Source organism: Gobius niger, assembly GCF_951799975.1.
Source record: "Gobius niger genome assembly, chromosome: 12".
NCBI classification, from domain to species: Eukaryota; Metazoa; Chordata; class Actinopteri; order Gobiiformes; family Gobiidae; genus Gobius; species Gobius niger.
In genome coordinates this window covers 24,507,441-24,651,619 of record NC_136863.1, presented here as the reverse complement: position 1 = coordinate 24,651,619, position 144,179 = coordinate 24,507,441, and the positions used below count along the sequence as shown (strand labels likewise).

Sequence of the window (144,179 nt, the reverse complement as noted above, 5' to 3'; positions counted from 1 at the left end):
CTCACAAAGTTGAGGTGAAGGCACAAGACCAGAGGAGTCACATGGGTTGACAAGCCTATTTAGTGTCTTAAAAAGAAACTGGGGATTTTTAGCATTACAGGACACAAGATTAGACAGGAAATTAGCTTTTGCAGTTTTTACTGTTTTTTGATAAGCGACTAGTCTGTCTCTAAAAAATTCAGAGGAAACTTGAAGACGATCTTTCTTCCATTTCCTTTCTGCTTGTCTGCACATCTGTCTAAGTTGTCGAGTGTTTTCATTAAGCCATGGTTCAGTTACTGGTTTGGCACGCTTCGTCCTGTACAAGTATAATTGTACATTTAGAGTAAAAAGTTGATAAAAGATGATCAGGGCTCATATCAGAGGAAAGGTCACTCATATGACGCGCAGCATCATTAAAAGCTACAGAAAAAAGTGCGGCTGTTTGTGAATGAATGGTGCGCACTTTACGCTCAGGAGCGCACGGTTTCACCTGGCCGTTTGGGAGTGAAACACTAAAGAGCACAGCAAAATGATCAGAAATATGTGTATCACAGATTTCAGTAACATTCAAAGTCAGTCCAAAAGAGAGTACAAGATCAAGTGTATGTCCTTTCTCGTGCGTTGCGCCAGACACGGATTGTACCAGACCAAAAGAGTCGATTAGATTCAGGAAGTCTTTAGTCAGCGGAGCAGAGTCACAACAAACGTGGATATTAAAGTCTCCGCTGATTATAAAACGGTCATGACTTAGCATTAGCCCCGCTAGGAAGTCAGAGAACTCCTGGATAAAGTCTTTGTTGTATCTAGGTGGACGATACACCAGCGCGTAATAGACAGGCGGGTCAGTGTTCATGATCAAAGTCTGTACTTCAAACGAGGTAAATGACTCAGAAGTAACTTCTCTGCATTGTAAATGCGTTTTAAACACTGACGCTAAACCTCCACCTCTTCCAGAGGTTCGCGGTGTGCTAAGAAAAGAACAACCAGGAGGAAGAAGCTCGGAGAACGGCGTGGACTCACCAGTCTGCAGCCAAGTTTCCGTGATGAACATAACATCCAGATTACGAGATGAGATCAGGTCACCAAGCACAAATGTCTTGTTAGCGATCGATCTAGCGTTGATAAGGCCCAAGTGAAGAGTGAGGACATCGTGGTCCAGTGACAAGCGCCCCGACCCAGAGGCTTGAGACAGTCCAGGTTCACACCGCGGCTCTCGGTTTGGCGTCTGAACTGTGGCGTCTCCAGCGGCAGAAAGCGCTGGCCCAATTCCACGCGCGAAGAGAGAACGGGTTGAAGCCACCTCAGCCCGGGTAGTTTCCGAGGTGTAGAGTATCCATGCGATCTCCAATAAGCCTTTATTTTCACCAAAACACCGCTGCGCTTCCCTCGTTTCCTTGTGCGCTTTCTGCGCGCAGTAGCAGGGGTGCGCCACAAGTCAGGCGGTACAGACTGAAGGTGAGGAGGCAGATCCGCTGTTTGGCCTCTAAAGTCAGATTTTAGATCAGATTCCTGCGTTGATCTGATATTAAGTAATGCTTGGCGATCATACATTAGTATAGCAGAAACATCACGGCCAAAATCAAACAGCAGTAATGCAAAAAATACAAATCTCAGGAGCCCTGACAAGCTGGCCAAACACACTGGCGCCATCTTGAGCTGATCTTGATCTGTGTGGAGGCGTCCTGCGGTACTGCGGCGTCAGTGCCTGAGGACGCCGCAGTGCCTGAGGACGCCTCAGTACCTGAGGACGCCTCAGTACTGCAGGACGCCTCAGTACCGCAGGACGCCTCAGTACCTGAGGACACCGCAGTACCGCAGGACACCTCAGTACCTGAGGACACCGCAGTACCGCAGGACGCCTCAGTACCTCAGGACGCTTCAGTACCTGAGGACACCGCAGTACCTCGGGATGCTTCAGTACCTCAGGACGCCGCAGTACTTCAGGACGCCGCAGTACCTGAGGACGGCGCAGTACCTCAGGACGCCTCAGTACCTGAGGACGGCGCAGTACCTCAGGACGCCTCAGTACCTGAGGACGCCTCAGTACCTGAGGACACCTCAGTACCTGAGGACGCCGCAGTACCTGAGGACGCCGCAGTACCTGAGGACGCCTCAGTACGTGAGGATGCCTCAGTACCTGAGGACGCCTCAGTGCCTGAGGACACTGCAGTGCCTGAGGACACAGAGTACCTGAGGACGCCTCAGTACCTGACGACGCCTCAGTACCTGAGCACACTACCTGAGGACACCGCAGTACCTGAGGACGCCTCAGTACTTGAGGACACCACAGTGCTGCAGGACGCCTCAGAACCTGAGGACACCACTGTACTGCAGGACGCCTCAGTACCTGAGGACACCACAGTACTGTAGGACGCCTCAGTACTTGAGGACACCGCAGTTCCGCAGGACGCCTCAGTACCTGAGGACACCGCAGTACCGCAGGATGCCTCAGTACCTCAGGACGCTTCAGTACTTGAGGACACCGCAGTACCTCGGGATGCTTCAGTACCTCAGGACGCCGCAGTACTTCAGGACGCCGCAGTACCTGAGGACGGCGCAGTAACTCAGGACGCCTCAGTACCTGAGGACGCCCCAGAAGTGGAGCTGAATGCTCAGCTCGCACTGGAACTGCAGCAGCTGTTGGCAGATGTTGAAACTGAAAGCTGAAACAAGACGGTCCAATCCACAACGCATCCTTCATGTTGCATTTAACGGTGGGAAGTTTAATGGCGGAGGCTCAAGGCCCGACTAAGGTCATCGCCGCACAGGAGATTCTGCCCGAACTATGGCGTCTCCCACTCCCAGGGAAAACGCTGGCCAGAAACTCCGCACCAAAGGCCAAGCTCTGGAGAAAACTGCCCTCTTTTGAGCCGACCGCTAACCCCATCGTGTGTCTGCATGATTTAGTGACCAAGTGGAGAGGAAAGCCTGCAGACTACAGTGTCGTCAATGTAGACAAGGCGTTTGACACCTGGGTCTTCTACGTTAGATTAACTTTAGTAGAGGAGAAAGTTTTAGGAGCAGGACTCTCGAAGAAAGAGGCCAAACAAAACACTGCTGCCAAAATACTGAACGGCTTTGGCTACAACTTCCTCTGTGTCGAGCCAGAAAACACAAAGGAAGAGCTTCTTCTTATGACGGTGAACTCTGCTCCTGCTCAGGACGTCCCTGTCTCCTCAGAACCTCAGGACACCTCAGTAACTGAGGACACCGCAGTACCTCAGGATGCCTCATTAGGCTCAAAGCGCTTTACAGCGAGGATCCACTCACTCACTCACACTCTCATTCATGCACCAGTGTGCGCAGATACTGGAGGCCAGGTGGGTGAAGTGTCTTGCCCAAGGACACCACGACAGCGTGCATCTTCAGGAGGCAGGATGAAAACCCCCAACCCTCCGATCATGAGATGACCCACTCTGCATCACTGTTTTTTTCCTTTTTTTTTCTTTCTTTCTTGCTAGCTTGCTTCCTTCCTTCCTTCCTTCCTTCCTTCCTTCCTTCCTTCCTCGCTTTCTTTCTTTCTTTCTTTCTTTCTTTCTTTCTTTCTTTCTTTCTTTCTTTCTTTCTTTCTTTCTTTCTTTCTTTCTTTCTTTCTTTCTTTCTTTCTTTCTTTCTTTCTTTCTTTCTTTCTTTCTTTCTTTCTTTCTTTCTTTCTTTGCTTTCTTTTCTTTCTTTCTTTCTTTCTTTCTTTGTTTTCGTTTGGGGCGACAGTAGTGTCAGTAGTAGGTGGTACAGCGGGTCGTCTCGTGGTTGGAAAGTCGGGGGTTCAAATCCCAATTCCCGCAGGTGCATTATCTATTATAATAGATAATAATAGATAGACATTATTGCATTAGTCTGATTATGATCGGGTATATTAACCAGTGGTTCTTAAATGGTACGGCTTCAGGACCCACCATTACCTGAGGACAAGGATCCTTTTGGCATAATGTCACAAGCAGCCAATACTCTTACAAATGTAAAAGTTTTTATCTTTAATTTGAAGTCCATTATTTTTTCTGTTCAAACTGTGACATTTTTCATCATATATTGTATATTGCATTGTATTTCCTACACAGGTTTTTATTAAACAAGCTGTAAATGCTTTTACCTCTCTTGGAACCGCCACCTACACGTGGTGGAGGGGTTTGAGCGCCCGAATGATCCTGGAGCTCTGTTGTTGGGGGCTTCATGTCCCTGGTAGGGTATTCCATGGCAAACAGGTCCTAGTTGACGGGTCAGACTAAGAGCGCTTCCCTGGGCCTGCAGGAGAAGCCATAGGGGCTTGTACAGCTCCAACAGCTGAAAACAGAAAATGGATGGCTGAATAAATGCCTTTAATTCAGGAGTTATGATTATAAACAGCCCAATAACAGACTCCTGTAGTGTTTCCAAGCCATTTCATATGGAAAATTTCTCTTAAAAAAAAAGTCCCACTAGTTGGGAATCACTGACATCAATAAAACCACTGAAAGTATTTTATTTGCTCTATTTATAATTTATATTCCTGTTTTAAATATTGTGTTTGCTCTTGTCTTGACTTCAGATACTGTATCTTCGGTTCTGTATCAAACTAATATAAAATAGTCCTTATACTCGTCCCATGGCCCAGAGAAGTGACCGCACGGCCGGTCTCTTGCAGAGCGCCGTGGGCTCAGGTCGTGTTTGGGCTGTGGGTTAAATGCGATAAACGTCAGATGAAGTCGTCCTGATTGAGTTTAGGTGCAGTTAGCCAATTCACTCAATTTTAATAAAAGCCAAAATAAAAGGATTAGCTCAGTATTTGACAGCGATGGGATTTACGACTCTTCACTGGGGGCCGGGTCTGATCCGTTCCTGCAACTAATAAAAAGAGGCTTCCTGACAATTCATTTTCAGTGTATTTAGCTTTGACTTTAGTGCAGAAAGCTTTCACTTGTGTCGCCTGCTTCGTTGTTTAGCTCATTCTTGTATTCGTTCAAGGGAGTTCTGCGTAAAAAATTGACTGACTGGCCTTTTTAAAAAAAATATTATTGCTGTTTGTTTGCTCTGTTTCGCTATGCCATAGATTTAAACCATTGACATGGTTAAGTTGCAAAGCATGTAGAGCTTTTTGTGTTCCAGATACATAAGTAACATAGAAAGAGGGAAATTGGCATAGGAGTCTTATTCCTCATTGGTGTAAAAGTTAAGGTTTGTAGCAGTCAAGGATATTCTACCTCTTTGTATGTCACTTTGTGAGCCGAGGTCAGGATCAATAATGAACATACAAAGAACAAAGTAAAACTGATTTGAGGTTGCGATTTGTTAAGCTGTTGTCCACTAGAGGGAGCCATTGTTGCTTCTCTAAATGTTTACTTTAGAGACTAATCTTTTCCAAACACACTTCTCGTCTTCAAAGTTGGTAACTGTCTTCCTTTAATCTTGAGCTTTATTTAAGCAATCAGTTTTAGTCAATGTCCGCCTTTTCATTACTGAACTAAGTCAAAGGCTTCACAACGAACTCAACAAATGCTCAGTTTTTGCTAAAACATAATCAAAAACACATTCATACACCCAAGTACTAGTTATGTTAAGGCAGAGATGGATATCGCATTATAGTTATTGCCAATGGCATAATGAATAATGTCTGAAATCACAATTACACTGTACAGTAAATCTAGACAGATTTAGCTTGCATTACTGACCGTATGCCCGAGTGCAAAGCTCGATGGGAGCTTGGTGTAACGCACCAGGGGTCTCTGAGGTCCCAACCTGTAATTGGCTACTATGTTTTCAGTAAGTGTGAATTCAATGGAATAACCTGAATGAAGGCTGAACAGCATAACACATTTTCATTTATTTTCAATTATTTTTTTATTTAGTAGAATTTTTTTTTTCAAACATCTATAAGAAAGAAAGATAAAAAAAGACTATTGTGCTTAAAAGGAGTAGAAAGAAGTTCAAAGAACTTATATAAACTTACCTCTTATCTCTTATGCATAGCAACATCACATAAACTTTCATCATACACTAATGCAACAGATGCACGAGTCTATGCTTGTGCATTAATATGAATCATTTGTGATCGTACAAAAATGTCCCAAAAGGATTTATTGATTACAGTCGTACAAAATATATACACCATACGGTAAGATTTTTACAAAAGGCACATCTATTTTCACATAGCCTACAGTATCTTTTTAATTTATAATCATAAAAAATATGCAGGCTGCGCAATATATAGCAACAAAATATATATATCCAGAAGCAACAATATATCACAACTTCACAAGTTTTCTTCTGACTGAGATTGTCCAGTTGTTTTGCAAACTCAGTCACAAAAAAAAAAAAAAGCGCTCAATTTAAAAGTTTATACATCAAGTCTAACCTATGACAGGAAAAGCAAAGTAAATTCAAAACAAATTGTGCAGGGCCTAAATGTGGGACTGTCAGATATAAACCAGGACCACAATCAGTCATCCTCGTCATCATTATCGCCAACATCAGCATTGTCACCAGCATCCACGCTCACTCCTCCTCTCACTGCTTCTCTCACTCCTTATCCTCTTCTAGCTGTTGGTCCTCCTCTTGCTGCTCCTCCGCCTCCTCGCGCTGATCCTCCTCGGTTGCTGCTCCTACTCTTCTTCGTCATCTTCGTCCATCATCAGTCATTGTTGTCCATCATTTTCCTCAGCAGCAGCATCATGATTGTCAGCAGCAGCATTAAAATCAACATCAGCAGCATCATAATCATCAACTTCAGGTTCCTCATCATCGTCATCATCAGCAGATTATCAGAATCAGCATCATCATCATCATCAGTAGAATCAAAGTTGTTAGAGAATAAAATTCAATCGCTATTTATCCCTGTGGGTCAGTCAGACTAGCTCTGTCGTAGCTTTGAATGTGGTGCACAGGCGCCTTCACTCAACCACCGAATGTTTTGCTTGCATATCAGTATGACGCTCGACAGCGGGTATTTATCCCTCTTCTGTTGAAAAATAGACAGACTTGAATGATAAGAATTGCGCAATGTCTTGAGTTCAAGACTCCGGGTCCTGCACCAATGGTAAATAAACTTCTCCTGCATTAGACATCCCAAGTCCTGCCTATTCTTCATCTATCATCGTTGTCGTCGTCGTCGTCATCATCATCGACAGTATGATGGCACCAACATCACCATCATCATTGGCAGTATGATGGCACCGGCGGCACCATGATCATCGGGAGAATGATGGCACCGGCGGCACCATCATCATCGGCAGAATGATGGCACCGGCGGCACCATCATCATGGGCAGAATGGTGGCACCGGTGTCACCATCATCATCATCGGCAGAATAATGACACCGGCGGCATCATCATCATCGGCGGCAGAATGATGGCACCGGTGTCACCATCATCATCGGCAGAATGATGGCACCGGCGGCACCATCATCATCGGCAGAATGATGGCACTAGCGGCACAATCATCATTGGCAGAATGATGGCACTGGAGGCACCAGCATCATCGGCAGAATGATGGCACCAGCGGCACCATCATCATCGGCGGCAGAATGATGGCACCGGCGGCACCATCATCATTGGCAGTATGATGGCACCGGCGGCACCATGATCATCGGGAGAATGATGGCACCGGCGGCACCATCATCATCGGCGGCAGAATGATGGCACCGGCGGCACCATCATCATCATTGGCAGAATGACGGCACCGGCGGCACCATCATCATCGGCGGCAGAATGATGGCACTGGCGGCACCATCATCATCGGCGGCAGAATGATGGCACTGGCGGCACCATCATCATCGGCGGCAGAATGATGGCACCAGCGGCACCATCATCATCGGCGGCAGAATGATGGCACCGGCGGCACCATCATCATCATTGGCAGAATGACGGCACCAGCGGCACCATCATCATTGGCAGAATGATGGCACTGGCGGCACCATCATCATCGGCAGAATGATGGCACCAGCGGCACCATCATCATCGGCAGAATGATGGCACCAGCGGCACCATCATCATCGGCAGAATGATGGCACCGGCGGCACCATCATCATGGGCAGAATGGTGGCACCGGTGTCAGCATCATCATCATCGGCAGAATAATGACACCGGCGGCACCATCATCATCGGCGGCAGAATGATGGCACCGGTGTCACCATCATCATCGGCAGAATGATGGCACTAGCAGCACAATCATCATTGGCAGAATGATGGCACTGGAGGCACCAGCATCATCGGCAGAATGATGGCACCAGCGGCACCATCATCATCGGCGGCAGAATGATGGCACCGGCGGCACCATCATCATCGGCGGCAGAATGACGGCACCGGCGGCACCATCATCATCGGCGGCAGAATGATGGCACTGGCGGCACCATCATCATCGGCGGCAGAATGATGGCACCAGCGGCACCATCATCATCGGCGGCAGAATGATGGCACCGGCGGCACCATCATCATCATTGGCAGAATGACGGCACCGGCGGCACCATCATCATCGGCGGCAGAATGATGGCACTGGCGGCACCATCATCATCATCGGCAGAATGGTGGCACCAGCGGCACCATCATCATTGGGAGAATGATGGCACTGGCGGCACCATCATCATCATCGGCAGAATGATGGCACCAGCGGCACCATCATCATGGGCAGAATGATGGCACCAGCGGCACCATCATCATCGGCAGAATGATGGCACCAGCGGCACCATCATCATGGGCAGAATGATGGCACCAGCGGCACCATCATCATGATCGGCAGAATGATGGCACTGGCGGCACCATCATCATTGGCAGAATGATGGCGCCAGCGGCACCATGATCATCGGCAGAATGATGGCACTGGCGGCACCATCATCATCATCGGCAGAATGGTGGGTTCTGCAGAATGACAGCACCGGCGGCACCATCATCATCATTGGCAGAATGACGGCACCGGCGGCACCATCATCATCGGCGGCAGAATGACAGCACCGGCGGCACCATCATCATTGGCAGAATGATGGCACTGGCGGCACCATCATCATTGGCAGAATGATGGCACTGGAGTCACCATCATCATCGGCAGAATGATGGCACTGGCGGCACCATCATCATTGATGGTGCCGATGATGACCATTCTGCCGCCGATGGTCATCATCGGCGGCAGAATGATGGCACCGGCGCACCAGCGGCACCATCATCATCGGCAGAATGATGGCACCAGCGGCACCATCATCATGGGCAGAATGATGGCACCAGCGGCACCATCATCATCGGCAGAATGATGGCACCAGCGGCACCATCATCATGGGCAGAATGATGGCACCAGCGGCACCATCATCATCGGCAGAATGATGGCACCAGCGGCACCATCATCATGGGCAGAATGATGGCACCAGCGGCACCATCATCATGGGCAGAATGATGGCACCAGCGGCACCATCATCATGGGCAGAATGATGGCACCAGCGGCACCATCATCATGGGCAGAATGATGGCACCAGCGGCACCATCATCATCGGCAGAATGATGGCACCAGCGGCACCATCATCATGGGCAGAATGATGGCACCAGCGGCACCATCATCATTATCGGCAGAGTGATGGCACTGGCGGCACCATCATCATTGGCAGAATGATGGCACTGGCGGCACCATCATCATCATTGGCAGAATGATGGCACTGGTGTCACCATCATCATCGGCAGAATGATGGCACCGGCGGCACCATCATCATCGGCAGAATGATGGCACTGGTGTCACCATCATCATCGGCAGAATGATGGCACCTGCGGCACCATCATCATCGGCGGCAGAATGATGGCACCGGCGGCACCATCATCATCGGCACCATCATCATCGGCAGAATGATGGCATCGGCGGCACCATCATCATCATCATCGGCAGAATTATTGCATCAGCGGCACAATCATCATCATCATCATTGGCAGAATGATGGCACCTGCGGCACCATCCTCATCGGCGGCAGAATGATGGCACTGGCGGCACCATCATCATCATTGGCAGAATGATGGCACTGGTGTCACCATCATCATCGGCAGAATGATGGCACCAGCGGCACCATCATCATGGGCAGAATGATGGCACCAGCGGCACCATCATCATCGGCAGAATGATGGCACCAGCGGCACCATCATCATGGGCAGAATGATGGCACCAGCGGCACCATCATCATTATCGGCAGAATGATGGCACTGGCGGCACCATCATCATTGGCAGAATGATGGCACTGGCGGCACCATCATCATCATTGGCAGAATGATGGCACTGGTGTCACCATCATCATCGGCAGAATGATGGCACCGGCGGCACCATCATCATCGGCAGAATGATGGCACTGGTGTCACCATCATCATCGGCAGAATGATGGCACCTGCGGCACCATCATCATCGGCGGCAGAATGATGGCACCGGCGGCACCATCATCATCGGCACCATCATCATCGGCAGAATGATGGCATCGGCGGCACCATCATCATCATCATCGGCAGAATTATTGCATCAGCGGCACAATCATCATCATCATCATTGGCAGAATGATGGCACCTGCGGCACCATCCTCATCGGCGGCAGAATGATGGCACTGGCGGCACCATCATCATCATTGGCAGAATGATGGCACTGGTGTCACCATCATCATCGGCAGAATGATGGCACCGGCGGCACCATCATCATCGGCAGAATGATGGCACTGGTGTCACCATCATCATCAGCGGCAGAATGATGGCACCTGCGGCACCATCATCATCGGCGGCAGAATGATGGCACCGGCGGCACGATCATCATCGGCACCATCATCATTGGCAGAATGACGGCACCGGCGGCACCATCATCATCGGCGGCAGAATGACGGCACCGGCGGCACCATCATCATCGGCGGTAGAATGACAGCACCGGCGGCACCATCATCATCGGCAGAATGATGGTGCCGCCGGTGCCATCATCATCGGTGGCAGAATGATGGCACCGGCGGCACGATCATCATCGGCACCATCATCATTGGCAGAATGACGGCACTGGCGGCACCATCATCATCGGCGGCAGAATGACGGCACCGGCGGCACCATCATCATCGGCGGTAGAATGACAGCACCGGCGGCACCATCATCATCGGCAGAATGATGGTGCCGCCGGTGCCATCATCATCGGTGGCAGAATGATGGCACCAGCGGCACCATCATCATCGGCGGCAGAATGATGGCACCGGCGGCACCATCATCATCGGCGGCAGAATGACAGCACCGGCGGCACCATCATCATCGGCGGCAGAATGATGGCACCGGCGGCACCATCATCATTGGCGGCAGAATGACGGCACCGGCGGCACCATCATCATCGGCGGTAGAATGACAGCACCGGCGGCACTATCATCATCATTGGCAGAATGACGGCACCGGCGGCACCATCATCATCATCGGCAGAATGATGGCACCGGCGGCACCATCATCATCTGCGGCAGAATGACAGCACCGGCGGCACCATCATCATCATTGGCAGAATGACGGCACCGGCGGCACCATCATCATCGGCGGCAGAATGACAGCACCGGCGGCACCATCATCATTGGCAGAATGATGGCACTGGCGGCACCATCATCATTGGCAGAATGATGGCACTGGAGTCACCATCATCATCGGCAGAATGATGGCACTGGCGGCACCATCATCATTGATGGTGCCGATGATGACCATTCTGCCGCCGATGGTCATCATCGGCGGCAGAATGATGGCACCGGCGCACCAGCGGCACCATCATCATCGGCAGAATGATGGCACCAGCGGCACCATCATCATGGGCAGAATGATGGCACCAGCGGCACCATCATCATCGGCAGAATGATGGCACCAGCGGCACCATCATCATGGGCAGAATGATGGCACCAGCGGCACCATCATCATCGGCAGAATGATGGCACCAGCGGCACCATCATCATGGGCAGAATGATGGCACCAGCGGCACCATCATCATGGGCAGAATGATGGCACCAGCGGCACCATCATCATCGGCAGAATGATGGCACCAGCGGCACCATCATCATGGGCAGAATGATGGCACCAGCGGCACCATCATCATCGGCAGAATGATGGCACCAGCGGCACCATCATCATGGGCAGAATGATGGCACCAGCGGCACCATCATCATGGGCAGAATGATGGCACCAGCGGCACCATCATCATTATCGGCAGAATGATGGCACTGGCGGCACCATCATCATTGGCAGAATGATGGCACTGGCGGCACCATCATCATCATTGGCAGAATGATGGCACTGGTGTCACCATCATCATCGGCAGAATGATGGCACCGGCGGCACCATCATCATCGGCAGAATGATGGCACTGGTGTCACCATCATCATCGGCAGAATGATGGCACCTGCGGCACCATCATCATCGGCGGCAGAATGATGGCACCGGCGGCACCATCATCATCGGCACCATCATCATCGGCAGAATGATGGCATCGGCGGCACCATCATCATCATCATCGGCAGAATTATTGCATCAGCGGCACAATCATCATCATCATCATTGGCAGAATGATGGCACCGGCGGTTTCGACCTTTTGACCTTTATTAAACCAGTAAAGTCCCTGAGTACTGAGATAAAGACTTTTCTTTTTCAGGGGAGTCCTGGCCCCAGAGGGGAACCTATTGTACATGTTTTGGTGGTTTGGGAAACTGGAGTACCCAGAGGAAACCTATGCAGACACGGGGAGAACAGATAAACGCCACACAGAAAGGCCCCATCCAGGTGGGAATCGAAACTGGGAACTTCTTGCTGTGAGGCACCATTAAACATTTCTGCTTAGGGCACCAACATTGCTTGCAGTGGCCCTGTTTCAACTCCTCTCAATTCTCCTCCTCTCAATGCTCCTCCTTTAGCTCCGCCTGCTCCTGTTCCTCCTCCTCTTGCTCTTCCTCCTCTTGCTGTTCCTTCTTCTCCTGTTGATACTCCTCATCTCGCTGCTCCTCCTCTTTCTCCTCCTCTTCTATCTCCTCTTGCTCTTGGGCCTCAGTGGCCGTGAAGGTGCTGACAGAGGTTAACTCAAAGATAAACAGCTTCTTCCCAGGAGAGGCCCGGCTCCTCTCATCTGCATATCTTAATTAGACAGGACAGCTTTAATGTAAATGAATTTTTTTTAATGGATTCTGTAATTAGGCCTGAGAGGTGGCTGCGCTCGTATTAAAAAACTGATTAAACTTGGCTTTTTATCGGCCGATCTAAACAGCCTTAGAGAGAAGGGAGCCCCAGTCCACCGCATGGGCAAGGAAATACATCACAGCAATATAAACGAGGTCTAATAAAGAAGACCCCAAAAAATGGATATTTTATAAATCCAATCAAATAATGAAAATCTGTCACTGTGCTGTCATATGTGCATAAAAAAACACACAAAAGAAACGCCTCCTTCATTGAAAGCATATTGCACCACATGAATCATGATACAATGTAAACCACTTTCATTTTATTGTGAAAGTATTCTGATTCTGTTATAAGTAAGTAAGTGCTCTACCCTATAAGAATTCTGACAAACACAATACGCACAAAAGATGAAAACACATTTTTGACTAAGTCATAGTGTTTAGCAGACTAAGTGCTTATGCTGCCCTCTCCTGTTCTGGATCACTTTTAGCCAACACTGGCACATACTGTAACTCTGTGGTTCTCAAAACGCTTCACACAAAGCACCACCTTATAAAATAAATATCCACGTACCACCACCAAGTATACTAGTATAAGATATGTGTAAAATTGCTGATGACCCTCCACCTTAAGAAGCCACCTGTGATACCTGTATCTTTGAACTCTTACAATTTTTTTTTTAAAGCATGAATAGGTGTTTAGGAATGGGAATTTTACTTTTGGAACCAAAGCAGGTTTCAAGGTGGGAGCTCCATTTTCCATTAAAACTTCTAACTAACTGTATGATGCCACTTTACAGTCAGCTGCACTCACATTTTCTATTTCATCCCAAATTTATTCTCTAACCCCTAGTACAGACCGTCTCCCCTGTTTGTGGTGCAGCAGTGGTACGACCCGCCTCTCTCTCTCTCTCTCTCTCTCTCTCTCTCTCTCTCTCGCTCGCTCGCTCTTGCTATCCCTCTCCTCTCTGTCTTTCACACTCGCACAGCCTCCTCATCACCACCTTCCTCTTCTCTCTTCTCCTCTCTTCTCCTCTCTCCTTTATTCTTCATTTCAAACAAAACAATGACCCATTTTTGGAGCGACACGCATCAGGACAGACCATGTGAGTACTGTACTGGGGCCTCAAAGGGTTTTTTTTCAAGGGGAATTTGAACTGAAAAAGATGATTTCAATTGGAGGGTTCTAGGGATGCATGTAAGTTGGCTGTTTGCGGCGACATATGGCGTCTTGTGATTAGTCAAAATTGATAGAAGAAACTTACAAATTGTTACATTACATAATTTCGAATAATCATCTGTAATTTTTTAACTGTGATCCTATGATGCCCAAAGTCTCAAAGTTCTACCTCTTTTTCAAATCTGCTTTGTGTTTAGTCTATTTAGTTTATTGTACAGGATATATCAAGCATGTGTTTATTGTAGGCAGTGCATATGAAACGCTCTTCTCACATGAACGGTACAATTACAAAGCTACACTGCGGAACATTCAGCGTTATCACATGAGCAACAAAACTGTGGTGAAAGTCAGAATGTTAGCGACGCCAAATGTGTTCCCAATGACCCGCGAGACACTTGCAATGTATGAAAATGTTGCTTTTGAATGTATTTTAGCCATATTTAGAATCATAATTGTTTTTTTTACTAAAACCGGCCAGTGTGCTGTTCAGGCTGGTTAAGGCTGTACATATTGTGGAAATAAAGCATGCAGGACAAAAATAAATAATAACTGCCCAGTGTGTGTGGGAATTTGAGAGTGAATCAGTGTGATCAGTGTGTCAGAATTAATGTGCTGTAGTTATATAATATTTAGCACTCATAATGGTTAAATGCCTGTTTTAGTTTTTTTTTTTTCTTTCACTTCTTAGTACAATATCCTGAATGTCACATAGTCATCCACTGCCTTTCAGAAAAAAATAAACATTAAAAGATTTGTTCTGGGGCTGTAACATTCAAAAAAGTGACCCAAGCTTAAGCCAATTAAGATGTATTTTCAGTAAAAGGTGTGTCTAACATAAAAACCTATAAAGTCGTTGTTTCCGATGTGACCTGACAACTATTAATTAGATGCCAAGAGTACTTATTTATGTTCCGACAAGACCGCCAATTTCTTTGTCCTAAATTCCCCCCCAAAAATGCAAGACTGTGTAAAGTCTTATTCACCCAGCGTAGCTCATCATTATTACTTTTGCTACTAAACATATACAAGGTTGGCAATTGTTCAATCTGTGCTTAGTTTTAGGTTGAAAACAGTCAACCTATTTGGTAGTACAGTGAACTATAATAACAAAATGATAAATTACATACAATAACAACAAACTCCAGTGACAGATTCATTGTGTGGTAGTTGCAGCCTAAAAAGTTTGAGAATCCTTAAAACAATGAATGTGAGAGTGAATGCGACGAAGGGCAAAGGGTTAGGGTTTGTATGGTCAACCTAATATGACAAAACAAATCACAACGATGAGTAGGAAACACAAGTTCCTGTGCAAACAAGCAAATGTCTAGTTCCTATGTTGATTCTTATGTGTAAAGATGCTCGCCCTGTAGTCACAAACTTGTTTTAAATGATATAGAATTTATATCTCGCACTTTCCTGTCCCAGTGTAGTGCAGTTCATAAGACGTTGGCTGTTTGATAGAAGAGCACTGTTTGACAGACACACCATTACGTTTGGATATTACATCGGGACGCTCCTCGTCTGTCCCTCTCCTCCTCTTGGTGCCAACGCGGGCTCTGATTTTTCTGCCAAAACTTCTGAAAACGCCCGCCTCAGAATCCAATAAACCGCGCGGCTGTGAAATAGTCCTGTCACGGCTTCTTTTACTTGCCTCTTTGTCTGTTTTCTAACCTGACGTGTCATCCAAACAACGCCGAGCAAATGGCTGTAATCACCAAATCAATAAAACACAATCACAGTTTCGGCACACTGCGGCGACCTGGCAACTTCATCGATTTATCCCACGGCGCACACGCTTTAGTCTCCCCCAGTGTTTAGGCTGACAACAGAGACGGAGGGTCGTCGTGGTGACAGACATTTCAGTCCTGGTTTGAGTAGTTGTGATTCATCGCGTATGCACACTTTTCTAACATCAGTCCTGATTTAGATTTCATTTTGTAATATACACACATTTCATAAGCAGTTTCCAAAGTTCTGCAGAAACATATGGACAAAGACAAGAAAACATTCATCTATTTTGCTCCACCACTGTATAGGAAAGAAACAATGCAATAAAAGACATCAGCAGAATCCATGTTAAAAGCCAGAGAATCAAAGTGGGCCTTAACAGGTTGACTAGAGGCAAAATCTGAACAATGAAAAGGTCACATTCATGAAATAGCTAAACCAAATTTCATGTTTTTATCACACACAGTTGATCGCTTAAACAGTTTTGGCAAAAATAAAAAATGACTTGCTACTTGACTGTAAGTGAGTGTTTTCCATTGGGATTGACTTCAAATCATAACAACGCCGCCCAAGAACTGACTTCCTGTTTCGATCTGGCACGCCAAAATAAAAGCACCATCTTATGCATTAGTTCAGCAGTTCATGAGTTCAACTTTCTTTCTTTCTATTAAAAGACAAAACACTTACAATGTGTGTATTTAATTATTTTCTTGTAATGTTGCAAGTGCCTGCTGAACTAATCAATGAGACGAGCTGTGTGCTTTTACTTTGGTGTGCTTAATCGAAACAGGAAGTCACTTCTTCGGCGGCGTTGTTATGATTTGAAGTTATGCACAGAGTCAATTGGGACTGGACCCTCTTGTTTAATCCAGATAAAAACAACAGAGAGATGTGTTTGGTCATGAATTTCTGGGTTTCAGGTGACATCACAGCATTCTAAAGGCCAATCATATTATATAAATATTATTTTGCTTTTGAGGTCATTTTTGGTCTTGTACAGAGAGATCATGGACCCAGTGACTGATATTAATGATCTCTTTTGTAATTCATACCTTTTCGGTTTCGCTTTAGATTAAGGTGTGCTCATTAAGTATTAAGAAGTACTAGTAATCATGTTAGGGTAAGGGTTAAGGTTAGGATTAGGCTGATTGGCTGGTTGAACATTTGTCCAGAGCAAACAACTTTACATTGGCCCCGGGACTCTTAATTGGTGATATCAGATCGACCGATATAAATGATCATTTTGTAATTCATTCATTTTCTTTTTCTTTTTAGATACGACTTGTGAAAGTGTAATGTAGTTAATAGGAAAAACATGCTAGTGTGACAACATCACATTCTAGAACCTGAAAACAACCAGTATAGGTTGCTTTCCTATTAACTGCATTACACTTTCACAAGTCGTATCTAAAAACAAAATTTGGTATTTTTTGGTATTTATATTAAGGTGTGCTCATTAAGTATTAATAAGGTACAAATAAGCATTAATAGTACTCTTGCAAAGTATTTACACACTTCTTATTATACTTTTATCTGTTAACATACTAATAGGCCATTAATAATACAATTATTCATAGCCAACCCTAAACCTAACCCTAACCTTAACCCTTACCCTAACATGATTACTAATACTAAATGAGCACACATTAATCTAAGGCGATTCCAAAAATGCATGAATTAGAAAAATGATCATTAATATCAGTCCATGATCTCTCTGTACAAGACCAAAAATGTCCTCAAAAGCAAGATGATTTTACCTCTATGTAATATTATCGGCCTTTAGAACGCTGTGATGTCACCTGAAACCCAGCAATGACAAGAGACTTAACAAACGCTATCTTAAGTTTTGTCTTGGTGGTTTAGCCTTTCTTTCGACCCAGTTTAGACAGGGTTCAGTCCCACTTTAGGCCTAATTTAACCCTAGTTTTGTCCTGCTTCCTCACATGCACTGTAAACAACTTGATAATATATCCCCCCCAACCTCGGCGACAGCAGCCATAAACCACTCACCAAGAGACGAAAATCCTCCAAACTGTCGCCGCAGCGGGAGACGGAATGCGTGATGGGAAATCTGAGGGCCAGCTGTAGCCTCTCACTCTGCCACACGGGGGGTCAGGGCTCCGATGGAGGTCACGGAGAGACAGGCTGCTCCCAGATTTCAATTAAACCCGGCTCCAAATGCAGGCTCAGTGTGTGGCAGCGATGAGACAGAGAGCGCGGTGGGGGATACCGTTGGGTTGTCAACAGTTTTGTCAGCTTCAGTAATAGTTTAGCTCTAAATCATATAGAAACACAGTATTACAAACTGTAAGTCTCTCAGAGTTTTCCATTAGTGACAATTCAACCCTCTGATGATAGCGAGGTCAGATGATTGCCCATTTTGTGAGGAAAACTCTGAATCATAGGGCGGGCTTTAGACTTGAAAAATTTAAAAATGAGAAATACATTATGAAGAGCGCAGTGTAATTGTTTAAGAAATTATTGATTAAGTATTTACAAGTGCTTTATGAATGGTGAATAATGTGTGTTTACATTTAGGTGCATTTCCTTTTTATGAAAACAAGTGTCTGATCTTTTTGTTTTTTTCAGACAGCACCATGAACACTGAGCTAAGAAACGCCCGGCCGACCAAAAGAGGAAACAGCGCCACCGTCAGGTGAGCCAGCTGTACAACACTCGCTGTACAAGAGTTGGTTTGCTGTACAAAAATGCTATGGTAGCTCTGGTGCACTTTAAACCTGTACCTACTTCTGCATTTATAAAGGTTGTGGAGTTTGTATAGCACCTATACCACTGTTACTGTGAAGTACCATTTTAGGTACTATGATAGGTGCCATAGATGTACCACTGTAGTTGTCAAGCACAGTGTTTTTCAACCTTTTTTGAGCCAAGGCACATTTTTTTCCTTGAAAAAATCACGACGCACACCACCAGCAGAAAATATAAAAAAAATGTAACCCTGTAGCCTATATTCAGTCGTTCACATCAAATTGTCTTGAATAGGTACACCGTATAGTCTCACTACCCACAATGCCACAGTCACCGCCACCTGCCGCAGCCATGCATCACTAATTCTCGTGTTTCAAAGAAATTAGCGACCTAACATGGAGTATTTATTACATGGTTACTCTACTCTAGACAGCACAGACACTCGAAAATGGTACAATATTTGTGGATAATAATGAATTTGTTTGAAAAAAAAAAAACTAGGTGAAATTGGATAATTTTCCAAGGCACACCAGACAATATCTCACGGCACACTAGTGTGCCACGGCACAGTGGTTGAAAAACACTGGTCTAGCATGTACTATATGCTTACCGGGCCGTTTTGTAAAGTGTTGCCAAAACCTTTAAATATATAAATAAACAATGCCAATCTGTCTCAGGAATAAAACGGGACAGAAACACTCACAGTTTATGATAGCAGGAGCTAACATTGAAGGGTTGCCAGGTATCAAGCGGCCAAACCCACCCAAAGGTATTGTAAACACCGCAAAACCCGCGGACATATGGCATGGCTGGAATTCCCGAAGCATTTTCTATTTTACAAAGCGGCTGTGCTCCTCTGATGAAGCAGAACCGCTCCCTTCTGTCTCTTTTGCAGAAAGAGCAGCTATGATTGCCTTGCATTTGAGGTTTTATCATTCAAAATAGGGATTTCTTTTTGTTAAGGAATAAGCTTTTTAACATAAAAAACAAACCCCTCAGCCAGTCTTTTTTACCTACGGAAAAGCTTAAAAAGCAATCTAATTCCCCGGGAATATCGTGGATCTGGCAACCCTGTAGCACAGCCACATAGTGCAACGAGCCAATTAGTGCATCTAGTATTACAGGGGAATATATTTGAGTCATGTCAGACCGACAGTCAAAAAATTGGCAATTACTCATAATGTATTCTGCCTAAGCAAACCCCATGCCATAATCAGCCACATTGAATAAATGTGTGCAATCTACTGACAACAACAGACTTAAATGAGGAGTTTATGAAAAAGATCAAATTACAAACTTTAAAATGTGTTGGATTAATCCTGCTCATAACCAAATGCAGCATGTAGAGAGAAGGAAAGTCCGGAGATGATTTTGAGCAGTCACGGCGCTGGTGCTGCTCAGTTGGTGGTAAGTGACAGTCCAGCTGCCTGCAGTTTTAACCTCAATTTGTGTTTACATAGAAACCAAAGCCAAGCGGTCTCTAAATCCCAGCTCTGCTCACTGTTTGCCGGATTAAAGCCACCGCGACTGTCCCGTCCAGAGCAGGATTTAGAGGCCGCTTCACACAGCGCCTCACGGGACGGGGCCTGCAGCCACGGGGACAGTGACAAAATTCATTTAGCGCAGTGTCGAGAGATGCAGGATTAGTTAATTCATAGATCAACAAAACACAAAGAATTAAGTATTTGCTCCAAAAAACAATTGAGGGGGTGAAAAAAAAGGCTTTTTGAATTGTCTTCAGTTTACAAAAGGCTGGTTTTATTGTGACACTTAAAGCAACACTTCTGAGGTATTATGTTTGAGACGTTTAATCAACAACAAGCTTGGTATTATTGAGTGAACATGTTACCCAGTGTGACTTTAAAAAAAAAAATCTGTTCATTTTATGTTAGGAATCTCCTTTTCCTGGGACGTGCAACATATTATGATGTTTAGAGCAGACAGGGTTTGGGGGACTTCCTGATTGGTTACTGCTATCTGGAATAGGAAGGGATAGGTAAAGAAGGCGGAGCTAAGGAAAACATACTTCCTGTTAACTTTTTGCAGACCATGATTACTTAATAGTCAGGGACCCAAACTCTCAAAAGCTCTTTAAATTGGGTTGAACCTGACACGGTCTGATATATGTTTTATTTGTGTTTTTTCTGTTAACTTTGACCCTAAGGACCAATAATTGGAGGGTCTGCTCTGCTGGAAATATTGCGAAAAAAAATTGTGGCCATTTTAGTGCATGTACCCTGTATTTTTATCAGAAAAATGTGAAAAATGACTTTTTTCCCTCAAATCCTCAGTGGGTTGAGTAGGCTGTCAATAAATGCATTCCAGATACACAGAACACATGTGCTGATAACATCCACTGAAAAAATCGCTCTTAAAACACATTTCTACACATTTTTGCATCAATTTAATACAAAAAAATGTGTTGTTTTCTCACTTTTTTCCAATATTTGTATCTTTACTTCATTGGCAATCAACTATTCCACCCAGTTATGGCATCAGTCAATATGCCATTATTTTAAACTGACTGTAGACACATTCCACAGAAAAAATTATAAAAATCCGACCAAAATCATTGGATCTGTGATGATTTAAAGACCAATAAGTGATCAACAGACTCAGAACCTCAGAACTGTCAAAAGTCACTTTTGACACTGGTCCATATTTTGGTTTAGGCCATTTCCAGCCCATTAGATAATGATTTACACCAATGTATTTGGTATCATTGGAAAGAAGACATTGTCATGTTTCATTTAAGCCCAAAGGTACTACTCTGTAACAATTGCCGTGGTAACCATAGCTCCTCAGACTCAAACGTGAGAACATTTTTTCACAATTTTCACAATTTTTTTTTTTACTACGTTTAACGCTGTTTCTTCCAGGAACATCACAGACACAAAGCTCTGATACTGGGAAACTCTGTAGACTCTGAGGATTCAGGAAATGTATAACATGTCAGAACTTTCTCAGCTTACGGCCTCACTGTGAGCCATGAAGTAAAAGAATGTCCACCTCATATGAGCCTCTCCCATAGAAATAAGCCTATATCTGCCAGGTTGGAACAGCTGGTGGGACTTTCTGACCAGGACAGGCCCAACGTAACTTGAAATTACATTTATAAAAACAATTATTATTATTATTATAATTATTCTGTATCATATAAGCTGTATCTTAAATTGTAAAAGAAAAAATATATATCCGTATTCTGTAGCCTTTAACAGTTACAGGTGAAACTCGGAAAATTAGAATATCGTTCAAAAGTTCATTTATTTCTGTAATTCAAGTTAAAATGTGAAACTAATATATGATATAGACTCATGACATGCAAAGTTGCATATGTCAAGCTTTTGTTTGTTATCATGATTATGGCATTTTCAAAAAAAAAATTTTCAAGATTTTTAATTTGTGTTTTTTAAGAGCTGGGCCATAATCATCCAAAGTATAATGAATAAAGGCCATACATGTCTCACTTTGCATGTAATGAGTCTATCATATATTAGTTTCACAGTTTACCATGTGTTTCGCCCCATTAGACGCACCTGATTATAAGGCGCGTTATCACTAATAATGTTTATTTTCATAAATAATGCGCACCGGAATACAAGGCGCACTAATTAATGCTGGTTTACCTGTAAACCTGCAGGTGTGTAAACACAGACAGAAACTGATACAAAAGTCGCACCGGGATATAAGGCGCACTGTTAAAATTAAAGGCTTTCATGTGCGCCTTATAGTGCGAAAAATACAGTAAGTTGAATAACAGAAATGAATGCACTTTTTAACGTTATTCTGAAAGAAGCTACACTCCACAGGATATAAGTATAAGTAAGTGCTTTGTCAGTGTATAATTGTACACTGACATTGTGTTCAGGTGTTGGGTTAGCCCTGAGTCGCTGCGACTGAGCGTGCTGCCTGACCAGCATGTTTTTAGAGATCAGGAGTACCCAGAGGAAACCTGGCTGCCTGCTTCAGTGCTGTTGTGAAAACAGTGAAGCACCTCCTGGGTTTGTCCCTGTTTCAGAGCATGGTGTCCTGCACTGGTCAGCTCCTCTTCCTCCTGTATTAATATATTCAGGCCAGTGCTAACAAACTTGGTGCAACTCAGAAACATCCATTGTGACCTTCATGGAGTCATTGTGTACTTTGGGTCTTTCTACATCATACACTCATATCCAGACGACCCAGTCGAGGTGATCAAGTCCTGCCCTGTGTGGTTCAAATTATCAGCTCACTTGATCCACAACTTTTTACAATGTCTGAAATGTTCTTGATGGCATTTGTCTTTATATAAATAATATTTAATAATGATATTTGTAATGCTCTTTGGAGTCCAGTTTAGTATTTAATGTATTCATAGACTCACAATAGGGAAATTTACCCTGTGCATTTGACTCATCCTTCAAGCCTCAGAGAAACCTGCAGGAGCAGAGCCATCACGCTGCCTGTTGAGCTATCTCTAGATTTTGAGCCAGAAGCTAGGTTAGAAGTACTGAGGTGTTTTAGAGTACTGGAACTGGATTCTACTGGATTCTCGTCTGTGCAAAACCCTTTGACCCAGGTTTGCACCCATCCATCCATTTTCTTACAATTTACCCATGGTCTGGTCATGGATGCAGCAGTCAAAGCAGAGATTCCCAGATATCACTCTTCACGAACACTAACTCCAGCCCTTCTGAAGGAATCCCGAGGCATTCCCTGCCCACAGAGAGATATAGTCCATCCAATGTGTCCCCAAGCCACCTCATCTGGCTGCTCCTCAATCAATCAATCAATCAATCAAATTTTATTTGTATAGCGCCCAACAACAACCAGAAGGTGCCCAGAGCGCTTTCCAGGATAAAAACAAGAATCATAGTAGACAACAATAAATACAAAAACACATAAAAACAGCAGTCGAGTCGGTGGCTATGTATCGAAGGCTTTCCTGAAAAAATGTGTCTTCCTGACAGGAAGGAGCAGTGGTTCTATTCTGAGCTCCTCCCATGTAACTGCCTTACCCCAAGCCATCTTGTGAAGGTAACTAATTTCGTCCGCTTCACACTCGGCTGCAAACCAGAGCAGCTGAAGGTCAGACAGAATAACATTATCTGCAAACAGCAGAGATGAGATCCTGAGGTTCCCAAACCAGCAACCCTCTGGTCCCTGACTGCGCCTAGAAACTCTGGTCATAAAAGTTTCTTTTTGTTTAATCATTCATAAAGCACATTTCTTGTGGGTAGTACAGATTCAATGTGCCAGCGAATAAAATAAATAAAATACACAACATTAAAGGGGCTATATCATGCAAAATCGACTTTGTTGTGTGTTTCCTAATCAAAAACAGAGTGTTTTTTGGCTTCATTCTCACAGTTCTCAGCAATCCTCCTGAATCCTGCTCTGAGCAGCTCCGCCCTCTGCTGGAAAAAAAGAAAAAAAAAAGAAAGAATAGGAAGTGCCTGACAAGTCTGCGCTGCCCCCGTGGAGTAAACAAACGCACCCCCTGAGCGTCTGAACAGACGTCATGCTTGCACTGAAGGATGTGAAAAAGGAGCTCTTTCTAACCTACTCTGGACACGCCTGTTCTTTTTTCTTACCTAACGATAATGTCAGGCAGATATCAACTCCTTATAACTGCATTATGAAGTAACTTCACTTATTGCTGTGATATTTAGATTTATTTTACTGCTAATGTTGCATGAGCGCAGAGAGGGGGCGGAGTTAATTGAGTCCAAGCGTCTTGTCTTCCGGGTTGGAAATATAACCCCAGAAAATACTTATATTTCTCACAAATAGAGATACAATATATCATATAAATGTTTATAGTTTACTTTGGAATGAGTAAAATAGCATGATGCAGGTCCTTTATAACCAAAACTGAAATACATGAATATATATTTTTTTAAAAAGTGTGACAATTTTAACATGTACAAAGAACTTAAAACAACTTCAGAAAAGCGACGAGAAATGGTTTAATCCAGTAAGGACTGTTTTGCTCAGACGACTGCCACTGTGATTTAGTCCTGGACGAGCCCTAAGCTTTAGTTTTGTGTCGTGCATTAGTAATGTAATAAACCAACTTTAGTGAACGGACTACATCAAATTATTTACTTTATTAATTTACTAAACAGTAAAAAGGCTGTTGTTCATTGTAAACATGTGGTTTATGGAAAATCCAGCTTCAGAGCACAGCTTTCCTCAGCAAATACATTACCAACCACATTACTATCTAATGTATAACAAATGTGTAGTATTTTAGGCATAACCATGTGGTGTCTACAAAGACACACCGTTGGAATTATCTTGTATTCTTGAGGATTTTTTTTTACAGATTTAAAGGGATGTATATTGGAGTGAAATCAACAGATGTATATTGTGTATATGGCATAGTAAAGGATAGATAAAGAGTCACATAATATAAAAAATAGATGAACAACTTTATGTAAAAATACAGAACTGTTGTTCTCCATAAATGTAATTTCAAGTTATGTTGGGACTGTCCTGGTCAGAAAGTCCCACCAGCTGTTCCAACCTGGCAGATATAGGCATTTCTATGGGAGAGGCTCATATCAGGTGGACATTCTTTTACTTCATGGCTCACAGTGAGGCCTTAAGCTGAGAAAGTTCTGACATGTTATACATTTCCTGAACCCTCAGAGTCTAGAGAGTTGCTCAGTATCAGAGATTTGCATCTGTGATGTTCCTGGAAGAAACAGCGTTAAATGTAGTAAAACATTTTTTTGTGAAAATTGTGAAAAAATGTACTCACATTTGAGTCTGAGGAGCTATGGTTACCACGGCAATTGTTACAGAGTAGTACCTTTGGGCTCAAATGATACATGACAATGTCTTCTTTCCAATGATACCAAATACAATGGTGTAAATCATTATCTAATGGGCTGGAAATGTCCTAAATCAAAATATGGACCAGTGTCAAAAGTGACTTTTGACAGTTCTGAGGTTCTGAGTCTGTTGATCACTTATTGGTCTTTAAAACATCACAGATCCAATGATTTTGGTCGGATTTTTATCATTTTTTCTGTGGAATGTGTCTACAGTCAGTTTAAAATAATGGCATATTGACTGATGCCATAACTGGGTGGAATAGTTGATTGCCAATGAAGTAAAGATACAAATATTGGAAAAAAGTGAGAAAACAACACATTTTTTTCATTAAATTGATGCAAAAATGTGTAGAAATGTGTTTTAAGAGCGATTTTTTCAGTGGATGTTATCAGCACATGTGTTCTGTGTATCTGGAATGCATTTATTGAGAGCCTACTCAACCCACTGAGGATTTGAGGGAAAAAAGTCGTTTTTCACATTTTTCTGATAAAAATACAGGGTGCATGCACTAAAATGGCCACAATTTTTTTCCGCAATATTTCCAGCAGAGCAGACCCTCCAATTATTGGTCCTTAGGGTCAAAGTTAACAGAAAAAACACAAATAAAACATATATCAGACGGTGTCAGGTTCAACCCAGTTTTGAGAGTTTGGGTCCCTGACTATAAAGAACCAACGAAAGATACAGACGGCAGCTCTGGAATCTCCCATATATGGTCGTGTTTGAAAAGAGTTAAAGGGGAAAACAATTTGGAGAAAAATCTAAACTTTCTCTAATTCAAAAACTACTTGATGCTGAATTATGAACATAGTTTTCTACTAAATAAAGAAACAAATACATGGAGAGGAGCAAAGTGATTCAACAGCCCATAAATACATAAATAACAGAGAATGCTAACATGATGCTTCATGCATCGTGCTAATGCTAACAGCTAGCTAGCACTAGCTAAGACTGACGTTTTTTCGCCTCTACTGAACAATCTGCTGTGAGAAAATATCCATATGGGCCCGATTTACACTTGACATTATTTATGTGTGGTAAATAAGTTCATATTCCACCAGAAAATGGCAAAAAATTGTGAAAAATGGTGTTTCCCAAAAGATTTTATTTCCCCTCTCCGCAAAGCCACGCCCCCTTCTATGACGCGAAGGGTTGCCATCTGTATCTATGTTTTGGGTAAAAGATTTATTTCAGGATGCGCATGATGCCTCCCCTTTTAAAAACATGGCTCAAACACATGTTCAGAGATGAGGTGGAGTCCATGGATTTGTTAATGATAAATGCTCTCGTGGTCTAGTCTTTCTGGTGCTCATGCAGAAGCAGGTTTGGACTTGTTCCTTGTGATTAAGAGAACAGGAAGGAGGCCGGGCCCATCTGGAAAAACAACCTGCCGCATTTTAGGAGGAAATTACTGCAGATAATGAGCGCGAACAAGACGCCCAGCCAACGCTTTCAGTGACTCATCGGACCATTTCAAAATCTCAGCTGCATATTGAAATGGGTTCAAATTGATTATTATTACTTTTTTCATAATCTGACCAAGGATGACTAAAAAAAAGAAAAGGAAAAAAGCTTTTACATTTTCAGTCAGTGTGCAGTTGGCATTTGTTTGGATTTGTTAGCGGGGAAATTTGTTCCATTAATTTCTCCCCCCCATAAACCCCACACCAAAGAAGCTGTAATTAGACTGGCTTGTCTCCCTATACGTGTAAATGCTGTTTACTGGACACGTTTGTCATTGTAACAGATCGTCCATGTCAAAGTGAAGCTGCTGTTGGTTTAACCTGGATCACACAGACTCTAGTAATTATCCAGTCTCTACAGGGGCGCCACTTAATCACTGCGCTGAGGAGAGACGTCGTTATAAATCCTCTTTGCATTCAAGTCAACCATGGAGAGACAGACCGAAATTTCATCCCCTTAGATTCATTTTGGAGGTTTTAATGGCCGAAAAAGCGCATTACCCACTGCCATTATGTTGTAAGAGTGGTCAAAAAAACCTGAATATTAGTCAGACTCACTCAGAGTCTATATCGAAGCTATTCTAAGGGGATGAAATGTGTGAAGACCAATGAATAATGAATACATCGACTTTTAGACCTTGGGAGATGGAGAGAGGTCAGTGATAAAGAAATAGATTGATGAATATCCTCTAAGCCCTGGACACTGGTGATGGTGAAGAGGCAGATGGTGTCAATAACAGACAATAACATATGATCAGTATGAAGACCTGTATGGAGCTCAACAGTCCAGGCAGGTGCCGGAATCCCATTCAAAATCTCCATAGAATTTTCGAGAAAATGAATGTTAAAGGGGAGGTGCATTGTACAAATGTGCCTTTTTTAGAGCTGTTAAAATGTTACAATGCTGTTCTCATTAAAAACAGTCCTGGAAATGTGTTTTGACAGACTCGCGCTTTTTTGAGTAATTTTTGGATCTCAGCAGTGACCAGCAGTGACCATTTCCGGCAGAGCGGCGCCAGCTCCCAAAAACCTCCTCCTCGGGTCCCACCTATGCTTTCCTTGGCTCTCGATCTTTTGCCAAGCTTAATCCTGTCATTGTTAAGTATAAACACTCGCCATAGCTTTACTACAGCCGCACTGATGTTTTTCTCTCCTCTTCTCTTTACCATAACGGCTGCACAGCAAAGGGGAAGAAGAAGGGGGGGGAGGTGGGAGGGGCTTGTGGTCGCTCACTTGGTGAACCCCCCCCGGGCCAGATTATACCCCCAATGAAAACAGTTATGTTAAGTGATATAGCAAGAATTATACAGTAGCTTAGGGTGGGTTGTGTTTTAACCGGAGTTTGGCAGTTAAAATCCATGCTCCTGCAGGTACAGGCTGTTGTTGTGTCCTTGGGCAAGACACTTTCACTGGGCCTTATCACAAATGTCACCTGATTGCTTTAAATAGCACACACCTGTCTTTTAAAAAATCTCTTAGATTTTAAAAAAGCTTGTGTATTTTAAATAAGTTATTTTACCTACACTTAGCTCAGTTAGCTCTGTCCATAGAGGGAAGCTAGCGATAGAGGAATGTTAAGTGTCATCAAACAGAGGATTTGCACTTTCTATGGCTTATAGGTATTATGGTAATTCAAGGAATACAAAGTTGACATGTGATGCAATATTAATAGCTAGGCCTATATTATGTTATTACCAATGTTCACATTTCATAAGTCAAATCAATGTCAAACATTTTTCTTTTTTTATCACAAAATCTCTGAAAACGGTCTTGCATATTTCTTTCTTCTTCTTAATGTTTATTTAGTGGTTATTTTTTAACAATAACCACTTTGAGAACATAACAATAACATCTGAACAGATAGACAGGTATATTCTGGCCCAGAGGGGTATAGTCTAGCTGAGGCTATTTTATACACCCGGGTATAGTTTGGCCTAGGCCATAATATACCCTGGGTTTAATCTGGGCCGGGGTAAATTTGTCCTGTTACAGAAGAGTCTTGACTGTTGACCTCCATAGAGACCTACTTGGGCCCCCAGGCTGCCCTTTGATAATCTCTGCTTCAGAGCCATATGTGCTGAAAAAAGTCACCCTGTCACCCCTGTCCGAGAGCTGAATTGACTTTTGCTTGTATAGTGTAAGAATTACACATGCCCATAACTAAGCAGCCCCTGATGGTGTTGGCCCGACCAGTGCAGCCTAATCTGTGTCATGTGTTTGGAAACCAGCTGTTTCCTGGACAATTTTCAGAGTCTCACCGCAGTTGCCTCCCTGCACCCCCGGGCCGACACGCACGGCCTGCTGGGATACCTGTGGGTCGTTATCCACTAAATCCATTTAATCCAGTGTAATTAAACGATGGTGAAGCTTCCAGCTGGTTTCCCTTCATATGATTTTCTACACTGATCATTGTTGTGCGAGCTACGTTATCACATCCTGCGCCAAACTTTTTAAAGTACTAACATCAGCAATTCATTTAAGTCTTGGCCCTGACTTGGATATTGCGTCGCCCTGGTTTTCGTCCTTCTAAAAGATCCCAAATCACCCACTCGAACACCGAACAGTAAAAAGGGGAAAAACCAGGAACAATGGCGAGGCCTGTAATTATGTCTTCTCGCAGCTCCACTGTCCGCCCGAAAGCAGCATTTAGCCAAACACGCGATTCAGCGCTTTCCTTTGAGCGGAGAAATAGCACTTCGATAAAGAGGTTATGGAAACAGAAAACCATTTAACCCCACGGCGCACGCAAACACAAAAGGAAGGGGGCGAGATAAACCAAACTCAACAGCCACCTCGTTCCTAATTTAAATGCCTTCTTCCCCCAGATTGAGCTGAGATGGTGCGGAGAGTTCACCTCATCAAGTCGGAAATGGCCGAGCGTGTTTACACCCCAGCACAAACAGGCAATTTAAATACAATTAAGATTAGGAGGCAGATAGGGGCTGTGGAAGAGGATGCACCATACTGTTGCACTGATTGGAGACACAGCAGGGACTTCTCACATCGGAGCTCGCAACGTCTTTGTTGCGGGGCCCGGAGGGGAAGATTGGGCGGTAAGTAGCAAAAGTACGAGAGGTTAAATGTGAGTGCAGTTGTCAGTGTCTCTCCATTTGGATGTTCCCCTCTGGCTTTACGGCATAAAACAGCTGTTTCCCTCTGTGTTGGGATTTGAAGGTGACTTTGTGTTTTCAATGGATGCGAGCTTGTATTGTATCCCCGGGAAACATGTCCTTTGTATTTGATCCACCCTTTCCTTTCCTTGGTGGGGCAAACTGTCAGGAGCGGTTGGCGACCTCAGTGCTCGGCTTCTGGAGGATTTTTTTGAGTTGCTGGGGGAAACCGAACCACCCAGAGAAAACCCAAAACGCGGACACAGGAGAACATGCAAACTCCCACAGTCCAACTCAGGACCTTCTCACTGTGATGCAAGAGCACTAACCACTCTGAGACCTGTCATGTGTAACTCAAAGCCCTGTCATTCATTTGTGCGGCATCCAATATTCAAATAAAGATGGCTATTACATGGTTCTTACTGCCAAAATAACCTTCAGTTCAATTATAGCAGCACATCTCGAACAAGATGAGACTGAGGTTTCAAGCTGTTAAACCCTTCACATTTATTGCCCTTTGTTGTCCCAACTTGAGAGGAGAATAAAAATAATTATAACTACCCAGTATTACGCTACGTCATGTTTATTTGTTAACGATTCTTTCTCCAATTATAGAAGCTTCATAATGGCAGTTATATTTGTGATTTATTTTTTGGGGCCAAGATCCAGCTCACATTTTAAATCATTTGAGGGAAGAATACCCCAAACTAATACAAGACACTCATACATTTTAGAACATGTTTATCGATGTCCACAGCACGGGTGACATCTTTTAATCATAATAAGGCCCCTTAAACACAGGATATTTTAGGTCTTAATAATTGCAGTTTTGTCATTAATAACAACTATTCAAACTGCATTTTTGACTACAATCCATTGTTTCACCCTTTTTCCATACACACCTTACCATCTCCAAATCCTTCTCAAGCCTCAGTGCACCGTCCCTAAACTGTTTCCCCGTGTTCCTCCCGCATGTGAGACCTAATAATGACCTCCGTTCGGGCCACAGCTCAGTGTCCGATCGCTCCTCTCGGGAGCTGCCCTTGAGTGGGTCCAGGGTGAACCCAAAGTGACAGGAGCGCGGCAGAACGCACCATTACCCACAATCCTCGGCACCTCTGTTGATTTATGGCGCTGCAGCGACCGGCTGCGTGAGCGCTAAATCAGAACAAATGGAGCCAGAGTAAAAAAAAAAAAACGGCGGCGGCTCTGTCAGATGTTAAACTCTGGGACATAAATATACATGAACTAAGTGGCTTGGTTTGCAGTGAAGACGAGCAAAAATGTTTGTAGAAAAAGCATTTTGCTCATGGACATGGCTTCACCTGTCTACGACTTTCAATAAGCAGATGATACATGACTTAACATTAGGGCTGTCATGGTATGAAAATTTTACCTCACGGTTATTGTGACCAAAATTATCACGGTTTTCGGTATTATCGCGGTATTTTTTTAAAATATGTGTTAATATATTCAGAAAGCATTGATAGTCCTACACAAACTGAAATCGTTTCAAAAAAGTTTAACTGTGCTTGTTACATAAAAAAATACAAAGCCTTTTCACATCAAAGTAAGGGAACTATAACGATGTGTTGTTGATCGTTTCGAGGGTATTACATGTACTATTTATAGCGTCAGAAACGAAGATAAACCGTCTATATCAGGAAAATTGTTGTTGTCCTTCCAGTGAGCTTTCGCTTTGCAGATTTGGGAAAATACCATCATTATTAAATTCATAAAACTGCGGCGAGAGTGAATCTATTGCAATCTGCCACCGGGAGCCCCATAACGCACTGGGCCATCGTGCGGAGGTATCCGGACATGGCTTATGTACTGGCGGTGGCGCTGCAGCCGCACTATGGAGCGACTCGTTACATTCTCCCTCAACCCAAAGTCCCACATCAGCATTTCAGCTAAAACGCTAACGTTAACTTACTGCTATAGAGCTGTGGGAGACGGTCACGCAGGTGAGTCAGAGGTTCGAAGTATTGCTGCATTTGCTGACACTTTTTCCTGCACGCTCCGCAAACTGAACTCTGAGGCTGATAGATCCTGCGCGCTGTCGTGTCGGACATGATTCCAGCTTCGAGAAAGTTTTGTTTGGGTTGCAAACAACAAAGTGCGCATGCGCGGAAACTGCAACAGATGAGACGGTGGCTGGTGAGGCTCACCATGCCTACACCGCGGGTGCGGTTATTCACCGAGATAATAATAAAAACACAAAACAAGACGGTAATTTTCACAGTCAAAATTTTTACCGGGGTTTACCGCTACACCGGTTACCGTGACATCCCTACTTAACATACGTATATATACATTTTATATTCCACATGAGATTTCAGGACCATGGACAGCACCATCACTGTTGCTGATGCACAAAAATACAGCGGTTTATTGTTTTTCTTTATTAGACAGCTGTGGGAATCTCATGAACTTCCGTTTCTGTTGGATTTTCAGGACCACGGACAGCTCCCAGTGCATTGCTCTCACTAGTGCAAACATTTGTTTGTTTCTTTTGTTTATTTTAAGGCAGTGGTAGGTCTGGTTAAGTTTAGGTGAAATGGGAAAGAATGTCTCCAACAGATATTTATGGGGCAGAAGATTGAGGTTTGATGATGATTTGTAAGTTACGGCTTCCGTTCATTCTGCGCTCAAAAGCTTGATTAACTTCTCATATCACTACGATTGTAGTCACAGTTGCCCTGGAGTAGACCAATGGAAATGACCTTGTCAGTCTGTGTCATCTGAGATGTCTTGCCCAAAGACACAGCAGCAGTTTTTCCTGAACCTTTGATGTATGAGATGTATGTTCTGAGCCATGTTTGCCTCCTTTATTTATGTTAGAGGTTCCCTGCAAATTTGACCTACACAATAAAAGAAGCAAAGAAACATACTGATAATTTAACTAACTAAAGCTATAACTCACTTATGAACTAGCAAATGAATCTTAGGAGAAGTTTGATCATTGTCGACTGGACAGGGTTAGTAAAAGCAAAACTCAGTCTTCAGAAGCTTCTTCTCACTCATAGTCAACAGACTGATGACTGGAGAGCCAGTCTAAGATGATTTCCCTCAACTCAATCAACCCAGTCCAGTCTGTGATATTTAAATCTTTACTCAGATTGAAATGTCCAGAGCGACTGAGAGCCCACACAGACATCTACCTAGCCGTGTATGTGTGCGGCTGTGAGTGCTTTAAAGAGCGAGCTGTGAAGAGCCATTGATTCCTGGCCTCTCTGTGCTGCTGTCTGTGTTTATTGACGTTGTTTGGAGCAGGCTGATTATACCCATCAGGACAGAGGCACAGTGTTTCCTAATGACACCATCAGCTCCACACACAGCAGATTAAAGGCTGCTTATTACACAGATAACGCCTCAGAGGGATTTTCTCATTATGTGTGCAATACTCTGACTTTACAACCAACAGCTTCAGAGATACTGGAGGTCGTGTTGTCTCAGTGGAACAATCAATTCACCACACGGCTGTTATGTGGCAAATGAGCGTAAGATTCCATTATTAATAATATCTAATTACATTGATGAAACGTTGGATGATCTGTAAATAAATTGACACGCTTCTAAGATACACCTGCGAGTTATCAAACAATAAAAAGCTTGTGAGAGCTCGTTTCAGAACTTTTCAGAAAAAAAACCTCTCCAGACAGTTGTTGTCCTCACCATTGGCGGTTTGGGTCAATCACGAGGCGATAGTGTCATGAGTGGGCGAGTTAAGCCTCTACTGACAACAGCAAGCACCAAAACACATTTACCAAAACTCTGACAGGGTTTTACTGTATTTCTTTTCATTCATGTAGATTTTACACTTTACTGTAGTTGGATCACACTCTGGAGTTAAAGTAGCAGCAAATGCTCTGCGCTAAAAGAAGAAGAACTTTATTGTCAACAAAATTGCATAGCTCAGATGTTGGGTTAGTCCAGAATCCTGATTTCTGTGTAAATATACTTCGCATGAAAACACTTCACGTAACTTTATTTAAATAGGGAACACGTGGAAGAGCTTGGTAGCTTCTATCGTGAGCTTTTTTGGAGCTATATGACATGTGGGAGAGGCTGCGTATGTGCTCCGTTTGCGTGACAGAGCGCACGGACAAAGACCAGACGGGTATATATTAACTCGACTAAGGTTAGGTAAGAACATATCTTGGTATGTAAAAACGGTGGCCTATTCCTTTAAAGGGAGCCATTCCAGATCGATACAACACACGTAATGTTATTTGTACATATAACTTGTGTGGCTCTGGCTTGTTGTCATACAGTATTCTTTTGTATGTTGTTTACCACATTCATTCTTCATTATTTGGATTTTCCTAAACTTTTGATGAAATATGAACAAAACCATCCATTTCACTCTATTCATTTATATCCAACATTGCCCTGAATGACATAAAATCTTCTTGAAACCTCTGTCTTGAACTCAAATCCATTTAGTACTAATTTGCCTCAAAGTCCGTTAATATCTCCCCCTGAATCTCTCCGTCACCTTTAATTGAATCCAACTCTTTGCCCCCGCTCCGGGACAGCTCCACAAATGAGTGTCTTCCACATCGAATTAGCCTTTTGTGACAGAGGACCGGACTGACCGCCGCCTCTCATCAAGACTCTTCATTTCAGCGACAGATCCGTGCGACAAAAGCCTGTTTCCTCGTTCACTGTGACGAAAAACAAAAGTGCCACTCGAATCGATTCATATTTCTTGACCAAACCCTTCATATGTTTCGAAGACCACACAGTCCACTTCTGTGACTCACTGGGCGGTCTGTAATAACCGCAGAGGTCATTTTGTTTCCGATCTTCTCCTGTCACATTGCGGCGAGTAAATATGTCCCTGAGAAATAATCTGAACAAACAACAAGCCCCTGATAATCGGATTCATCTGTAGACAAGTTCATTTGCAAAGGACGCCGGCGCAGCTTTTTCGTCGCCTCAGGGTTTGGAAGATACAGTAACTTATGAATGCGGTGAAATAGGACGCGCGGGACAGGATGGAGAAGGCAGTTTCGTTTTGTTTTGACAAAATGTGTTCTGGGGGAAAACGCTGGCATTACCGACAGCTGGACTTGCGCCTGCTCTGTGATTGATGAAGTCAGATTTCCGCATTACTGCTAAAAACTGCGCGCTTCGTTTTGTTTTTTTCGCCGCATCAAGCTCAAAACTTCCACCACCATCTTGGATCTCTTTATCTTCCCGTTGAACAACTGTTTTTCGATTTTCGCATTGCCATTAGCACAGCAGTCCATACCCCCCCCCCCCCCCCCCCCCTCCCTGAACGTACTTTCGATGCCCGATTTGATAAATGGCCGTATTCAAATCCGATCCCTCAGCCACTGTTCTGCTCAATCCACTTCAGTTTTACCACATCTCTATTGAATTCCTTTTACGGCGACGCTTTGAAAACGCTCACCAAGCTCAAATTAATTGAGAGAATGTTTGCATCAATCCATGAGAAAAGCCCTGGCAGCTGTAGAAAAAGGATGACGTTTAGACGGCTAGAAAAAAGGACAAGTTAATATGGTTTTGTGAATATTTGTGATATACAAAATGATCTTTGCGCTCGCCCTCTCTTTGGGGTGAACCAGGGAGGTCTGGAGTGATCTTAAAACTACAGCAGCCTGAAGGAGAGTTTTTACAGAGGACTTTAGCCGACCGTAATGGCGCCGCTGGGGCTGTATCAAAACTAATTACCCCAATAAACCAGCAGCAATTTGGAAACGTTAACAGTGAGGGAGAGGGCGGCCGGGGTCAAAGTCATCCTCTTTCTTTTTTGTCCATCGCTGTTGTTGTGACGTCATCTGGAACGCAACAATGGCCGGTGAGAGATACTCTCAATTCCCTGGTCAAAAACATGTCTTGTTCGTGGATGTTTGAGTATTCCCTTTTCTAAACGTTCTACACGTTTCTGCGCAATAGAGTGAACCCAGAGTTGCCAACAAATCCAGCCCATAAGTTCATTATCCGTCAGCGAACCCATGCCATGTGTTCATCAAGGAGTTGTAGATTTAGCATGCCGTTAGCTAAAAGTGAAAGCTCAGGTTTACTGTTTGCCTGAGCCTGGCATGAAGTATTTATAGATTTAAAGACGACCACATGACTGGACCAGCTATAGGTCAAAGATATTGTTAAATGCTTATTAACTGCTTTTGTGTTGGGAAGATAATAAAAGCAACAACACCAGATTTACATCTTTAAACGTGTCTCTAATCTTTCGAAATGATTCCTTTTCTAAGCTGTAGTTTTGTCATGAATATCTTCTCATTTGACTCCCACACGTTGGCTGTTGTTGCTGGAGGCTGAATGTTTATTGACTCTTGCGCTTACGCCTAAAGTGCATATGGCAAGTTTTAATGCTTTTGAAAATATGACTTATTTAGATGGGTAACATCTGTTGTAAGTCATAATTATCCTTAAAGAAGCTATACCTGATTTCTTTTTTCTTTTTGAAGGGTAAAATTATTTTTGCCCCTTAAAAGTATATTGTCAAAGTAGTCATTTGTGAAATAATCAGCCTGATGCATGACATTTGTGCCATTATGATTGGTTGATGTTGTTCATGGTCAACCCAAAGAACAAAAAGGCATTTACCTTTTCCGTCACATAGTGACGCCGAAGGACGGCCGTGACAGTAAAAATACCTTTCGTCACATTTTGATGAAAAAGGTTAAAAATTAAGTATAGTTCCTTTAAAGGCCAAACCACCTTTGCTCTGCCCGATCCCATCAGATCTTGGAAGCTAAGCAGGAGAGGGCCTGGTCGGGACTTGGATGGGAGACCGTTTGGGAACACCAGGAAGCCTGGCGAATGTAGTGAGTAAGTGAGTGAGTGGTGGTGGTCTGAGCGGCCGATGGCACAGACTGGTTGCCTCGCTTCTGTCAGTTAACCCCAAGGCAGCTGTGGCTACAATAGTGGCTTACCACCACTGAGTATGGAGTGAATGAATAATGCAATGTAAAGCGTCTTTGAGTGTCCTAATACAATATGTCCAACTTTTGCAATTTGACTGCAATGAATCTGTGCAATGAATCTTTAAAATCCTGAATGATCGTGCGCGTCCAGCTCTGCTCTGACCTCCAGGTCCATAATTCACTGTGACTGCAGATTACCCAAACTGAGCTCAGCCACAGCCGTCTCATTTACATCAAATATTATGGGACCAACTCCCACAGAGTCTGAAACTCCCCTCTGACCTGAGCGACTTCTCTCACAATGCTAGAAAAGTGAAATTAAAGCCAGCAGCGTCGGCAGTGTTAACGTGTTGTAAGTACAATAGTAATTGTACATGTTTGACATGAAATGACAGTGTGTGTGGCTATTAAATGGCAGCGCACAGGCAGCTCAGAGACTGCAGTTGAAAACTAGCCTCAGTTATCTCTGGTGTAAATCATCTTTTCTTTTGTAAGATGAATTTGTTTGAACAAAGTCTTTGTCAAATAGACAAATGAACTAAACTGAACTTTGCCTTCCTTTTCACTCTCTTTGCAGATCTGAATATGAGACAGAGTTTGACAGAGTGTCAGAGGAGCACCATGACAGGTAAGAAAGACTTTGGACATTGCTACTGATTTGGCCATTTTAGCATCTATTCATATTGATTTTCCTTGCTACAGAATGGTACACTTGACACTATGTGTTAAAGCAAAAAGAAATGAGATAAGGAAGTCAAAAAGTGTGTGTTTTTTAATTACATCCTTAATCTGATCCATTTGAACTAATCCAGTAGAAGCTGCATGATGCATTTCTTGACAAAAACATGAAAGTTCCCGGCAGGGAAGGCAAAAAGAGAAAAAAGAAAATTGAAAGTTTATACCCCCGCTTGGGTTGACCTCACCAGCATTTTGCGCTGAAAGCAGGAAATTGTTCTGCCTGCACTGTCCATGCCGCTTATGTGTAGTTCATTGGTGCCCACAGATGTGGAAGCTCTCCTCCTCTGAGTGCTGCTTACACGGAGAGAGTGCTTCCCAGGTTGACCTTTTGTTGGGCTTTTATTTTGAAGGAGGAGGTACTTTTGAAGACGCTCCTGGCTTGTTCTCCGCCTTCCTCCGCTCTGTAAACTGTATTTATAAACCAAACAGTGACGCGAGAGACAAAGGGCCAACATGGGGTCATGCGGCTGCTGTATTAGTGACACGAAATGGAGCGACTACAGTTTTGAAGATTTCAGCTTCAAAGTAGCATCCAAAGTTATACTTTCTCACAGTTTTGAAATTGAAATGGGATTGTCCAATGACCTTATTTGGGGACAAGATAATAACATGCCAGATGTGAGTGAAAAATGGTGTCTTCTAACCTGGCAAGAGTCAAATGAAAGAAAAAGTTTTGTGTTTGAAAGTGAGCAGCAGCGTTCCTCACGTTTCCATTGTTTTCATGTTGTTAAAGCAACTTTAAAAAGATTAAAAGTTTCTGTTGCAAATGTTAAACCTGGCCACTCACTACAATACCACCACGAGTAGATCTGAATGCAAAAGTGTCAGTTTGAGTATTAGAGGGTCTGAATGCAGCCCATGGAGAGTCGCGTGTGTAGTGGAGCTCCACTTTTCCAGAGGACATTTTTCCCCTGCAAGATTTTTTTTAATGAATCTCAATAAAAAGCCTTTAGGCAACTTCACCCTCCTTAAAGGAACAGGCCACCATTTTCCCCTACTGAGATATGTTCTTACCTGAGCTTAGACGAGTTGATGCGTATCTGTCTGGTCTTTGTGCAAGTGGAAGAGCTTGGTTGCTTCCACCTTCACTCCCGTTTGGAGCTATAGGAATACATTGGGAGAGGCCAAATGCTAACAACATCTTTGGTCGTTTTGCATGACTGAGCGCACGTACAAAGACCAGACAGTTACGCATCAACTCGTCTAAGCTCAGGTAAGAACATATCTCAGTATGCAAAACCAGTGGCCTGTTCCTTTAAGCTCAGTCATTTCCTGTGGAGAAGTGGAGCTCCACTGATCACGCGCCCCTCCATCGGCTGCATCCAGACCCTTCTCAGATTCTTTGTGTTATATCTGAGAAATGAAAATCAGGATTTTAACTCTACTCTTTATATGCTTGTCTGTGCAGGTTAGTTTTCCATGAAGCCATTTTGTTTAAACACATACACTACATATTTGTTCAGAAGTTATTGAATTGACTTCTAAAACTTGTTTAGAGGGAACAACGATGCTCCCAAATGTGTGCGGAATTAGACTAAAGCAAACTGATTAAAAATGGCTCTGAAGCAGGAAATGAAATGGAGGGTGTTACTAATTAGCTCTTAAGTAACTTCATTATTCTTAATTAAACCAGCCTCGGGGCAAAACATACTGAAAATGACTGTCTCATTTTCAGTCTCCATTGCTATGAAGGATTCAACACCAAATATCTTATCTCTTGAATAGAAAAGAAAAAGTCCTCACCTGTGTCTGAAACCAGCGAACGCGCCACGGCACAGCTGAACCTCGATCTGAAAAATGACATGACGCGCCGTGGCAACATGATTGATCTCAAACTCGACGCGCTCATTCGGTAAACCGTCAGCTCTTTCCAAGCAGATCGCCCGAGTGGCACATTTCTTCGACAGACCGTTTGTTGCTTTTGCGCTGGTTGTCAAAATGTGCTGAATCGCGCGTTTGTCCAAATGAGAGCCCCTTCGCTGCCGTCAGACGTTTCATAATCACAGAATAAACACTGGCTTTCGGGGAGGTTTAAAGGTGAGACAGGGCAGGTGAAAACATCGATATTTCACAATATTTTCTGAACATCTTAGTTTTAATGTCAGAGTAAAAACAAAAGACCAAACTCAACCTTTATGATGCTAACATTATAATGTTTGGTTGAGTGTCACTACAACTGTATCCATCCATCCATCCATCCATCCATCCATCCATCCATCCATCCATCCATCCATCCATCCAAACTGGGCCTGTTGGTCTCTCATGAGGGGCTTCTGAACCGCTCTTTGTCTGACCCGTCACCTAGGACCTGTTTGCCATGGGAGACCCTACCAGGAGAAAAATATTTTTTTCACTCACACTTGGCTGTAAATACCGCTAAAGTGGGGCTAGCCCACAGTTAGCATTTGCCCGCTAGCTTCATTTGATTGTGATAAATGTGTGTGCAATTGTGGTTTTCTGGCCAGAGACACCAGGGGAGATGAAAGACCCCCCAATCAACTATTGGGGGTATTACTCCCAGAGGAACTACTAAAAGCATTTTTTTTTTTAAGGTAAATAAGGTACTTGTAAGATTTTTTCATGGAGGCTTTTTTTTATATATCTAATTCCCAAACTGATTTATTGAGTGTTGAAGTTTTAAAAACAAGACACATTTTGAATTACACTTTTTTTTTTTAACTAGTGTATTTATGAACTAAACAAGACATCCAAAATCCCCTGAACAAAATAAAAATAAAAATAAATGATATATCAACAACATAAAACCATAAATATGAATCTGGCTCAATCCATTATTTAAATCCGGTTGCTAAAAAGATAGGCAGATTCCATATTTCAATATGAAAATATCAAATGACAAGACTTGTATTAGGCGCATTGAGATTGTGTACGAAATGTGTGGTATAAATAAAATTGCCTTGCCTATTACATTTTCCTCGTGTTTATAAAATAACAGCAACAGTTTCAAATTGATATCTCTATATCTAATTTTCTCTTCTATTCATCTGTGTCTTGCCTTAAGCGTTAGGCCACAGAGACAACAGAGGTTGTGTGACCATTTTCCGACTCTAAACCAGTCTCTGTCTTCATGAGGTTTGTGATTTTAGGTTTCTCGATTATGGAATACCCCTAACGCCTCAAAATAAAAGTTCCTGAATAGATTTTATTACAGTATTCAGCCATTTGCATAGAAATGGCAGCACTAGTTATTCTTTGTACCCATGTGCTTTCACTTCAACATCCGCCGCTGTATTGTTGAGAGCACCGCCAAAGCTCCCCACAGAGTCTACACCGGGCTGTAAATATTTATGTGCGTTTATCTGCCTCGCACAGATTATAGGCTTAGTGCAGGTGGACTCGGACAGACTTCCCCACTCCCCCGGACAACCACTCCCCCTCGTACACCCCCCGTGTCCTGGACTCTTCATAGGACACACAGCAGGACAAGATCAGCGCTCTGCTGATATGAAAAAGTTGCTGATCACAATGCCCCCGTAGAGAGAGTGAACCCGTGTGCCCCGCTTTAAACTACATTGCGCGTCACTGTTGTGTGAAAAGTCCTTCAGAAAAAGGCAGGGAAACGGCTGATAATAAAAGGCGCATCCAAACAGAGTCCATTGTGATGAGGAGTGCGGCAGCTTCGGGGATGTTCCTGACAAAAATCTGTTTTAGTAAAATCCTATTTCTGGCCAAGGATGCGCTGTTTCTTTTTTTAAAGGTGCATTGTTACTGTCCTAGATATGTTAGAAGATATGTTTGAAAGAAAAAGAGAGGATGAGTGGCATGTCAGTCACACAGTTTTAGTACACTGAGTACACTGTACTTTTGGGCTGCTTGATTTTGGAAAAATGTCCAATTGTTTTTCCTGGAGTAGGGCTGGGGGACAAGCGCTTTTCGTACAAGGAAGTAGTTCAAAATGCGTCACAGACTAAAACCAACTCAAGCAATAGAAACTTTTACTTTTACTGGAGTAATAGCAGTATCTGTACTTTTACTCAAGCAATAAACACCACGTACTTTGACAACATCAGGAGTATTGGAATCCATTACACATTTAGTTTTGCATAATGTTATACAAAGTGTGTTTGTACGTATAGCTTTATGCCATAGCCACATAATTAATAAGAATCACTTTAGTCCAAACCATTTTTGGTTAGTTTTCAAGCAGATCGGCAGGAGCAGCATAAGATGGATTCTCGTGTGTGTTCGTGAACCCACAAACACCATGAAAAACGCTCTTCAATTTCAATTAAGACTGAACCCTGTTTCAAACTACTTACAATCATCCCCTCAAACTTAGCCGCCTCTGAAGGAGTCTTTTAGATCTCGCTCCTGTTTGAAGGGCGTCCTCTGTGATCCGAACAATGACCTGAAATACCCCGCCGCTTTTATAAAGGTATTAAAATGATCTATAAGGAAGTTAATTGAGACTGAAAGCTGTGTTATTATTATGTGTCAAAGTCGGCTCAAAGTGAAGTTGGTTTTTTAATGTGTTCATTTACCGACTGGGACTTGGACCAACCTCCAGGGCGCCTACGGTAAATAAGTCTACACGAAAAATGGTATTAAAATAAAAATGATACTCAAAAGAACTCTACAAATGGAACAATAAACATTTTGTTTCTTGAAGGGACACATGATGCAATTTTTTTTTTTTTTTTTGAGTAATTAATCTTGTCCTGATCAAAAACATCCTGCCATGTAGTATTTTTGCTTCATTCATGCCGGTTTGAGTAATCCTGTTTACTTTGCTTGTTTCTTCTTCAACTCCTGAAGTGCTTCGATTTCATATCCCAAATTTAGCTACGCAATAGGCAACACACATTATTAAAGTTCATAAACCCTCACTGGACACGTTCTGAGCACAAAGTCTGTTCATTATGATGCCATTTATTTGTTAGCCTGCTGTTAGCTAAAAAATACTATTATATCGTATAGTAATTTTTGGGTCAGGTCGGCCCACACTGGCAGCGCGGCTCAGGCACAGTGGCTCAGGACTAATACCTGAACACTATTTGTTGTTTGCTTGAACAATGACATACAGTATAAAGCATTTACTTACTTACTTATGAAAGCTGAGGTTTATTAGCCATGAAGCTGTATATCTATTTTAAATATGAAATATATTTTCCATTCAGTAAGTTTCCCTGCTCTGTCTGGAGTGGAAATCATAAACTTTGGTCATTCCAATTGTTACTACATCTGTGTCTATGTGAATGTAACGAAATGGCTCTGTACATTTCCCTTAAAGGGATATTTCAGGATTTCTTTTTTTTTAAACTTATTTCCTAGTTATGCAGAGTGTTGTTGATTTCTTCATGCAGTTGTTATATTTAAAGAGTTTAGTGGTGCTAGGCTAGTGCTAGGCTAGCACATGTCTATGGTAGCTAGTAGCCTGCATTAAAAAAAAGTTTAATCCAAGAACAGTGCACCTGTGGCAAATCACTTTTAACACCAGACTACCGATATAAATGTCTGTGTTGACTGAATATTTTTAAAAACACAACCATTTTGCGTTTAAAATAACTTAAAAGAACTGCATTAGCTTCCTGGTTGTAAGCTACGCAGCGGCTGAGTGATCTGCTAGGTGACCAGATCCACAGTAGTTTGTTTACCTGCGGCCGGCATTACTACACGTGGAATTCACAAAGGAGCTTAGCCAGACATGCGCTAGCCTAACACTAGCCTAGCACTACTAAACTCTTCAAATAATAATTAAAAAAAAAATCTCCAGAAATCAACAACCATCTGGGTAACTAGGAAAAGAGGCCCTATGTTAACAATCCTGAAATATCCCATTATGGAACATTTTATGTGAAAAAAATGATATTTCGATATTTGTGCGTTTTGACCTTTTTGTGACCCAATGGCTGCATCAGTGAAGCCCACCGCCTTTACTTTTCATCACGGCGGCTCCAGAATCAATTGCTTTTCTGGTAGGTTTTCACTGCTCACCATAAAACCTACAAAACAATTGATCCTGTAGCGTAGAGGCCTCCATGATGGAAAGTAAAGGCACCATGCCAACCACTCATACAGCCTTTGGGTCATAAAAAGGTCAATTACGCACAAATATCAAGTTTTTTTTATTTGCATCAAAAGTTCCATAATGTACCTTTAAATATCAACTACACTACATTTTGTGAGCTGACCCCAGCCCTCCCTTCAGTTCCTTTAAGGCAACATTTCTATAGCCTTGTTTACTAGCTCAACAAACCCAACAGCTATACGCTCTTAACAGCGCAAACATCTCTCCTTTGTACTCCACGCCTGTGGTTGCTCAGATCAGAAATAGCACGCGGAGGATGAGGAGTGACTGACATCTCCAATTTGATCAAGTGTGTGATAGAAGAGAAGACGAGGAACCGCTCCCCCCCCACAACCGTCAGGCCCCAAACGCACCACATACGCAAAACACAGATATAGTTTCAAAAGATGTTAAGGAGGAGCGCATACGAACGCCCAGAGCGAAATGATAAAGATTTGATAGCTTCTCGAGATGCTTAAATGAAATGCTAGAGGCAGCTGCGCGGAGAAAATAAGATGAAACATGATCTTTATAATTACTAACACGACTTGGAGGCAAAACACTGATCTGTGGAGATAGGAGTCAACGGCAACAGAACAATGGGCTCCGTGGTTTTGTTGAAATAGAAATGGATCATTTTAGGAGGTTGAAGAAATGCAAAATTAGGTTCAAGCAAAGCAGCTTTACAAGAAGTGTCTTTTTTTTTAATCCAAGATGTCAAGTAACCTTTTAATGGCTTCTTCGACAATATTTGTTCCCGTTTACAGGACCTTTTTAGGCCAGGTTTGATCCAGGCCTGGTTTTGTCATATATTTTGTGATGGTTTTTGGGATCACTGGTATCAGAATACTTTTTCCATTTTCTTAATTTAAGGTGAGTGTAGGAATAGCACTGCAAAATAAACCAACTGAGGGTCATTTTGATTTTATGGGCCCAATCTTGTGGTTCTAAACGCAGGCTTTTTGTTGTGGTCCCTCCCTGAGTTTCTTCTTCCTACTGACCAATGTTTTCCACAGAGCGCCCTCTTCAGCCAGCCATATGTTCTCTTTCTCTGGGGACACAGCCAATTTTTAACTCACAGTGGGATAAAGTTTGTAGTTTGCCCTCCTGCGCTAAAGCTGCTGCTACACTAGGCAGATGCACAGGCTCTATGAGTTGATACATGTGCAGCTTATCTAGAAGACTATACCGGAGAAGCTGTGCAAGGTGTGACTCATAAGCCAAACTAAAACGCAACTTACCTTGTGACAACCCAGTAAAAAAAAAAAAGTACCCACGGCCGTGAATGAATGCCCTTGGTCTCTCCAGCGCTACCCTTCTCCCTGACTGATGCGGAAACTGCTTCGGTTGAACATAAAGAAAAATCTGCTGTGCACATGAAGCGCTCCTCACTTCATTACTGCAATAAAACATCACACACAGCTCTGCTCTCTGCACTTACACCCTCCGGCCCTGTTGCATTATGGGTATACAATGTTATGAACTAAATGTTACCATATCTGCTATTTTGAGGGGAACATTGTCCATAGACTATACAAGCTAAAACAATAAGCTTTTCCCCAAATGCTTTCATGTGAAGAGTAACTGTATGTTACATTTTAAAATCTCCATTGTTTTCTTACTATGCAACCACTTTTCCCAGAGTACTTGGCAGTTTTAACGGCCGCTTACCCTCTGGCTCTGAAGCTTTATGGGCAGTGTAGTAATGATACTGTCCTTGTGCTTCCACAGAGTGCTGGAGTACCAGTGCGTCCCGGGAGCTGGCAGATCAGAGGCCAGTCCAGTCAAAAGATCAAGGCCTTCTCCTTCCTCCTCAAACTCGTGCTCCTCATCGTCGAAAACAGCACACAGGAAAAACAGCAGAGCGTCGGGAAAATCGTGCAACTCAGCCACCAACAATAAATGTAAGTGACAGGGACAAGTGTATAAGTAGAAGAGAAAGGGGCCGCACTTTACTTCAAGGCAGTAATAACATGGCAAATTAAATAGCATGATAACATATTTCATTATATTTTATATTACCAAGGTTTGTTTCCTGATCATTTGTGACAGGTGAACGGCAGATGTGTGTCCTGTTTCCAGCTCTATCATGCAATCCCATACAACACCAATTATGGTATTGCATTTTATTACACCTTTAGGAACAATGTTATTACATCCTATTCACTGAACATCCCTACAGCCTTATAACTGAAGTGGTGGTCAGGTAACAATTCTACGATGGTAATCAGCCACTCCAGATTTTTGTTTCTGTTTCTTTATAAAGAATAGGAACAGCATGGTGATGGTACAGATGGTAATTACTACTTTAACAAGTTCAAGCCCATTCAAAGTCACTTTGTTGTCCTCGGATGGAATGCAAATATTTTCTGGTGTGCAGTAAGACAACAGTTTGTTGGCACATTGTTTATGGGGGAGGGTCTTCCAGTTCATGAGAATACATTGATTGCCTGCTGTTGCAGCCAGTATTATTGTCGATAGAAGTACATTTCAGAATCACAGTTGACTCTTTTGAGATTTTATCCATCATCATGGCAAATTTAAAACATACACAGAGTTGTGCATTAATTCATTTGTGCAAGTTTCAGTAGTTCCGCACATTTGGTTTTCCCTGAAGCTCTCTCCAAACCTCCATGGTCAAAGTCCTTTCCTGTGCTGATTAGCATACTTGACATACTATCTATCATTTTCCTAAGCTTCATATTAGCACCGTTTCCCTTGTCAGAGGAGCACCCGTCATAGAGTGGCACCCTCTGCTGGTGCAGTGATGCAACTACATTAAATAATATCCTCTGTCCCGGGGTATTTTCTTACACTACAAATAATACTAAGGCTAAGGTGTCTAGTAAATAGCTGTAAAAGCCTGAATAAAGTGTAATAAAGTGGATCTTTAACAACACTTCACTTATAGAGAGTGCCTGAACACTTTGACAGCCTGGCGCATCCCTCTACAATGTGCTGTGTTTATGGGAAAGGCCGCGTCTCTCCAGTCCTCTCCCCGCCTCGTGTTATCTCTGCCTGGGTGACAGCTCGTCTCGCGTGGGGCCCGAGGGCGCTGCTGTGCGGAGAACATACCAGATGGCGTCTCCATTAAACGCTTGTGTACCGCGGGGCTCTCCTCTCTGCCGTAACACCAGCGCAGGCAACAGCCTATCTCCATCCGCAATTAGACCCGGTTAATAGTGCGTGGCAAATAAGAATTGTTTATACTAGTTTATTACAAGGCCTAATAGTTTTTACTGCGTGCCATCACGGGGAAATGAGATTGCCTTTGCCGGAGCCGGGGAGGTCGGAAAGCCCGCAGACGGCAGTAGTTTTCAGGGTCGTTTGGTTGTCGGACCATTACGGAGACGAGAGGGGTGAAGGGAGAGCGCTAAAGGCTTGTTTGGTTACAGGGGTCACTGGACGAATTTTGCATCTTCACGCGCGGCAAGCCAACCGGAAGTGATGCCCTCTCTGCAAAAGCTGCTCCAGTCATTGGAAACAGTTCCGTTTTGTAAAATGGCCAGTTTTTGACACAACCTGTAGTGTACTTTAAGGATTGAACGGTACCAATAGGAACATGGGTTGCAAATGTAGCGTTTTTACAGTATTGCACAAATAAAGCGCTGCAGCAATGTCTGACAGTATTGACCTATTCTGTATTTGAGATGAAATAACTTTGGTTTTGTGTTTCCTCTCGTGTTGTGTGTCTGCAGTGAAGATGGCAGAGCTGCTGTCCATAAAGAGGGAGCTGACCGTGATCAAAGTTCAGATCGATGAGCTGCTGGACTGTGTGGACAAGATGGACCGACAGAGGAAGGACTGCACAGGTGATCGGAGTAATGAAAGATGACCCTTAGGTTGTTCTTCAAGAAACAGGCCACCGTTTTTCCATACTGAAATATGTTCTAACCTGCGCTTAGACGAGTTGATACGTACCTGTCTGGTCTTTGTACATGCCCTCAGTCACGCAAACGACCAAAGATCTAAGCATTTGGCCTCTCCCAACATATTCCTATAGCTCCAAACAAGGCGACCAAGCTCATCCACGGGCACGCACAAGACCAGACAGGTACGTATCAACTCGTCTAAGCTCAGGTAGGAACATATTTCAGTGTGGAAAAACTGTGGCCTGTTTCTTTAAGCATCCGAAAGGCCACAAAAGCTAAAAACAAAAAACAAACTCAGCACCGTGGAGTCATTTTGCTCATGTAAATTAAAATGCTGTGGATGGACATTAGCACATTGTTAAAGATAGCCAGAAAATACAACAAAAACTATATAAATATTTCAATATTTGAAAATGGGAGGGCTAGTAGCCACTCAAAATGGTTTCCATGACACACCTTTGTGTCCCGACCCACAGGTAACAGGCTCAGATTGTTAACAAACAATGAAAGGGGACGCAAGAAAATTAAATTGTTAGTTGCTTCACAAATATAGAAGAAAAAAAAAGTATAGTGCCTTTAAGAGATCCTACACTTTTCAGGCATGACCCTCAAAGTCACTCAACAGATTAAATAATCAAAGATGCAAAACATTTCAAATCATGTCACTAAAATAAGCAGTTTTCAATCAGATGTCAGCAATGTCAAAAATATTGCCTCAAAATCATCTTGTCTTTGGGGATCACTGTTTTAAATAACGCTAAAGTACTCCAAGTCCTTTGTATTCTAAGTCTTCTAACCTACGCTTGTCAAAGGCCTTGCTTTTGGCCTTTAGCTCAACTGAATTACTTTGTTACAAGCTCTCTGATGATAAACAAGAGAGTTGACAAGTTAATTTTGCCTCCATTGCACTCTCCATTAAATTGATTAGCGCTGCCAGAGTCCATCACATCCATCATCCTGCCCGTGCCACTCATTTACATTATTTAGACGATTTCCTATCTCTGTACTGGAGTGTTCCACCATCAAACCATTAGCCCTGGCGTCGCTCCTTCTCCCTACGACGATAACGCATGGACGTGTTTACCATCAGATGCTAACCGCCATCACCTTCCATCTGTTGAGTAATGGCCCAGTGACAAAAAGTGCCGGCGGTGGAGCGTGTACTATGACAGCGAGGTAAACATAGATAAACAGGCGCCTCATAACTGCTCATAAGCTCCCCTTCAGCCGGCGACTTATCGGCCTGTCACCCCTATCTGTACAGCCGCTGTATTAAAGAGCGGGAAATGGGAGATGACACGAGCAAATTATCCAAAATGACAGGTTGCCGGTGCTTACCTCTTTACCTTACTTGAACGCTTGCACTTTGTTTGGGGCCATAACTTTAGCGTAAGTAACTAAAATAATGGTATACAGTAGATGACCCTGCCTGCCCCGTGTGTAACCCACCTAAGGCCCGCAGTTTTGCACAGTCTACACTCTCTTCCGTCAACCCGCACCAGGAAAGGCAGAACGCAATGAATGCCATGATCAATGTACCGCGTTCACTTTGCAAAAACGCTTGTCACTTTTTGTCGTAAAAATAATTGCCGAGTCGCTCAATTTGCCCGCTCCCCAGTTGCTGATTTCAGTGTCAAGTCAGCAATTCTTGACACCTCTTTACATTGTGCAATATTGCATTCTGGGCCATGGGGATCTTTGAGTTTTTGGTTGAATTTGTTACTACGTCCTTTTCTTGATCATGGAGTCAGCGATTTTTATTGTAATGACTTTGATTGGAGGGTTCAGGGTGGACAGAAGGTATTGAAAACGTACTGAGCCGTAAGTGCATATGGTAGAGGTCAGACCAAGCAGATTGTTTTTATCTCTGGTTGAACATTTTCATTAGAAATGTACGCAGGATGTGACATGAGATGATAATAATAATAATAATAATAATAATAATAATAATAATAATCATAATCATAATCATAATCATAATCATAATCATCAATAATCATCGTCATTATTGACTCACACCCGGTGGTAAGCTACTATAGCCACAGCCGCCCATTGGGGTAGACTGATGGAAGCGAGGCTACCGATCAGCATTTTTGCCCCCCTCCGACCACAATTAACCACCCACTCACACTTTTTTTGTGATAAAGGAAACCACGCAGACACGGGGAGAACATACAAACTCCACACAGAAAGGCCCCGTCCGCCCGGGGATCGAACCCGAGACCTTCTAGATGTGAAGCACAAACGCTAACTGCTGCACCACTGTGCCGCCAAGTAGATAAATGTACGCCATGCAACCGTACTGTACTTCTGTATACTATATACTATATTCTGTCTGCGGATTATGGATATTTTGTGGAATTAAGATGAACAATTTCAACCTTTGTCATATAAAATTTGCTACTGCACTCACGCAAAAGATACCAAGTTTCTCAGAGCTCTACACTGTCGTCATTTTTAATTCGGGCAATACTTGGTGGTAAGCTATTGTTGTGGCCACAGCTGCCCTGGGGTAGACTGATGGAAGCGAGGCTAAAGTCTGTGCCATCGTCTGTGACCACCACCAACCACTTACTCACTACATTGACCCAGCCTTCCTGGTTGTCCAAGTACCAACCAGGCCCTTCCTGCTTAGTTTTTGAGATCTGATGGGATCGGGCAGAGCAAAGGCGATATGGCCATATATTAAAACATTCATATTTCCTAAACATAATACAATGTAATGTTCTAAAAATATTCTTTCTGAGGTTTGATTGTTATGTTGCACCCTAATTAAAACAAACTTGGAGTGAAGGGATGTTTTGCTTCATTTGCGCATGTTTCAGTAATCCCACATATTTAGTCCGTCTCCTACTTCTGTTCTTAAACACCAGGCCACTGTCCTTCGCTACTTTTATCACATGTACATAAGAGGAAGAAGTGCGCCCCGTGCAACCGTTTGATATAACTGCATGCAACTACATTTTTATAAGTCAGGGTGCTCAGTATGAAAGGTATTACAGAAAAGACGGCTAAGGGGGCCAAAGTATTTGTAAAAATCCAAATATGGCATAATATATGACCTCTATCAAACTATATAATCCAACTGTTATTATTATGATTTTTTTTAGATTGTCCCGTGGACAGAGAGTTGGTGTCCTCTCCTCACCGCGGGTCAGTGAGCAGCTTGGACAGAGACAGCCCTGAACCTGGAGAGGCCAGTGAGGAAGAGCCAGTGTACTACCAGCGCTACTACACTCACAGCTACTCACACAGGGTAATGTGCTCAATGTAGTACTGCTTACTGTGACACATAAATGCTGACTCAAAATAAAACACTTACTTAGAGCAAGATAAGGATTATAGCTTTTATGAGATTGATTTTAGTTTGTACTTTTTACCTTATGAGCTTAAGACATTTGAAACCTACAAATATCTTCTTCTGAAACACTGAAGAGGCACCAATAGGAAACAAAAAGGAACAAACGAGAAGAAGATGCATGGTGAAAGGCTATTGTGTAGCGGAGGGAGCTGTGCTGGAGGAAAAGGAAGGAGGAGGAGGTGGAACTGACCAGTGCAGGACACCATGCTCTGAAACAGGGACAAACCTGTACCTCCCAATACATACAGTGAGAACCACATGTTTACATACACTTCATAAAAACACATTTCCATTTTTTTCTCACTTTTGACATGAAACCACTATTAACTTTTATTTTCCTTAGGTCAACTAGAATTTAAAAGAATATTTCTATTTGTCAAATTCCAGAGGAATGAGAGATAGAATTTTGTACAATTTATTTTTATTACTTTTTACAAAGTCAGTACATACACTAAGATTACTATACCTTTAAACAATCTGGGAAAGCCCAAATGATGATGTCATGAACTTGGAAGCACAAGTCTGGTTCATCCTTGGGTGCAATTTCAAGACACTTGAAGGTGCCAGGTTCATTGGTTCAAACAATGATGGAAATATCCAGTCATCATACAGATCAGAAAGAAGACGGGTTCTGTGTCACAAAGATGAACGTGCTGTGTCTGAAATGTGAAGATCAACCCAAGAACAAATGCAAAAGACAAATTTCAGCTCAGTTACACCAGCTCTGTATGAAGGAATGGACCAAAATTCCTGCCAACTATTGTGAGAAACTTGTGGTATGATATTCAAAATGTTTGACCCAAAATATACAGTTTAAAGGCAATGCTACCAAATACTAATGAAATATATGTAAACTATTGGTTTTGTAAAAAGCAATACAAAATTGTGTAGAAAAATCTCTCATTCTTCTGGAATTTGACAAATAGAAATATGTTTTCAATTATAATTGACCTAAACAAAATAAAACAAAAACAAATACTGTAATTCTGCAATTCGATGCACATGCACACTGGTCTTTTTTATTCTGCTGTCGTGTTGTTTTACAGAAGGACAAAACTAGTTCCACTACGAAGAAGAAAGAAAAAAAAAATCAGGTACAGGGCCTTCAAAAAAAAAAAAAAAAAGCCCAGGTATCTTTACTGAACTATATCTAAACTGAGATAGACTACAGGCCAATGTCACGCTGCCCTCTAGTGGCTAAACGGAGCGTAACCATTTTGGTGAGCCACCATACTGTACATAACTACAAGGAGAAGCACACTTTTATTTGTCTATTTAACAATATGCCGCCTGTATTATGTCGAACGAACATTTTCCATAAACTTAACTATGGATTTCCACTAGATCCAGTCACAGAATTGCTGTCGCCGACTCAGCATTGCCTTGATATCGAGCTGAGCGACCAAGCATAGACACTGCAGTATTGGAGTTAGTGCACACTGGGAACAGAATGGGTCTATAGGAAGAGGCTGCGGGGCTGTACCTGACCAACAGAGCAGAGAAGACTCATTAATTTGTATAAAGCCGAAGGAATAGCTGTGCGTTGTCCCTACGGCAGCAAGAGGCAAGTGTTTGTAATTACTGTTTTCGAGAGAGCGAGGAGTGTTTTCAAAGAACAAATGATCTGCAACAGAAGATTTACAGAAAATAGGAAATGTTTGCCAAGTTTGGTAATCAGAGGTGAAAGATGGACTCCTAATACAGAACAGATAAAGTGGTTTAGTCGTGTTTGTTACAATATGAGATGACTGACACAAATCATCAAAGGCTGTGTGTCAATTTGCTATGTCCGTGGGCAAGAAACTTCATCCACCTTGGTGTGCAGATTGGCAGCTGCAGGGAAACTACCATATTTACTATACTTACCTCTCTCAGTATGACTCTTGTTTCCTTTATTTGTTTGATGTGTGGTCAACAAAGTCTCTTACAACCATTGGCGCATAATAAATGAAATTTCATTGTGTGCACAAGAGTCCAGTGTTTTTGTGTTTTTTGTGGGGCTGGAATGGACTGACCACTGTCTGATTGCAAGTGGAACCAGAGGGAGGGAGAGTGGGAGGGGGAGAGTTCAGCCTCCTCCTGACAGCCTGCTGATTCTATGTTTTCAGATACCTGAGCACTCGTCTGATCCAGAGGACGGCCTGTGATGTCGGAGCAGAGGTACAGCCCCTTGTGTAGATAAAGTACCACTCTCATGTGCTGACCAAAGTGCAATAGCCTACGCTGTTACCTAAAGATGTCATTGATTTAGATTTTTCTGTGATAATTGTTGCTTTTACAACAGAATAAGATAGATTTCTTGAGAAAGTTTAGCAATAAGAGTGATTTTTCTCTCTCTACGTGAAGATATGTAAATGGTTGTTGCGGTTGCCTGTTAAGTATATCTGCAGGTCATGTACAGAAGAGGAAACATCTAGTTCTTCTTTGCTCTAAACCCAGAAAACAAAACTAAGTGCTTAAAAGAAAATCAATTAAATCTATCGCAGTATCTATAAATGTTCCTTTATACATTATGAAAGGTAAAGATGCCTGACGTTTTGTCTTTGTCCCTTTTCCTCCACAGAAGCAGCTGACTCTGAGCACGAACATGTCAAAGAACAACATCACCTGACAAACCAACATCCCTCCTGTATTTCCCCCCACAACGTCTTTGACAAATCACGACCCCAAGTCTCTGACAGACTTTTCAAAACAGACTCCATTTTCAGATATGTATCTCTCAGACATGGCTGTTTTCCCTTCTCGGTGCGCGCTGATGTGGTGTTAATAATGCCGGCAGCTGGCAGCTCCTTATCTCTCAGTTTATTCTCATCAGCCTCTTGTCATTACGTCCAACCATCTGTGGGGAGCACTGCATCATGAATATGTGATCTCGCTACTTTATGGTTTGGTGTCCGAGCTGCTGCAATTCACAAAGGAAATCAGTCGTAAAGTGGGCTGGAGATGGGCACTTGTAATTTCCTGGTCATCTCAGTTTGGGGGAGATTTTTATTATTCTGGCACATAGGCTAATTATAAACCATGATATGACTTCTCTGTGCGAAACTAAAGGTTGGGTTTGTGTCATAAATTACAATGTTTTCTGACAATGGGTGGATGTACCATCTGGTCAGTGCTGTACAAACACTGTTGAACTCCTGATAGTGACAAGGGTGATTATGCAAATAATCAAGACTAATTCACTAAGAAGAAACTGTTGTATTGCAGTACCTTTGTACTTCATTTATATGCCTTTGGCACTAGGGCTGCACAATTCACAGTTCAAATCATAATGGAATCAAAGTCAGTCTTTTTTCAAATGCTTTGGAAAATGTAAACTGCTGCCGCAACAACACAATATCATATTTTTATCATGCTGTCCTATTTGGCAAACCAACTTAGAAAAGCACAATGTGTGTGAGTGTGTCTACTCTGTAGTCTAGGCCTCTTCAACTGAAGGCCAGATGCGCCCCGCCACCTGATTTGGCCCCTATAGCCCTATTTATACATTTGTATGTCATTATCATTTTATCACCAATAGCCAAGTATAGATATTTTTGTTCTATAGGCTACTAGGTGGATATTATGTTTGATAATAAAAATGAGCGGCTGTTTTGTGTGTTGTAAAATCTAGCCCCTGCAAAAGAATAGTTGACTAGCTATGATGTAGGCTAGTCAATACAAGGGTATGTGCCACGCATTTGAGTATTCTGTGCTACTGCATGTTCCCATTCACGAGGTCCTGGTGGGCTTCAAACCTGTGCAGGCAATAAAGCAGAATCCGCTATATTCACATTACAAAGAATACAATAAAAAGCCAGGATGCCTTTGCTGAGAGGCGGGAGCACTCACCACTTTGCTACAATGCACACTGACTACACAACACAATGAGCCATTTCTTTATGGAACAAAATAAATTGTATCTATGTTAAGTATTGTTGCTTTTGTTTTTAGATCATGTAGTTTGGGAAGCTCTGGCTGAATGCTTATTTTAGCTGCACAAAACTGTAAATACACTTCTGTAAGATGTGATTTAAATTATTAAAATGAAGATGTACAGAACTTTTTCTTTTTACAACAAGCTAAATGTAACAATATGTTTCAGACATGAAGCTTATAACTTATTATTGCGATTGTCAGCTATGTTTGGTTTCACACTTGTTTGGCTCGTCACATCCTCTGTGTTTGTCCCTGGTATTGAATCAAAATTACTGTAATTTTGTGTTGGTGATTAGAACTTATTTGCACAAAAACGTAATTAAAGTTGATCTATTGCTTTCTCCGAGTATTAAAAGTGTGTTTGGCAAATAAAGTTACATTTCAATCCTTTCAAGCCTCGCTTCATGAGGAAATTCTACTACAGCGTACATTCACTTTTGATCTTTTTAATCTAAATCAAATGACGTATCTGTTTGATCAGTCCCAAATAAACACAGGTCACACGCTGTTGACTGAGTCCCTCTGCAATGATTTTACACAGACTTTGCCTTCAGGTTTCACACTGTTGCATGATGGGAAATCAAGGGGGAGGGACCACTGACAAGACAACTGGTTGGATGAGTCTTTGAATGGACTTGTTGCTGTACAGCGGAGCGTCACACAGGTAAGTGCCCTCTCACAGTGTGTAATATGGCAAGTTTTAATACTTACTTTGTATTTGTATTTTTGTCAGTTTAAAAACGTTACTCTTACTCAAGTAAAAGTATAATGAATGCAGTATAATTTTAGCAACCATACCCACTTCTGGTACACAACATATTTACTTAACAAGGCCTTTGCCACCTTTCCTTTTGTCTAAAACAAACCACAGAAATTGCCTATATTACATCATAGTCTGAAATATTCTTTTGTTTACATTGTTCTATTGTTCGTTTGCTATCCAAAGTGGAAATTATGTTTTCATGCAGTCATCTTCATATGTCTCCTGCAGGCGGACCCTATCCCCTTGCTGAACAGTCAGAGAGATGTCCGGAGCACAGAGCAGCCCTTTGACCACTCATGTGCTGAACACTGCAGACGGAGCTCCAGCTGCTCGCCTGGCACTGAGTCTGCACCGCCTCGACACCTGCACCAAGATCTGGAACATGATCACTGTCGGGTGGGACTGTAACGCAAAACCTGCTCGCATATCAAACATCTGACAAATGTATTACTTTAATGGTAATACATGTTTGTATGTTCATTAGTCCTTAATCAGTAGCATGTTAAGGCACTGAGAGAGCAGGCCATTGTTCACCACTCAAACAGAAGTGTATTAGGTTAATACACCCCCAACTTGGTCTATCTATGTTGGGGTTATTTATCTTATAGGCCTAGAAGAAACAAAACATGTTTCAAGTAAATTTGTTCACTTCGATGATTGATGGTTTGAATTGTTTTAGGACCACAAACACAGACGGCCGATGTCCTGGGCTCATCACCAGAGAAGGGTTCACAGCAGGAACATACAAACTGCGCTTTGAGACCGCCCAGTTCTGGGACACCCTGGGACAGACCTCCTTCTACCCCTATGTGGAGGTGAGGCTCCAGTGTTTTGTATTATGTATGGTCAGCTAATTAGTAGTAGTAGTATGGCATTATCATCATCAGAACGATTTGTAAAGTAGATTTGAATATGAACTAATGTGACTGTCTATTCACAGTTAAGTTCTGTGTGTAGTGTGAAATGTTGATATCTTATCTTATTCTATATCTTATTTGTCTAATCAGGTTGTTTTCACCATCAAAGAGCCAGACCAGAGATTTCACATCCCTTTGCTCATGAGCCGCTTTTCCTACAGCACCTACAGAGGAAGCTGAAAACATCACCTTGTGCAAAGACAGCTTATTTATATGGTAGACCTTGTTAATGTTTTTGTGGTTTGACTTTCCCACAAAAACAAATAAACACGGAGAAGGGCAATACATGATGATTATGTTGCCAAGGTGAGTAAGATTCAAACTACTGCATAGAGGCTTTTGTATTCTCCGCAATTCGAGCGGAATTGATTGAATATTACATATTGTCCACATTGTTATGAATCGTGTTCAATAAATAGTTATAAAACAGAAAAAACAGAAAAGTTTGTCGCTAAGGACCCATTGACAGCTCCTTTTATGCCTGTTTGTAATATAATACAATTTTCTAAATAAACGTGTTATTTTGAACATACATCTCAATTTGTGTCTTATTTCGGGTAATTATCTGTATGCTTTTCATACATTTGCTATTTTATATCGCAACAATATTAAGAGATTAGTCATTTTTGAACAGGCATACGCGCGGGCATCCTCTTGTTATTTACATCATTCTCCCGTTGACATTTCACACGCTGCAGCTCTTGTTCAATAACACTGACTGCACAGTGCGGACTCCACACGATGAGACGTGAGAGAACAGATTAAACTGATCAGATCAATAGTATTTTAGCAGACAGTTTTGCCAGGGGGCTCTGGGAGGATGTCTCCGCTGTTGAGGCTTCTCTCGGCGGCCGCTCTGCCTCTCCGCAGAGCTGGAGGAGCCCGGGGATTCCTCTCTGCGGTGGCCGCGGGACGACTCACCTTACGCGGATTCAGGAGCAGCGTTGCTCGGGTAAGAAAGGTGGAGGTCACAGCACTTTAAAGTGGATGTGATTATATGGCCATACATACTGAATAAACGACATAGAGATAGTGCGTAGTAGCTGTGGATCTTATATCTTATCATAATGAAAGCTGTTTCTTTAGCCTGTTTGAGAAACATGTTGCGGCTATTAGGAATACCTGCCGCTAAAGCCAAGGTCAAGTCAGCAAAATAATTCAGCATTATTCACGCTCACAAGATTCTCCTGTTGGTACTTTAAAGGACTGTTTTCAATTTGACTTCGTTAAGTTACTGGTGTTTTTGGACAGATGACTAGCTAACCCAGCTCCGGCTAATATTTGCTAAAGCTAGTTAGCAAAACCTAGCATTATTGTATAATAGTTTTATAAGGAAGATTTTTGTTTTTTATTTTTATTTTCCAAGTTTGACATTTGTAATAATTTATCTTCTAAACACCGAGTGTGATGACGAAACACTTGAAATGATTCGATTTTAGTCCCAGTGTTGAAGCTGTGGTGTCATTCATGTGTTATGTCATGTTATCACATCAGACATCTTTTGTTCTTTTGTTTTTGTTTTGTTATGTCAGTTATATTAAATGTTTTTACAATGTAGAGCCTGGTAGAGCATTAATAAAGAAGAATATACTTTTTTTTTTAATGGTTTTGCTATTAAATAAATAATTTTGTTAACAAAGTTATTGTATTAGGCCTAGATAACATTAACATTATGCCATTACCTCATGTCATCTCTATCCTCAAGCTCATTATAGAGCATGCAGAAAATGAATTGTGCATGAATTGTTGTGTTGTGTTTTCTCTTGCAGAACTTCTGTTTGACCCATGCAGAGATCCTGTCCCGCCGCAGACCTCCTTTAGCACAAAGAAGATTATATTCTACTGAACCCAAAGGTACAGGTCACCCTCACCCTGGTTGTTTATGTCAATATGATGGCATGTACACTGTGGTACATGAGTGTTCAGTAGGGCTGAGACGATACACTTTTGTCACATACTGATACTTATCACGATACTCAGGGGCCGAGTAATACGTTTAGTTCAAAATGTGTAAAAAGAAAGTTTATAAACCAAATGCTGTTTGACATTTATTGAAGTGTTAAGATTGAAAAGTGCATTGACATAAGTGCTGTTTCTGGAAAAGGAGTGCATGATAAAAATGTCTCCAAACACAGGTATTAAAAGTATTGCGATACTCGATTAAAGTATCGATACTTCGTATTGCAGCTAAAAATTTTGCAATCCGATGTTTTGTCCCAGCCCTCATATATATTGATGTCATTGAATCTAAAATATCCGATGTTAACAACACACAAAATAATGATCCTTAATTTTAGACGGGAAGCCAAGTGGGCCACCAGGAGGAGGAGCAGGAGGGTCAGGTGGAGGTCGAGGAAAGAAAGGAGGAGGAGGGAAGGACTGGTGGAGTCGAATGCAAAAGGTTTGGCTGCTCGCGTTACCTCTGCTTACTTTAAATGCATTGTGATGCTCACTAAATCTCCCATGCCTTCCTGCTCAGGGTGACTTTCCGTGGGATGAGAAGGATTTCCGTTACGTGGCGATCGCTGTAGCTGGAGTCAGCTCTGCTGTGTTCTATTACTACTTCAGAGACCGGGGCCGTGAGATCAGCTGGAAGGATTTTGTGCATCGCTACTTGGGCAGAGGACTGGTCAGTGCCCTTCACATAATTATGTTAAACAAAATTGTGGACACACTGTTGAATGGAGGTACTTAACCTGCATTTCTTCTTCAGGTGGAACGTTTAGAAGTTGTAAATAAACAATACGTCAGAGTCATTTTGATACCAGAAGCTGATACTGACGCGGTGAGATGTTTCGTTGCGTGTTTCTTTAAATGGGAAAAGTATCTGTCTTGTTTAACGCTTGTGCTAAAATACCAGGTTCTATTTCCCCCCCCCATAGAGTTACGTGTGGTTCAACATTGGGAGCGTAGATACGTTAGAGAGGAACCTGGAGGCGGCTCACTCAGGACTGGGTTTGGAGCCGTCTCATCGACCTGCTGTGGTCTACAGCACAGAGAGTGATGGGTCAGTATAACTTATGGACACTGCTACCATAAAACATAATGCTATGTGTTCATAAAGTGCCTGAATTGGGCTAGATAATACGTTTGGCCAAAAATGAATGAACCTCTTTTTTTGGCTTCTGACAGATCATTTTTAATAAGCATAGTCCCTACATTGTTACTGATTGGCTTCCTGCTCTTCACGCTACGGCGAGGACCAATGGGAGGAGGCCCTGGTGTTGGGAGAGGCGGGCCTTTCAGCATGAGTGAGTCGACAGCTAAGATGTTGAAAGATAACATCGATGTCAAGTTCAAAGATGTTGCTGGGTGTGAGGAGGCAAAGCTGGAGATCCTGGAGTTTGTCAACTTCTTGAAGAATCCACAGCAGTATCAGGACCTGGGAGCCAAGATCCCCAAGGTACACATGACCTTATTTATACAGGGAATTACCTAGACAACTTGAAGGATATCCAATAACATACTTTACTGTCACTGCACTGTCAGTCATTTTTCTTGGGGTTTTCTATGGATAACTTTAAATTAGAGGGGAATAAGACACATGTATTTAAAAATGTGTGTTTGAATAAAGCCATATAATTAAGATTTCCCTCGCTTTTCTCCACCAGGGTGCAGTGCTGTCTGGGCCTCCTGGGACAGGGAAGACCCTCTTGGCCAAAGCCACAGCGGGAGAAGCCGATGTCCCTTTCATCACCGTTAATGGCTCTGAGTTCTTGGAGATGTTTGTGGGAGTGGGTCCGGCCCGGGTGAGTAATAAACATTTGTCAATACAACAATGCCATAACAAAACTTCATATTGAAGTAATAAGTCACACAGAGTATTGCACATTCTTACGTGTTGTTTTGTTTTTCAAGGTGAGGGACATGTTTGCAATGGCCCGGAAAAATGCGCCGTGCATCCTCTTCATCGATGAGATTGATGCTGTTGGCAGGAAGAGGGGAGGCGGCAACTTTGGAGGTCAGAGTGAACAGGAGAATACCCTGAACCAGTTGCTCGTAGAAATGGATGGTTAGTAAAATGCCATAAATGAATTATTTTAAGAGCAAATGTTTGGTTGTAGTACATTGCTTTTCTTTGTTTAGGTTTCAACACTGCTACAAACGTTGTGGTCCTCGCTGGAACCAATAGACCGGACATCCTGGACCCAGCTCTGATGAGGCCGGGGCGGTTTGACAGGCAGATCTTCATAGGCCCTCCCGACATAAAAGGAAGAGCATCCATCTTCAAAGTCCACCTTCGACCAATTAAACTAGACCCCAATCTGGACAAAGATGCCCTCGCCAGGAAAATGGCTGCTGCTACACCAGGCTTCACAGGTCATTGTCTAGTTTAACAACATGATCTGAAGTTGCTGTATATGCAGATGTGTATTAAATGTACGTTTTCTATTAGGAGCCGATATTGCTAATGTTTGTAATGAGGCGGCCCTCATTGCTGCAAGACACTTGAACCCATCGGTCAACGGCAAACACTTTGAACAAGCCATAGACAGGGTTATTGGAGGTAAGTCCTACCAGCCATTGATATTCAGGGTCTTTGTAGTGGATTATAAAATGTAAACTTAGTGGTGATAACAATGGTATTGTTTTATTGTCAGGTCTAGAAAAGAAAACTCAGGTGCTACAGCCCGCAGAGAAGAAGACTGTGGCGTATCATGAAGCTGGTCATGCCATTGTGGGCTGGTTTTTAGAGCACGCAGACCCTCTACTGAAGGTAAAAAACAATGTCTACAAAGGGTTTTTTTGATACAGTGTTATTTCTGAACACAGTGGTTCCCAACCTTTTCTCCTTGAAGCCAACACGAAAAATAATTGCCAATAAACAGTAATGATTGTGTTTTAACATTAACTGTCCTCCAATAATATATTCTATGGCCTGACCCCCTTACCAAACATTTTTATTTACATTCTTTTTGGATGGGTGTTGCATGTGGGAAATGTTTACTCTTAAATTAAAGGAACAGGCCACTGTTTCTACAGACTGAGATATGTTCTTACCTTAGTTTAGACGAGTTGATGCTTAACTGTCTGGTCTTTGAGGGTGCGATCAGTCATGCAAATGTTATTAGCATTTAGCCTCTCATTGGTATCCTAGCATAGCTATAGCCCCAAACAGGGGTGAAGTTAGAAGCGACCACGCCCTTCCACGTTTTCCCTATTTAAATACAGTTACGTGAGCCTTTATCCGAGTCTATGTCATGTCGATTTTCTAAGTGGATAAATTGTAAGGCGTAATACCATAGGAGCACTTTGACGCAGTAAAGTGAGATACTGCGTGGACGTCGAAGTGCTCCTATGTTATTACGCCTTACAATATAATTACCCTTTTTATCCGCTTAGAAAATTGACATGTTTAATTTTGTGTAACTAGACTTGGATCGTGTAAAGGCTCTCGTTACTGTATTTAAATAGGGAAAGCATGGAACAGCTTGGTAGCTTCTAACTTCACCCCAGTTCTGGAATATACCTATGCTAAGAGAGGCTAAATGCTAACAACATTTGTGTGACGGAGCGCACGCACAAAGACCCGACAGGTACACATCAACTCGTCTAAGCTAAGGTAAGAACATATCTCAGTATGGAAAAACGGTGGCCAGTTCCTTTAAGCATTCGTTATCAGTTAGTGATGTTATTGTCTTCATCTTTGTTGTCTGTGTGCAGGTGTCCATTATCCCCCGGGGTAAAGGTCTGGGGTACGCCCAGTACCTGCCGCGGGAGCAGTACCTGTACAGTAAGGAGCAGCTGTTCGACCGCATGTGTATGATGCTCGGGGGTCGTGTGTCAGAGCATGTTTTCTTTGGAAAAATCACCACTGGAGCCCAGGACGACCTTAAGAAGGTCACACAGTCCGCATATGCACAGGTAACTGGGGCTAAGCCAGCTTGTATTTTCTGTATTAAACAACTTGGCTAAAACTTAAGCTTATTCATAAACTTTTGATTTCAGTTTAGTTATTATAACATTTCACCTTTTAGGCTGATGATTCAAACTGTATGTCTCCTCTCCCTGGTCCACAGATTGTGCAGTTTGGGATGAGTGAGAAGGTAGGACAGGTGTCGTTCGATCTGCCCCGTCAAGGAGAGATGGTTTTGGAGAAGCCCTACAGCGAAGCCACCGCAGAGCTGATCGACCAGGAGGTCCGAGACCTGGTGGACTGCGCGTATCAGCGCACACTGGAGCTCATCAACGAGAAGAAGGACTTGGTCGACATGGTAAGGATTCTAGCAGTCATGCTCATTGAGTAGATATGTTTTATTCCCCGCTTACTTTACTCCACGCTTTACGCCAGGTTGGGAAGCGTCTCCTAGAGCAGGAAGTCTTGGACAAATCAGACATGGTCGAACTTTTGGGCCCCCGTCCGTTTGAGGAGAAATCCACTTACGAGGAGTTTGTGGAAGGAACCGGCAGCTTTGAGGAGGACACAGCTTTACCAGAAGGGCTTAGAGACTGGAACCAGGAGAGGGGAGCAGCAGCGGACGAGAGTGAGGAGACCAGCCAAAAACAACAGGCTGTATAAGAGACAAGGACAAGCCCGCGTCACTGAAAACGGCCACTACTCTCATGTACACAGAGCCTGGAGGTGTCAGGAAACAGTAACTTGCAGATTCAGTCAAGTCACCGTTTAGCAGCACTAGTCTCTACAGTATAACTAACAGAAGTCATAGATCTCATGTTGTACTCCTGCTCAGTGACCATCTTTTCATGTTTGCTTTGTCTAGAAATGTCCTGAATCGCCAGAGGAGACAGTATTTCAATATACAATGCTACAAACAAAAGTTAATACAAGAATATATTTATTTTTGGTGCAATTCTCCTCTAAATCCGACTGTATGTTTTTGTCCTGATGTCTACCAGGCTCTTAAAGTCACACATATATGTCTATCAAGTTGTTCAATTGCCTTAAAACTGGGAAGAACAAATGAACCAACAATAGTATCCTGTTTCAATGTCTCCTGGCAGTGACGTGTGAATGAACTGTATTCCTTTTAGTTTTTTAATTTATACATTTGCTTTCCACATTTGGAACCACGGAGCTCATGGCGTCCGCAGCAGCGATGGCCCTTTTTACCAAGTTGGGTTTTAGTGAAGTTGAAACGCTGCACTTTCCTCTTGAGAACTGTGATCGCTGGTTTGTGAGCTTCCGCATTTGTTTTCTATGCTGCTTCTTTGATGAAGAAACTATGTATCACAAACTGTTTGACTGATGCGCAATATTGTGACTATTGTGTCTGAAATGTAAGAGTAATTTAATAAAAAAGCTCTTATGAAAGTCTTCTTAGCAGACGGTCATGATAGGGGACATTTGTGCTGGTTAAGCGTGACGGTATAACAGAAAGTAGCCTATGGTTGTGGGTTCCAATCACAGTGGCAACTACAGCCCGAGCACGTTTGTGATGTTTGCTCTTAATCTTCTTTTAATTATCTTTGAAATGATTATGCTGTGTGAGGAATCAAACACGGAAGCAATGGGAGAGGGACTTCTTAACGCCGTGCAACTAAATCACTGGACCGCATGAGCACACACTGATAGGCAATAATTCAATTAACTTGATCGACGTTCACAATTCATTGCACTCAGATTAATTACCAGAGGTGGGGAGACTAGCCAATTTACTCAAGTAAGAGTTACTTTGAAATGATTTTGCTCAAGTACAAGTAAAAAGTAGTGAGCCAAATAATTGCCCAAATAAAATAAAAGTACAAAATGTTGCTTGAGTACTGTGAGTAACTGAGTAAATGTTTGAGTGAAAAAGTGATTTATTTTCAATGAATCGTGTGAAACAAAACATAATATAGAAAATACGGAAAAAAACTAAATATTTTTAAGCACTAGATGAACCACATCTACTTTATAGATCGAACTGAAGCATTTGCCGCTTAACCTCTTATCCCCTGCCTAAACCAAATCTCAAAGCTTACAGCCTATTAGCCAGTCTAACGCCTCATTTGAAAGCTAAGACCTACAAAACTGATTTAAATAGAACCTTTTCCTTACTTTGATTTTTGCCACTTTTTTATGCTCTTTTTATGGTGTTTTTGACCCATTTTTGTAGCTTTTTCATATTTTATCATCACTCTTCTGTTGCTTTTTTGTGGGGGGTTTTTCATTGCATTTTTGACCCTTCATCATCGGTTTTTGTCACTTTTTTGTCGCTTTTCTCTCGCTGTTTTGTTGACACTTTTTTCAAAAAGCTTTTAGATTTTGGTAATGTCAAGTTGGAGAAAATGTGCTTGGTTCAGGTGGGGGTTAACAGGTTAAATATTTACTCACAGTGGGAAAAAGTAACAATTATTTTTGCTGAAATAAGAGCACAGATACTTCATTATAAATTTAATTTACTGAAGTAGAAGTAAAAAGAACCGAATGATAAAACTACTCTAAGAAGTACAATTTTTTCGACATGTAACTTGAGTTCTGTTGATTACATATAAAGACTTGCTGATGCTCAATTGCTGAAAAAAGTATTAATAGTAGCCTTTTAAACGGGTGTGTATGTATTTGTATCTAGTGAGGAAGTTGTGCCCCGGGGGACCTTATTGAGAGGGAAGAGCGACACAACGGAGAGACACTGAGCAAAGTACCAGAGCTGGGATTTGAAACATTTTAGTGCAATTATTGGCAAAAGAACAACATGTAGTGAATGAACACATTTATTTTCGGACACTTTCTCACCACCTAAATAAACACCATCTGGACGACTCTGAACAAAGCTTTAGCACATTCATAAGATCTAAAAAATCTCACTTGAAGGCAACAACCCTGTATTTCTTAACCAGTACAGAAACATTTCTTTACCTAATTGCTTATCGTTTAGTACAAAAAAACACAAACGATTTCAATTGCACGTGGCAAGTGTTCCCGATTTCCTAATTATTTCCCGACTTAGTTTGAGGGATGTCAGATGTCATCTGAGCAAAACCTAAAGAAAATCATTTCCTGTTGAAATGGGTAGTCCGACCGGTTATACCCAGTTTAAGACAAATATACCAGTTAAGTATAATTTCTAATACACTGTACCATTGGGACACTCACAAACCATTTGCAGTCCTGTTTGATAAAATGTTCTTCAAAATAATTAACATGTATCTTTAAATCAATGAAAAACTATGTAAAAGTATCAAAAACTACAAAGATGCTACATTCTTGTTGTAATGGCAACGTTTCTCCTCGAGCTGCATTAGTGTCACGTGTCCACCAGGGGGCACTGTGTCTCCCTTCTCTGTCCACAGGTCTTCCCCCTGCAGAGCTAATGGCAGACCCAACAAAAAGTTGAAGCCCTTTTTCTGAGGCGTGGCCTTTCCCAATCGGCAGGAAACAAACTGATCAAGTCCTTTGGCTAGTTTTAAAAACACAGTTCCTCCATCTTGAAGACTGGTTTGGTCTTTGGCCTTACGTCCAGTGATGTCGCGCCAAGGACACGAGCAGAGCCGCAGAGAAGAGGGATAGGGAAACAGATATGTTGTTTGCGCCGCCGCAGTCTTTAGCATTTTCCTGTCGACAACAATTAAGGATTTGTGTTAGTTTGTATTATCACTTTTTTTTTACAGACAGGTCTCCAAATCATCCAAGGGAAAACGAACAAACAAGAACCCTGTTGCTTTCTGACCTTCGGGTGGTAGGCGTGGCAGGACTGTGGTCTCCGTCGCACCTTTTGTGATTTCATCCTGTTACATTTGACTGTGGCGTTATGTTCACTGTGGTCAAAGAAAATATGGACTGCAGACAACAAAATACATATTCAAGTAACTTTAGAATATTTTGCAAATTCGCAGAGTTCTAAAGATAACTATATTATATTTATATGTCATTATTGATGGTGAGCCAATTGCTGAAAGGATATATTTGATCTCTTTGGGCTGCAGAGGAATGGGTCCATACTGACGTGAACAGTCACAGTCGGCCTGAGTCACCACCAGCACCAGGTTACTGTCAGGGATCTGCTGCACCACAAACATCCTGCAAAAAAAAAAAAAACAATCACTAATCAGTAGTTCAGTACCACACAATATAGTCACAAATACAAATACACGGGTTGAAAGTTATAAAAGTTGGAGGAAGGCTAGTATATAAACATTCATATTGACACACATTTACTCTACTCATTAAGTCTTCGGATCCTGGCTTTAGTTAAGACCTAATTCAGTCCAGACTAAGAGTTGGTCTAGTCCTGATGGTTGGTTGCCAGGTCTGTGGTTGAATTGTGGAATTGGATGTTTTTTAAGCCTTACTGTGAAGAAAACTCTCATGCTGTTTTTCAATGTAATTTTTTGTAGCTATTTTCAATGTACAATTCACTATTTCTAATGACCAAACCTCAACTCAAAGGCTCTAAGGGCAGAAAGAAAGAAAAGGACATATACTATACAAGTAAAAAACATTGAAAATTTCAGCCGTGCCGTATGTCCGCGGATTTTCTGATATTTTTGGGACAGCTTTGGCTGCCGAGACCTGGCAATCCTGCTGGGAAGACCAAGCTACAGAAGTTGTATAAAGCACTCCATTTTCTCAATCTGCAGTACAGTCTTATCATTCTCATATATATTGTAAAGATTTGGTCTGAAATTTGTCGTACTTCTGGCAGCGTCCACACTTGATGAGGCTGTTGGCTTCTTTCACACTGGAGTCGTACATGTACCCGGGATATCCAGTCTCACAGGGAATGTAGGCCTCCTGCTTCTTCTGTTTGTGAGCTAGATATAAAGAGATACAGTTAATTGTTGCATCTATCTATCTATCTATCTATCTATCTATCTATCTATCTATCTATCTATCTATCTATCTATCTATCTATCTATCTATCTATCTATCTATCTATCTATCTATCTATCTATCTATCTATCTATCTATCTATCTATCTATCTATCTATCTATCTATCTCCTGCACAGATGTTGTACTCACTGGTGTGATAGCCCGCCTTGGCTATTGATGGCATGAGATGAAGGCACACAGACACCAAGACACAAACAGGAACACAGTGATGATGATGATGACGATGGTGAAACGGAGCACAGTACACAGAAAACTGCACAATGTGTTGCCATGTTTTCCAACCACCTCCTTTATAATTCAGTGCTATCTAAAGCCACACTGCGGAACAGTCCAAGTCTTGCACTCTATAGATACAGACGGCATCTCTGTAATCGCCCATATATGGTCATGTTTGAAGCAGTTGAGGGGGAAAACAAATAGGAGAAAACGCCAAACTTTCTAGAATTACTCCAAAACCACTTTAACAAACGCTGAATTATGAATATAGTTTTCTACCCAATAAAGATACAAAGACATGGAGAGGAGCAAAGCAGTTCAACAGCCCATAAATACTAAGAAAACGGAGACACTTCATGTTAGCATCATGCTACATGCTAGCGCTAGCTGTGACTGCAGGTTTTTCACTTCTACTGCTGTGAAAAAACATCCATATGGACCTGATTTAGACTTGACTTTATTTATATGTGATAAATAAGTTTATAGTCTGCCAGAAAACAGATAGAAAGGGTGAAAAATGGTGTTTCCCAAAACATACTTCCTTCCCACTCGGCGAGGCCACGCCCCCTTGTATGATGCCGACTGTATCTATGCCTTTGGGAATGTGGCTTTTGTAGTGAAGTGATTTGTCACAATACATCTATTAGAGAAAGTTAAGTCAGGAGGTAATGGTGGACAGCACATAAAAAGCATAAAGTACAGGGACAAAAACGACTTCAAATAGGCAAATGACAAGGACAAGATACATAGACAATAAATGTTATGATGATGAATTATTGTTATGATTAGCTCTATATTATAAAGTTGTACCTTCCGCAAAATAATCTGAATGCCAAAGTCCACAGAAGTTGAAGTCGAGAAGAAACCTACAGAGGAGAATAACAATATAATAAAAAACACACATTTTTTATGCACAACATGTAGATTAATCTCACTGGCACTTACATCAGTGCATTGGAGAAGAACCATCTCATCAATGCAACAATTCCATAAAAAGGCTAGACAAACAATGACAAATCAAAACAATATCCAAAAGTAAAATAAAACAGGAGACATTGGCGAGTTCACAGGGCGTTTCTCTATACTTGTTCTGCTGATAAAACTTACACTGAGAAGAGGGCGGGCGCCGCTGTGGTGATGGTGGCTGTTCTTACACATGGCCTGGTAGTCGAACAACGAAACCCTGAAACAAATTTAGATGGAACATTTACAACAATAGTATAACATTCAAGAAGAAACGCAAGAACAAAATAAATAGAGCTCTCCATACTTTTTGTACATTCCCATCTTGAGCAGCGAAGCCATGACCGAGCCGTCCACTTCGCCGAAGAAACGGCCAATCTGAAACACACACATGATCTGATGAAGGACCAATTCAGAAACAAGTAAAGACATACAGACAAATAGGTAAATGAACACCAGTCAAGCTGTATTAGACCCTTTTCTAGCAACTGCCTGAAGTACTTTACAACCTCGTCAAAGAAAGCTTCTGTACTCGACACCTCCTTAGAAGTAGAAGAAGAAAAGGAAGTCCCCAATGTGTTTCTAGCAGATTCTTCCCGAGACTTTATGTCTGTGAATTCGTATGCATGCACTGGCGGGAAGGGTTACCCATAGACAAAGCCATTCAAAGGCAGCCGCTCTGTTCTTCTGTAATAAGATCCCAAGAGGTTGTTAGCGCTTTGCATCATGGTAAAAAAAAAAGTCCGGGGTTTGATTCCCGAGCCATGTGGGTCTTTCACAAATCACATTTAATCAGAGTGACATTTTACTTAAAGGCCCTATACCAGATTAATTTTAAAATGATGAACAATGAAAGATGAAGGCACTAAATTAAAATGTTAGTTGCAATCCAAACTCATTCCTCACTTTCCAAGCATATTTGTGGCATCCCACTTCTTAACAGGGATTAGTTTATTGGCACATATCACAACTTGCAGCGTCACTTTTCAGAGTCACTGTCACAGAAATGCTAGAAAACGCACTTGCAAGTTCATGATATTTGTACATTAACTGCAGGGTGTTTTTTCCCACAAAAGTCTGACTTCACAATTTACAAAAGAAGGACAAAACAGATTTAATTCCACTACGAGAAAAGAAATCAGGGATAGTGCCTTTAACTACGAGGGATAAAAATATACAGTTGCATTTCATTTCTTTAATTTCATTTCTCGAATCTCTTTTCATGGCAATGCAAGAAGAAAAGGCAACGTTAGCGATAATACATTCCACGACAAGAAGAACAGGATTAGATGGAGAAAAAAGTCTTTTAAACTCTTACCCCATTCTTGTTTGAAATGTGATGTTATTGTTGTTTGTTTTTGTTTAAATAATTTTCTCATTCACACAAATTAAGTATTTTCTGTTTGAATTGAAGAATTTGAACAGCACTTTAGATCAGTTCCCCTGTTTCACACCAGATACTGAAATGCACATTAATTTAAGATTATTTCCTGCAAAAGGGTGTTTAAATTCATTGTTTCTTCTGCTTGTCTCACAATTTAAAGTACATGGGGTAACAAGCAGTGTTTTGCTTTGTGAACAACTACGGTTTGTAAAGCAACAAAGTCCTTCAGTCTGTAGTCCTCTTGGAGCAGCCCTATTAATTATTATAATACCTTCTTTTGCAAAATAAACACATTGAATTAATCAATTAGTAACATAAGAATTACCCCACAGCTCCAAGAACAGCAAAATAAAAGAACAATATGATTCTCTTTAACATTACTTTGCTCAAAACAGGAATGTTTTTCCAAATGTTAATTCTTACATATGCTATGTGTGACCTCTATATCAATCTTTCATCAATGAGCTACTCCTAAATTCTGATACTCTCAATACTAATTCCATTTAAAGTCAAATTAACATTTTCCTTTTGATTTGTAAACAATACACATTTTGTTTTGCTTAAAGCAGTACTAAGTGCTCATGCCCCTCTTGGCCATAAGCACCACTGCAGGTGTCGTAGCATGTTGCGTTTTTTTACTCATTGTCCGTGAGAGTAAATACTACGCTGACAGAAAAGACAAAGGGAGAGAGGGATATTGTACATCCAATTACACAATGGAGATATTTTTTTTACTCAAACTTGGCTGTAAATACTGTTTAAGTGGCACTAGCCCGCAGTTAGCTTTGCCTGTTAGCCTGTTAGCTTCCTCTTCATGATTCCTTTAGTGTGTATTGGCGCCTCCGACCCGGTGGCAGGGAAGTTGCAATTGTAGTTTTCTGGCCAGAGACACCGGGGGTTAGATGAAGGACCCCCCAATCATCCCATCAACACTTGTATTATTATGAAAAGGATTTATTAAGGTAAACAAGTTACTTAGTACTGCTTTAAGTTTAACGACAAATTTACTTTTATTAAACCATTTCTTTGTTCAATAGTTTTCATTCATTTTTTTAATTACTTCCCAGACAAATTGTCCACAGAAAGAACAAAAACGTAAAATTTTTGATTCATCACCGAGATCATTAATATATAAAGTAAATTGATCCTTTAATGGTGGCAGGGCAAAGAAAGAAACAGCCCTTCACTCTCACATTAAAGTAGGCAATTTATATTCATTATTCCCCTCATATGAAGTTAAGACATGCTCATTGAATACCAACAACTTTGATTTCATGCATTTCAGGATATCACTGTTTATTTCCATATATATAGCCTATGGGCCGCACGTTTTGGAGAATTACTTCATCTAATAAAGTAAGACGCTTGTACATTATTAAAATCACACCTCTTTAAGATCGAACACAGCGGTGAGCGAGTGCCGCGTGTGCCTTCTGGAAGTCATAAATTGAATTTTTCCCCCGCAATTTATTTAACGTCTGTGGGACATTTGTCTTTTGGAAAAGTCCCCGCTCCGGCCCGACTCCAACTACATTATGCAAAAGCTTGTAAGATTAGTAAGACAACAGATGGAGGGGGGAGAGAAAGGGAGAGGTTTTTGTGCATGGAGCAAAGTAAAAAAATAAATATAAAAAAAATAAAATCAGGCAGAGGGAGAAACGAGGTGCTGCAAAGTCTTTAACACTGATTTAGGGTTGTGTGATGTGTCGGTACGGGCCTCGGCAGCAGCGGGTCTGAATAATTCAAAGCATTGTGTCTCCACAGCGGCGAGGTTTACGGGCTGCCCACACCTCGCTCAGCGCCTGTAAGGGCTTTTCCCAGCAGCCTCGGCATTTAACAGGCCGCTGCATACAAGAGGAATGCACCTGATGTAACCGAGCAGAGGTGGACAGTAACTGAGAGCTTTGGACTATTTTTGGATGTGGAAAAGATTGGCAAGCCTTGCAAGCTCAACATGCGGAGTTTATGTCAAGGTTTGAGGGTATTAGTAAAGTAGTAGTAAAGTAACGGGAGTACAAAAAGTAATAGTTTTAACATTGTATGAACATTTTGGTGCCACATGGATTTTATGTTACCAAAGAAGTCCACCATGTTAAGGGATACTAGCACACATTATCCATATACACATAAGCTAAAACCAATAAAAAGACTGAGAATGAACACTATTTTATATTTTCAAATCTCCATTAGTTTATGGAACATGGCAGGAATCCCAGAAAGCTTAGCGATTTGGCGACACAATCCCATGCTCTACACCTACGATCTGCACTTTTTGTGGCGAGAAGAGTTACTAAAATATCATGATATTTTGCAGGGATACGACATTGATACTTTTTATTCTGATATCGATACTTTTAATGATGTCATGCATATTAATGATGTTAATGAGGCAGCAGAGCCCCACTGCTTTCAGTCAATAAAGGCCAATAAAGGTGAAGAATTCAGTGATCAGAACAGTAGGGGGCAGCACTTCAACTTCAAGCACATGGGCCAAACCCTGTCACACAAATATATGACTTTTAGTTTTTATAATTATAAATAAGATGAATTTGTAGTGGGTTCAGTCCTTTTGAATCTGTGGTTTCTTGTTTATTTCATTGTAAATGAAGTCACTGACAGATCTATACACACATTTTCAGTGTCTAGCTCGGGGATAATTTATTTACTTATTTATTCTTCATAGTAAATTACACATGATGAAACACATGTGAATCCTGAATAATATGTTAAAAAAAAAGGTTAGAAATCAAATATTTTGAATTGTGATGAATTGTAGGTTATTTATGTGCAATATATCTATTATCGCAGTATCGGCGTATCGTAAGTTATCATTATTGTGAGCCAAGTATCGTATTGAAGGTACCCAGAGGTTCCCGACCCAAGAACACACATCACTTGGAGTCTGTTTAAATATCTCTAAGCAAGAAAAAAAGTTATACGTAGTTCATGTTAAAAAATATTTTAAAAGAGTTTTGGCCACCTGGTGGAGAACTGAACTCATGACTTTTTAAACTACATGTTGTAACAATCTACAACATGTTCAGTACAAAGAGAAATTAAACTGCATTAGCCTCAAACTGTCAGTAACCTGGAACATTTCCACCGAAACGGCGCTCTCCTGTGTGACTGGGAGCTTACCACAATGACAGTAGCAGTAGAACTATTATTGTGGTGCACTATGAACCCCATTCTGTTAAACCATGCAGGATGTTGTCTATCCTTGCATGAGTCTGAAGAGGGTGACAACCGAGGCCCTTTCGCCAGAGTATACATTTAAAATACCCATTCATCAGCTGCCTTGAGGGCCAGGGATTAAAAAAAAATAGTTGACTCCAGTGAAACTTGACCCTGTTTTCTTTATCAGCATCGGTGACAGAAGGCGCTGGGATAAACAAAAACAGAGAGAGGGAAAGTGCCAAAGTCCTGCTGCAGCCTCCAAAACCACCACAGGGAGCGATAAAACACAGCGCTGCTGGCTTACAACCACAGCATCTAATAACTACTGCGCCTGGTCATCACGGCACTACGTTCACGACTGTGGACCAATGCGTGGGCAGAGACGGGGCTCCTTTGAACTCGGGTGTTGTGCAAGTGCTTGAAATCTTAGCTCCCTTTACAGCAAAGACTTCGATGTAGAATGCACTGCATGGCATAAACCTATAGAGAGGTGCTCTAAATGGTATTTAAATCTTGACTATGAAGGATGCAAATACTCGGCGGTCAGATCGGAGTATTTTGTCCGTCTTAGGCCTTGTGATGAACAGATGGCGTACTGTGCTTGGAGCCTCTACCTCTGAGTGCAAAAATAGTCCCATACACATAGGTCACTGTCAAGGTAACATGTAATATTAATCACTATTGATTTATGGTCATATAACCCAGCCGTATTAATAGCTTTCCCACATCCACTGCTGTCCAACTGGAAACAAGAGCACACTGTGAATATAAAAAAATGTTTTGTTTGTTTGTTTTGCTACATTTTTATTAAGGGCCTATTGCAGGAGCTGGCAAGTCTGTTCGTTCACTGGACGATTTTTGTATCAGAGGAGGCCCAAACTCAATCTGTGCTACATACATGTGTTTTCCCAACAGAATAAAGAGGTTGGGAATTTTTTTGTGAATAATTGACACTGTTCTTCAGTATATTTAGTGCTTGTGTACAATCATATTCCTCCAAATCATCCAAGGTGCCAGAGGACATATTCTGTGGGGCTGGATTTAGCCCACGGGCCTGACATTGCTTACCCTCGGCTTACTGAATTTTGTGCAAAATCAGCTTTATCTTTTCCTTTTTTTGCTTTTACCTACGTTGTAACATTATGTCCTCATACATACACAAACATACAAGGTGCTTCGTTTGCAAAAGCACATCTAGTCCGTGTCCTTCCGCTCTCAAGACGCCTGCCCAGCCTTCGGTACACGTCACACAGGGTTTCTAAGGAGCTTTTCGGAGTTTTAAAATCCAAACACTTTCACCAAATCTGATCTTGTCAGTGGTGTAACTCTTTTTTTTACCATGGCAGATTATCATGTTTACTCATTGTTTGAAAGATTAATTTCAAATTAGTGTTACAAAATGCCATTTGCTGGCGTTTTGTACAACCACATTTAATAGCATGATAAGACCAAGGGGTACGATTTTCCAAGTAATCACAAAGGCCCTTGAGTATATTGTAAAAGCAGATCTAATTATGATCATAAACTAGCAGCTTGTCTTTGTTGTATTCATTACCAAAAGTGAAACTGGAAGTTGTGAAACATGATTAGAAACTCATACCAGTGAAGATATGGGGCCCGATCTTGTGTTTCTAAACGCAGACTAGAGCGTAACATTTTGGGCTGAGTAAAATCTGAGTAAAATCCTGAAGCACCCATGGCCAATGGCGGTGCTATGTACAACAGCCTTTTTCCTCCAACCAGACTCCATGGCGAGGGGGAGGGAGAGGGGTTGTGGAGGGTGGATATGTGCTTTTGTTTTGGTTGCTATTACGGACAAGCGAGTGCCGATCCGCTCCGCAGTGGGACCGGCACAGGCTATCTCTTTCTTTTCGTGAAGTTAGAAGCGACCAAGCTCTTCGATGGGCACGCACAAAGACCAGACAGGTACGTATCAACTCGTCTAAGCTCAGGTAAGAACAGTAGGTCAGTATGGAAAAACGGTAAATAAAGCATAATATAGAATCATTGATAGGTTTGAGATTTGAAATGAAATGGAAAATATATGCTGCGCACTGGAGATCGGCGATATAAATGATATCAGTTCATGTTTATCATTTCAACTCGAGCTAACCCTGATCAATACAACAGGTTTCCAAGATACCCACAGCCTGAATTGATCGGCGTCCCTCTGCATCCCACTTCTTTGCTTTGACCTACTTCCTTAAACTCGGCACGGCTTGATTTCTTTTGGATTAAATATTTACTCTGCTCTCTAATGCCCGAAAGGACACTGCCACCTCAATCCAATGCTTACAAAGGAACCAAGGGGCATTCTGGGTAGTTTCCGTTTGCTTCCTAGTAAACTCCACGGTTCAGCAAAAACATGAAGGATGCAGTTTATCATAATATCTGCTTAGTAAGACCGGGCGAGGACGCAGCAGACATGCAAATCATGAAAAACGAGCGACGAGATTCAACATAGTAGTTTCTCTTCATTTGGAAATGTCACAATACAGCAAAAAAGTGTTACTGTATTTTTCACACTGTACTTTGGGGCAACTAGGCGCCTTAGGTGGGGTACAGTCCAGACAGTGAGCTTTTAGTAATAGGGCTGATAGATAGACAGAGCCGTTCAGGGACAACTTCGATCCATCAATTCACCCAGTGCATGCCAGCCTATGGGCGATAGGAGCAAACAGAACATGCAAACTCAGCATCTCTTTAAATCGTTTAGTTTGTATCATTTCAGGAGTACATCTTGGAAATCCACAAACGATGGACCTTATATTAATGAGGAGTGGTACTGTAAGGTTCACGCTGTTATCCAACCACATCACAATGTCTGAATTTCATAGTAATAGCTAGGAAAGCACTAAAATTCTTAACACACTGACATTGCTCTTAAAAGGTTTCTAAATGTACCTAGTTCTTCTGATTGGTTTACCCTGCGTGCTGCTTGATGAGGGAGGCTGACCAACAGTCGGAGTGGAGGGGGAAAAGAAGACGGCCTGCATGTGAGCCTCACTGGGTCAAGGTCAGGAGTTAAGGTTTATTTACACAGCTCATTTTAAATGCAGTAACCACAGCCCGGTGAGCTGCACATGCCAGCTCAACTCCTTTGTAGAGGTTAACTAAAGCTTTCAATGGATGAGGCCGAATGCTCTGAGGGAGATCCAAAGTGTGATTCTGCCTCTCACCTTTGGTTTTTAATATAAATTAAACACAAAAGTACTGAGCCACAATATAACAACACTGTTAGCACGATAAAGTTCTTTTTCACGTTTTCAAACTTTCAATAATATGGGCGGAAAAAGACATCAGTCAGCATTGGCTGTGTTGGTTTGCGTCTCAAAGTGAGGTACAGCGTCCAGGCTGTGGGATGTGTCTGTTCTGTTCTTTTCTATTGCCAATTGACATTTTCTACTGCCGTCTTAGTGCTCTGTAGTTTATTGCATGTTTTAGTCTTTCTGTTGTTGTTTTTATTATTCTTACTCGTATTTTTTGCTATCCCTGTCATTTGTTTTTCATCTCTCCCTATATTTTGCTTGTGTGTTTCACTGTTGCACTCTCTCTCTACAATTTATATAATTTTAACCCTGTGCTTTTTTGTAGGTTTCCCTCTGTACATTTGGTTAAGCACTACAGATGAAGACGAGCCTTCTGGCCAAGTCTGACATATTATACAGTTGCACTGTTGGTAAATATGCCCTGTCCTATAATAAAAAATAATAATAAAAAAACATGCTAAAAAGATAAGGGTTTTATTTTGACAATGGCAGAGAGGGCCTATAATGGTATGAGTCTGGACGACAGAGGACTAATCCACAGTGATACAGCTCTTAGCAGACCGAGTTAATCCTGAGCTAACAAGCAGCTGTCAGATGCACAACCGCTTTACGGAGTGCCCTTTTCTCTCCCGCACAAACACAAACACCACTGAAGCCTGTTTGGAGCTCAGAGCGCCGGCTTCAACACAAATGTGAGGGGGGAAAAGTGGATTTAATAAGATTCTTTGGAAGTCTGACTTTTCAGTGACCCCAATTAGACGGACAGCGGTGTTCAAAGCTGGGAATGTAGAGAAGTAATTAAGAAATCTATTACGTTTTTTAATTATGGCCACAGCAATTATTTCACTTGTTCAAAATCAAAAGGATATGGCATAACGTTCTTTCAGAATATTCAACATTTTGAATTTTGAATATTTTTTGTGCATGGATAGTAAACCCTGTCCTACAACCCTTGAACGCCTCATACATTTAAACAAATGGACGCGTTTCCTGAAGCTCAGTTCACTGTCTTTTGTAAACTTCTCTCATAACGCTCAACTCTGACTGTGTTAGCCGCTAACTGTTGCCGCTTCAAACGTTTTCATTTTATTTCGGCAGCCCCACCCTGGTCCAGAAGGGGTCAGCGTGGAGCAGCTGCTGCGTGTGACCGCTCGCTCACTCCAAACTGATTAATCGTTCTTACATCTGTTAAAGCTGCACAGATGTTGTTTATAAGCGCAGCAATTATCCGGAAGGAAAGATTGAGAGTCACCTTTGAAACGACCTACTGCAACTATCTCCAGAAACATGATGGAGATGTGAAATTCAGGTCAACCGGTTAACATACGTCAATTTAGTTTTGAAGCGCAGTAAACGTAAAAAATCTCTTAAGAGAATCCAGTTTTGTATTAATAAATCAGGCGAGGAGTTATATACAGCAATATTATACAAATCTCTTAGAAAAATAAACAAAACAATTAGTAAGTACAAGAGAGAAAAAATTTGAGTCAGTGGAAAAAGCGCATGAACCTGTATATTTCTTTGGATTCCAGCACCTTCTTCGTCGCCATTCGTGCTACACGTGGATACCGAACATGTCAATATTTGTGAATTTGGGAGGGAAAATTGAAGGAGCGCCGCGCTGGTGCACTTATTTGCTGTCGCTACATACGTCATAAAATAGGAATTGTGAAAGGGACTATACGGGGTTTAAAAATGTTAAAATGAAGTATTCTCCTCCTCCTGTTTCAACAATGTCCTAAAGTGTAGAATGAGCTCAGAGCTGTTCACCACAACTGCCTCTAAAATCCTGCACTGTCACTCAAAAAGGTGTTAATTCGGGTCCGAAGTGCCGTCATGCACGAGCCTAATATAGAAGCTGCAGTTACACGTATGACCTGAGGTGGAAGTCGTGAGTATAAAATGGCAAACTTGCATCTACCCCCTTTTAGTGTGAGCAATGCCCGTTTTAACCAAATGATAAGAATCCTCTGATTGGCAAAAAACAACGTTCATAAACAGGGCATTGCTTCTCTTGGACTGTAACAGATCAATCATTACATTAAACCTTTTTATTAGAGGCCTGGATGCATCAGCTGTTGCCTTCACCTTAACATCCGGTGAAAATTGCGGACAATAACAGCGATCGCTCGTATTCTACTGGGACTTCAAACCTCCCTACAACGGCTTAAAAGCCTGGCTCCGAAGAGTTTTATTTTTTCTAAAAGTCGCTATGACCCATGTAACAATGCTGGGGTGGGTGAAATATTTTTAACCATGCTGTTTTTTGTAAATCAACCCGAAATAGTGGAAGAATTTTCTGTGCAATGAGCCTGTCAATCAAGCTCTGGAGCTCTGTGGAGGCCCCACCCGCCTTTTTGCCCTTTAAAGGAACAGATGGAGATTGAGCAACTCGGGACCTTTACAATGAATAGGGCTAAATATGCAATCATCTATCTCTGATTATTATATCTATGAGTGTGAGTTTTGTGTATATTTGTGTATACCAGCTAAAAATCTGTACATTGACCACTGCATGAAAAAATAGGTTAAAAAAAATCCTACCTCATCTCTGTCTTTGGACAGCAAAACGAAGCCATTACTGTCGACCAGGAAACAGTTGAGATCCTAAAAGTCAGAGAGAGTCAGAATTTCAAGGCAACACACATAAATGTAAAATGTCAGAAAAGAGAGATATACTTACAGAGCTCTCGCAGCTGAGTGGACATACGCCCTCAATGTTTGAGCACTGAGAAAAGAGTTTATGTTATAATAATAATAATTGTCAGTGTGCAAAGTGATGTGTTTTTGGCTTTTAAAAACTTACGTCTGTGTCAGGTGGCTGTAAGAAAACAAAATAGAAAAAATGTCAATTTAAAAATGCCAATAAGATAAAGATGAATAGAAGCTGTGGTGAAAAGTAACAAGATATTTTCTATGTTCAGTGATTCCTTGGTGAAAAGCGTTGAGGTAGAAACCATCCTAATGAAGTCAACTTCCACCTAATTGTTCTTCACTCTTTACGGCCATAGACAGTTTTGTTCACACCTGGCTGCCGACGCTACTGTCTGTATCACCGGTCCCTCAGAGACAATGTTGCTGGTTCGCTCTGCTTAGTGAATGGAGGAGACGTTTCATTGACCGCTCTGTGTAAATGTGGCGGTGCAGTCAGCGGTCTGTCAGAGCCCATTAAAAACCTTATCTTCCCCTCGACCTCCGCGGGACACGTTCCTGCTTCAGTGCACCGCGGCCCGGACAGGGACAATGTCTGACCTCTGGGGACTAATGCAGTGGTTCTCAAACTGTGGTGCAAATGCTTTCAAACTTCAAACCTGGATCAAAGTTAGGGTTTGGTTTAAACTCCAACCAGAGACTAGTGGAGGCTACATTTATACTGTAAATGTTTTAACATTTTATTATTTGTTCCTGATACATTTTTGAAAAACCCACCCTTAGCCCTTGACTTTCATGAAAGGGCATTCTATTCAGCTTTCACTTTCATCTCTGAATAGAAAATCTGAGACTTTATGCAATGAATTAATTTCTTTCCAGATGATCATGGAGCGTTAAAAAGGAGAAGTTCAAGGTACAAGTACTGATGAATAAAAACAGATTTTGTCCCTACTGTCTATTGAAAATATAACATTGAGAAGGCTGTTCCATAGCAAAGACAAAACACAGTGTCTTCAATACATGCATAGCTTTATAGAGGTGAAAAAAGTTATTTCTGTAACACAACTTAAAATGTGAAACTAATATATGATATAGATTCATGACATGCAGAGTGACATATGTCAAGCCTTTGTTTGTTTTAATGTTCATTATTTTGGCTTACTGCTTGTAAAAACCCCAAATTCTAAATCTCAGAGGATTAGAATATTACAGGAAATCAATAATAAAATGATTATGAAAACTATACTCATGCATATGTACTTAGTACTTGGTTTGGGCCCCTTTTACTTGAAGTACTGCCTCAATGCGGTTGCGTGGCATGGATGTTATCAGCCTGTGTCACTGCTGAGGTGTTATGAAGACCAGGATGCTTCAACCAGAGGAATCTGACATTGGAACCCATGTCTAGGATCCGGCTGTGTGTGGCAGCTCTTGATGCACTGACTCCAGCCTCAGTCCACTCTTTGTGAAGGTCCCCCACACTTTTGAATGGCCTTTTCCTGACAATCCTCTCAAGACTACGCTCATCCTGCGATGTTTCTGAGATGTTTAATTTGTTTTTTTTTCAGGCTGTGAGCCATAATTATCAAAATGTTAACAAATAAGGCTTGATATATCTCACTTTGCATCATGATTTTGTCTTACAGCTTGTAAAACACATTAATTGAAAGTTAAGTGGAAGAAAAAGTGTGGAAGAAAAAGGTGCACAAGCCGCAGGGATGAGCGCAGTCTGGAGAGGATTGTCAGGAAAAGGCCCAAAACAAGCACAAAGTACATAATCATACATGATTATAGTTTTCAGAGGGCCCACATTTATCTTTAATGATAGATTTATCTATCTATCATTAAAGATAAATGTGGGTCTATTTTTATTGATTTCATGTAATATTCTAATTTTAGAAAAAAGATATATATATATTTTTTTTCCAAGCTGCAGGCCATAATCATCAAAATTAAAACAAATAAAGGCTTGACATATGTCACTTTGCATGTCATGAGTCTATATCATATATTAGGAACACATTTTAAGTTGTATTACAGAAATAAATGAACTTTTTCACAATATTCTAATTTTCCGAGTTTCACATGTAGTTTGCAAGTCTTCTACAATATCTACAAACTCTTTTTTGGAGTTGTGACCCAAAGAATTTTCTCCATGAATGTCCTCGTTCATGACGGACCAACTGTGACCAAAGGCAAGTGTCTCTGTTTGTCTTCACGGCCCAAACAGCAAACCTGCTAAAGTGATTCATACCAGTGTTTTCAGTCTACTGCCCTGGATCACTCAGGTTTGGTAAATGGTAAAAACGTCTTGTCCAACATGTGTGTGGGCGTGTGCTGCTGCGGTCACCTGCTTCGCGATCGCCCAGAACCTCTTTTCCAGCAAATCCAAGGTCATCTGCAGCCCGATGGCTAAAAATAGACAAAACACAGACACAAAGACGGAAAATTGAGACGGCTGAAGGACAAGGTGGACGTCACAGATGTTTAGTGCATGTTGAAGGAGGACATAAGTTCTGTTGCATGGTAATGCGCATAGCACACATTCTGTAAAGAAAAAGCATTTAACAACAGGCAGCAGCATGTGAATAACATACAGTCTTACAAAGCAGTTCAAGGCCACATCTTGCTGTTGAAACATCCCTGCTTAAGTCAGGCACAGAGAATTCAGGTCAAGTTCACATTGGGTGAGAAAGTGACCCATTTCATTCACATTTTGTTGACACTAAAAAGTGAAATATTAGCTTTAATTTATTCACTATTTTTGTATGTGTTTGGAGACTCCAGACATCATTGTAAGTTTAGTGTGTTGACAACAAGCTCCTGTTTTTTACATTTACATGACCTTTGGCTCGCATGAATTTGGTCCTCATATAGATCAAATGTATAGTGTTCAGGGGAATGTGTGTTGAATAATTGAAAACGATTATTTCAGACAGTCGGAGGAAGTCGACTCCCCCCATTTTTTCTATCCGTTCCCTTGAAAAACAACATACAGTAAGTCTTTTCAAACACTAACCAAATCACCAGTCCACTTGTGCATAACAAAACATAATAACTTAGAAACTGTCTTGCTTATATTATACTAGTTCTTCCCCAATCCCTAAACACGATGAAAGACTGTAGTAAACTTCAGCAGATACTTCTCATGGCACTCTCTATAAAGTACACAGGAAATTCAGAATACTTCACCTCTGGGTGCAACCACTTGAAAAGAAGACCAAAGCGCAATATTGTTTAAAATCCACCCGGGCTTCCCTTCTCTTTTATTGTTACAGTAATAAGACAGCGCTGAAGCTCTGTCTGACCATGGCTAAAAGAGCAGCTGTATAAGACGTAATATCTGGGAGTTCTTTAATGAAGTCTATACTTCACGTCTAACTGCACTGACAGATACGAGCCAACACAGCGCTCTCCTGTGTAATGACCTTATTGGAAAAACACAGGCTGGAAAAAACTTTATTATGGCATTGTTTTATGATGAGAGAGTAATAGCAATTTTGAATGATCACAGTTGAACCGAAAGCTGAACAAGAACAAGTCAAGTCAAAAGAGAAAACCATGTCATGCACTAGGACAGGGCCAGGATCATCGGGACAGAGGACAATAAACACTGTCACTAGAGACCTGCAGCAGTTGAGATCTGGAAACGTGTCCCTAAACCGAGACGAAGGGGCTTTCATGCTTTCTCACACCTTTGGCTAAATTGTTTATTCAACAAATATACACAACTAAAACAAGCCAAATTAAGCTTCACGTCATGAATTCAAGTCATTTTACTCATGTAGTTAAATAATCCCTATGTGCAGAGTTCATTGCATTAGTGGGTAGTGAAGTTCTCCTTAGCCGAACGCTTTCTCAGGCCTGTCGGGCATTACTCATGTCAATTACGGATAAAATATTCAGATAAAACTTATGTTGTAACTTTTCTCATTATCCCGCAACAGCCTGGGCATGGACCTCAGACTCTATTTCAAATCTGTCCATTCCCTACTCCCAGAGTCATAAAAGCTCATTTGGACTGAAGTTATGAAAGACTATGGCAATAATAGTGGGCCCGTATCTGTCCACAGCCCGGGTGACCTCTGGGTGCACTAAAGTGGTTATGCAGCTTCCTTTTCTCTCTGAAATAGCCCTGGTGCAGAGTCAGGGCTCTGTGGCTTTGTGTCGGCCGTTTTGTTTCATTTCTCTGATTTTTCCTTTTTTTTTTTTTTTTTTTTACTTTACACTTTCCTTTTTGTCGTCAGCTGTGTCCTTATGGCCGCCCTTCACCACTGCAGCTGCATCGGTTCTGCTGCAGTCTGCAACCACGCAGGCCAGACACAATGCAAACACAAACGCTAACCTGGATCCGCGGGACAATACGCAGGACTATGTCACGCAGGGACAGGAGACGTCATAGATGCAGAGGAAAAAAGCTTTTATCGTTTGCACAAACCGGTACAGTGAGTATTAACTACATGTGAGAGGGGAGTGAGTAATAAGAACTAGGGGAAGTGGAGAGACCACCAACATTTAAGTTACTGGACGACCTGGACTATTGACCCACTTCTTATTTGTGTCTCCTGACCACTATTTACAGGACTTGCCCTGGTTACAGAAGCTTCCGTCTTGATCTGACACATGTAGGGCACGGCATGCAGAATGTTGAAGATGACAACTATTTATTGATTCATTTCAGTTCATCTATTGAGCAACAGCAACATATTTAGTATATCATGTGAAGACTCTGTTAAAATGACGTCTTGGCCCAAAACCAACAAACTGTGTAACTTGTCAGTGAAAAAGCTGCAAACCTGTCAGGAGGCTACTTACAAAGAGAACACGCTGACATTATTATATGAAATTTTAGCAGCCTGCAACATCCAAATCACAACCAAAGTCTTTACATGGTTTGATGCAATAGTGCCTGTAGTGAGTACATAAAAGTCCAATTTCAAGCAACATTTGCAAAAACAAGTTTAAAGAATGTAGTTAAAGCTTATTACAATGAAGGGCCCGATCTTGTGTCTCAAAACGCAGATGATAGCGTGACATTTTGCGCTCAGTCGGAGCGCACTTTGTGATCTTGCCACTCCAGACTTAGCGCATTTAAGTGGGTGGAGACACACACATTTTCCTCCAACCAGATCGACTCCGCGTCCAGGAGAGTGGTTGTGTGGGAGTGGGGGGTTAACATGTGCTTTTGTTTTGCTTCGCGTTCACGCCAAGCGCGGGCCGATCCACGCCACAGCGGACGCTGTAGCTCTTTTTCTCTCGAGACGTGAACATCGTTTAGCTCACGATGGGGTAAATAAAGTTTTTAGTTTGACCTGTGAGAGCCTAAGGCTTAAGAAAGAACGCAAGACAGTGCAATGTAAACGAGGAAGTGAATGTCAGCCGTGTTTCCATCAGTGCAGTCACCTCCTCTTGTGACGCCCCCGGAAAATAATTCGCCAAGAGCCTGCGCCGCCCCGTGCGCCGCCACAAGATCTGGCCCAAAGAGTTGTTACTTAAAAACCAATAACATGAACATTTCTAGGTTGAGTTCAGTAATTGGGAAGAAGAATTAGAGCTTCATTTACAAAGCGCCTTTCAAATCAAAATCAAATCAAATGTAATTGTACAGCACATTTAAAAACGACTCTTGTTGACTCAAGTGCTTCACAAAAAGCTGACCATGTCAAAAAAAGACAATACACAATATATACAAGCAGAAAAGCACTGGCAGCTCAGATTTTGGCCATGATATGTGCTAGACAGTGTTGAAAGCTTTTGAGTAGAAATTTGCCTTTAGTCGGGTTTTAAAATGATCAAGCATCTGTGCAGCTCTTATGTGGAGAGGCAGTTCATTCCACAGTTTAGGAGCTGCTAAAGAGAAAGTTGTTCTGTCATCTTTGGTCACACGCTTGGAGCGAGGAGCCTCCAGCAACAGCTTTCACAGACATGGTCACTAATCCTGTGCCCAAGAATCAATAATTAATCAGAAAAAATCAGCCAAACCTTGGAAAACTTGGTCAATTTTGTCGCAAAATCTAATTGTGTTCACCATGTTCTGTTGAAATGTGTAGTCTAACTCAGTGGTTCTCAAACTGGGGGTCGCGAGAGGGACTCACCAGATCATATGGGAGGCATATTTCCTATGTAGTTTCGATGGAAAGCCTGCCTTGTGTGGGTCGTGAACAAAAGTGTGCCTTGTATTGACGGTCGTGGCCATAAAAGATTGAAAAACCCCAGGTCTAACTTGCCTCTCCTATGCACTTTAAATCAAAAATATGAAAATACATCATGTCAACAATCACTGTATTGTTCCCAAACTTGAGAGAACACTTTGTGGGTGTCATCTGTTGCTTTGTCCCTGTTTCAAGCTCTTCCCTTTCTTTCACACTCTCCACTCTCCTATTCCTACCCAATACTGTAATTACACGCACTGTAGCCTGTAGTGCTTCCCCCTCTTTCTCTCCTTTACAAAGTCTAAGCCTGCAGCTGCATCGCTCTCTGCTGTTACTATTTCAGTCTAACTCACCCTTAATGCACGCTGCACACACACACACACACACACACACACACACACACACACACACACACACACACACACACACACAGAGGCGTTACGAGCGAGGGATGAGCGCGTGGCTCTCTCTCCCTCTCCCTCCCTGTCATTGCGAGCGAGCTGGGCGTATTGGACACGGCTCCCAGACGCCGCGCGGGGAGAAACGGCAGGGATGACAACAATGAATCCGATCTGCTCTCAAAAGTCAAGTGTGGCTCGAGTTTCGCCGTTGTTTTAAATAAGAAATCGGCGGTTTTGCAAGTGGAGATTGGAGACGCTCATCTTGTTTCAAAGCCTGGCTATATATACAAAGTGCAACTCTGTTTTGTGGAGGTGGAGATAGGATTTTTTTTTGCTTTTTTTTGGGGAGGGGGTGAGCCTTTCCGCGAACACTGCAGATGAAGATACGGGAGTGCGGTTCCTCGACGGTTTCTCTGTTCGGAGGCTGGGCAGAGCGGATGGTGAGTGCTGTGTGCGAGTGGACGAACGGAGGGAAAGTCTTTGTTTTCAATTGTGCTCCTGCTTCAGAGAAATACAAGGAATGCAAAGTGGGAAGGTGACCTAAGCTATAGAAGTTAAACTGATCATTGGGAAATAAAGTTTAAAATCCAAACTATGTAGCTTTGTCGGAAAACAATGCATGCTTGTAATGGGCACTTTTTACATTATGATCTTTGAGTTATTAAGTGGTTTAATGAGAGTGGCATTTTCTTGCAGATGAGGAAGGAAATGTCTGTTACGGCTGTACAATAAGAGAAAAAAATGCCGATATTCTAGAACTGGCTAATTGCGCTAATAATAATATAATTTTACTATTTCATCACAGATTGTATTATGTCAGTCAAATGGAAGACTGATTTTGCACCATCAGAGTATTGCATCACCAAATATTGCAATAACAATGTTGTGATATATTGTGCAAGCCCCAGTTTATTATAATTTATCCATGTTTCTAACTCTGTTGAGCTGTTGGAGTGTTTTATTCTCGCCATATCTCTCTGTGAATGATGACTTTCACAACTTCCTCACTAAGCCCTCTTCATAATGCATGAAGAGGAGTTATAGTTTCACAGCAATAGTGAATCTGCAGCAGAACTGCTGAGTAAGATCTCAAAGGATTCATCTCAAAAGAAAACCTATTTAACTTGTTCCCAAAAGCGCAGCTGCAATTTGAAAGTTTTCTCAATAAAATAAGTTTTTTTGACATTTATTGTGTGCTACGGTCACAAAAATTATCATAATGTTGTATCATCATGTTTCCTTTCAAAGTAGCAGAACATTTACATTCATCAAAAGTTATTAACCAGCTTGTCTCCATCTTTGTGACCAGGCCAAAGGGGGTTTACGACTAACTCTTTGGTTTCCACCAGTCTCCAGCCTAAACAAATGGAGAAAATGGAGTCAGGAAGGGCATCTGCCACAGAGCCCTTAGCAAATTTAAGTTGCTTGTTTACTGATCCAAAAAGGCGGAATTCAAACTTCGTTGTTGGGTAAAATTTGAACCGTACATGAACTTTCATTGGGGTTTCAAAAAGGAGATATCTATGCATTTGTGTGTAAGTTGTGTCCACTAACATAAAGGCAGTGTAGGTGTGTGTTACTTTGTCCATTCTATTGTGTAGCCCATTGTTTGTCTTGGGGACCCTGGGGACACATGGTAGGGGGGTCCTTGGATCACCACCTTTTTTTTTTTTTTTTTTTTACATTTCAGATGGAATTAACGTACAATAAATACTATACTATTCAGATATTGAAATAATAATAATAATAATAATACCATTTTGTCCATATTTAAGAACAATGCAGGGGAGTTACATTGTTTTGCTTGACCACTTTCTAACCACACGCCCAAGTCATACACAAACAGGTTAGAAAACACCGGTGTAGCCTGTACTTTGCTATTGTTCGAGCTGCAGTGTTCGATGGCCTTTCAGACCGATGGTGTGCCGCGCTGTTCGGAGGAGGAGAGTGCAGCCACAGGGGGAGGCTGTCTGTCAGGGGTCATTAGGCAGCAGCAGGACGCCACGGTCCAGCCCCAAAAAAGAAAAAAAAAGAAAACAGACCAGAGAACTAGACCATGCACTGCAGAAGAGACAGGCCACTTCGCAGTCAACGCACTTCAGAGACGAGACACAAAACTGCATACGAGTCATTGTCCATAAACTAGGGCTGCACGATACACAACAAAGAGATGTTTGACAATAGAATGAAGTTGCCGTACATTTTTGTTTTAGGTCGTGTTGACACTTGATAAACCAAACTGCGTAGGGGCTGCTCTTAAGTATATGCTATACCGACAGAAGTGGTCAGTAAATTCACTAAAGTATCGTACTTCGGTAGAGTTTTTGAGGACCTGTACTTTAATTGAGTGTTTTTGTTGAGAACTTATTACGTTTACTCCACTACATTTGAAAGATGAATACAGTAGAACACTTTCTTCTCCGCTACATTTCTATAAAGGCTCCAAAGAAAGAAAGCTAATTTGGCTTTGTGATTTGTTCATTGTGATAATGCACTCTATCACCAGTAGGTGGCAGTGTGAAATTATACTGTCTAATTCCACTGACTCACAACAAAGAAGAAAGTGTGTCCCCGTCCTGTTGTTGAACAGAAAGGAATTCTGGCACAATTTTACTGTAGTTGAAGCTCCAAAGTTAATTTTCCTAACACAGATTTGTACTTTCTACTTTGAATACTGACCTTTTTTGACAGGAAATACTTTCACTCAAGTATGAGGGTAATGTTAACACTGCAAAAAGAATATGACATATGACATGACAAGACAAATAAAATCTAAAGTTTGAGTAGATTTGGTATGGTCTTCAATAAGATAAAACAAGTAATTTTTTTCTTAATTCAGATTAATTTGTATAGTTTCAAGAGACAAATAAATCTCTTTAAATGTAAAAGTTCATTTGCCTGGTTTCTGGGATTTATGCTTGTTCCATTGGCATCAGCATTTTCATTTTATCTTATATTAGTTCAAACGAACTCAAATTCAACATAAAGAACCATCATTCAAGCAAGTTTAAGTAACATCTCATTTAAGATTCAATCTCCTTTTTCCAGTGAAACCAATAGTATCTGTATTTTATTATTTATAATAAAAAAAATATTTTTTTATTCTGACCCCCTCTAAGACTCAATGCATCATTAAGTACCATTAAACAAGCGTGGCCCTTATAGGTCACATGATCGCTGATCAGAAAGTCTACCGGGCAACAACCTATTCCCAATTAATGAGCTAATTACTGCACACCAGGAGGCATACACTTTTCTGTACCCCTGTGACCCCAAAAAACATAAAGGAACAACTTTGGCAGCCAGCGCATATACAGTAGGCATTAAACACAGGACTTATTTTTTTCCTGCATTACTATCATGCATTTATTCATGTAATTTTGCTGCGGTAAACAAGTTGAAATAATGAAAAAAAAATATTTGAGACTGATCACAGAGCAATGCTGTAATGTATGCATCATCTATAGGCAAATTATGTAGCATGCAACTGTGTTGGCTTGGGCACAAGTACGAGTTTGTGGTTTTGTCCAATATCAAACCTCAAGAACTCGATGAATCTTGATCAATATATTCCACCCTTAAATAGTCAACAAGCTAAAACTTCAAAAGCATCAAACACAAGGCGTTGCTTGTCCGTTTTGTTGACCAGCTCGCCATGACGCAGCAGATGTGAATGACACAACGGTATACGGTGTTTACGTACGGCTGCTGTGGGGTCTATGCTGGGAGCTTGTTGTCTTGGACCAGTTGTTCCAAGCGCCATCTGGACTCTCCGGGAGGCGCCCGTCCCGCTCCGGGATTGAAACCTCAGCTTTAATCTGCGCGGCTGCTGAGTGGAGGGCTCTAATCTGGCTGATGGTGCATTTGACAAGCTGTTATACATAAAAGGAGCGACGAGATCAGCGAGGAAAGAGCTGATGTGCGAGTCTAAGCACTGGCTGAACGTCCTCAGAGAACGGCCTGACACATCGCGCTGTATAAAGTACTAAATGCAGTACAGGTGAAACGCGGAGGTATTTTGCGTTGTGGCGGTTTTTAATTAAACTACAGCCAATCCAGTGGAGGTAGAAGAAAGGTCTGGAGACTTTGGATAAAATGGAAACTTTTCTGGTTTATATTGTACTGGAGAGGAAAGCTGTTTACAATTTTCCTCAATTGTTAATATACTGTTCCCGACAGAAGCACACTTCTCCCAGAAAACAACACACATTTTTCTTCATTAGGAGAAACTTTACAAAGCAGTACACCCTCGGGTTAAAAGTGCACTATGTTATCAAAAAGAAAAAAGTTTTACATGAAGCACAGCAATTGCAAATAAAGACTTTTTGCATCTATGTCGGGGTCATTTATCAAGACAGGTGCTGGATGGAAAATTGCACACAGCTATGTATTTGTGGGCATGTTGCATTGAATTTATTTTACATTGCTCGTGTTCCTGTATGAGGGCCTCAAATCTTATATGTAAATTAGAGAACGCACAGAAAAAAAGCACAAATGACTTCGCACGTGAGCAAAACAGTCGGTAATTTACTCCTCGTACGTGCTGTTAAAGACAAATGTATTCAATGGGCAAAGTTGTGGCCAGTCTTATGCAAAAAGAGCGTGAGAATTTGGGGAACTGAGAGCAAATCATGATGTTCAAGGTTTTGCCAGGAGAGTTTTAGAGAAAATGACTTCAATCAGTTGGTGGCTCAGCGCAATCAATGGCATTTAGTGTCTTATCAATTGAGAAAAACTGTAAGACGAGGTTTCTGCAAAGGTCGAGATCAATCAATTAGTACGATCGATTTATTTCTTTGCCATATCGCACGGCCTCAGCAGAAACTACAAGACACAAGCCGAGTTAAAAATCAATTGCAACAGGTGGCGGCTGCAAACAGCACATTATCAGTGTTAGGAATTCAATGGCCCAGAAAATGAAGCGTGGCTCAAAAACATGTTTTTGCAATCAAACTAAGCGCCAGAGAGCAAAACTGATCAGTTTACAAACTCAAAATAAACATTCGGGTAGAAAGGCTTCGCAAGTAATAGCAATCGTTTTAACCATCGCAATTAGCAAATAGTAATGGCTATAACAAAGTCTTAAGTACAGTGGTTAAGTATAACTTTTAAGGATTTTCCCTTAAAGTGATAGTCTGTAATTTTGCAAAGTAAAGAGAAATTGAATGAAAGTTGAAAGTAAAGGCCTTCCTAATGACGCAGGAACAGAAATTTCAAAAGTAAACAAGCAGGCTCCTCCCCCTTCTCCCCTGATTGGACCTGACAGGCCGGTTCACAGGAAAAGCTTGTCTCATTGGTCAAAGAGGTATCCCGCGGATTCTGATTAGTTGCTGAATCAGCAAAGGGAGGAAAAAATATTATTATTTAATATTAGTTACATTACCTTAAATTTTAGACCCAAGCGGTCAATTATACACAATCTATTAAATTTGTCAAACATTTAAACTTACAGACTATCACTTTTGACGTGGTATTTTTAGTGAGAACGTTTTGCTTTTCATTCACTACATTTGAAAGATAAATATAATTTTTTCTACTCCACTACACTACGCTTGTATAAATAAAGCAGAAAAGTTCATTTGTCTGTATGTTTTGTTCAACTTAAAAGCTGTAAAATTCACACAGCCACAACATTAGGGGGCGCTGTGCAGACGTTCTGTCAATGCCACTGACTCACGGCCATGAAGAAGGTTTTTCCCTGTTGTATTGCCATACAGGTAGTGAAATTGCAAGTGATTTTGCATTTTTGAAGCTTATTCAAACTGATTTACTTGAAATACTTAGGCTACGTATTCCCTTCAAACACCTCAGCATTTAACCGAGCAGCTTTGACTTGTATTGCAGTAATTCTCAAGTAATGAAACCAAGTACTGCATTTGTCTAATATAAAAGAAAGTCGTTTTGAAACTTCGTACAGCCCTATTAAGCAGTGCTTTACTTTTCCGCTCAGGAGCCTCAGTCCTCTGTGTGCTGTTCTTAAAATAGGAAACCAGTGGCAAATTCGCCGAGAGAAGGTGAAGGAGACGGATGAACGAGCGGCGAGTTAGTGGCTCGTAGACGAACAGCCCAAAGCAGTGGACTCCAGCCTTCGATAACGCGTGATGACAGACCGACTGGAGTCCGCTTTTGTTTTGGCTCCGAGCTGTAGGCGATATATTAAGAGTGCGCAAGAGATCATTAGTTCATGTGGGGTTTTGAAGCTTCTACTGATGCCGGATTTAAGCAAAAAAAGTGAAATGATTTTTTTTTTTGGTGGCTTAAATCCCTCTGGTTTTCCCGGTCCAGCTGGTGAAGGCAGACGACAGGGTTCAGGGGTGACGGTCTACGTAGAAGCTCTGAGCGCGGTTCATCCTCTTAGGAAGAGTCATGTTGTTTGACCTGATGTGGACACAGCTGGAGCAGAGCTGTTGAGACACTACAGTGCTCTGGAGTTAATAGGTGTTTGAGTCACTTTTCTGAACCTAACCCTGGAGCATTGACACATGAGAGGAAATTAAAATATGAACTACAGAGTAAAATGTTTGCAGAAGTCTAAACTCTACGGTTATGGAGGCTAATCCTCAAGAATGCAAATACAAATGGAAGTTTATTCAACCTGTGCATGGTTTAGAGTTGCACCAGACGACCCAGCTTTATTGCTTCTGATACCGATTCCGAGTATTTGCCGATGTTTGATGTGAACCGATACCAAGAAACTTTCTTTAAAGTGGCTTTCCCTGAGTGAAAAAGTTGGTCCTCTTTTCTCCATTGTGAGATCGATAAAATGATGTCAACTATAGATCATAGGCTATCTATTAATAAAATGTAATGAAAAAACATGAAACAAGAATAACCTTTCTACACTAAATACATGACCAGCTATTTAGGTTACATTAATATGTAACTCACATAAATTGATCTGATCATTACAACTTGTGCATTACAAATATGTTATATCAGATATTCTATGACAGCATTTCAGCAACTAAAATACAAATACTCGACCGCTACAGCAGTAGACGATTTTATTTTATTAGGCTACTTTAGGTGATCCAATTATAGTTTCTGTCCCAGCCTTCATCAGTTGCTGTTAGCATTAGCATGCTGCAGCTAGCTTTAGCATACAGTTGCAAGCTTTAACATACGGTTGCTAGCTTTAACATCCGGTTGCTAGCTTTAACATACGGTTGCTAGCTTTAACATCCGGTTGCTAGCTTTAACATCCGGTTGCTAGCTTTAACATACGGTTGCTAGCTTTAACATACGGTTGCTAGCCGCGGGTTAAAACTAACTCAGCGATTGAATTCTCCAAAATGCCAATATTCACTTAGTTGAAAGTTGTGTTTTTAAGGCGTTGAGAGCCAAAGCTGGTGTCAGTTCAGCATCGGATATTTGTAGCCGATACCCGATATCGTATTTTTTCAGGTATTGGCTCCGATATCGGATCGGTGCATCCTTAGCAAGGTCTAACTTTTAGTTTTTCAATACATTGATACACCGCCTGACCAAAAAAGTCACCACATAGATTTAACTAACTGTTATGATCTTGGGCTGCATTCATCTTCTTCAGATCTTAATTCCTTTGATAATCTTTGGGATGTGCTGGAGAAGACTTTTCACAGTGGTCACACTCTCCCATCATCAACACAAAGTCTTTTAAGATTTTTTTTTTTTTTTAATTAAGCAATACTGTATCTTTTGACATTGCAGACGCTTTTTGCAACAATGCCACAAATATTAGAGCCTGTGACCTTTTTTGTTGTCTTTATTTTTAGTTTCAACTATCAAGTAACTGCAAGTGTTTGCTTGCTAAACATTGCAACACAAATTTTGTATACGCCGAATACATTTGATCATTATACCAGCACAGTCAAGATTTAAACATGGTAAATCATATCACATTTGTCACGGAGACATCACAGCATGGTGTTCTTTTTATAAAACCTATTGGCAGCCGTGTGGAGCCAGCGATTTCCATTTTGCCGGAGGGTCTGGTAGAAAAGCAGATACAAAGAACCGCTTTGGAACATAAAACTAAAGCTAAGCCGAAGCGGACAGCCTTGATCTCAAAAGCCAAACCCATGAAGTGGCAAAAATGCTCCCAATCAACATTTTATCACGAAAGAGATTGACAAATGTTCTATATTTCTCCTCTCTGATAACTTTTTTCCACACAGGACATAATAGTGAACCACGATTAACTATTTAAACTGCTGCCTCTCTGTCAACCATCTGTAACCTCAGCAATAAGCCGAAGAAGATGAGCGAATCAATATTAATGCGACTTAATGAAGTTGCTTTGAAGTTACTTTGCGAAAAGAAAGTAGAGAGAATGTTTGCCCACGCAATCTCTTTCAGCCAAGGTTATAACTCTCCGAAGCATATTTCATGTATTTTTAAACTTTCTACCTAAAGTTTTTTGCTGTTCATTCATTGTCAGTCGCCGCGTCGCCTCTCCATACGTCCTCCTGTTGAGGCCTTACTCTTTCTGCATTGTAATTCCTGGCATTTCGTAATGTCATTTGTGGCCCGGAGGCAGTCTCTTTCTCTCTCTCTGTCCACAGCCGAGTGAGTGGCATCTTTGAGCTGTAACTTAACAAAGGATAGACCTGCCACGGAGGGTTTAGATCCGGGGGCGGACTCTTTACGGCAGCTGTCAGTGATGGAGTGACGGGCTGCTCTGTTCCCCCTCAAGCTCTGTCTCCCAAACGCACTCCCCTCCACGGGTTTAGGCCGTCACACAACAAGCACCGAGCTAAATTGAGAGATGAGAATTAAGACAAAGAGTGTAATCATGAGAAAATGGGCGCCATAGCTATCAATTCAAAAATTTAGCAGCTCTGCCATTATGGTTGATGTAACACACGGAAAACAAAACAGCAACATCTGCTGCTTGAAAACCTAGATCCCAAATCATCACTGCTGCCAATTTAAGTTAACTATTTTGGCACAAGCAATCAATCAGGCATAACAATATGGCGATGGATGGTTTCTAGATTGTGCATGTTAGAAGGTGGAAGGAATGATTCTTGGTAATCTTCAATGTACTGTACGTGGGTTGGAAGACAAAGTAGGGACTTTGGAAAGGGGATATCACAACCAACATAGGATTGTGGGAGCTGATGTGGATAACTAATATAGCTTGTTAATAAATTAAACAAATAATAGGCTCGACTTCAAACATGCACAGCGTTATACTCTGCCTGACCAAAAACAAAAGTGTCCACTTGGATTTCACTCACTGTTTTCTGTTGCTGCAGTTGGTCAGGTCTAGGTTCAGTAACACTAAGTGCCCAAAGATCAGGCAACTACAAGAACATCCTGAATGACCAGGTTATTCCATCAATGGGCTGCATTTTCCCTGATGCTACAAAGCCAGGAGTGGTTCAGGGAGCATGAGACATCATTTTCACGCATGGGTTGGTCAACACAGAATCCGGATTTTGGTGAAACAATAATGCAACATTGGATCTTTTAACGTTGCAGAGTTTTAGTGAAACAATGCCACAGTGAGCTGTAATCACTCCAACTATTGGAGCGTGTGACCTATTTTTTTGTATTGACTTTTTTGGGAGGTCGGGCAATGTATGTTGTTATAGGCAGTTATAATCTCCAGCTTTCAAAATTGCACACAAAGACTAGTGATCACCGAGAGCAAGCAGTTAATATATACACGCTGCTAATGTGAACCATTAAGTACTATTACTATCATGTGGTGATGAGAAAACTTAAGAGATCATGTTTTGGAGCTCATTCTGTCTGGAACGATGGTTATCTGATCTCAGCAAAGATTCTTTGATTTTTTTCAAATGACAAAACAGCACTACTGTAATACTCAATAGAACTCTAAATTGCAAGTATTACTAAAAGCATACAGTATTTAGTTTAATCATTAGAAACTGCACATATGAACATGTCTTGACAAAACAGGCACATAAAGTTATGCTCCTTGTGTATAAGTTTTTGTAATTAGTTCTTGTTTGTGCTCCGCTCCGAATGAAAAAGCATTTGTCTCGGTTGCATGTGTGAAGCGAAGGCTGAGGCCGCTCTGTTTGGCGGACTGCTGTGTGGGAGTTTATAAGACTTGAGTTGGCATTGACTTTTCTCCAGTGTTGGTGGATAAAAATAAGAATTACTTCATTTTATCATGTGCTGCTTGAGCACTTTATCCACGGGAAGGAGCCGCGGCGAGTGCAGGATTGAGGCCAAGCAAATTGCCATGTCAATTACTGCGCCCGTACAGCCAACGTACAGTCCAATGAGTTCACATTGGAATAAGCTGTTGATGGTTTAATCTGCACACAGTGTTCTTAATCTCACATATTGAGTTATTTGTGCGCTTTTCATGGCGAGTGAGAGGCGGAGGAACAGGCTGACGATTTGGATTGAACACCAGGATCAAAAGATGTGAAATCAAGTGTGAATATTTCATCAACAACTGTTTTAAGTGCGAAATGCTTTTAACTTCCAGCGTACAAATGAAGCAAATCACACCTGGTAGCGATGTACGCGATGTGATCTATCGATGACTAAGATGGGAACGGGGCAACGGAGGTAAACATGCACTTGCTATGGAAGTAGAATGTAATAATGGGGGCATGGTCGAAGAGTGGTTAGTGCTCCTGTCTCTCAGATAAAAAGTGAGCAATGCAGTTTGCAAAGCCTCACTATGTTCATTTGGAGTTTGGCGCCTCCAAATTGCTTAACAAATGAGCGTCAGACAGAACGGTTGTCTGTCTCGGTGTGTTGCCGGGGCTCGTAGACACCAGTGCACGAGAACGACTGGCAAAACAAGTAAATTGAAAATGGAAAAAGGCGCCTCCTATTCTTGACTTTATGGCTTAAACCTCTATTCCACTGCAAGGCCAAACAAGGACTGAAAGATATTGGTTCAGTCTCCAGACACAAAAGCGAGAAAACGAACAAAGACTTTGGAAAAACGGCTGCACCAGACGGTTGGATGACGGTTCAGCGTAATGACAATGTGCTCCGTTTTGTGAATCATCATTTTGTGTTTTGGCAGGGTATTATCGCCAGGCCGAGGTTGGCGTGAGGAAGCCCCCAGAGACCCCAGTCCGCTGAGCCCATGTGACAGACATGAAGATCCTGTACTATGGACCAATACGTCCAGAGAGTCTGGGTGAGTACAGGGCGGACAGTGGGCAAATGGAATATGTGGGATGTGGGATATGTTGTTACTGGCCACAAAAGCAGTACTTTAACAGAAGCATGTCTGCTTGTCGAACAGGGGAAGCCTATAGCATTACACAGTTAATCATTGCAGGCCTTTTTCATACAATTGCTTTGAGCTGTTCAGTGGGACTTGACTTTAAGATGTAGTTGTTTTTCAATACCATTTATCTTATTGGCATATCTTTGTATACCCAGTCTAATTGAGAACTGGAGTAAATAAAGTCACCACGCTGCCTTCACTTCTGGTTTAGCCCTGAATTAGTTCTATCTCAAGTCACTTTGTCACCGAACACATTTTCCCCAGTTCGATATCACCCAACTCTAAAAGCTTACAGAGCTTTTAGAGAGCTTACAGCCTATAGGCCAGTGTAACGCCTCATTTGAAAGCTAAGACCGACAAAACCGATCAACTTTTTTGTTGCCGCATTTATGTCACGTTTTTGTCACTTTTTCATTGCTTTTTTTGTCTCTAAAGGTGCATTATGCAACTTTTCATTCAAAATAAAAAGTTGACATTTGTGCCTATTTAACCTAGTAGTGACCCAGCGGCTGTATGAGTGGTCAGCATGGCACCTTTACTTTCCATCACGGTGGTCTTTACGATGCTCCAGGATCAATTGTTTTAGAGGTTTTTTGGTGAGAGGGTCAGTCAGCAGTGAAAAGCTTGCAAACAATTGATCCTGGAGCGTCCGAGAGACCACTGTGATGGAAAGTGAAGGCAACAGGCTGACCAGTCATACAGCCACAAGGTCACAACAAGGTAAAATACACACAATTATAAACTTTTTTTTTTCCACATAAAAAGTTGCATAATGCACCTTTAATGTTTATTTGTTGCTTTTTCTTCCTTTTTTCATTGTTTTTTCATTGTTTTAAAAAAAAATTACAGCCGAGAGGCCAGTGCAATGCGCCATTTGAAAGCTAAGACCTTGTAGTTTCTGAAAATGTGTGCAAAATCGGTGTGAGTAAAACATATTTTACAGGTGGTGGATGGCAGGTAACTGGTTAATCTGGTAGCACATAGCCATTACTCATTAACACATACGTTGTCGATTTCACCTGTTTGTCTTACAGTCAAAAAAGGTCATTGCTTTGAAATGGTATTCTGTTTCCTTCCAGCTTATACAGTCCTCTCCTCTTTGGTCCTGGCTTTCCTCTGTCTCCTTGGTCCGGCCCACACCTGTCCCGGGGTCTGCAGCTGCTCTGCAAACTCCACAAACTGCACTGGAGTGGGCCTGGTGTCCCTGGGCCCCATCACGCCGCTCCTCGACCAGGACCTGCTCGCACTGCACCTCTCCCGGAACAACCTCTCCTCTCTGGGTCACTCGGAGCTGTCCAACCTCAGCTCCCTGGAACTGCTGGATCTGTCTCACAACTACTTTTCGTTTCTTCATGCGCGAGTGTTCTCGAGTCTGACAGATTTACGATGGCTGAATTTGTCCGGGAACAACCTTGGAGGTCAAAGCGCAGCGACCACATCATCCGACCACGTCAACCATCTGGAGCTAATTTATGGACTCAATCAAAGTCACGGAGGCATAGGCATCAGCAAGGAGGTTTTCAGCGGGCTGTGGAGATTACGAGGTCTCGACTTGTCACTGAACGGGCTCCTGTGGCTGCCGAAAGGCCTGCTGGACGGGCTGCAGGGGCTGGCCTGGTTGTCCTTAGCCGGAAACAGGCTCACGTCACTGGACAGAGCCACGTTCGAGCCCCTGGTGAGGCTCCAGCAGCTGCAGGTCACAGGAAACCCCTGGGTGTGTGACTGCAAACTGAGGGATTTCAAACACTGGATGGAGTGGCTCATTTACAGAGGTGAGTAACATGCAGTAATACGCAAGATTACACCTCGAACACAATGACAATGCGACTTTGCCTATTATTTTTAACTAATGGCAAGACATAGTAGTGGTCGAAAACATCGATTTATCACGGTCAATGTTGAGATTTTTGAAGTTTTCACCCATAACATCTGAGTTTTAATGTCAGAAACAGACCAAACTCTCCCTTTGCGATGCTTATTTTCTGACATTTTGTTCGCTAGCAAGTCGGAGAGTTACAGGAAGAAGCAGCACGCCGCTCCCTCGTCTAGCTTTCACACATATATTCACAAATATTGACAAGTTTGGAAAGCCTATGCAAAAACTAAGCAAGATATCCAAAATCCCATTATATCAACAAAATAAAACCATCAACCTGGCTCTATCCATTATTTAGATTTCGCTGCTGAAATCGCCATTGATATCTTCATTCACCTGCAGTGTCTCGCTTTAATACAAGTTAGAAGAACACCCAGCCCGGGAGGGTTTGTGAGAGCTACAAACGCATTTGGGCAACAGCTCAGAGGTATTTCTCAACTGCCTCGGACTTTCATAGTTTGAAAACAGGATCATTCAGGTGGTGGAGCTCTAAAGCAAAATAAACTAATATCAGAATGACTTTTTTACTACATAACCGTTTACTCTAAAGTGAAAACATTTGATTCAGCATCAATTATAGCCACTAATGAGTCTTCATCGATTGACCTAAAACATGAACACAGGTTGTATATTTACATAGCAGAACTGATCAATGAATCAATAATTTTACTTATTCAAATTGTTTGGATAACTTTTAATTCAGCCTTAGAAATTAAGTATATTGAGAGGATGAAAAGGCTTTGGGGCCCGGACCAAATCCTCTGGAGGTCCGGATCTGGACTCAGATCCGTCAGTTGGGGACCCCTGCACTAGACAAATCTAGGAGAAGTTCTTCTAAGTACTATCACCTCATCGCTTTAAGTCCATCTATTTGAGGTGCTATGCTATGCCTGAGCTGTGCAAACCTCAAATCCATTTTAGCGCACACATAAGAGGCAAATGACTTTCACCATTTCAAACACAGTTCCTCAAAACCTCTCAAATGTACGCCATTAATCTTTGCTCTGCATGAAGATTGCACTCTGGGCTACGGCATCAAAGAATATAATGACTCCAGTCTCACTCAATCCCCTCTCGTCTCCTCCTGCTTCCTCCCTTTGTCGACTTTAATTTATTCTGCCCCGCTCTCCTCTGTCTGTGTGTTTTAATAGATGGGCAGGTGGACTCGATGCGCTGCAGTCTCCCGGGGAATCTCAAAGACCGAGACATCCGCAGCGTCCCGGCCGAAATGTTCAGCTACTGCCTGCAACAGCAAATAATAAAGCAAACAACAACCACTACAGCCAAAGAGGCGCAGCACGGCCACGCCACCAGACCCCCGTGCCCTCCCGGCCGCATCCAGAATAACGAAGACTGTGTCCGCCAGCGCTACCGCCCCGTCAGCGTCCGCAGGGCCCACGGGACGCAGATCATAGCGGGGGTCGTGTGCGGGACGGTGTGCGTCATGATGGTGGTAGCGGCCACGTACGGGTGCGTCTACGCAACGTTGATGGCAAGGTATCAGAAGGAGGTGAAAAGCAGGGGACAGCCGCTCATGGCCGAGTCAGGGGGGGACACGGATGTGGAAGACGGGCCGATGTCCCCGAACTCTCCGGAAGAAACGCCGCCCAAAGAGGGCTGCGGCATTGTGCACGGATACAGGATCAGCAGTTTCTGACCCATGGATTTTGACAGACAATGCGGGTCCTGGTCGAGAGGCTTTTTTTTTCAATGAAGTGTTTAAGTATCTGGACTTTTTAGGTTGGATTGCACCTTACCCTAACATGGGGCTAGTACTACACTGTCAGTTACAATCTTTTCCCCGTTTACCTTTCTTACAATTACCTGCAAACAATGGGAGGCAGTAACTTGTATTTGAGCTTAGCAGAGATTTTAATCAGATGCCTTTCCTCATGCAACTCTATACTTATCTAGGCTAGGGACTGGTACAGTTTACCATGGCTGCACCCTCTGAGGCTGGATTAGATTATAGTATCAATAGCCAGCCTGGATTGAAAAAAGTGTTATAGTATGCAGTGAAACAAACAAGTAAATACATTCTCGTAGTCTAATGTCTTTTTGATTTCAGCAACTTTTCCATATCGCTGTTCCCAATCGCGAGCTACAATTTGTCACCTGGTTTGTTCCATTGTCTCACATATCATGTAAAAATCAACTTTTTTGAGCTTTCAACCTTCCTTTATCCAAAACGCCATCGCTTTTTAGCGCGTCGTTTGATAAAAATGATGTCCTTCATTTTGTGTTTACTATGGCTAATTCCCCTTGTCGCCAGTGAAGGACGTTCTCAGCAACTCGCGAAATGGAAAAAGCAATCTTGAACTCATCAAAATGTCTTTTTCACACACCCACACGCACACACGCACACACACACACACACACACACACACACACACACGCACACACGCACATACACACACAGGCGCATTCATTTAAATTAAAAACATGAAGTATCATTGTTGACATAAATTGAAATGGTACAGTCCTGACGAGGGGTGTCCTTTATCCCAGAACTGGATTATCATTATCAATATATATCAAAAAGGCATGTTTGAATTTAAATAGCGATATTATACAATTAGGCTCATATATTAGCCTTCTGTAGTGATGTATGATTAAGTAAGTCAAAGCGTTGCACAATAAGAGCAATTATTAAGCTTTCCTCCCTTTCATCTTAAAAAAGTGAAACACGTTTACCGTCTATAAACTACCGCAGCTCGATTTCTGCACATTTTGAGAGCGTTTTCATAACACGGCTTGTTTGTTTTCCATCTCCCTCACAGAACTGTCTCTATACTGTCCATTTGTCTTCTTCTTCTTCTTCTTCTTCTTCTTCTTCTTCTTCTTCCCTAAACTTAATATTGCCTTACCTCGTCACTGTCATATTCCCCTCTGTTTAAATAGGCCAAAGTCAGACGGCGGCGGGAGATATTGCAAAGACAGGAACAAGTCTCAAAGGTCTAATATCTGGAGGGAAGAGTGCCCTGTGGTTCTGTGTGATAAAGCTGGGAGTCGAAGGGCGCAGGGGCTGATGGCACTTCTAACTCCATTCAGAGACGAGAGGAGACTGCGGAGACTGTCTTTAATGTATGGATGCTCTGTGCATTGGAATTCCTAGCGCTGCATCTCCAAGTGGAAACTACTTTTTGGCACCCGATTGCTTCTTTATTAGTGTATTGATTTCGAAATATATACGATTGTACTTTTGTCTACTCCTCGAAACCCTGTTTGAAAGTCTCCACATCTTGTTTTTTGTTTGCAAATGTGTTTTTTTTTTGCGTAATATTGAGTTTGTTTCACTGAGATCTAAAGTAATGTTTGATTATACAAATGCATTAACAAATGTAGGATATCAGAGTGCTTCTGCTGCGTTTTTCGCTTGATTATCTGATAGCAATTAGCGACAATCTAGAGCTGTGCTGCCACCTAGTGGACAAGCTTGGAGCTACACCTGCTTTGAAAGACGGCCCCAACTATGCAGCTCTAGCATCTGTAATAAGGACCTATTATTGTAAACTAAAGTATGACTACGTGGAGGAGAGTGTGTTGAGGAGAGAGCCATACAAGTCTAACCTGCTGATGTGTGTTCTGACTTGCTTTGTTTATGTTTTCGGAAAAGCACATAAAATATTGTACATCTGACCCTGAGGACTGTTATGATGATGCAAATAATATTAAACTTTTATATTTATCTAAGCGAGACATATCTTCTTTTCAAACGCACAGACTTTGTTTGTATTCAAAATCTTAAGTGACTGCACCTATTCCACCAACTGTTAGATGGAGGACTATTTACACCTGGAGTAGGGTCGGACTGAGGGTACCATTAAACGATACTGGTATAGTATTGAAAAAAAAGTGTAGGTACAACTGGTATCGGAAAAATAAAAGCATCAAAAGTAGGTTTTGATGTTTATAAAAAATAAAATCAAATTTTTCCAGAACATTTTTCCAAATTTTTCCAATTTTTTGCCACAATTTCTTCCAAGTTTCCCCCATTTTTTCCAAAGTTATTTCCAATTTTTCACACATTTCTTGACAAGGGACCCCGAAATTGTAAAAAATATCGTTCAGGTATCGGTATTGTAAACCAAGTATCTTTAAAGGAACTAGATGGAAGTTGACATTTCTTATACTTGCTACTGCCACCTCAGGTCATACGTGTAACTGCAGTTTCTATATTAAGCTCATGCATGACGGCATTACCGAATTAATAACTTTTTGAGTGACAGTGCAGGATTTAGAGGCAGTTGTGGTGAATAATCTGGGCACATCCTACACATTTGGACATTGCTGGAGCAAGTAGGGGGTGGAAAATACATCATTTTAACATTTTTCAACTCCGTCTAGTCCCTGTACCCAGACCTAGTGTTATTAGAATCTAGTCTGTGTACATAATCTGATTCAGAAATATTGATGCAGCCAACTATTTATATTCCACTAATGAATGAAAATTGAAAATCAACAGTTTAAATCAAATTGATCCAACATAACAGCACGTAATATTTTAAATGTAATTGTATCTGAAGTTTTTTATTTTTTATTATTATTTACTGCAGGGTTGAATATTCGATAAAAGAAGAAGGAAAAAAATGCTTTGTGAATCATTCAGAATCTATAGACAAACTCAACTCAGACAAGTCATGCCAGGAATCGAACCCCCAACTTTCCGCTGTATTATGATAAGAAGGCTCTACCATGCACTAAACAGTCAAATATGCACATACATTTAAACATGCCAGCCAGACATGTCACATCTCTTGCGAGGCATCTCCATTTATAGAGTCCAACTCAGACTATCAGCCAAAAGTAAACCAACAAGATTAGAGCAAAGAAAGGCAAAGGCAAGACACATTTTTGGACCCGAACTGCTGCAGCAAGCTAACAAACGCAATCGATGCACATTAACGTCCCCAGTGATAAGAACACAGCCAATAGAAACGACTCAGTGCACTAACGATGAGAGACAAAGCCCAAAGACAAAGACAAAGTAGAGATTGATAAACAATATTTTTTGCGGTGTGGTGACACGCAAATGGTTGCAGCACTGTCAGGAGTTGAGCTTGGATCCCACCCATGTCGGACGCAGTTTTAATCAAGCAACATTTCTTTTACGATCGTAGGTACAGTATGTTGGGAAAAGTCGGACTCACCTCCGGCCACGGCAGTCTTCCCTGCGGAGGACACTATCACCGATGTGGTCGCCACAATGTACTTCACTCCTGGAGGCAAAGACACACAAAAAAATGATTCCATGAACTACATTATATGATTAAACCAGGATCATAAAAGATGCTATTATGTTCATAAAAGAAGAAAAAGTATAGACAAATCTGTAAGTTTGTGAAGCTGGTTAAACTAATTAACTATTAGACAGCTGGTTGTCAAACGTCAAGTGTGAGGAAAAACATGTAGGACATTTGTGAAATAGTATCAACCTTTGTCATTGATAGGATAGTAGAGGAATCTCCCCGGAGTGTTTTCCACGGCCATGCGGTACCACAGAGGGAAGTGATCGATGGTGAACAAGTTGTCCTTATCGCCCGGTGTCAGAAACCTCCTATTAAAGAGACGTTGTGGTGTTATCAGTAGAACCATGGGTATAAAGCATGGGTACAAATGAAGGGGCAAAAGGGAACGTGGGTAAGCCACTTACTTGGCCACTCTGTTTTCGATTCCTGCATATCTTGTGAGCCTCAACAGCCCTGAGCGCGTCCCCAGGAAGGCAGTCTCGATCCCTGGCTCCACCCTGCACATTATTCATGATTATTATTAACGTATCCATGGCGATCAGGGCCGGACCTGTCTCCATTTAGCCTTAAGGTGACCAATTAAAATGCCCCCTTGGAATAGAAGTAAACAATAAAGATGGTACTGGCAAATAACAACAGAGGTATTAACAAAGTTTACAATCCACTAGGGTCCACTGGGACGATCTATTCTGTCACGATCCGCTATATATCACGACGCTCAGCGGCCGATTTGATACTTATTGAGATGCATTAATTAATTATGATAAGTAATATGTTTACCTTAACGCCGTGTGTTGCTAATTCCCAACATACCATTTCCTGCAAGACTCCACTTAAATTAGCACCAGCTTGAAAGCAGAAACACTGATAATATATTTATTTTTTATAATTGGAAATAAATTCAGGCATCAGGGGGTTAAAAAGTGTAAAAAGATTGAAAAGTTCTATAAACTCAAAATGTAACTAAGTTCTGTGTAACTGTTAAAGGAAAGCAAAGTAGTGCATGATAAAAATGCCTCCAAAAACAAGACTTGAAAGTATGGCGATACTTGATGAAGTATCAATACTTGGTATTGCAGCACAAAGTATTACGATCCCATCCGATATATCGTCCCAGCCCTACAATCCACAATTAAAAATCTCACTGCATCACATTTCAAATACATGTAGCTACATCACATGAGCAAATAAACGCTGTTACGTTACAAGTCAGATCTGCTGCTCACAGTGAAGATGCATGTTTATTTTACATGCAAAAAACACTAATTGATCAGCATTTTATTTTATTCATTGGGTGCAATGTAGCACAGTATTGCAATAATGAATGAATGAATTACCATCGTAGTATAGATTTTCTTTTTAATGTGGACAGTGGACACATCCTCAGGATTGATTATTTACATTTTATAATCAAAGATAAAGGAAAACATCGTAAGAAGCAAGATACCGGGCTGATAAGGATTTGGATTTGACCTGCAGTGCCCTCTGCAGGCTGCAGCAGGAGCAACTCCATATTTATAAGCTTTCGCTTTCACCTAACATCACGTTGGCACGTTGATGGTGCCAGAACGAACACAACTTGAGCGCAGGACTGCTCAGTACGAGTCCAGGAATAGACTATAGGCTTCAAAAAATAGGAGGACGTTTCATGTTCCATCTATAATGCAACAGAATCCAGGAAATACTGATGGGATTGATTTAGCAGTTGAAACGAAGAAACAATCAACAATGAACGATAAACAGGATTAACTCAAAACTGCATGAATACATTTGCACTTCCTATTTCGGGTATTTTCTGTTTTCTTTTTCTTTTTTCAAAAACATTGCGAAATAACAAACCAAAACAGAACACTGTGTTTCTGACGAGGAAACCACATGTCTAAAAGCTAAAAAAAAGTCGATTTAGCACGACGTGTCTCTAATGTAAACGTGTGACAGATCGGAGCAGACATTTTCATTTGCAGTTAAGCTCACCTGTCGCTGAGCATCAGTGCGTTCCAGTAGGCCTCGAGAGGAGCCGTGACCACCGCATCAAACAGCAGCTGGGACAACAAGACCTCGTCACCTACAGACAAGGACGGACTCAGTGTTCAGCTGGCCAGATACACGGAAGAATTATGCAACAGGACTTTAGCAAATGTAGTGTCTTCACTTACACTCCAGGTCTGGCTCTTTGCCCAGCAGGTAGCGGATGGCGGCCTGAATCTGAGTGTATTTTCTGTGATCGGGGTCAATGTCAGTTTCACAGTAAGTCCTGCAAGAAAGAAAAGGGAAAACAAATCAAATCAATCATAACCAAAAAAATGCATACAGTAAAAGTTTTACTGTAGCGCCATAACTTATGACTTACCAATCAGTGGCAATGAAAAGGTCTGGAGAAGTAAGGTCATGCAAACCTACAAAGAACAACAAACTAGCCAGGTGAACATATTTCAAAACTTGTGCTGGATTAAAAAATGTATTTACGTAAATACATACCTTCCTCCACAGAGACGTTTCCCATAAACATGAGACTCCCGGGGCCCTGAGTCAGCACCATGCCGAAACTGACAGGAGGAAACAAACCGTTTTACAACAGTGCCCTCTTGTGGGCAAGAAAAGTAAATACTACAGGTTTTGACAGTAAAATCAATGAGTAAAAGGTCTATATTTCAGAAGCAAATGTAAATTCTGTTAATCATAGCAAACACACAATTTACCTGAATGGAGTATCATCAATGTTTGTGTAGAAATAGTTATTGACCAAGAACAGAGGCCTTCTCTGTTGAAAGAAAGAGAAGAGAGAGAGAGAGAGAGAAAATGAAGTTAGGCACAATTCAGTAATTGATGCAACAAATGCACTACTATTTTTGTCAAATCCACAAAAATTATAATACAATAAAATAATAAAATTTGTACCGCTTTATCCATAGATGATCGGGTGCTTAGAGTGAGGCTGCCGGTGTCTCCTCTCACCATGGCTGTCCTCAGCTTTACAACAAAATCAAACGCTTTATTATATGCATGATACTGCTTTTGAAAAGTTTCACACATTTTATTTGCACAATAATTGTGAGGGGCAATGAGCATATAATACACTTGAACAAATCAGCAAATGTGGGTCGAGTAGTCAAAGCATTTACTCAAGTAAGAGTGGCATTACATTCAAATAGTAGTGGCCCATATAATTACTCAAGAGTAAAGAAGTACCTGGAGAAAATTTTGCTTGAGTAGTGCAAGTACTGAGTAACTGTTTGAGTGTAAAAGTTTGATTCATGTTTCAGTAATGACATAAGTTATGAGAAACAAAATATAAAATAATGTTTCAAAGGAAAAACAATAAAATATATAAATATATTATGAAGAAGTAAAGGGACTAGACGGAATTTAAAAATGTTAAAATGATGTATTTTCCACCCCCCTCATGCTCCAGCAGTGTCCTAATGTGTAGACTGAGCGCAGACCTATTCACCACAACTGCCGCTAAGAGCTGCACTGTCACTCATAAAGTTGGTTTTTCGGACTGATATACCAACTATCTCCACCGTCATGCACGAGCTTAACATAGCGACTGCAGTTATGCGTAAGACCTGAAGTGGCAGTAGCGAGTAAAAAATGACAACTTCAAAAACAAAACACAAACTTTGTAATTTAAATACATCTATTTCACATGTCAAAATGAAGGTTGTTCGCTTAAATATTTACTCACAGCAGTAAAAGTAGCTTGTGAAGTGAAAGTACAGATATTTCAATTTAATATTACTCCAGTAGAAGTAAAAAGAACAGTTACTTCAAAAAGCTACTCAAGTCCACTGAGGTGAATGTAACTGAGTACTACCCACTCCTATAAATCAGAGAGACTTCCCTTTCAAGAGAATTAATATGTAGTGTACACGGACATAGTTTTCCATAAGATTTCACAATGATAGACCCATTGCTTATTATTAGTATTACATTGTGTCAGGTGTCAAGACCCAGAGTCACAATGACTATATGTGTTCAAGCTGAACTGGAACTGGTGACTTCCTGATTCCTACCATGGCTTTGACCATTGCTCTACTGCCGCCCTTTTTATTAGTATTTCCATTTCTTTACCTTTACCTGTTTCATCGTATTTGTTGAGTTTTGTTTAGTTTGATAGACAACAGGTCGTTCAGAGGGCTATTTGTGAACAGTATTGCACTGTCCTTGTGTGTATTTTTCTGCCCTCTATTATGCACAGTATACTGTGTCCTCACCTGCTCATCCTTGTCCTCCCACTCCACCTCAGCCAGATCCACGCTGTTGTAATTGGGCTTGGGCTTCAGTTTCTTGCCGTCTTTGTACTGTCGCACAGAGAGGAGAGACTTTTAATAGTGAAATACTGTACACGCATCAATATGTAATACCACCTCCTAATGTACCCTCCAGGACATCTGCCCCAGCTTAAAATAGACAGAGGCGTAAATCAGTTCACACGAGTTCTTTATAGATCTTTTTTTAGCCTGCACTGTGATTTGCAACCCTCTCAATGAACGGGCAATAATGTGTGAACTGGCCAAAGCGAATGACACCGGAATGCCATTTCTAGAGATATATTAGAATGTGAATGTTTGGGTTGTGTTGTGTCCTGCTTGAACTCAAAAAGACCTGGCCTTGCGTGTCAGTGACGCGATAAGTTCTTGTTTGCAGAAGCAAATTAAAGCCACACTGCAGAACATTCCAGGTTTAATGCTGCGACGTAAAAGCAGATCAAACAAACAGTAAAAAAACAACAACCCGCCGGCCATTCCAAACATGCTCCTAATGACCTGACAGACAAAATAAAGCATGTGCAAGAGGACAAAATGGCTACTTGTAGTTAAACTCGGCAATATTGCCAGGGAGACAAGCTGGTGCCGCTCCCAGCAAAATTATATTTTGTATTTTATTCTTTTGATGAGTAAAATGTTCGGCAGGGTGGATTTAACATTATCACCCAACTCCTATTTAAAGCTTTGTAAACATTGTCAACGCAGCATAGCTAGAGAAACATAAATGGTGTCTAAATAAAGCGCATTTTTGTCCAGCGCGAATGAGGAAGTCGGAGGCTAAGTTAGCACAGTGTTCCCCTTGTTCACGTCTTGACTCTGTCTCGCTATGAGCTGCGGCTGAGACGTGCTTCTAACTCAAGTGAACAATCAGGACATGCGGGAGGGGCTGTGAGAGCTGGAAACACGTTTTAGGCAACAGCTGACAGATTTGACTCAACTATCTTTAAAGGAACAGGCCACCATTTTTACATACTGAGATATGTTCTTACCTGAGCTTAGATGAGTTGATGCATACCTGTCTGGTCTTTGTGCGTCTGCTCAGTCACACAAAACGACCAAAGATGTTGTTAGCATTTGGCCTCTCCCAGCATATTCCTATAGCTCTAAACGGGGGTGAAGATAGAAGCTACCACGCTCTTCCACAGGCACGCACAAAGACCAGACAGGTACGTATCAACTCGTCTAAGCTCAGGTAAGAACATATGTCAGCAAGGAAAAACTGTGGCCAGACATTTTTTTAAATATATATATTCTTTTATACCAATTCAATATTTTTGCCTTTTAATTAGGATACTAATTAAAAGGCAAAGGATACTAATTAAAGCCCAAAAGACAATGCACATTTCTTTCGTCTTGGACACATTTATTTGCAAAAAAGATGACTGGCACCACTCCAACTGAACAGAGCCATGGTCAGGAGGAGCATCACCGTTTACCAGAGAAACACAGACTGAATCGTCAGCAAATTTGACATAACAGTTATTTCCATGGTGGCTTTGACACATATCTGACATCAGGGATATCAAAACTATGATGGGGACCAACCGTGGCCCTCAAACCAAATTTCATTGATTATCTGGACTCCCGGCCCGACATGCCATACACCGACAATAATTAAACCATGAGACCATTGAGATGGGCCACTCGTTTGTGGACGAGAACACATTTCTGGATGAAGAGCCTAGTCATTTTGAGCGAGTGGTGAAGTAGTCTGAACATGTAACCACTAGCAATAATTCATAGTGCACATGCATATTCTCACCAAAGGTCGGAGGTCAGGGTGCGCCAGAATGTAGCCGTTGTTGGTGATGAGGAAGGCATAACCGTGAGGTCCAAGCTGACAGTAGAGACACACATTTATTATATTTTAAGTTTGTTTCAACAACATCCAGAAACAAAACTATTACTGTTATTTATGTGAGCAGCTCAGGATGAAAAACAAGTTTCTTCCTCACCATGTATCTTGGTGCCAGCTTCATCACCTCCTGAAGAGGGACGTCAGTGCCCACAACACCCAACAGGATCCCATGGGACAACTACAGACAGAGGGTGGACACTTTTTATCCCAAATCTAAAATAGATATGATGTTGAATAGTACTATTTCTCATAGTTAAAACACTGACCGTCTCCTTCTTCTTACTGAACACCGGCATCGACACTGAGGTCATCAAGAGCAAACTCTGAGCTTTGGTGTTGAAGAGCTGACAGACAAGGACGAATAGGCTTTAAGTTTGAAAGGTATGGCTCAACAATAGGCAAATATGGACTACAATCTATTGTCCCATGACGGGTATCTGCAACCTATGGATTTAGAGCCACAAACAGCTTTTATCCTGGATCTGTCCTGGTTTGGAAATGCTTTAGTCTAGAGCCAGTCCTCATTTAGACCTGGTTTAGCCCTGGTTTAGCTTTGTTAAAGACCTCAGATGCAAAATTGGTTGCTGTTCGGGCAGAATTGGCTTCTTTGACCCTAAAGGTTGCAGACCCCTGTTTATATGATACCAGTAAAACACTGTCTCTCTCTATAGAACGACTGTATTAAAGAGAACAACGATCTTTGCTTTACAATTACCTCGTTTGTGTTGGGAAGCTGTTAAAAAAGATGAAAGTAGCGAGCAAAGGGGATGATGGGAGAATGAAATGGATAAACGTTACAAACACAAGTGGAAATGACAACAGTGAGAACAACTTGCCACAGCTCACAATGAACATGGATCACAATGCAGTGATTAATGTGGCAAAATAGCGGAGCTTTCGTTCAGTGAACTGACCACAGAGTCCATGTAGGCCTCAGTCCAGATGATGTCATGGTTGTGGTTGATGACCATGGGCCGACTGAGCACGTGCAGGTACTCCATGACGTTCTCCTGAACATCGGCCAGTGTGGAGATGTGAGTGTAATAACCTGGGAAAGAAAACCAAAGATGTCAAAACAAAAATAAATAGCTGGCACAAAGTTAAATCATTTGGGTCCAAAAGTGGTGTCAAAACATTGGCGTAATATTAGTCTATAGAAAGGACTTTCAGACCTTTGAAAACACCAGCGAAAACATCAAACTTTGAGGCAGTTTTTGTTTCCTGCTGCTAGAAATATCTACATTTTGATGGTTACCATACGTAGTTCCCACCATAGAAACCTCAATATTATATTATATATTATTATATTATTAATATTAAACTACAGGGTCTGCCCAATCACTTTTTTTTTTTATTAACAGCTGTTTGTGTCTTCACAAGTTTTCAGGAAACTTCAAATGTACATCCACAAAAAAAACAGATAGAATCCCACCTTTGTTGTTGCAGGCGATCCACTTTGTGTTCTGAGCGAAGGTCATCTCTCTCCCGATCAGGTAAGTGAACACTCGCACCTGGACAGAAATAAAGTAAACATGGCAATCTATTGTTCTTCTTATCATCCTGATGTCAGAATTATTTTTTGGCTAATGTTCAGACGTGGCGGATACAGACTTAAGTATGTGGTTTCAGATTCAGGATGTGGCTTGTCGCAAAATCACTGAACTGGAAAAATCAATATATGTAATCCTACCCTTTAACTGCTATAGATTTGTTTGGGTTTGCGTACTTCGGGCACAGTCACATCTATTTTGGAGGCAATACTTAAGGAGGGAAATGGTGTTTCTTTTGTATCACAATTACAAAACTTTCTTAAATTGTGCAGTTTGAGTGTCTTACCCTGCGGTCGGGCCAGTTGTACTCCTCGAAAACGGCCTCAAAGTCCTCCATGGCTCCGTCAGTGATGAGCATTATGGCCTGGTTACACATGCTGCCCTGTCCGTTCGCTCGGGCCTGAGAACAGATGTGTAAACTTTCAAAGCTGGGTATGAATTATTAGGATTATGTCATAGACATCACCTATCATTGTCGGTGTCTCCAGGCATGAAGTTCAAATCAAGTATTGTTTCACTGTAGTGTTTTAATATTCCCATTAAAAACATCTTTCACATGATGTTGGGGAAAGTTTGACGTACAAAGGTTTACATTTTCTGTTTTGCTAAGCACTGCAATTTACCATCGGAGAGCTCACAGCCAGTGCTTAATTTGATCCCCCGTTTGGGGGAACGCATTCCCCCAATTTTCGGTTTTTAAGGGCAAGTAATGCGAGAAATATTTAGGAGGATCCGGCAAGGACTTGATCTGATATAACGGTGTTTAATGAGAGTGTTCCTGAAACTACTCATTTACAAATTAAAGGGACTAGATGCAAGTTGGCCATTTTATACTCACTACTGCCACCTCAGGTCTTAGGCGTAACTGCAGCTTCTATATTAATCTTGTGCATGACGGCACTTCGGACCCGAATTAACAACTTTTTGAGTTTTAGAGGTAGTTGTGGTGAACAGGTCAGGGCTCATTCTACACATTAGGACATGGCTGGAACATGTAGGGGGAGGAAAACACTTAATTTTAACATTTTTAACTCCATATAGACCCTTTAAGGGTTAGTACAATTGTAGGCAACAAAAATCCAAAATGAATTTCGTTTACTTTACATTTATAGTATTTTTCTTCTACACAAAAAAGCACAAACCTGTTCCTTTGGCACCAAATTCAAATATGAAGCTCTTTGGATGGTTATTGGAAGACCCCAAGTCTTATTCATACTCCATTTCTTGTGGAGTATGAATAGGCCTTTAATCTAATTTTAGTCAGAAAGATATCACTTTGAAAAGAGATTTTTTGGAGATTAGCACTGGCCAGATCCTATGGCTAAAACCTGTACAAAGCAAACCTTTATACAGGTTCTGCCAACCGAGAATAGTGCTACATGCTCTGTCTTTCAGTAACTTACGACTTATTCTACATCATTTCTCGCACCAACCTCATTGAGGATTTTGAAAGCTTCCTTCATGGCTTTGTTGATCTTTGCTTCTCCTTTGACATGAATTTCCTCCACCAGAAGCTTAAAATGCTGAAAGACAACACAGTCGCAACAGGACATGGAAGGTTGTCAAACAAAAACGGAACACTAATGAAAGTGCATGTCACAGGAGTTTTCTATTGCAGACAAGGGTTCTTAAGCCGTCATCTGTACTTGGTCATTTACTGCTAGTGTTGTGGATGTTGCCTCTCATAGTAGACCTGTCTTACAACTGAGAGCTCATACAAACAAGTTACTGCCAATATTGGGAATACAATTCTGTAAAATACAATTATCAAAATGCGTGTACAAGAGTGTATGTGCAAACTGGGCTGCTCCGCTGACAGACGCTCGGTGCCGTAGGTGAACCTGCTGTGGTTTCTGATGTCAGTTTAAGAAGTAGGCCAAGAGGCTGATCTCATGATGCGGCCCATGCACCGTGTCCGTTGTGTGTTGCGTGTGTGCGTGTGTGTGTGTCTGTTAGGGATATAAGACTCTAAACCCCAATGAAGCAGATAATGGTGTTACCTCTCTGTTGTCCAAGTCGGCCTGAACCAGAGTCCCTTTAAAACACGGCTCCACGTACCGGACGTAGTCGGTGTACTGTTGAAATGACACAAATATGAGGCACTGGAATTTGAACGTAATATAAACAGGTCTGTTGCAGATGGTAAATGCCTCGTAAATGCGAAATTGATTAGTCTAAACAGCAGATATTGATTGATTGAAAACAAACATACATAGCACCCAGCAATGTCTTTAAAGACTTTTTTCAGACTTTTTTTATGTGCGTGTCATTTTCTGGCCTGTAAATCCAGACTCACCGCTTTACCAGCAATTGTGTCTGGTGCCCGCGGTATCAACTACATTTCTGAGGTGGAGAAAACATGAACGAACAGGAAGCGGAGTGAAGCAGTCAGCGTATGTGTATAAAAAAGTACAAAGTGGTATCATTCTGGACTTGCCAGACCTTAGCCAAGACCACCTCTTTTCTGTAAACTAAAAAGCGCTCTGTTTGGCACAAGCCATGGTTCTCATGATCATCAACACAGTCTGGACTTAACAGTGAGGAACGTCCTCTTACAGCGATGACGTTGACGAAGTCATTCTCTCCAAGTGTGTCCAGAATGGTGTTGATGGTGTGTTTGGCGATGGTCATCTTCAGGCCCTTCATGCTGCCACTGATGTCCACCATTATAATGATGTCTTTGGGAGAGGTAGCCGCCTGAATGTACCTGCAAAGTGTTTCATTATTGACACATGTCTGAGGACACATCTTTTAATTCTCGCTTATTACATTTTTGTCAATTTATCTGTACTCTTTATAGATGTTTAAAAACAGTATTTCGATCATACGTTTTATTAATATAATTAATAAAGTAGCAATAAGAAATAATTAATTAATTGCACATCCCCTCCCACTCCTAACAACTATTATCAATGACAAAATGCTCCTTATCAATAATCAGTATTATGTACAATTGTTACAAGCACACACTGATGCATTAACTCACGTATAACCCATCTGGGTAAGGGTTGAAAATATTATGTGATCTGCTTAGCTTGTCAAAGGCTCCGATTCAGCTTTATACACTGGTCATTTCAGGACACACTCTAACTTTGATTTGGAACGGTTGCATGCTTGCACTAATTGTCTCCTCTCAGTGGCAGATGTACAGATGTATGCAGCGGCTTTTCCAGCTCAGCAGCTGTAATGCGTTATGACGAGGCATTCAGGGACATATGCAGCGCTCCGTACCATTCAGAAGTGTATGAAGCGCTGCATATGGCGCCATGTGCACGGCAGTGACCTGACTAAGGAGCTAATCGTCTTCGGGAGAGGATCAGGCTGAAGGCTACGCCTCTCAGCCAACAGAGTAGTATCTCCAGACTGACTGAAACTGAGCAGGAGATGTTTTCAACATGTGCCAAGTGTGTCAATGTCAGTGATGGGGAGAGGCTACTACCCGGGCTCTAACAGCTTTTCACACACTTTCCTTAAATCCACACTCATTTCTGTCTTAGGAACAAGTTCACATATCGCTGCACTCGTGAGACAGAAGTGGAAATGGATGTTTAAGATAAAAAAGGGAACTTTGTTGTCAAAACATGCATATCAGCACAGTTTTTGAGAAATTAGTTCAACTGTTCGGTGTCTTGGTAGTGAGAGAGAAAAACTGTCCTGTGTTCCAATTTCCCATTTATTATTTATTACATTTTTTTGTGACTGCTAATTAATTTATTGGTACTGTTTCTATAATCAGAAAGAAAGAAGTGTCTCCAACTTGATTGAATACTGTTACTATTATAATTGTATTCATTTTTTCACGTCTCCAGGATCACTTCTTGGGGATCTTTTTTTTTTCTATAATACTGTAACTATGTGACGCTGACAACAGCAATGTTTCACTTTTTATTTTTCAAGAACCTTTGATCAGATAAACTTCACACTTCCTTCAAATTTCTTTACACTTTCTGCAATGCCCACAGTCAATGACGCGGCTTGTGAGATGACACCTTTAAGAGGCTAAACCGCGGCACGGCCATCTGCCTCTCTGTTTACAGTCGAATTAACAAGATTATCAAACAACTATTGCATATAATCCTGATTGGTAAACAAGCCCGCTAGTTCTACTACTACTAAACTACTGACATAAGGCTTCTGCAACGCAACACTCACCAGTTTCGGTTCCTGCAGTCAAAGGCAGCCACCCCGTTGGCATCTGGAGTCCATTTAATACCTGGAACAAAGCGTTTAACATTAAATCAAGAGTCACCAGTGATGGACCATGCAACTCTACATCTATAAGGCCACCGTTTTTCCATACTGAGATATGTTCTTACTTTTGCTTTGACGAGTTGATGTGTACCTGTCTGGTCTTTGTGCGTGCGCTCAGTCACGCAAATGTTGTAGTTATAGTAGTTAAAGTTATAGCTCCAAACTGGGATGACGTTAGAAACTACCAAGCTGTTCCACGTTTTCCTTTTCCAGGCGTGAGGCGTAATAACACCTGGAGTACTTTGATTATATTACTGCGCAGATGTAACTGTATTGTAAAACGGTGGCCTAATCCTTTAAGGCGAGACACGGCAGGTGAAAACATATTTTTTCCGGCAGTGTCAATGTAGAGGTTTATAGCTGGTTCTCTCCCTTTACATCTTAGTCAGAGTAAAAAAACAAAGACCAAACTCACACTTGACTATGCTTATTTTATGACTTTTCTCAGGTCGCCCACCGTAGTTTTTCAGGAAATTAGTACAGAAACGGCCTTGTCTTTCACACGCGTATACAATACATTCACAAATATTCACATGTTTGGTATCGGAGTGTCGTACGAAACACGACCAAGAGGACGCTGCAATCCAAATATGGTCATTTTCTTTCTGTGGCAAAAAAATCCCGATCCCGAAGTCTCGATTTCTAAAAATGAGGTTTTCATTCCACTCTTGCAACATTTCCACTTTGGTAGCACCTGCAACTCAAAATCTTCCAGGGTTGTACTTAAAAAAATATTATTGTCTAATTCTTAGCCTATTCATTGAGTTTTTGAATCCCAAAAAAACAAGACAAAAATTGTTCCACTAATAACTAGCCTTTCAGAAATCTTTATAACTGATACATCAACAAAATAAATATAAAATAAATTCAAACCAGGCTGATCCGTTATTTGGATTTGTACCAGTTTTGGCCATTTTCACCTATTAACATCAGTAATCTACAGCAAGTTTCAGTTGGATATCTCTAAATGATTATTTTCCTTATTCTCCTGCAGTGTCTTGCTTTAAAATGTATGAAACGCTTGTCGTCTGACCTGGGTATATCCTGAAGAAGCCGGCAGAGCTGCCAAAGAACTGCCAGGTCAAAGTGGGGTCTTTCTGAAAGTTACTGATGAAGACGTCGTTCAGAGCCTCCGAGTTATAGATGGCATTCAGGATCACGGGGTCTGACCACAACAAGCACAAGAGGTTCAAGATGATAACCCACATTATGCCCTTACTTAAACTCTAAGCTCGAGTCAAAGGTACCTTTGTTGTAGACATTGGTGGGGACCTGGATGTCACTCTGTTGGGTGTTCACTGGTAAATTGTTAAAGTGCTCGTTCTCCTCCAGGGGAAACTCTCCTCCCAGGTCGGCGTAGTTCCCGTCTTCATCCACTGTATTTATCATCATGGAGTTGTAGTAATCGAACTGAGATCGAACAAAGAAAACATGAGAAACCATGCCTCTTCAAACCCATTGTGGGTTTGAAGCTTAATATCTTAACAATATGGGAAATGACCTCTAACGTTGAGTTGAAGTCATGGTACAGATCGGCGTCCTCGGCAGACTCCGCTAACCGCTGGGAGGAAGATCACAATCAGTAAAAAAGGACTGTCTTCAAAAGTCTGGGCTTTACTGTTTCTCCTATCCTGAGTCGATGCGCGAAACTAAAACCAAACACGACTCTCATTGAGATCTTACCTTGACGGACTTCATCTTGCTTCCCAGCATCCGCTCAATCTCGTCTGAGTAATCCTTCACCAGGTCCTTCCCGTCGATCTCCACAATCTTTATGATCGGCTCCACATCTTTCAATTTCTAGCATAAGACACAAAATAACATGCAGGCGTTTCGCAGTACTGGTACCACCGCTTCAGTGCTGTAGGAAAATTACCTTTCTTTTTAAATGATCAGAAAAAAAAAAGTTCACTCACTTGATATCAGCCTACACTCACAAAAGAGAGTCATTTTCAACATAAACATCACAACAAAAAATAGGCCAAAGAAAGAGAGCTTAGCGAGGCATAAGGTTCGAGTCCTCTGATCCTTTCATCTGTTGCACATAGATTTACACTGATCATACATTTCTCACTAAACACTGGCTGTGGCTGTGTGTGAAATCCATAAACCACAGTCGAAATCTAAATCTGACCGATAAATGGATGTCGAAAATGAGAGCGGCTCATAAATCCCGTAGTAAAGAGGACTCTCTTCTCAATCTGGGCTTTACTGTCATTCCTTTGTGAGCGAACACGATCACTACATTTTATAAAATCAGGTCTGCATAATATTAAATACAGTGGAGTGGAAAAGTTTAGGCACATCAGATCAAAATATCTATTGACGTGAACAATGAAGTGAGGGGAAGATGAAATGATCTTGAAAAGGCATGAAGTTACAAATGAGACAATCCCAAAACATAACAAGAATCAGGCTTCATTTCTTTCTATTACATTTTAATGCCTTGTAGCCTCAAAGGCCGACCGATATGTTTTTTTCTAAGGCCGATGCCGCTATTTTGGGATGTTAATTGGCCGATGCCAATATGCTCGGCCGATATTTTTGGCCGATTTTTCCGCATGTCTGGTCTAATCCTACAAAAAGAAATACTTGGCTCCAGCACTGGCCTATTTTATTTTATTACTTTAGGTGATCCAATCATATTTTCTGTCCCAGATTTGATTAGTGGTCGGTAGCATTAGCATATTGTTACTAGCCGCTGCATATTGCGTGGCGATCAAAAATATAATAGCGGAGGTTAAAGCTAACTCCGCGATTGAATTCTCCAGATACTGCACTTCAGAATGACATGCAGCATGTCCATATTGACGGAGGTTTAGTGAAACTCGTGTTTAACAAACTTGAAGCTAACCAGTTTTCCTTGCAATGTTTCTCACCTCCCCTGAGTTGTGGGAACGGGAAGTCTCTATCATTTTTCGGTCCCGGAAATATCGGCTTTTTTCGGTGCTAGATCGGCCGATAGCCGATATTGTAAAATCCCCAAATATCGGCCCGATATATTGGCCGGTCGATATATCAAATTTCAAGGATTTCAGCCCTTTCTTCCTTTAAAAATAATCTTCCAGTGTTGAGAAGTCTGGTCTGTCTTGCACGCACTGCTCTTCGGAGGTTTATCTGCAGATCCTAAACTATGTTCAGGTCTGGAGACTGTGAACCCTACGGCAAAAACCTTAATACTGCACCTCTATGTAATCCATGGATTTTGATGTGTTTACCATCATTACCCATTTGTAGAGGCTTTTTCACAGATGGTGTAAAGTTTTCCTTCAGAATTTTCTTGAATTTAATTGAACCAATTCTTCATTCTACCCATGAAATGTTCCCTATGCCACTGGCTGCAATATAACCCCAAAGGATGATGTATCCACCCTCACGGTGAACAGTTGGGTTGATGTTCTTTTCATTAAATTCTTTGCCTTCCCTTCTCCAACCTCTGTTTTTGCCTTGTCTAAATGTTATGCCTGAACATTTGCACGCCACAGTAGAAGGTTTTGGCTGAAATTAGCAAAGATCTGTGTCATCATTCAGCTTGTTCCTGTAGACAGCAGTAGTTTAGATATTACCTTTTGCAGCAGCAAGGAGCCGGAGTACTTTACAGTAACCTCTCGAAGCTGGACAGAGAACACATTGGCCCACTGCTGCACTCTGAAAGCACACACACACGTGATTTAAGTATGATTACTGTTCCGCCATTACAGAGACAATGTCCACAGATTGGCTGAGGATTACCATCCATATTCTCATTTTCCATGTTTAAATCTGAGCTCATTTACAGGGCGACTAAAACCAGCAGGATTTGATATAACACATGACTGGATTATGCATTATAAGATTGGATTAAACTCTGCTTTCACCTTTGGGAAGTACTTTATACCACACTGCATAGAATATATGCAAAACCCCTGTTGATCAGAGATTATATTAAAGCACATAAATACTGTATCAACCAAGTTTGGACCAAGAAAACTGACAAGCAATAGTTCTTTACTATTTAATGTAAAGAGTGTGAAAAATTAGAGCTTCAACAAACACAAAACAGGCACCCATGTTAAAGGAATAGGCCACCGTTTTTACATACTAAAATATGTTCTTACCTCACTTTAGACGTGTTAATATATCCCCGTCTGGTCTTTGTCCGTGCGCTCTGCCAGGCAAACGGAGCACATACGCAGCCTCTCCCACATGTCACATAGCTCCAAAAAAGCTCACGATAGAAGCTACCAAGCTCTTCCACGTGTTCCCTATTTAAATAAAGTTACGTGAAGTGTTTTCATGCAAAGTATATTTACACAGAAATGTAACATGTCGATTTTATAAGCAAATAAAAAGGGGGACTATATTGTGAGGCGTAATGATACGAGGAGTAAAACGTCCGCGCAGTAACTCCTAAAGGTTATTGACGGAAGTGAGCGGGGGAAGTCTTTAGGAGTTACTGCGCGGACGTTTTGCTCCTCGTATCATTACGCCTCACAATATAGTCCCCCTTTTTATTTGCTTATAAAATCGACATGTTACATTTCTGTGTAAATATACTTCGCATGAAAACACTTCACGTAACTTTATTTAAATAGGGAACACGTGGCACAGCTTGGTAGCTTCTATCGTGAGCTTTTTCGGAGCTATGTGACATGTGGGAGAGGCTGCGTATGTGCTCCGTTTGCGTGACAGAGCGCACGGACAAAGACCAGACGGGGATATATTAACACGTCTAAAGTGAGGTAAGAACATATTGTAGTATGTAAAAACGGTGGCCTATTCCTTTAATGCATAACACAATGCAAACCAAATTCTGTCCAGCACTCACTCGGACTTTGGAGTCAGTTCACACCACATTCACCAGTCAGGGACAACACAATGTAGCAATACAAGCGCACTAAAGCAAACCTGCTCAATGAGGAGTGTGCAGGGAGAGGACAGTGTGCAAGAGGATGCATTAGAGATGATCCAAGACTGGATAACCTACTTTATAAAAAAGGGACTTTTACCCAAAGGAGAAAATAAATGTGGATTTGGGGAAGGGCAGAGGCGAGGTTGTAAGAAATGCCAAGCCGAAAGTCCAGGGTAAGATGCTTTTAGAAGATTGGTGTAGAGGATATTAGGAGCTATTTTGTGATAATGCTTATGTAATAAAATGTAGCTTTTACTATCTGATGATTACGATGTTGTTTCCATAGAGACAGCGTTGGCCAGACACAGGCAGTTAAAAGTGACTGTGGCAAGAGCTTTAGATAAGCTGCTCCTCATCTGGGTCAGAGCGGTGCGCAGCAGGTGTGTGGGCACTCACAATGACAGACACACATCACAATCAGCCGCACTGGGTGAAATGACAAACTACCGATTTTGATTATTGAGTCAGTGCATTGCAGTGGTTTGCATCTGGTTTATTCCAACCCATACACACATTCATATTCTGTATGATACTCTTTTCCCCACATATTGTTATTTTAAGCATTGAATGAGCCTTTATTCATTTAGAACAGATTTGGGTAGTGTTATTGTATTATGCCAGCAGATTAATGCTGAAAATCCGACCCTTAACCCACCAGTTGAGAATTACTGGTCGACGGCAGCCAGTTGGCCTTTTGTTTGGTTATTTTGTTTAGTTGGATTCACATCAAACAACAGACGTAAACTTATGAACTCATTGTATGCGCATGTGCAGATTCAGACTTTTCCAAGTGATGTTACTGCTGCCTCTGTGGGCTCTCAGTTGTCCAGGTGTATTCCACAGTAACAATGTTTTTTAAAGTTATCATCTAAAAGAAGTTACTTAGCTGGAGACGTTTCAACTCTCATTTAGGAGAAACAGAAAAGGTGTGGTCTTTAATCTGAACTTGCTGTAAACTTCATGCTAATGCGGCGTGACATTGCCAAACTGCTCAACAATTTTGCCCAGCTCGAAACCTGCTTTAGTCACAAAAGTAAAATTCCTCATTCATTTAGACTTAAATTAAATAGTACGATTTAATGCAGAACTAAGTAACTCGTGTCCTGAGCGGCCATAAGCGCCACTGCAGGTGTCGTAGCATGTTGCGGTATTTTACTCATTAATTGTCCGTGATAGTAAATACTACACTGACATAAAAGACAAAGGGAGAGAGGAACATTGCACATCCAGTTAGACAATAAAGATCATTTCTTTCACGCAAACTTGGCTGTAAATATTATTTAAGTGGCGCTAGCCCGCAGTTAGCTTTGCCTGTTAGCCTGTTAGTTTCTTCGTCGTGATTCCATTAGTGTGTATTGCGCCTCCGACCCGGTGCAGGGAAAGTTGTAATTGTGATTTTCTGGCCAGAGACACCAGGGGGAGATGAAAGACCCTCCAATCATCCCATAAACACTTGTATTAACCTCAGAGGGACTACGAAAAGGATTTATTTAGGTAAACAAGTTGCTTAGTTGTTCTTTAAAAGCACAACGAGGCTAATCGGCAATAACTACAACTGACCATAATATAAAGTGAAGGTCTTTGGTCCTATTACTGCAGTTTTCATTAACATTTCCATAATGACAAAATGGTTATTCTATTTTTTAGAGTTAGAACAAATTAATTTAATTTTTTTTAAATTTAATTTACTTTAAGTTCCAATAATGTCCAGTTGAGTTTGCAGGAGATCCAGTGAAGAAAATGATGATGACATTTAGAGCTGCACAATTGCACAATTCATGTCGATCAATTTGAAATCTTCACACTGTTGTGGTTGCGTTCATGTGACATCAAAAGATTGTAAAGTACCAAGAGGGTATGCAGTCACGGCAACAGCACAGCAACAGAGGCAAATGAGGGACAAGTCAAGCTGACACTCGCTGCAGAATGTTGAAGGTTCTATTTAGTTAATGTATCTATGGTCAAGGTGCTGTGCTCCTGTAAAAAACATACAATCTTCAAATTCTAGAACGTGAACACAACCTTCTAGCAAAGTAGTAGTAAATTCCTTTGTAAAAAACAAAATAGTATGTCTCCAAGGGTCTAATAATATGTTCAAATACTTTTCAACCTGTAATTCCAACCTTGACAAACATATTTTCAAATGCATGAGATCCTTGTATTTGTTTTGCCATCCATATTCCTCCACGATCTAAGAAACTGTTTATTTTGCAGTTGTCGACCCGCTTTCTCGCTGGCACACCGAAACCGCAAAGTCCACAACGTGCAAACGCTTTTGTTCCTCACAGACAGCGTTGCTGAGTTCGAAATATTGTGGTAAATGATCCAACTTCCACTTGTCCCACTTTCGGTCCACATTATGCAGTGATCGAGTATTCACACAGAACACTACAGAGATTCTCCCAAAGTCTCCACTGTTGTCTTTGATGTAAAACTAATTGGGTCAAGCAATGTTTCGCTCAAGCACCAAGGCTGGAGATGTTTTTTATCCCAGTTTCAGCCCCAGACATATACACAACATCTGTAATAAAAAAGCGTTCATATACAGACCTCCATCATCTATGTGTAATAAGCCTCTTCAGTGTCCTCATTAGCGGAGGCCTAAAATATAAATCAAAGCTTACAATATTAATATTGAGGTGAGGACAGCGGAATATGAACAACGATATGATATTTTATGAAAACTGATGTGTTGGTAGTGGAGGTGGTCAGATTTACTCACGGATATATACGTTTTTGAGGATACTGGAGCAGTATTTTTGTAGAAAACGTACAACTAACACTCCACAACATTTGAAAGATAAATATAATGCTTTATGCTCCTGTACATTCTGTTCTGGAATTACTCCAAAGTAAAAAGGTAAATTTGGCCAGGTTGCTCAGAGAGGTGCACCAGGGGTAAATGACACAATCACATGTTTTTGATGCCGCAAAGTTATTTTTCATACCACTAATTGATTGGATTTGTACTACAATACTACAATCTACAGCAGTTAAAGCAGAACTAAGTAAGTCATGCTACTATAAGCGCCACTGCAGGTGTCGGAGCATGTTGTGTTTTTTTACTCATTAATTGTCTGTGAGAGTAAATACTACGCTGACAGAAAAGACAAAGGGCCCGATCTTGTGCATCAAAACGCAGACGATAGCGTGACATTTTGCGCTCAGTAGGAGCGCATTTTGTGATCTTGCCACTCCAGACTTAGCGCATTTAAATGGGTGGAGACACACACATTTTCCTCCAACCAGATCGGCTCCGCGTCCAGGAGAGTGGTTGTGTGGGGTGAACATGTGCTTTTGTTTTGCTTTGAGTTCACGCCAAGCGCGGGCCGATCCGCGCCACAGCGGACGCTGTAGCTCTTTTTCTCTCGAGACGTGAACATCGTTTAGCTCACGATGGGGTAAATAAAGTTTTTAGTTTGACCTGTGAGAGCCTAAGGCTTAAGAAAGAACGCAAGACAGCGCAATGTAAACGAGGAAGTGAATGTCAGCCGTGTTTCCATCTGTGCAGTCACCTCCTCTTGTGACGCCCCCTCACAGGTGGCGGAGGCGAATGGCACATATAGCGCCGCCACTCGGAAAATAATTCGCCAAGAGCCTGCGCCGCCCCGTGCACCGCCACAAGATCTGGCCCAAAGGGAGAGAGGGATATTGTACATCTGTAAATACTGTTTAAGTGGCGCTAGCTCGCAGTTAGCCTGTTTGCTTCTTCTTGGTGATTCCATTAATGTGTATTGGTGGCTCCAACCCAGAGGCAGGGAAGTTGCAAGCGTGGTTTTCTGGCCAGAGACACCAGGGAGAGATGAAAGACGGGGGGGTCTTTAACACAATTAAAAATGTACCCAGCATTTGTTAGCTTAACCATTTTTATGATGTTTATAGTTTCACTTCCTTATTGGACACTGACAGGAAGTGACATAGATAGAGGCAAACAATTTTAAACTGTTGCCGTGCCGACCATGTTATGTCATTGAGAAATGAGCCAACTTCACATCACCTCTCTGCCACTTCCTGTCAGAAGCTTAAAAAATATTTTCAAAAAAAATATATAACTTTTCCGCCCAACATTTCTTCATTAAATTGCAGCTTCACTGAAATAAAATTATAATTATTACTTGCAAATGATGTTATTCATCTAAATAAGTAATATTTTCAAAAGCATTAAAACCTGTCCTATGTACTTTAAGTAAAAAATTTGACTGAGTAACCTTTAGTCATATTGGAGTAGTAAACGATCACCTGTATTGGCTTTATACCTTGGTTAACAGATCAATAAGAGGATCCCTTGTATAACCTTTTACCCGCATTTGCTTTTTCATGTCCTTTTTGAAGAAGATAAAAGACTCTCTGGTCAGAATGTTGTGCCTGAATAGTTCCAGATTTTTACCTTGACATTCGTAGATTACACTGAGTTGGATTTGTGAATGGCCTGTGGTCGTTTTAAACTGACACAGATGAGCGGCCGTCCTGCAGTGGTCATGTTGTGGATATGGGTCACAGACGAAGGTGACCAGGCCGGTGTCAAAAGGCCGCAGAGCTGTGCCAGTCACAGATGGAGGGAGCAGATAATGCACGCGCAGAAAAGTTTAACCCAATCATTGCACTGGGCCCTCGCCTTCAAGCACCCAAACAAACTGAGAAGTCAATTAAATAAAGACATTCCTTAGAGATGTTGAATGCATGTCATTGGTTATGAATGGAACATGTACATGGTCAACCTATGGACACAGAGTCCAAATACTTTTTATATTTGGGCCACATTTTGAAACGTTTATTTAAGCTTGGACACTTAATGCCAGCTTCCACATTCCTTAATAATTGCTAATGAAGCTGGTAAAAAATATAAATTACTGGAGTTATTGTTCACATTACAGCATTTGGACACTCAACATTGTTTTGGCTAATGGGTATGGACGTTGTTGCCTTGGAAAATTGTGGATTTCCATAGTAACGCTAAATTTGTAACCTTCAATCCCAAACTCTATAGAGGCTATAAAACGCATTGCAGTAAAAAAAAAAAATAATAATACAACGAAAATTGCACAGAACTTAATTGTCCAATTGTCCAAAAATTAAAAGTGAAGCTCATCAACCCTCGCCTATTTAAATCAAATTTTGTTGACATGAGCCGAAATCATAGACACTTTGAGCCAGTCACCTGCCAGTCAAAGAGACCTAGCTTTGAACTGACCTTCTTGTGTAGTGGAGAACTAACCACTCAGGCATCATGCACCATTGAAAGCCAAAAGCAAACCATGCACTACACTACACTCTCTCACCGAAAGCAGAGTCTCTACCGCAAGTCCCATAGGAGCATGTGGTTTCAGTTTCACACTGCGCTCTGGGGGGTTGTTAGTGATGCAGCTGTGGACAGTGAACTGTAACTTGTTTCAGGTTTGTCCCAATTAAAGCAAATGTAAAGTAGGTCATACTTCTGTGGGAATAGATAGATTTCATTTTACAAAGCATTAGAAGATGTAGTTGCCCACGATGACCTAAAGGTTAATCTACTTATTACCTATTCATTTGACTCAACATTAAAGGAATATGTGGTTATCTACTGTATGTGAGTGGTTCCCAATCTTTTGTTCCTCGTACCCCTGCGATATTAATTTATACTCCGAGTCCGAGTACCCCCTAACTCGAGGATCCTGACAGAATTTTATTAACGTGTGCAACTAGACATGTATTATTCAGTATTTTGTATTTTGAATATAAAAATAGCTTTTCTTTGACATTAGTATTGAAATTCTATTCAGTTTCACCTTTTTTTTAACCTGAGGTCAGACACCCCCCTAGCCCCCCTTACCAAGTGCTCCCCGAATCCCTAGATGGGAAACATCTATGTTACTGGGTCACTATCATGTTTAAACACACAATCTTGGTAATATGGTTTAAAAGAAGGAATACCGTACTACACTCACAATTAAAAAAATATATAAAATATGCAATTACTCTGAAACTGTCTTGACAAAAAAATCAATTAACATATTACACCATCTAGAAGTGTCCAAAACATGCATACTATCAAGGGAGCTCCCAGCCTGTGTACTTATTCCAAATATAAATAAAAACAATACTTACGTCTCAGGTGGGATCTTCATCTGGGCTTGAGCTGCAAGCCATAAACTTAAAAATCCTAACAGGGCCAGGAGCCTCCTCACTCCTCGCGCCCTGGACTCCATGCTCTTTCAAAAGTCTCAAAATGTCATCAACAGCTCATAAAGGCTTCCTCCTGTTGGCCAGATCCCATATTTGATGAGCACTGAGCAATATCACCGTTGTCCCACAATCTACACTCTTGATCTTGCCCCGTCTTGCTGCTGGCATTTCGTCTACTTCCAAAAGAGGAAAAAATGATCCATGTTGGTGAAAGTTGTCAAGCTAAAAAACACAAAGTGACAAATTCCAAATTGGACGGCGATAAAAGTTTCCTCCTCCGCTCCGGTGTCTTCCAAGTTCCCCCAGGTGCCTCGAGCATGACTCCCGCAGCTGCCGGTAGAAATGTGGGTTAATTTTCAGCAAACATTCGGGACCGACACAACCTGGCAGCCCCACAGTAGATTTCTTTCTTTTTTTTTCTTTCCTTTTTTAGCCGCTCGCCTCCACTGTCGCCCAATTTGCAACGTAATCTGCTTGGATTAAAAAGCGCTCTTCCCCGCACAGAGAGGCAGGAGCAGAGGAGAGCCCGCCGGGAGGGGTTGGATTGGAGCAGGGGATTGGGCCAGGCCTGTGTTTTATCTAAGAGGATTAGAGCGATTTCTGGAGACGGACTCCACTCCCACCAATGAGAGCGGCCGGAAGCAGGTTAGGCTCAACGTGGTGCAACACGGAGAGAGAGAGACAGAGACAGAGTGATATGATGCATCCCACACACAAACAAACAGACACCCGGATCGGCAAGCATTGATTACTGGCTTTTCGAATGTGGCAGGAAATCAATTGTCAGCAGTACAACCAGTTTGCACGCATATGATTTGAAGTCCGTATTATTCCTTGGAGTGATAGAAAAAATGCTTGTGGTAAATATTAGTCAGATTTTTTACACTGGTAATGTTGCAATTTTATGTAGAAAAGTGCGTTGTTGGAGAAAAGGTATTGATAGAAAACCGAGATGGCGTCACTGTGATATCGTTCATAGAAAACTCACTTTCCAAAGATGTCAGGGCTCCCTCGGATCCCCCCACCAGAGCTTCGGACAGTGGGGACTGCACGCTCCCAAATTTGATAAAATCTTCTGGACGGTCCAGTTAATGGATCCAGACTGTGGAACTCTCTGCACATTGACTTAAGTTGCACACATGGTGGCGCTGAAAGAAATGAATATTGATGATGTGTGTAATTAATGTTTACCTTTTTTATAGTATACTTGACATGTGTTTGTCAAATGTGTCTAAAAGCCTCCTATGGACTAAGTGACCCAAGTGTTGCATGTTAGCACTTTTGCTATAACAACAAAAAACAATGCATCTGGTTTGTCCCATGCTATTGCTCTGTCCATATCAAATAAATAAATAAATAAGGTTTGAGGACTTCAAAAGTGCAGGAAATATCTGAACTTCTTCCTCTTTGTGTGTCACTTCCTGTGCACAAAGATAAATAGATACAGACGGCCTCTCTGAAATCGCTCATATATGGTCATGTTTGAAGCAGTTGAGGGGGAAACAAAGACGAGAAAAAAATGTAAAATTTCTATAATTACGCCAAAACTACTTTAACAGATGCTGAATCATGAATATAGTTTTCTAACCAATGAAGATACAAAGACATGGAGAGGAGTAAAGTGGTTTAACAGCCCATAATTACATAAATAACAGGGAATGCAAACATGATGCTTCATGTTAGCATCATGCTACATGCTAGCGCTAGCTATGACTGCTGTTTTTTCGCGTCTATTGAACAATCTGCTGTGAAAAAACATCCATGTATACCCGATTTAGACCTGACTTTATTTATGTGCGATAAATACGTGTATATTCCGCCAGAAAAAGGTTAAAAAGAGAGATTTTTTCCGTGTTGCTGACAGTATTTCTAATAAACATCACTGTAAATGTGAAACTGTAGTTTTTAGCACAAGATGAAACATAATTGATTCTATGTTTTGTGTGATGTGTCATATGCACTTGGCTGTATGGGTGGTTAGCTTAGCACCCATACAGCTAACCACATCATTAGCACCTTCTAATGATGCTTCAGGATCAATTTTATTTCAGGTTTTTTAGGATTTCTGGTAGGTTTTTGAAATGGAATGTACAGTATATATAACCATGGATACGGTTCAATCAGCAGTGAAAACCTAAAAAACAATTGATCCTGGAGAGTACAGATCATCGGGATGGTAAGTAAAGGTGCTATGCTAACCACCCAAGCGTCCGCTGGGTCACATACGTATTAATATAAACTTTTTTTTCCTTCACATAAAAAGTCGCATAGTGCATCTTTAAGGGAAGTTATTTATTTTCTTTTAGGCTTGTTCCTTTTTTGGTTCAGGTTAGCGATGGCCGACCTTTTGTTGTTATTTATCATTCATGCAGGTTGCCCTCTGTGCTAATACAATACTACACTTTGTGCGTGCCTGTGGAAGAGCGTGGTCGCTTCCAACGTCACCCCCGTTTGGAGCTATAAGAATACATTGGGAGAGGCCAAATGCTAACAACATCTTTAGTCGTTCTGCGTAACTGAGGGCACGCACAAGGTACGCATCAACTCGTCTAAGCTCAGGAAAGAACATATCTCAGTATGTAAAAACGGTGGCCTGTTCATTTAATTGCTAACTTTACGTAAAACTAGCTCAATATTACCTCCCCCGCCTCCACGATCTATGCATGATTATGTGCAGAAATCCAGGAGAGCCAGACAGATAAACAAACACAAACGCAAGCAACCACTCAAATCACTCCCATCAAATTATTACAAGTGAAAACTGCAACTGCTGTCCTCTGTGTTCAACTCATGAAAACAAGGATTGAATTATGTAGGACAAAAACCAACAGCACAATTTTCATCTCTGCCTGGAGTGAACGCAGACAGAGCCAGGCCCCCGGGGGGGTTTCAGGCTAGTGTGCGGATCACAGGGCGACCCACACTTCAAATGTAATCTGACAAAACCCAATTAGTGCCAAAGCTGTCCACTAATTACCGCTCACCACCGGCTCACAGCGTCCCGCCTCATCATCGTCATCTTCAGCAGCTGCAGAGGAGTCATACAGGGATGGAGGTCGAAAATGTTAAGACCATGAAGGAGGATATATCGCGTCATGCTGACAATTTAAGATGAGACTCTGCAGGTGAAGAGGAAAAATATTAAATAGGAAAGATGGAAATCAAATTGTAGCCAGATATGAACTTACTGACATGAATGATACCATTTTTATATGAAAATGGCCAGAACTGAGAGACAGCCCAGTTGGAAAATTCTGAGTTTTGTTGACAGATTTGATAACAAAAGAAATGTCGAGGAAAAGACTGATGGAGCAAAGAAATGCAAGTTGTATTGTTTCTAAACCTACTGCATTAGAAATAACCATATGAATGCTAACAGGTACACTGCATAACATTTTGGACTATACTGTTGTGGCAAAACAAAACATGCTCCTAATGACCAGCTTGACAAAGAAAATGCTATAACTGCAGTGTGTAATAAAAGAATGGATTTGGATGAGACACTAATCTGTTTAAATCTCAAATTCTTCTTTAGCCACATCCCCATGGAGACAAGCTGGAGACATACCGGTATCCAGATTTTTCAATGATGACAATATCTGTCATAAAATAAATGCTTGTATTTCAGTTTTATTTATTGGGTAAAATTCCACACGATGTGGCATTAAAGAGACTAGATGTAAGTTTGTCATATAATGCTCACTACTGCCACCTCAGGTCTTACGTGTAACTGCAGTCCCTGTATTAAGCTAAAATACTTAGTTTTAACATTTTTGTCCCTTTAAAACCTCAATTTGTCCAGCGAAAAAATATGAACAGTCCTCTGAAAAAGAAAGAAAATCATAAATAAGTACAAGACTGGAAAATGGGATCCAACAATAAAACTTAAAAACTTTAGGATGTTGGGAAAAAAATATTATGAGAAAATGGCCTTTGAAAATGGAAAAGGATATCCCCCACAAACTTTTACGGGAAAACAAATTCAGTAAAATAGGAAGAGAATATTGTGTAGATTAAACTTGTCCAAAGTTTTGCCATGTTTTGCCCGTAGCTTCTCCCCTTAACAGAGCTGCAGTCAGACCCTGGAAAGTTGATCCAAGACCGTGAATGTAAGTTATCTTGGCGTTTTGCAGCCACAAAGTCAGAAAAGGTCTACGCAGAAAAAAGATTACCGAGAAATTAGGTTGCAAACAGGATGTATCACTTTCACAATCAACAAAAGTTTCATAGCGCTAAGGTGAGCAATACCACAAAGAGGCAAAGAGTAGAAGAATGAAGAAGATGCTCATTCTGAGGCTGATGAGCTGCAGAAGAGGAGGAGGCAACACGGCCAAATCTTCGTTTCATAACCACTACATCCACTACTGCAACTACTCCAACTACCTCGACTACTACTACCACTGTAACCCCTTCTGATTGCCACAGAAGTCACCTCTGCAGTTAGGGGCAGAGTCGGATGTGTTAAGTGGTGGAAGTACATTACACTTTCGGGGCAGGTCATTTCACTTCATTTATAATTGATCATGAGTCGAAGAATAACCGCAGACAATCAATAAACCCGAGTCCTGCAGCGGCACCGCACCGCAGTCACTGCTCCCACTCTGTCACAGCGAGGACATGTTCACTCCACATTATCACTGTTAGGGCTGAATGTTAAAATGATTTATTGGGCTATTACCATAGATATTACTGCGCACTCACCAAACTGAGAGAAATATGGTTCAGTGGCTCCCTCTAGTGTTCAGAGATGTTACATGCAACTTATTGTCTGTACGGTTATTATGTGAATGATTTATTTATCCATTTTTTACAAAGTCTGGTCAGTTACAGTCCAGGCTATGGCCCAAAAGTTTTGTCATCTGGATTAATTCAAAAACTGAGGAGGGGAATCTACATAGACTAAAACACCTGACTTGTCTACGTACAACCATGAAATAAAAAATGCAAGCATCAAGTTGCCGTGAGTAAGCACATTTTGTCAACATGAAAAAATAAAAAATAAGAGTTGAGGGGAAAAAATCTATTTATCTATCTATTTTTAAAAAGTTTACATCGGAGCAATATTGGGAGTGAAAGAGCTTGGACCATATCTAAATATGTATATATCTATATTTCAATGTGACAATGTCTCCTCAAATAGAGCTGTTGCTTGATTACAAAACAATATCACCCTCTAGTGTTTTAAAAAGAGAAGGCACTGCAGGAGATTAGATTACCGACATAATATGAGGGAAATAATTCATTCTTTATTCATGCATAGAGGAGGATTTACATTAATGTGCTTACGTTGTTGGCATATGGCATACAAAGATTTTTTTTCAGTGGGCCTCAGTTGAATTTTCTTATGATAAACTTGTTAATATAAAATATCGGGGAAGGGGATGAAGCCCAATATCGCCTGTTTTTTGAGGGTTAAAATAAAAAAAAATGTGAAAAAGTGTGAAAGAAAACTTTTACATTACAAATACCCATATACTGGATGAAGAATGTTGATTCAGTGAAATAATTAAACAATTTATTATGTAGATTAGACAATTATTTTGTTGCCTGACCAACAACTTGTAGCCTGAAAAATAGATTTGTTTTGCTATTGAGCTTCTTTACTTTATAAACTTAAATTAATAACCTTATCTAGAATCTTAGAGGACTAATTCTGACTTGACCCCCATGTTAAATTTCAGCATTAAACCCTTATAATCCAAGCCGACTTTGAAACACCATCTTATTGGCTCTCACTTCATTCACACACATTCCCACAGAGCTACGCGGAGGTGATAACTGATAAGTGTAAAGCAATGTAACGTAACAGGGATCGTGTTTTAGGACCCTCACCTCTTTGCTCCATTTTGTTGTGTCAGGCGGTTCAGCCATACTTATGCGGCACATTCTTCTGTCAGACTTCTCAGAACTGAGCGAGGGGCAAAGCGCTGACGGGGCGGGTTTTCGGGTCCGGGGTGTCGTGAAGGATCTGGTAACAGCCTCGTCTCGGTGTCCAAAACGGTGTAAATCACATGGTTTTCTCTGCCAAACACAGAAACAGGCAGAGTTAGGTATCACTGCAAGTAGTGAGAATATACAGACGTACAGGAAGATATTTTGTAAGACCATATGAGACATCATTTCTGACAATTGTTAAATTATGTGAGTTTCCAGAAAGGTAATGGTCTTAAATTAGGCTATATTCAAATTTTAAAACTACTGGGGACTAGGGCTCGATCAATACTATATCGGCTGATACTGGCCACACAAAATTGACGAAAATTTTGCAAATATTTTGTGGATATCATTTGAACAAAAGGAGCTCTCCATGATTCTCCAAGGTCTCCCAGAAGGGATGTAAAATTTGCATCCAAAAGTGCTCCCAGCTTTTACACAACTGCTCTGCTCATGTGCTACACAATTGCCCAGAACAAGTTTGGCAAGTTTGCATGGGGACTCAGGGGAGTTGTCCCCATCAACTACATATTGTCCGATCTTTCACAAAGACTTTGCTCAGATGTGGCTTGGACATAGGACGATTGGCATCAGAACAATTTTTGTTTCATGTTAAATATTTATAATGTATTCATTATGCATAATAGGCCCAGTAAAAAGAAAAAAGGATACTATTTGAGGATCATCAAGCCCAAAGGCAACAAACAACAGGTCACTTTCAGTTAAGTGATTTGGGGCCAGTTCTTCCACCTGGCGCAAGGGCAGCGTTGGTCGAGGGGAGGCTGTGATCTTCCGCACACACAACGGTGCATCAATGCTTTCGCCGGTAGCCTGGGGGCATTGCTTGGAGGAAAAAAGTGGGTCGGCTGAGGCGTGTGCCACAAGCAGCGCTGACTTCAACGAGCGCTTCCTGCATTCCCTTCGCCCAATCTCCTCTTACATTAACCTCACGCACAGTCTCGCGCATATTATTAAGCTTTTGCAGGACAAACTGCAAACTATTTCTCCCACTGTGAGTTAAACCCAGTCCATGTCCTGAGAGAGAGAGAAAGTGAGAGAATACCGATGGGTCCCGCTCTGGCGCTAGTAAACTCTGTGCCGGAGAAACGTGCTCAAAACACCAGAATGTGCACATCATTATTTCATCACAGTATTACTGTTGAAAGTGTTTGTGTGCCGTTTGCTCCTCTGAAGCAACTCTTGGATACAACTGACACGGAGTCCTGACATGTCATAGCGGTCATCAAGTCACAAACCTGGGGTCAGAGGTCAGATGGTGTCCATAGCAGCATTGTTACATAAGAGTGGTCCACATCGATACAGGGCCCTCTCACTTTCGGTAAATAGTGATCAGTTTCAACAGTTTTTTCAGCTTCATTCATAAATGCTCAGGTATTTTGTCATGAAATGTAGTCACGGTTTAAATTGTCTCGACTGGACTGAGTTGATTAAGTTGAGGATGTTTTGCTTCTTTCTACGGCAGCTTCTTCTTCGCTCTTGTGGTCAGAGATCACTTGTCAGATAGAAGCGAAACGTCATTAACTCAATCAACTCCAGTCCAGTCGACAATTTAAACCTTTTTTCGTAAGGTCATTGTTATTGTGAGTCATGTATCGTGTATCATATCCAATTGTGAGCTACCCATAGACAGAAACCACGATACAGCACCCTTTTTACAACTTTTTTACAAACTGTAAAATGTTGGTCAAAAAGAACAGTCAGCTCATGGCGCTCTTCAAAGCTTATAGGAGACTGGAGAAGTTTTGGAGGTTTGATTCAGTGTGGCTCTGCACTGCAAACAGCTGCAATGCTATTAAAGTTCAGTCCATCATCCATGGCCACATGTAACACCCCTAAAACTGCCCCCCTGCCCCATCCCCACCCCCCATCTCCACCACTCTGCCAAGTCTGAGGATGGGGCTTCGCTTCTCTGATATGGGGGGCTTAGCCGACCCGGACCAAAACAATGGCCTTATTGAGGAGGCCATAGCCCCGCGTGGCCTGCCGTGGCTGAGGGGTTACTCGGGGGTACTTGTGGGGTAATGGGGATGTTTTCGGTGGGGGTGTTACGAGTGGAGCCCCTGCAGCTGTCGCCTGGCACGCTCCGGCATCAGGGAGGACCGGCAGCTCCAGTCAGTGCCAAGTGTCCTGCACTGAGACAGGGCTATAGACTCTGTCATTGTGGGGCATCTGGAGGGGGCAGGGGAAACTTGAAAGCGGACGACATGCCACTCAGCAGCTGTGGCCTCCCTAGCTGTAGTAGTCATAGTACTTGTAGTATTGAGAGTATAGTATGCTGAAACAAAAGTAAAAGGCAAGCAGTGGAATACAAAGGTGAAAATGCTACTAAGGCTTTATTACTAGACATTTTTTCTGTAAAAATGATTGTGTAAAGGTATAAATGTTAACATTGCTACTGAGTATAAATGCTAATATGGCAGTAAAAAGCAGAGTCAATTTTGTATCGTCACAAGAATATTCTTGGGTAATTTTCCCCATCAGTAGGTCCTTCCAGATGCTCCAATCTCCTCTATTATAAGTGCACAAAAACATATTGAGATGCTCCAAAGACAGTGTGCTGGAAGTGACCGACCCCCTCCTGGTTAACTTTAAGTGTGCTGCAAAGCTGCACGTCCCCAGCTGCTCTGGCACTGATGGCCCATTAATGTGGAACGTGTCGCAGTCGCAGTGTCAAGGCGTTTACCCCAACCAACATGATCTGTTTTAAAACGGAGAGTCCCACTCAGCAGCTGTCAGTCTCAGCAGCGCTCACATCAAGAGACCAGCTCTGAGGGAAGTGAGAGCATGTCAGCACAATCAATAGGAAGTACATTTAACTGGACATATATTAAGAAACTAAAATACAGTTTCATGTCGTCTTCAACTGTCCTCTGTTATTTGTTTGTTTTTTAAGTAAGTTCATACTAGGGTTGTCCTAATCTGATTTTTTGGAGCTCCCGATCTGATCCAATATTTTTACCAATCCAATACAGTGTTTTTGTATTATTATATTTTTACATCATAAATATAATTATATGATGAATATTATAAACAGTAGATCTATTGCATATTACAGTAGTTTCACCAAACTTGGCAGTCTATTAAAGGCCAATGTCTTTCTATAAACATGTAAGCACATTTTAATTTTCAAGGTAATTTTGGTTCATATAAAGGCTAAAATACACATTTTACATTAAAACAAAAACTGTTTTATGGTTGCAGCCTTTTAGGCCCCTCTACAAAACAACAGCAAAGCAGTAGATATTATACTTCAGCTCTATCAGGTCTATTGTTTTCACCAGGAGGTAATTATTATGCATGAACACAAGTGTGTACCAATGAAAGCACCGCTGTTAAAATCGATTATGCCTAAGGCATTGTTCACACAATATCCCACAAAATATATTTTCCTTCCTCGATTTGGCCTATCATCCAATCCGATACTCTCAAAATACCTGGATCGGCTACCAATACAGAATATTGGATTGGGACATCCCTACTTAATGCACTTAAATTCTTCTGAGTAAACTTCGATGTCGACAACATTATTTAAGTAATACAACATCAATGTGCTATGAAATAAATGCTTTCACCCTTCATCAAAACACCTTTAAATGGATGTGAACATTTATCAGGTACATCAGGCCCACATATCGGTAAGTGAATAAGTGTTATTGTGTAGAAGTGTGTTGCGCTGGTACCATGTTTTTCCTCTGGTCAGTTTACAGGTGACATAATGAAGAGTCATTAGAGAAGAATATGATCCCGCTCTGGCAGGGACTCCACCCCGTCCCGACTGGTTCCTGACTGGATTTACCCTGCTGCCTCGACCCCCAACACATGCATGCACGTCATCAACACACTGAATGTAATAAAAGACCAATAAAATGTTTTGACAGTGTCACTCCATATCTCCGCCTCCACATAAATGGTAAATGGACTCAATATAATGCTTTTCTACCTTTATCAGGCCCAATGCGCTTTCCAGTAAGGAACCAGTCACTCATTCACTCTCTCATTCATACATACATCGTGAGCACATGGTTTCCCTTTTTATCTACACTTGCACATCACAACAACTACACAGTATTATGATGCCACAGCGGATTGAACAAACCCAAGGCAGGATATGTCTCCAAAAATGTAAGTATTTATCCATTTTTTCTCCAATCTGTCTTTTTGACGTTTCTTTTGGAGTGAGGGCTTTTCCCTGGCATCGCACCCTCTCAGCCCATGTCGGTACAGTACTTGTTTCACTCTGGATGATGACAAACTCTTACCAGTTTCAGCATCTTCACCAGGTCATTTGCATTTGTTCTTAGGTTGATCTTCACATTTCAAACTACAGCACGTTCATCTCTGGGACACAGAACCTGCCTTCTTTCTGATCTGTATGACGACTGGACATTTCCATCATTGTTTTACCCAATGAACCTGACACCTTCAAGTGTCTTGAAATAGCACCCAAGGATGATCCAGACTGTATGCAAACTTCCGACTTTGTGAAAAGTAATTAAAAAAATGGTGTAGAGAATTCTGTCTCTCTTCTGGAATTTGACAAATAGAAATATTTTTTAAAATTCTAATTGACCTAAGAAAAATAAAAGTTAATTCTGATTTCATGTCCACAGTGAGAAAAAAATGCAAATGTGTCTTTTTATGAAGTGCATGTAAACATATGGTTCTCACTGTCTGTATTATACTGTGGTGCTTTTTTAAAATATAACGTTAAATGGAGGAAAGTTACTATATCACATTTATAACTTAGAAATATTAGTCTAAATATAATAAAAGTAAGATTGCCATAGGCCCTTCATTGCCATTCTATAGAGATAAATGTGTGAACTACCTTTATCCAGATAGAAGACATAGCCTAATGAACGTCGCGGAGGTCATTCGTAGAACTGCTGAGTGCCTATTTATCAAAGACCTTATCATCAAAATGTTGAGGAGTAATGATCTCACAAGACATCAGTCCTCTACATAACTGAATATAACCAGTATGTACAGAACCACAGTGGGCTGGAGAAACAGATTAAATGAATGAAATGGCACAGTGTGAATGAACAATGAAGATGATTTTTCTTTTCTTTTTCTTCCCACTTCCCCATGGTTTCCTTACGGGGAAGATGTTGTTTATTTATTTGAGATGTGAGGTATATTGGCTTCTTCACTGATCCCTCCACATTACATCACAGCTCTCTATATTGGATTTCTCAAAAGCTGATTTATTCATCTTGACATCTGTTAAACGAAAGCACTCCACACTTAATCAAACTGAGCTGAACTGCTGTAGCACAGGTCTGCGCCGCGCTATCGGGGCAACGTTCGTGAGGAGCTCCACAGTTGCTTTATTATTTATCTGCCAGGTCTGGGCCAACAGTTGCTGCTCTCTGAAGCCGCACGCTGCCACCTGGAGCTGTCACTTCACTGGTCCGGAGCGAGACGAGATCACATGACTTACTACGAGAACTCATTGGCTTTCAGCAAGGAGCAACAGAAGCTATGACAACAAAGTAACTCGCACATTGTAGTCTTAACTGGACAACAGATTGAGATTTGAAATGTTGCCAGCCGAGAGACAAATCATTGCATGACATGACAAATCACCACCTTCACTGGCAAAGTTATCGAAACTCACTCAAGCGCTAGTGGGCTCAGTGCTGCTCAAGGCGAAGTAGGTATCTTGCTTTTACAAACCCCAAACAATGATTGAAACATACTGATGAGGAGGATGACACAGGGAGGCAGGTTAAGGATTAAAGAAAACTACATTTATTTTAATTACTTGTGTGTTGGTTTTCTTCTTCAGGTTCCTTCAATTCGATTTTGGAGATTAAAAAGAGATGAGCAAAAAAAAGAAACCCTTAAACACCCGTGCCCTTTACAAACAGTAACTTAATAAAAGTACAAATGAAAGATGGATCTGGTGAGCCGGCCAAAAGAAACTTAAAGGTAGATACCAGGCCAATCCTATACAGGGTCGTAGAAACCAGCACCGACATCCGCACTAATCAAAAAGCCAAGAACTTAACCAATTCAAAAAGAAAAATGAAAACAGGACAGACAGTCCCACCAGGCCAAACGAAACAAAGAAAACTAAGGCTAATGAAGGAGGAAAAAGGCAGGCATGGGTGCGGCCAGCGACGTGGAGCTAGCAGCTGGAGTGTGCACACGGTGACGAGGCGTGGCAGGTAGCAGGAGGGTGGACGAGAGAGTGAGCGCTCTATTTCTAGGTGTCAAAAAAGATAATAAAGCAACAACATAAAAATTCTACAAAATAGACTTGCCGTAATCAAACTAAGGCAAAAACGGGAACACAACAAAAATAACAAAAGAAATATATAGCAAGAAATGTGTGAATAAATATTAACCGCAGCACCGAACAAAGGTGCTCCAGTGCCTTCGCTGGTAGACTGAGGGCGTTGTTAAGAGAAAAAAGGGATTGTGGTGTACTACAAGCAGCACTGACTAGGCGCTTCCTCTTCACTCTCATTACATTAACATTGTGTGCAGCCTCGAGCATGTTATTAAGCTTTTTCAAGACAAACTAGCTATTTTTCCCACTGTGAGTTCAACACTGTCCATGAGAGAGAGAGAGAATATATTGATAGGTCCTGCTTTAACACTAGTATTCAAGAGCATGGGGTAAACTCCATGCAGCAGAAACATGATCAAACCACAAAGTGCGAAGGCTATTCTGATTTTGCATTCACTGCTAGGGAGGTGCACTGTCTCCACAAAACAGAAAGAAGCTAATCAAAGCAATCTCAGAAATAACTGGCCTACAAATGGAAAGCATCTCTTTCCTGTGTGACAGACACACAGTGAATTTGGTCCCAAAGTTTGTGGCGGACCCACAGAAGCACTTGTGGTCTGAGTTTATGGTCCTCAAGGTGTGTTATGCAACTTTTTATGTGGAAGAAAAAAAAATTGGTAGCCTTTACTTTCCGTCACAGTGGTCTCTCGAACGCTCCAGGATCAATTGTTTGGTAGATTTACACTACTGACGAACCCTCTCACTAGAAAACCTACAAAACAATTGATTCTGCAGTTGTAGAGACCACCGTGATCAAATGTAAAAGCGTCACGCTGACCACTCACACAGCCACTGGATCACTACAAGGTCAAATACGCATAAGTATCGCAAATCTTCTTTTCCACATAAGAAGTTGATTGTTGCACCTTTAAGGCAAAGGGACAACACGGGGCATCACATTGTTCATCTCGGGAAGCATACGGCTTCTCTATAAACTTTAATTACACTGGACTAATAATGTCTGGTTTGGTCAATCTCATTTGTTGATGATGTAAAAAATGTAGATTCATGTGTTCTCAAGGTTTCCATTCATAAATAATCTCACAAATTAAATAAAAGTAATCAATACTAATAAAACTACTACTACTACTACTACAAATGTACATGTTTAAAGTTCATCAAAATGTACTTTCCTTAGTACAAGTATAAACTTTTATTCCAGTGCTAACATTTGTCATCAATTAAAACATCCCATCCTAACGAAAAGAATCATCTGAAAAAAGAAAATCCAATTAAAATCAGTCTCGTGCTGCTGTGACCCCGAGTTCACGTGTGAAAAACAGCCGCGTGGTGTTTCTTTCTTTAACAGAGGCGGGTTATTGGGGAGAAAGCTCGTTTGGTGATGATGCGAGGAGTCCGAACATCCATAAGTGCAGCAGTTGTTCGTGTTTTAAACATAAACATCATCCCGCAGACGCCAACACCTCCTCCATAACTGTATGATCCTCATCTCCACCGCTCCTCTCGGTGGTTTTCGGGGGCCGTAAAGAACTTAAGCAGACTTCAGTAAAGATCGGGGGGCCCCTCCATCAAACCAGGCTGGCTTGGCCCTGGCCTCCTGTGTGGTCAGTCATAAACTCATCCTCGTGGCGGCCCGTGTCTCAACCACTTGCCGCACAAATAAAAGCACCTTGTTAAAGAGCCCGTTACCCCAAACCGGCGTGGCGCTTGCAAGAGAATAACAACTCACAAATTCGCACTCACATATGGTTTTCCGCTTCTGACATGAGTGGAAGGTAAACACAAAAACACAGGGTCCTTGCCGGTGAATGACCAGAGGTTAAGTTTAGTTAAATATAGTGTTGTGGAGTCAGCCAGGTCATAATGGGCTTTGAATTGGATCAAGGTGGAAGAATGGCTTGGATGAGTGGGTTTGTCTACAAGGATGACCCAAGTTGTGGTCAAGAGGTGAAAACACAGCTCTGTCTTCCTCTTGGGTGTCCCCCCCCCCCCCCAGACTCAGTCCAAAAACAGATTCCTACAAAGTGACTCAGAGGTCGTTGAGCTAGTTTTGTTTCGGTGTTAAAATGTTTTTAGTCTTCATCATCACATCTGTACCTGGGGTTCTCTGGTTGAAGAAAAGTCACACATGTTTTATAAATGAGAGCACGCCATTTTCCATAACAAAGTTAGGTGATGCTATAACTGCATGTGCCAGTGGGGGAACTTACCAGAACGTTTTGTCAAAAAACACACAGGGAGTTGTGTTTTGTTTAATTTCTGCATGTTTGAGCAGGGGAGAAATAATGCCCCTATTTATTTGAAATATGTCTTATTTGAGAGTGTGAGTGTGGGAGTACGGATGGAAGGTTAAAAACTGCTGCGGCGTGTTTACATGCATGAGTACCATTTGTGTTCATTGACATGCATCGTCCTGACCAAATAAAGAAATAAATAAACAGTGTCAAGGGGTCTTCACAGCCTAGGGTTCAAAAAGGTCCCATTACTTTTTTGATGGAAAGTAGTGGAACAAGTCAGTGTATGCTCAAAGCATGGGAAAGCTCCAGGAAAAGTCTTGACTGAAAATGCTACAATTTGGTCGAGAGAAGATGGTGCTAAACATCAAGGATTAAGAACTTTCTTGCTTACAATTACCTTTTAAGTGGTATTTAGTGTCAGTAATTTTCTGATGTTTTGGTGTCAAAAGATTATATCGAAATCTACTGTAGGCTACGGTACCTGCCAATTGCGGTCTCTACTGACAAAGGACATTTCCACCATGATTAGTAGCAGCTGGTTTTGTTTATACCCACTAGATAAGGTTATTGTGGATGTTGAGGAAGGAACTGCAGTAATGCATGAAAACTACAAAACTGAACACTATGTGTCTTCATATCACTCTAGTAGATATCTGATGAACCAAAGATGCATCGGAATTACGGGTCTAAGGCGGGGTACACTGTGGACAATATGGAGTAGGTAAAAATCCTCCATAATTTGTTGATATGCCTAAAGCAACGCTCTTGATTTACTGAACGATCTACGTTCCCACCCTCACCTATGGTCATGACTGGGTCTGGTGACCAATCTGGGTAATGACCAAATCTGGGTAATGACCAAAGGACAAGATCGCGGATACAAGCGGACAAAATTTGTTTCCTATGCAGGATGGCTCGGGGTGAGGAGCTCAGTCACCCGGGAGGAGCTTGGAGTAGAGGCGCTGCTCCTTCGAAAGGAGCAGCTGAGGTGGTTCGGGCATCTGTTCCGGATGCCTCCTGGTGGACTCCCTCGTTAGGTGTTCTAGGCATGTCCTATTGAAAGGAGGCCTCGTGGAAGGCCCAGGACTCGCTGGAGGGACTATGTCTCTGAGCTGGCCTGGTGTCACCTCAGGGTCCCCCCAGAACAGCTGGAGGATGTCTGCATGGATCGGGATCTCTGGACATCTCTGCTCAGACTGCTGCCTCGTGACCCGGCCCCGGATAAAGCGGAAGAAAAGGAATGGATGGATGCCTACATTAATATCAGGCAGCACAATATCGTCACACGTATGTATTTAGGCAGTGGTAAAATGAAGTCGGAAAAATCACAATATTAAGTGCCATGCACCAGTCAAAGATTCTGATTTTGACTATTTCAAGGAACAACCTACAACCTTCTTCATGAAGGATCAAAGCACTAACCACTCTGCGAGTGTGACTCCATTTCATGCAGTTCAAGTCAACAATAGCAACATGATGAGCAAGGCTGATGAATAAACATACAAAAGGTTGAGGGCTTGTTTAATTGTCATACAGTATTTTTGCTTGTTGTAAAAGAATAAAGAAAAGCAGTGCTTTGTTTACCTTCAACTTCAACAATAAAGTTTGTTGTAAAATATGCACAAAACACATGAAAATGAAAACCTGAAAAAATTGTTTAGTGTAATGTTGGCACAGGCCTGGCCTCCCGCGCTGCCTCTGTAAACTATCAATAAAGGGATGGGGACTTGGCACCACGCTCAGATTTTACAGATAGAGCCAACGATTAACACAGAGAGGCTCTCAGCACAGCAGAAATCCCCTCTTTACTGCACGGTGTCCTGTTACCTCCACCAATTTCAGGGGTTTTAGGCTCTTCCTGTAGAAATCAATCTATTCTCTGTGGTTGAAATGATTCACGCTGAAGTATGACCAAAGCGAATCGTGAGCTCCACAGGCACTCGCTGCTGAAAGGCCATACTTCAAAGTGGTCATCCCTGGATTTGCATTAACTCAGAAGTGCTACAATGGCAAACAGCCAATCGCAAGTTTTATGATTACAAAATAAAACGCATATCAGAAATGAATTGGAAGATGTAGAAAGGATATTTCCTCAGTTATGTTTTTTCTCTGCAACCTTCAAGAACATAAAAGTGACTCGTAAACTTCAGTGAAGACAGTAAAAGCACGGGTTTTGGTCCTGGCCCAGGACCTGGAGACCTCGGACTGCACGGGTTAACATGTGCCAGGCCTGACACACTGTGGCACACACAAACAGCCTAATCCCCCAAAGCAGCAGCTTTAGTGTAATTCACGCCGCAGCTGTCCACTGCTGGAAGAATCGAGAAATTGTCCAGCACATGTTCAGCTGCAAGAACAAATGTCACGGAGAACAACAAATGAAAAAACAAGATGGCCTCCTCCTGAATGGGCTCCACTCACAAAGAAAGACAGGCAGGACGAGTAATAACTGCGTGGTATGATACAGGCCGGCCGGGGGGAGGACAGGTGGAGGGTCCAGGGGTTTTATGGACCCTGCTCAGAGACGCGGCGCTGGGGGTTGACGAGGTCGTGTGGCTCGTCGAAAGGCGACACCACCAGGGGTCACATGACCACAGATAAAAACACTCCAATCAAAGTTCACATCTTCAGGGTATGGTCACGAGCAACAAACTTAAAATTCAGGGATGCCAGAGCGTAATAGTGGGCCATATGCTGAAGGCAATAATGTTTTGGAAAAAAAATATTTATAATCAAAGAGAGCTGTCGTGAAAATGTATTTTAAAATGGTCTCCATGGCTAATGTCAGTGTACAAATAAAAGTAGAAACTTCTTAAACAGC

The 144,179-nt window shown here is 41.7% G+C and overlaps 5 protein-coding genes across 6 annotated transcripts; 4 read left to right on the top strand and 1 right to left on the bottom strand.

Moving 5' to 3' along the window:
- Positions 1-14,028: 14,028 nt before the first annotated feature.
- LOC306971101 (uncharacterized protein) lies at positions 14,029-54,241 on the top strand. The gene is made up of 8 exons (XM_079567246.1): positions 14,029-14,178; positions 18,570-18,636; positions 37,579-37,629; positions 45,499-45,671; positions 47,466-47,579; positions 50,750-50,895; positions 53,109-53,160; positions 53,564-54,241. Exons 1-7 carry the CDS (start codon positions 14,139-14,141, stop codon positions 53,145-53,147), a joined length of 630 nt encoding a protein of 209 aa, XP_079423372.1. The 5' UTR covers positions 14,029-14,138; the 3' UTR covers positions 53,148-53,160; positions 53,564-54,241.
- A 1,673-nt stretch (positions 54,242-55,914) lies between these two features.
- Positions 55,915-56,887, top strand: urahb (urate (5-hydroxyiso-) hydrolase b). Its single transcript, XM_079567633.1, has 3 exons — positions 55,915-56,077; positions 56,361-56,496; positions 56,689-56,887. The coding sequence occupies exons 1-3, from the start codon at positions 55,944-55,946 to the stop codon at positions 56,776-56,778; spliced, it is 360 nt and encodes a 119-aa protein (XP_079423759.1). The 5' UTR covers positions 55,915-55,943; the 3' UTR covers positions 56,779-56,887.
- A 388-nt stretch (positions 56,888-57,275) lies between these two features.
- LOC306971621 (mitochondrial inner membrane m-AAA protease component AFG3L1-like) lies at positions 57,276-63,848 on the top strand. 2 transcript variants are annotated; one of them, XM_079567956.1, is made up of 15 exons: positions 57,276-57,550; positions 58,368-58,452; positions 58,896-58,999; positions 59,078-59,227; positions 59,312-59,383; positions 59,481-59,605; positions 59,731-60,001; positions 60,210-60,347; positions 60,457-60,610; positions 60,685-60,918; positions 60,995-61,105; positions 61,200-61,315; positions 62,263-62,463; positions 62,619-62,813; positions 62,891-63,848. In XM_079567956.1, exons 1-15 carry the CDS (start codon positions 57,419-57,421, stop codon positions 63,116-63,118), a joined length of 2,316 nt encoding a protein of 771 aa, XP_079424082.1. In that variant the 5' UTR covers positions 57,276-57,418; the 3' UTR covers positions 63,119-63,848. The 2 variants fall into 2 exon arrangements, with proteins under 2 accessions (XP_079424082.1, XP_079424083.1); XM_079567957.1 differs by having other exon boundaries at positions 58,368-58,473; positions 58,929-58,999.
- A 1,291-nt stretch (positions 63,849-65,139) lies between these two features.
- LOC306971102 (voltage-dependent calcium channel subunit alpha-2/delta-4-like) lies at positions 65,140-127,465 on the bottom strand. Its single transcript, XM_079567247.1, has 38 exons — positions 126,830-127,465; positions 119,421-119,502; positions 117,538-117,654; positions 117,356-117,415; positions 117,102-117,264; positions 116,888-117,019; positions 115,756-115,816; positions 114,160-114,310; positions 113,604-113,678; positions 113,037-113,126; positions 111,890-112,003; positions 111,486-111,564; positions 110,968-111,101; positions 110,320-110,397; positions 110,151-110,231; positions 109,958-110,032; positions 108,142-108,228; positions 106,823-106,894; positions 106,624-106,685; positions 106,403-106,470; positions 106,275-106,320; positions 106,081-106,178; positions 105,899-105,989; positions 104,329-104,421; positions 104,111-104,232; positions 103,826-103,894; positions 81,385-81,446; positions 79,189-79,203; positions 79,066-79,110; positions 78,927-78,989; positions 68,860-68,930; positions 68,697-68,772; positions 68,535-68,587; positions 68,400-68,455; positions 67,176-67,293; positions 66,449-66,559; positions 66,210-66,297; positions 65,140-66,094 (listed from the first exon to the last, which is right to left on the bottom strand). Exons 1-38 carry the CDS (start codon positions 126,928-126,930, stop codon positions 65,993-65,995), a joined length of 3,261 nt encoding a protein of 1,086 aa, XP_079423373.1. The 5' UTR covers positions 126,931-127,465; the 3' UTR covers positions 65,140-65,992.
- On the top strand, positions 85,679-100,354 carry LOC306971100 (leucine-rich repeat and transmembrane domain-containing protein 2-like). The gene is made up of 4 exons (XM_079567245.1): positions 85,679-86,027; positions 96,590-96,706; positions 97,879-98,571; positions 99,827-100,354. The coding sequence occupies exons 2-4, from the start codon at positions 96,664-96,666 to the stop codon at positions 100,330-100,332; spliced, it is 1,242 nt and encodes a 413-aa protein (XP_079423371.1). The 5' UTR covers positions 85,679-86,027; positions 96,590-96,663; the 3' UTR covers positions 100,333-100,354.
- Positions 127,466-144,179: the final 16,714 nt, after the last annotated feature.

Excerpts from the sequence above, each read along its gene's own strand:
- LOC306971101 (XM_079567246.1), top strand. The coding sequence starts at position 14,139 with ATGACCCATTTTTGGAGCGACACGCATCAGGACAGACCAT. Across the intron at positions 37,630-45,498 it reads TCAGAGGAGCACCATGACAG|AGTGCTGGAGTACCAGTGCG; the intron begins GTAAGAAAGACT and ends GTGCTTCCACAG. Across the intron at positions 50,896-53,108 it reads CTCACAGCTACTCACACAGG|ATACCTGAGCACTCGTCTGA; the intron begins GTAATGTGCTCA and ends CTATGTTTTCAG.
- urahb (XM_079567633.1), top strand. The coding sequence starts at position 55,944 with ATGTCCGGAGCACAGAGCAGCCCTTTGACCACTCATGTGCTGAACACT. Across the intron at positions 56,078-56,360 it reads TGGAACATGATCACTGTCGG|GACCACAAACACAGACGGCC; the intron begins GTGGGACTGTAA and ends GAATTGTTTTAG. Across the intron at positions 56,497-56,688 it reads CCTTCTACCCCTATGTGGAG|GTTGTTTTCACCATCAAAGA; the intron begins GTGAGGCTCCAG and ends TTGTCTAATCAG.
- LOC306971621 (XM_079567956.1), top strand. The coding sequence starts at position 57,419 with ATGTCTCCGCTGTTGAGGCTTCTCTCGGCGGCCGCTCTGCCTCTCCGC. Across the intron at positions 59,384-59,480 it reads CAGAAGCTGATACTGACGCG|AGTTACGTGTGGTTCAACAT; the intron begins GTGAGATGTTTC and ends CCCCCCCCATAG. Across the intron at positions 60,002-60,209 it reads TGGGAGCCAAGATCCCCAAG|GGTGCAGTGCTGTCTGGGCC; the intron begins GTACACATGACC and ends TTTCTCCACCAG.
- LOC306971100 (XM_079567245.1), top strand. The coding sequence starts at position 96,664 with ATGAAGATCCTGTACTATGGACCAATACGTCCAGAGAGTCTGG. Across the intron at positions 96,707-97,878 it reads AATACGTCCAGAGAGTCTGG|CTTATACAGTCCTCTCCTCT; the intron begins GTGAGTACAGGG and ends GTTTCCTTCCAG. Across the intron at positions 98,572-99,826 it reads GGAGTGGCTCATTTACAGAG|ATGGGCAGGTGGACTCGATG; the intron begins GTGAGTAACATG and ends GTGTTTTAATAG.
- LOC306971102 (XM_079567247.1), bottom strand. The coding sequence starts at position 126,930 with ATGGAGTCCAGGGCGCGAGGAGTGAGGAGGCTCCTGGCCCTGTTAGGA. Across the intron at positions 106,179-106,274 it reads CTTTTCATTGCCACTGATTG|GACTTACTGTGAAACTGACA; the intron begins GTAAGTCATAAG and ends TCTTTCTTGCAG. Across the intron at positions 103,895-104,110 it reads CTATCCTATCAATGACAAAG|GAGTGAAGTACATTGTGGCG; the intron begins GTTGATACTATT and ends CTTTGCCTCCAG.